This window comes from Chiroxiphia lanceolata, chromosome 3 (assembly GCF_009829145.1).
Source record: "Chiroxiphia lanceolata isolate bChiLan1 chromosome 3, bChiLan1.pri, whole genome shotgun sequence".
Taxonomy (NCBI): domain Eukaryota; kingdom Metazoa; phylum Chordata; class Aves; order Passeriformes; family Pipridae; genus Chiroxiphia; species Chiroxiphia lanceolata.
In genome coordinates, this window is record NC_045639.1 from 84,068,410 (window position 1) to 84,212,588 (window position 144,179).

Genomic DNA, 144,179 nt, shown 5'->3' on the forward strand with positions numbered 1-144,179 from the left:
CAAATGCTCCCAGAATTTTTTCCGCAACTTATAGTCCACAAGTCCAGTCCATGTCTCCTCATTTTGGCTGCAAAGAAGCTATGAGATACCATCAAAGTCTTGCTAAAGTACAGTAAAATAACATTCACTGCTCTATCCTCATGCGCTGTGTTGGTCATTTCATCACTAATGGTAATGGGGTTAGTTACATATAAACTACCCTTGGCAGACCTGATCTGGCAGTTCCTGGTTATCCTGTCTTTCATTTGCCTAGGAAGGACTTTCAGAAGGATTTTCTCTGTAGTCTTCCCATGGAGTAATGTGAAGTTGAATGTTCTGTGGTTCTCTGAACTCCTGTTTCCCCTTCTTAAAAATTTGCCTTTTTTGAGATGCCGGGGACATCTGACTGCCCTGATAGAACTACTCCTGAAGAAATATGGATCTCAATCTTTAGTCTGTTGTTTTCCATTCACATGACATAAATACAAAATTTAGGAAATCTAGTTCATAAAAGTGAACAGTAAGACTTGCTCTAGGGACATAAGCGGAGACACCAGCTGGAAACATGGGTTGTAGTGCAAAAGTTGCAGGAAAGTGATTTATCAGTCACCGAGTCCAAAGGTGAATTGAGAAACATGTCCTGATCATACTTTATGTCTTTCTTTTTTAAGCATGTATTTAATCCATTCAATATTATATAAATTACTCCAGTAAGAGCACACTAATTCTGAAAAAAATAGCAAGCAAAGTAGTTAAAAAACATTCTTATTTTGTTAAGTGACACTGAACCTTTTTCCAACTTACCATCTTTACAGTTTGTTCGGCAGGGACTCTGCTCTGGTACTGGATTTTTTGGGGATTTTTTTGGTGTATGTGTGTGTGCTTCTTTTTTCCTTTTTTAAATACAAGAGAGTAATCTGGAAAATAATTTAACATTGCCATAGGCCATAACTTAAGAACTAATAAGTAAACCATCTGTATTTCTCATTGCACACAGAAGGAGTTCAATTTCTCGAGGAGACTTTAGAAAGATTAGGGAGGACTGTACCTCTTGTTAGCTGAGGGAAAATTGTGCCATTTGTGATGGGATTTTCCAAACACACTACAGTCTTTCAGGTCAATAAAAGGCTTCCCCATTCTTGTGCAAGCCAGCAAGACTGTTGACAGCACATACAAGCTTTCTGAGGACAAGCTTGGGAAGAGCCTGTCTTAGCAAATAAGCTTGACCCACAAAGAGACACAGCCTCTGCTCAGGTGTGGGGTCTGAAGAGGCAGCTATCAGGTGCTGAAGAACAGCTTCAGACTTTCTGTTCTAGCCAAGGGTCCTTATTCAGTAACACAAGCTGACCCTTACAGTCACCCATATTTCCTTTTCTTTTGAAGCAGGACGATGTCACTACAGTGTAATTAAGTCAGTTCTTAAAAGTTTTGTAAAACATAAGAGGAATTCAGCTATTCTGGAAACAATAATTTATCAATTAGAGAAGACAATGAGCTTGATGGCAGGGAAGCCCAAATAGTTTGATGGGAGGGAAACCCAAATCAGTTAAGTTCAGTGTTGTGAAAGGACAAATATATCACCAGGCTAAGCAGGTCTTGGGTCAGTCTTCTGCCTCTGATGGGAATTGCATATTTACAAGTCAGACTTCATTTTAGAGTATCTGTCAAACATGGGTGCAACAAACAGCAGATATTGAACAACTGAGTTGCAGAGCAGGGAGCTCAAAACACTATGGTCACCTCAGCACTTTGACATCACCACACAAAAGGGCATTCAGTACTTTTTCTTCTCTTTTTATGACTTACTACAGAATAAAAAAATTTATTTTCTTACATAGGACATTAATAGCTTTGGAGGCTGATTAAATGCTTTATTTATGCATTATATCAGCTATTAATTTATCTCAGGGCTACTCATGGCTTGATATTTCAAATCAATAGAGATTATCTGTTAAATAAACTTTAAGGAGGTGAGCAAGCAATGCAGCACTTATAAACCTCCCAGAAAACAGTTTTATCTCTTATTAACCTAGCAAAATCACCATAGGCTTTCAAGGTATGCAGGGGTGAGCTTTTTAAACCAGAAGGGGAGCATTGATTATCTGAGGGTGTTTTATTACGAGCAACACAGTGATAACTAAATCATACCGGTGACTTCAGGAAAGGACACAGAAGCTGAATGTCACAAGAGCAAAGGCATCCAGAAAGGTATCCTTCTCCTCCCACTCTCACTGCCCAACATTTGTGCTTTGTACAGAGCTTTTCATGCAAGAGCAGATATAGAGGCCAGTCATGGAAGTCTGGGGAAAGAAAAGAGACAGATAACAAAGCCACTCCAGGACTAGGTCCACCCAGGATGAAGAAAATTTTACAAGGAAATGGAATGGAAGGAGGGGTTACAAAGGTCTGACTCAGTCTTTGTAGCCTTTGTGGTGTCCAGGCAAGGATATCTGAAACTGTTGCTCAGGAAATTAAAAAGTTCTGTGAGATCAGCTAATACACAACCATCACACTTCCTTCCCCTCAAAATAGCTCAACTATAACTGTTTAAATAATATAATTCAAAGGAGAAAATAAGTCGGACCAATTATTATACTTTTTGACAGTGCATAATATGTACTATTCAAAAAATTTTCTGTACTTCTTTTGTGTTTCCATTATGTTAGTGCTGTACAGTTCTATAGGACAGTTGTAGACAAGCAGGCATTTTGATGCAACAATATGTAAAAAAACCTGTCTTCTCATTCTCTTCATCCTTTCCTCCTTAGATTTGTTCTTGGCCTCTCATTCCCTACCCTAAATTACCATGAGGTCTATATAAAACCACAGAATAATAGTGACAAGTTCTGATTTTTGTGAGGAAGTAACGGAAAAAGACATGCAAAACAAGTGATCTTGACCACCTGGCAAAAAGAGATGGAAAAAGTGGGTAAAATTGCACATGAATAATTTATTTAGATGAAAAAAATATCAACTACATGAAAGGACTGGAAAGGAAAATATATGGGAAGACACAAAGGTTGTTTTACAGGAAAGAAGATCAAAGCAGGACAGTTTCTGAAGGTTGTGCAAAACACAAAGAAACAGCTTGACCCTTCTATCCATGATGGCAAAAAGAAGTGGCCTAATGTGCAGCACTAATGATTGGAGTCAAAGATTAGTATGACCTTTAAATTGCTAAGGAGAACAAAATATTGTAGCAGACAATCCCACCTCGAGGTCATTTTAAGAGCAGAAATAAGTAAGGAGCTGCTTTGGGCAGTGGGTAACTTCCCCCTCCTGTTCTGGCCCATTCCAGACTGCTTGCTTTGTCACTCCAGAGATGCCCCAACTACCTGAAAGGACAAATTTCTCCTTAGGAACACTGCAGAAATAAAAGCTATTCCAAATGGAATATTAAAAAAGCCCCCCAAAAGCAGAATATTCTGAGAGCGTCAGTCAAGCGATTAAATCAGGGATAGAGGAGTGAAATAATAATAAATAAAAAATAAAATTAAGGAGCTTTTATATCTTTGCTTAAATAGTTGACAGATTTGAGGGGGTACTGCTTCAAGTGTGAATATTTCCAAAAGGGATGAAGAAGCACATTTGTCATAACTGTGATTTCATCCATTGCTTCTGTGGGCAGTAGTAAAGGCCTTAATGAAGAATCCCAAATAAATGTCTTTTATTGTTAAAGATGCCTCAGACACATTCAAAATTTCAAAGCCTGTGTACACCAAACTTGAAAGCAAAGCCACATTATTAGAAAGAGTATGAGAGGATGAGTGGCCTGAATAAAAGAGAATGGGCAAAAGTCACAGGACTGACAATTCAGTGAGAATGACTTATATGCCCTGCCCCTCTATGCATGCATGTGGGAAACCCTCTGATAATTTCTTTTTTGTTGTGTGTTATTATAATAGCTAAGACACTTAAGTAGCAGATTATGAATGATTCATCTTGTTTCTAATTACTGACAACTTCAATCAAATATTTTGCTATTATTTAACATAGTATTTTCTAATAATTAATGCTGAGTTCTTTTTTTCTTTTCTGAGCACAGGCAACAGCAGCTCCTCAGCACACCAGAGCAGTCATCCTGGGGTTTCCTCCTCTCCCCACTGTCCCCTTATGAGTAACCTGTCATGCAAACAAAGATTATGCCAGAGGACTGCTAATACAACCTCACATCAATGAAAAGGACTCTGGATGGGAGCCACCCCAGACTCTTGAGACTGACTTCCAGCTATGATGAGACAGTAGAGTCTGTAATTAAGAACAAGAAGGACATGGTAGAGATAGTCTGCTGGGAATGTGTCAGCATGGTGTCAGCACCTGTTGCACTAACAAGCTGGTGCTTGAGTAGGATATCAATGAGTGAGTAGGTAAAGGTGATCCAGCAGATACAATTTATTTGGATTCTCTAAAACTGACAAGGTTCTCATGGAAAATTTGTTAGACGAACTAACAAGACTTAAGGAAAGGTCCTTTTATGAATTTTTATGTTCCTATTGTTTTATTAACCAAGCTTCCTACAAATGCCTGAAAACCTATCCCCTCAAATCTGCTAATCTCTACAACATGGCAAAGACACAAGTACTACTAATTACCTCTAGACCATCTAGAAAGCCCTAAAAGAAATGTACATCTTGTATCAGGAAAACCAAGGCGTTGCAAAGTAAAGAAACACCAGCTGCAATCTCAACTCTAAATTTCTGGAAAACTACCTTGAGTAGTTGTACTAGGCCATGTTTTCACATTTACATTTCTGTAAACTGTGAGGCTACATGAAAACTCAGCATCAGCTTGGGGAAAACAAAACATTACTCTAAATGGCAAATTCAAATTTTCTTCTTGCAAATGTTGACAGTAAGCAGTCCACCTCTCCAGTTCCCCACCCAGCTGTAAATGTACTTCTTAAGTAAATATTCTTTTACTGCTCATTTTCCTTCCTTCTCTCCAACCATATCCCATTCACTAACAGCTCTAGTGTCAGTGGGTATTGCCTTACCTACCTTGTTTTGCATTTCTCCTGAGAAACTACGCAGTCTTATGCTTTCGTGAGTTCAGTTGTCCTAAACTTTGAGATTAGGTTTCCAGCAGAAGTAATAAGGTTTGATTGTTTTACTCTGTTTTGGAGAAATCACATTTCCTCCTAATCCTTTGCTTCCTGTTTAAAATATTGATAATTTTCAGATTGTTACTTAGATGTTTTAACTAAATGTGAAGAAATCCACTGGTGCCGCCAAAAAACCAGCAGGAAAGGAATTTCCCTGGTTTCTACAAACAATGCATACCTAGATCACAATACAAAGTCTAAAACAAACTGTAAAACATTTTGCATAATAGGCCTACCAAACTGTTGGAGTTCTACTCCAGCATTCAAATTATATTGGCCATTTAACACAACTTTGGTGCAGAAGCTCAGCTACAAGACCAGTTGATTTTAAAACCCAGAAACCGCAATGTAATGCAATTTCAGGAAATATCAGGCAATTTCTTTCCAGCCAAGAAGCCCATCACTTGTCCTACCTCAAGGTGTGCTTACAAGGTCCCTGCTAACAGAATTTAGCCTGGGGTACATCTGCGCCCAAAGGGCCACCTGTAGCTTAGGGGTCCAGACATACTGTCTCAGGGGGGGTTCAGCTGTTACAGACTAAAATGGGGCTGTTAGGCTTGTCTGTCTTTCAGTGAAATGACTTCAGTACAAAATAGATAAGCTTTGAGTGCCTCAGTTGTGAGCAAGCAATGTTTTGCATAACTTCTTCTCAAGGATAGGGAATAGTTACAAGTTCTTCAGCTCAAAGTAGTTGCTGTCATCTAGGAAGTCATTCATCACCAATGAGATCAAATAATTTCCTAAATATGTGCTAAAAATTCCTTTCTTTATCCAGGGATTTTATCCATTTGATTTATTAATTCATTATATAGAAGTAAGCACTAGTTTATGGTGAACAAAGATGACAGAATACAATTTTTATCTAATAATACTAAGGCGAAGGGATTGAAACATGCTTTTGAAGCTGAAATGTCTATTAAAAATTTATAGTGAAAAAATTCTCATTAATTCAATGCAGCTTTTCTAGTACACTGCCATTTATTTATTTATGCGGTTTTATTTATTTCATTATTAATTTTAGAAAGAATGGGTTCACAGCAAAGCTCAGAAGATTTTTAGGAACAATTTAGTGAAATAATCATAAGGCATCTGCTGAGCTTGCACAGGTGGGATTAAATGACTTTTGGGGAATCTTTTAAATGCTTCATCATCTTATGAATGCACTTAAAAATTTGGCGCATCGTAAGAAATTCTTCTAGCCCTTACAAAGGATGCAGTAAGATGATTATAAACAAAAAGACCATATTAAAGCAGTGCGGGCCAGAATATTACAAGAGAATGAAATTAAGAAACATGGTCTATTAAAAAAAAAAAATAGAACTGGACTAACACACACTTGAATTAATAAAATGATTTTTCTTTTTCTTCTAGCAAAAGTGGAATGGTTGAGATGGTGTAAATTCCTTAAATATGTCAGAAAACAAGAGGAGAAAAAAAGAAGGAAAACCAAATCCCACAGATTTTCTATGAAGCTCCTATAACCTTTATAATCTAAATGTACACAACTTGACATGTTTCATTTCAGTTGTATTTTAATTCACACAGAATTTATTTTGTGGATGCATTCCTCCAAGAAGGACTGAGACTATTCTAGTTGATTTTCCTGGATCTCTGCCAGATCTTCAGTCAAAAACCCTATACAGCAGTACTACTTCTGGTCCACATCCTGATCACGTCTGCCCTGCAAGTTTCAATTAGATGAATTATGAATTAACCTTTGAGCAGCTTCTCCTTGTTCAGGAGTCAGAGCTTTGATCTTGGACAGTAGATAACTGAAACAAAAAAATCCATTCCTGGTTTCTTAGTGGTTTTTTAGATATTTGCTTTCTTACCGGAGAAAAGAAAATGTACGTCTTCAAAATTACACACTGGCTATGTCTCTCCGCAGGGACACAAGGTGTCTTTCGAATCTTGTACAAGACAAAGGGAAAAAGAGATTTAGGGTAAAAAATGTAATCTATGGCTCTGCTGCCCAGAAGTTCCAGATTCTGACCATGTGACTCTTTTTTATTAAATATTCTTTCATTCTTCTTTTAAAAGATTTTAACTATTTTTATTATCCTTACTTAATTAGAATGTGTTGCCTGAAAATGCTGATTTGTATGTCAAATTGAACTGCCAGAGACAGCATATAGCTGGTATGTGATCACTTTAATCAAGGAGGTGTCTATTGCATTTCGAAAGCAAAGATTTATTTCTGAAGAAATTGAAACACCGGTATTTTTCATTAGCATTATGTGACACCTGTACTGGTATTCACAAGATGATCATTCTGAATTCATCAAGTAAACTAGTCTTTTTGTTGTGTTCATTCCTGCCCTATAAATACTGATGTGCCTGTTAGCTGAACTTATTTTTTAGAGAAATGGTATTGTCCAAAGAACATAACATCTTTACTAATATGGATTAGTAGAGATGTTATGTGAATAACAGTATTATACACATAATCAGAATAACTGGGGAAATGAATAACCAGTGACAACTGATTATACTCAGTACAGGAAACACGGATTGTATTTCATTTGCCCAGACTCCTTGCAGCAGCACAGTGCAGCTGCTTCTTCAGAGTTACCCAGCTGTGGCTGTTACATGGTCAGATGCTGCTTGTTTTGTATCAGTATTAACCACAGTGCTGGTATTCCACTTATTTTCTAATGTACTTTTTTGATGTATGCCATATGCCAATTAACATCTCATAAAATACCTTATTATCATCAACCTGTATTCACCATTTTGGCTTAACTTTTTAATATTATACACTCCCAGCAAAGAGGGTTTGGAGTCAGCAGAGCTGCTCTGCTGGGATTGCACCTGATACACCCCACAGAATGGTGCTTCTCCCAAAAAAGGGAGACTGCCTTAGCTACCATGACAACCATTGTGGTGTTAGACAATGAACTTCCTACTCCTCTCAGTTTTAAAGAAGTACCCCTCTACCCTTGCTACTGTAACCTCTAAATTGTTGGTTATAATAACATTCAGAAGGTCTATAGCCAGAAATACAGGGACACCGTCTCCCACAGCATAATCCTGAAAAAGCTGGCAGCCCACAGCTGGGACAGGGGAGCTCTCTGCTGGGTTAAGAACTGGCTGGAGGGCTGAAACCAGAGAGTGGTGGTGAACGGTGCTGCATCCAGTTGGCAGCCGGTCACCAGTGGTGTCCCCCAGGGATCAGTGTTGGGCCCAGTCCTGTTTAATATCTTTATCAATGATCTGGATGAGGGGATTGAGTCTGCCATTGATCTGCTGGAAGGCAGGATGGCTCTTCAGAGGGATCTGGACATGCTGGAGAGATGGTCTGATTCCAATGGGATGAGGTGCAACAAGGCCAAGTGCCAGGTCCTGCACTTTGGCCACAACAACCCCATGCAGGGCTACAGGCTGGAGACAGAGTGGCTGGAGAGCAGCCAGACAGAGAGGGACCTGGGAGTTTGGATTGACAGGAAGCTGAACATGAGCCAGCAGTGTGCCCAGGGGGCCAAGAAGGTGGCCAATGGCATCCTGTCCTGGATCAAACAGTGTGGCCAACAGGATCAGGGAAGTGATTCTGCCCCTGTACTCAGCACTGCTGAGGCCACACCTGGAATACTGTGTCCAGTTCTGGGCCCCTCAGTTCAGGAAGGATATTGAGGTGCTGGAGCAGGTCCAGAGAAGAGCAGTGAGGCTGGTGAAGGGACTGGAGCACAAGTCCTGTGAGGAGAGGCTGAGGGAGCTGGGCTTGTTCAGCCTGGAGAAGGGAAGGCTAAGGGGAGACCTCATCACTCTCTACAACTCCCTGAAAGGAGGTTGTAGCCAGGTGGGGGTTGGTCTCTTCTCCCAGGCAACCAGCAGCAGGACAAGAGGGCACAGTCTTAAGCTGTGGGTTGGATATTAGGAAGAAATATTTACAGAGAGAATAATCAGACATTGGAATGGGCTGCCCGGGGAGGTGGTGGATTCACCATCCCTGGAGGTTTTTAAGATGAGACTGGATGTGACACTGAGTGCCATGGTCTGGTAACCACAGCAGCAGTGGATCAAGGGTTGGACTTGATGATCTTGGAGGTCTTTTCCAACCCAGTTGATTCTATGATTCTATGACTAAGAATAATCTTGAAACCAAGACTTTCTTTGCATATTAAACTTTTTGAATGTACATAAGAAGTAAGCAATACCACCAAAGACTATCCTTTAAAAGACTAAGACTTGCTCTGCTACTAATGAATAAACACAGACAAATGCTCTGAGAAGATGGCTACATATAGGATAACCAGACCAGAATGAAGGGCTTCCATATAGGTATTTGTAAGCAGTCTGCTCTGGAATATCAAGACGGGACTTCAAAATACAGTTAGCCCTCTTCCCAATCTTGCTGGATATCCAGCTTTAAAGAACCACTTGTTCAGTGCTTTATCCATTTGGATCTCATTTTGACATGTTGGATAGTCCTCACACAATGATTACTCTAATTGTGTACCTAACTGGGCTTTGGGTTCGTTTGTCAGGAACAAAACCCAAACTATGGGATTACAGTATCTCAATATAGCTAATAAATATTTAAGTGTTTTATTTGGTCTGTTCCTAATTTAGAGACATCTGGCTTAAAGGGAGATGATTCTACTTCTGCTATAATGCTATCAGCTTCCTCAGAGAGCAGCTGTTCCATTTTATTCCAGTCATCTCCAAATTTTTCTTATATAGCTGTATAATTCCTAGATCCTTTTGTCATCTCGTTATCAGATGGTGAAAGAAGAAACAGCTGTGATAGTTGTGTGCCTTTGCACTTAGTAGCTACTCCAGACACATGAAGGAAACACTCTCTTTAACATGCAAAGGGAAAGGTAATACAAATTACTCATGCTGCTGAGACTGCAAGAACTCTTAGCAACTAGTACAGTGGAGAGAGGTAGTGAAAAGGGTCGGACAAATTAAATATCCTGTGGGAAAATCTGAATTCCTGTTCTGTTCCAATTATTCCAAATGAAACCTAAAAGATAAGAAAAAGGAAATCTTAAACTCCTCATTTGAAACAGACTTATCTAGTATGGCAAAAGTTTACCTGGTGTCTTGCAAGCACTAGTGTAGAACACCTGTCATACACCCGAGGGGTTCCTCCTCAGTTCTTTAAATAACGGGCATATAGGATCAAGACAGTGTTCAACCCATGGATCCCAAAGTGATGAATGAGTCAGGAGGACTTGTTATACTCCAGTACAAAAGCTCCAGGCTTTTACCAGTTGTACACTTTAATTTTAGAATTCAAGAGATTTCGCCCACATGAATACTTGCAAAGTCTTTAATTCTTTGATACCTTGAGTTCACATCTAGAGAAGAACTACACATTTTTCTATAAGAGATTTCTTTTAACTGGGTGAGAAAACAGGGGTTTTGGCAAAAAGGGTTTTACAGAAATAACATGCAACTTCCTAAAAGCTTTACAACAGATTACTGAGACTAGCAAGCATTGTTACAGTAAGGGAACCTTTGTTACATCCAGGAAACACAAATTCCATACAATTTAAGTGAAATACAGAACAGTAGGTGTTTAACTCGCCCACAGGAGTAAAGAGAGATTAAGAGAAGAAAGAACAAAAAGACAAAGAGAGGAGAGAGACATATTTACCACTCTGGAGGTCACACGCTGAGAAGTCAGGAGGGCAGAGGCCAAGGGAAGATGGAGGCCATGTGTGTGTCTGTTTATAGACTTTGGCCAGTTCCCCTAGATTGGGACCTCTCATTCACTGCCACTCACTGTCCCTCTAGCCAAAGTGAGGGGTGCCACAGCCACTTAGAGGCTCCCAGGGGTGTGGTGTGGGTGGGCCACCAGGTGGCCTTTTTGACAGCCCAGCCACATGGCTTTCCCTGCCATGTGCTCTGTGTGGGCACAGCCCTGTTGGCTCCATGCCTAGGCCTAGCCCTTCCCCTTCCTCTCTCCTCCCAGACAACATGGTCTATTCAACCCATCAATCAAACAATACAGTGAGATATGAATCTGGTCTCTGACAGGACCAGGCTTTCAGATTTTTATTGGCATCATATCCCTGTTTTATGCAGCTTTCTTTCCTCCAACTGTTGGTGACTCTACATCTCACCTGCTTTAATTTTAAAACTATGTTCCCCTTCCACTGCCTGTGTGATTCAGCTATCTAAATCTGGGTCACAAGAGTGCTTTAATTTTATCTTTTAGAGGCTGCTCTGCTCTGTTGTATCTTCTTCCCTGCTACATTTTGCTCTTATTTATGCATCTCAACCAGATAAACCAGTGCTAGTCAGTCACAGGATGTTATTCTTTTTTGCTGGGCACCTTTATTAGCACTGAATCTCAGACTCTGACTTTGTTCTTACAGCCCAATTTTTAGGAAAACCTTGAGAGGCTTTCATAGCTAACATATGCCTTTATTTCATATAATTTTTGCTATGAGAATGCCTAACCCCATCCTTGAAATCTTACTACAATTCACTGCTGCATTCCCATCATCTGCTTTAACTGTCTCCCTGAATACTTTCATGTGTGAAGTTCTCTTGTCTCAACAGTTGCTCATCATCTCTTCAAATCTTCCCAGTAAGTACACGGCATGTCAGGTGTATTTTTTAATCTCGAAGCTGCACTGTATCAATCACTTTCCTTAGCCTTTGTGGTATTTTTAAATTCAATTAAAACTTTTCCTCCTTCTCTGAAGGATCCGCAGTAGACTCTCTGACCTCTCTTCTACACTCTCCTCCATGCTTATTCTACACCTCTGATCTTTGTCTCCCCTCCATCTTTTCTACTTGCACCATACTGTATATCCTGAAGATTTTTCTCCTTATCTGAACCTCTGGTTTATATAAGAAACCTGCTTTACAATTTAGCCTTTGACACTGAAACACATTTTACTTTCCCTTTTGTTTCTCATCATGCAAGTCCCCTCTCACTAGCTCGTTCCTGAAAGTTTCCACCATTAACGCAGAAGCTGTTAAATTCCATCCTACTATTCTGCTCCTTGCTGCATCCCTATGCCCAGAACCTTTCTGCTGGCATAAGACTCCTATGCAGCACATTAATGTATGTTGCTGTACACATACAACACAAGGGCATGATGTAAGATATGTAAATAACAAAACACACACTTTCTTCTTATTGCTCAGATAATTTTGTCTGATTTTCACTTCCTCAGTAGCCAGAGTGAAAAATCGTAGCATAAATACTCTCACTATGGCTACCAGAATGATGTGAATAAATCATCATGCTAGAACAGGTGACATTCCCATAGCAAACCTGTATTAATTCTACATACTTCTTCAGACAAAAAAAAAAAAAAAAAGCAAGCTACATTGTTTTCAGACCAGGAAAATTCATTTCTCTATTTCTCTGTAGTAGCCCTTCAATTTTACAGAAATGCCAGCTCTGTTTACTTGATTAGACTCTACACAGTGTAACAGTATTATTGTAAAAGTCACTAGAGAGCCAACACAAAAGTCCTTTTGGTCCAATGGTCATTTCTTAACCCATTTGCCCCTTTAGTGAGAGTTTGGGACAGACAGTAAACATAAAGTGGGTCTTCTACAGCACAGTGATTTTGTATCTTAAAAATTTGACAGTGACTCTCAGACAAAACCAGGTGAGTTCTTGTGCATGCACATTTCACTGTAACTGGCATGCATGCTTCACTATTGAATTTTGGAGTTTTCATTGCCACATAGGACTATTTCTGTTATTAAAGTATGTATTTTTATGATTTAGAATACAAAATAAGAATAATTTATATACCTATTGACTTCTGTGCAGACACAATTAGAATAAAAAGTGGAAAAACTATTATCCAAGGAAACTGAGTTGTAAAATAATCCTGCTGGTAAAAGCATTCCAGTTTTAAACTCTGTATTTTAAAAGGACAAACAGATTTTAGTAGCATTTTTAAAAATACAATTGTTTATCCTGTAGGAAAGCTCTTTTTTTTTGTTGTTTCTTTGATTTTGTGTTAAGGATAAAATAGGAGTGATGAGAAATAATTACTGACCAATAGCTCTGATTTTGTGAAATTATTACCTGATTGCATTTCTCTCTCTGGTGTTGATTTATTAATGTGTCACAGAGGTACAAAATGCTGCAGCTCAGACAAACATTGGACTCGTTAAACCACATACAATTGAACTAACTGTGACTAACTAGTGGGCTCTGCAGATGCTTTCCAGAAAAGTCTATTCAGATCTGTTGTAAAGGCTGTATAGCCATAGACTACAAAAATCAATATCACCTTCCTTGCCAGCAACAGCAGATGCCATGTGTGCAGACACTGGCAGACCAGCTCTTGCTGACTCGGCTGGTTCAAGAGAAAGCTGGTGGGCTGAGCTGCTTGCTCCCCTCCTCTGCCAGAGGCAACCCAGCTCGTAGTAAGAGCAGCAGAAGAGTGCACATGCAGTCTGTCAAATTAGTACACAACAGTCTGTGACCCCTTTTTCTCTACCATCCATAAGCAGCTGGTTCTTTCCATTTTTTCTTGACTCAGAAGATGGTAACTAGCTGCAATGTCAAGCACTGCAACAACCCGCCCAGGGAAGTGGTTGAGTCACCCTCCCTGGAGGTATTTAGATGTGTAGACTGTGGTGTTAAGGGACACAGTTTAGTGGTGGACTTAGCGGTGTTAGGTTGGACTTGATCTTTATGGACTTTATGGTTGGACTTGATCTTAAAGGTCTTTTCCAGTCTAACTGATTTCATGATGTGCTGCAGCTTCTAAGGTTTGACAAGGTGTGGAAGAGGAGTTTGCAGCAAGAGCTACTGCCTCAAGTTTGCTATAGGCCACAGCCATCTCGATTTTAGTTTTCCTACAAATTTGCTGCATCACTACAAAATCCACTACCTCCAAAATCATCCCTTCTCCATTTTTAAACCATAACTTCCACAGAGTCATTAATGGTAACAGAGAAACAGAAAAGGAAATATGTACTGATACACAGCACTAAGTCACAGATAAAACACAGACTTAGTTAAATGTTTACATTTAAAATTTGCAAATACAGTCGCTAGAAGACTAAGACTATTGAAGCAGGTCTTCAATAATTACAAATTCTGAAAGAGTTCTACTAAAAGTTTTGAAACAAAGACATAATGCTTGTTTGCTTTCCTTTGTAAGGCTGATCATATTTTACCTTAAATCAAAAAGGCAAAATTATACAGTTTCCTGTGATGAGGCAGAACGGGTAAATGAAATTAAATTAATAAATGGGCTTCCCTATTAAAAATTTCATAATTATGAGAATTCCATTTAATTAACTTAGTGGAAATCATGAAGAACATGGATTTTTTTTCAATTATAGCATATGATATAGATATACACTCTTGGAATGTAACACAGGCAAAAATATATAAGAGTAACGGTGAGATCTGGCACTCTATGGAAAGGTTTGAGGGTTGGGCTTGTTTGCTTTCCCCTCTTCCCGTGGTATTCAACCTACTTAACAGCAAGACAGTTTTCCAGGTGACAAGAGTTCTAGGTACCACTTCCTATAAGATTGCATATTGCTGTATCATTAGTTGTGAATTAATTTCTGAAGCTTATTAGGAGCTTATTAAGCTATTTGTCAGATATGAGTCTGTCCAATTCTGTAGTCCTGGGTTACTGTGGTTTATGACATCAGTCACAAAATCCATGTGACTCTTGTAGGGAACATGAATAACAATATTTTTGTTTTGCAATGTTTCCTAATGTGCACATTTACACGAAGTGTAATTCGAGGGGTTTGTTCTTTTTTGTCTCTTATTTCAATGCCTTCACAAACAAAATGGTTTCCCTGTAAAATGTTAACACCAGTTTGGCAACCATTCTAAAGTATTTCATGCGTAACAATGTTCAGAACACTTAGAAAAGCCTATTTGTTCTACTACAAAACCTTTTTAGTGCAGAAAGAAGGGGAAATTGGTTAAGCTTTTCTGATTTCTGCCATTGAACTTGCTGCTATCAAAGTCTGCTAAATAAAATATGCCACTGTTTCTACACAAATGAGTTTTGCTCCAATAATCACAACATATCCCAGGTGGAACATGTTGGAAATGTTTGAAACGAAAAGTTACCCAAACCTTTTGAAAATTACTGTTTTCTTTAGGTTTAACTGCATAAAAGATTAAGAAGTAAGATGATACTGATGGGTGTATTTTTTTATTTTTCTAAGACTAGAAGAAAAAAAATTTTTGAGAGAAAAAAGCTTTTTCTTACTTCAGACTGAATTTTCTGAACCTATTTCATTATTATCATGAAAAAAACAGAAGCCCACAGCTTAGTTAGTGCAGAATCTGTTTCCCAGCAATGCCCAGAGGAGACACTTAGAAATGAACACATGGGTTGGTTACTACTTCTACAATAATAATCATTAAAACTTACATTTAGATTCTATTTTTAAATTCAGATGTTAGTTTTGGGATCTGAAGAAAAAAATCAAGTTATCTTTGTTATGTGAGTTAACCATATAAAGTTATTTCAAACCAAGTCTAGTAGGAGCCAATTTATGCTATTTAAATACAGTTTAAACCATATAATCTATTGCAAGCTTTTGAAGCAATAGTGAATGTTTATTAAAATTTATTCCAAATCCCTCAACTACCACACAATTAGAGAAACTAAATGCCTTACAATGTCTCCAGGACACTTTTAATTATTCCCTCCAAGTAAATAACTATACTGATCCTTACAGAATACCCTGCACCAGAACATTTCTTCTTTTCTCAAGGCAAGATTTTTGGTTTCAGCCTATTGGAGAACTTTTTCTTCAATCACATGGACCTTTGTGGTGTTTAGTATTAATTAATTTTTTTTAATTTTATTTTCTGAGGCCCTTGAGGAATTGCACTGTCACATTTCCTCTGTATGCACATCCTGCTCTCTAGTTGGCCCCTCTTAATGTTAATGATCAGAGCTTTGCTTAAAATACCTCATCATCAGGTGATATGAAGAGAAGACAAGATGTACTTCTCATTTTTTATTTCATACAGAACATGAAATACATTGCTAATTTTAATTTTAGTTGTATGGTCTCCTGTAAGAAGTTTACAGTCCACCAGATGTAACACCTATAAAAAGTCTCAGTACTTGAAATTCAGGTATTTTTTTCATAAAAAGTATGATTAAAATATTAACAAGGAAATACCAGGGGTTAAAAAGAATATACAATTGATATAAGAATAAAGAATCAAAGCACACATTAAAAAAAAATTAAAATTTTGATCTCTCACTCATACCAAGATGTTATTGCATGTGTAATTTCATGTAAATCCTATTTAATTTCACTGCATTTTTAGGCATTCAGTATATCTACCATGGAAAGGCAATAAATCAGAATATTTTACCTGAATGTTTCCAATAAACTTGTCATATAAAGTCAGGAATAATATGCCTAGAGAACATCACAGAATTGTTTCAATGCTCAATTTTGTGTCAGATCAGGTCTCCAGATTTATTTATTTTCTCAGAGGAGGAAAAAAACCCAATTCAGTGTTTCTCAGAAAGCATAAACAAGGAAATGTCCTTGCATAATAATAGGAAAAATGTAGTTAGTGTATTAATCAAATTGGGCTCCTATACCATTCTTTAAAGTAAAGCCACACCTATTGACAGTTGCCCTTCCAAAATTATCACTGTTGCAAAATGGTAATTAGGAATGATGTAATTGGTTTTGAATCACATATAGTAGGTGAGGTGCAGTTATGTGCAAATAAGTCAAATCATAGCAGTTGGACTAAAAGGACAGAGGAGGATTTCCACCAAAGGTTGCTTTCTGGACAAGTCTCATTTGAAGGCTGTACTAGATGACCTTTAAAGGTCCCTTCCAACCCAAACTATTCTATGATTATTTAAGAATATAAGTATTTTTCATAGATAATGAAAGATGATAATGAAATCAGTGGACAACAGACACAGTGTCAGGAAGCATTGCCAAAACAGAACAGAGGCACCTATATACTTAGGAATAATGTGTTAAAATGCAGCTAGACAGCTAAACACCACAGAGGAGCCCAGAACATTAATGGGTGATGACTTACATCTAAATTTGAAGGACAGTCCAAAAGTGGAGTATCTTACTTCCATAGCTTCCTCAAGATATCTCACAGCACTCAGAGGGCACTGGAAAACCCTGTCTGACACAAAGCCATGCCCTCTCTGCTTCATATTTAACCATGCTATCATCATCATGGCTGGGCTTCGTGACTGAAGATTTGGGAAAGGCTCTATCCACATTTGTTACAAGCACACTGGTGGCTAAAGAGGCCAATACAAGATAGACATGTCTGATTGCAAAAGGCAGAGCAGAAAGACTCCTTAGATGGTGTATTCTGCAAGACACAGTTCCTTCTGTGTTGTCTTTTCTCCTCGAGAGTGATCCTGCGTGTGTTCTCAAAGGAAGCAGCTGCGTTATAGATGGTGTGTCTCCAGGCCTCCCAATTTGAGGCCAGAGTAGACCAGTTATGATGATCAATGTGGCCGAGGCTGAGATGTTGTTTCAGGGAGTCCTCGTATCTTTTCTTCAGGGCTCCTCTCCTGCGGCAGCCAGTGGCAAGTTCACCATAAAGCAAGATCTTAGGGAGGCGGTGGTTCTTCATCCTGGAGACGTGCCCTGCCCAGCGCAGCTGTGTTCTCAGCAACATGGCCTCAATACTTGTAACTGCTGCTTGTTCTAGAACAGATGTATTGGTCACATAATCTGACCAGTGGATGTTTAGGATTGTTAACTATGCTATATCCGTCCCTCAAAATACACGAATCTTTCTTATTTGCTTTTCATACTGACTTTATAGTTCTTCTGGGTGGGACAAAAGTATAAATTGAGAAAAATGGCTTAAGTAACTGAAAATATTTGCTAAGTTATTGACAAACTTGGAGTTAACAATGTAATTTAAATGATCAATTCTCTTCTCGGTGTAGGGATTATGATTAAAGGAAGAAGTGAATAACAATAACAATGACTGGGGCTAAATTACTGTAAATTGTTCAGCTAATTAAAAATAAATAATGAATATATCAAATCAAAGACTAAGTGAATCAACCAATAAATCAATAATGATTTTCTCCTGAATTTTGAAAGTATCAAGTTACTGAATTAGCACAGAGAATAAATCATGAGGCTGACATAAGAAAAAATATCTTTTTAAAAACCCCAACAATTCATAAATAGTGATACTGCTGGAACATATATTATATCCATTACTTCAGAAAACATAAAAGCCAAAAACCCATCCATCTATCTCCTTTCTGCCCAGTAGCTAATGCCCTATCTGCCACCATGGCCTTGACTTAACAGCTGAAAAATCTGAATGTCCATTCTTAATGCAGCACTTTGACTCAGGGGGTTCATCCAAAAGGGCAGCAAGACAAATTTTGCCAGTTGCAGAGAAATATTGAGATTTAGTTTCCCTTCATTCATATGCTAAAATCTCATAGTGGCTAAAATCCCTGCTTCCCTCACAGAAATTAACAAATGTCTTAAAAAGTAGAGCTAACTGCTGAAAAATTAACAACTCCAGCACCATTCTTTCACCTTAACTAAATGTATTTAGATAATAGCCTAAATAAAATTATAAAAACCCTCAAAACAATAAAAAACCAGTTCAGGACAAGCAGATGTTTAAGATCTGAGATCCTGCTTGAACAGTGTTGTTCTTCTTGGGGGTTGTTACGCACAAATGGGAGGCAGCCTTAGAGGCCAAGATGGGGCTGGAGCCAGAAGAGGTAGAGAACACAAGACCTGCATGGTCAAGCACAAGCCAAGGCCGAGAAAGTGAGAAAAGAAGGCACTAGACTAAGGATCAGGGCAAGCGAGGATTCAAAGGCCAAGGCGAAGATTGGCCAACTTTCTACCAGCCAAAATTCTATCGGGAAGAGCCTGGGCAAAAAACCAGACATGATTGCTGGAACAGAACTCAGAGATACACTGTCTAAAAAAGCATCAGACAGCTTCACAGATGTGGGTAGTAAATTTTCTGAGCAATTTACTGCAATTATTGCTCAGGAATTGGCACTGCAAAATATAACCCCACTCAGACTTCCTTCTAATAATCTATCAAAATTGTTGCTCCCTTAAATCAGACTCAAGAACTATATTACTAGTGGAGCAGCCCACAGAGACACATATAGCTGTGACTCCACTGTGAGTGCACTAATACTCACTCAAAAACAGTTCAGTTTTTTAAGTGTCTGTAAGGAAAAGCACAGAAGTGCATATGAGCACGAATGTGCTGAATAACCTTTTTGTTATGCCTCTGAGTCATTGCCTGGAGGCAACTTGTCCCTGACGTATAAGACTCCAAGTCCAACCAAAAGAACTGCAGAAAGTACAGGTACAAACTAGGTCACCCAAGGCCCTCAGAGATTATAATGCCTGATAAATTGCACTTGGGTGGAAGCTGCAGCTTGGTATGTGTCAGTAATATAACTACCCATAGCTATCTCTTGATGGAAACAGAGCTGTTATTGAATTCCAGGGAGTGCTGAGGATAGTCTTCATCCTGCTAGTCTCATATTGGACCTTGACACAACTCATTCATCCAGTTTAAGAATCTCTAGCAGGAGATAATACATTTAGCTTTCCCAATTACCAGCAGAAACAATCTTGGGGATTGCTTTCTGTGGTGAAAAACAATCCTCTTTTGACAAAGGAAGTGTTGAAGAATGAGTCTACTTGAAGTTCTTCAACACAGGTAGATTAGTCCTCTGAACTAGATAAATCTCAGAAAGTGCATGGCACCCATACATACCATGTCTTTGCAGACAGAGGATGAACAACAGAACTCAAATGTTTTCTCCCTTCCTGGTCATGCTATCAAAAATAGAAAGACACTTCAAAAACAGATGCAATGTTAATGTTGCCAAGGGCTTGAAAAAGAGGCTCTCAGACTCCCTTGTGTCTTGAAAACAAACTCAGAAAGTGGAAGGCTGTCAGGCAGCAAAAGCACAATATAGATAATGTATCCTCAGGCATGGGATTTGTGAATTCATGGGACTATGTAGAAAATATCCTTGCTGGAGGACTACTGGAGGGATTCCTGATGCAAAGTCATTAAGTGAATGACTTCTCAGAAGCTTTCAGGACTTGGAATTTTGCTGGTGTCCAAAGGTATGACACATTCCAGACAAGGAGCTGAAGACCCATGGCCTCTAGCACTTTTCAGTCAGAGGACAACTCCAGGATTTGCTTGTGCAGCAATTATTTGAGTTTAGTCTCATTTTCCAGCGACTGTGTTCATGGTGACTGTGTTCAGCCACTGTAGGTGCAGGTTGGTGGTTGATGATGATGTGACACACAAAGGAAAGGTAATCAATGAAAATTTTGTGGCCAAAGCAAACCAGTTAAGTGATGAAACTGAAGCTATACCGACAAGAACAGAAGTGCTAGACAGAAAATATTCAATCTGTCTTGAGCCACTGCTGACAAAAGGAAATGAGAATCACCATACATTTTTGCATGACAGTCTTACACAGAGCATTAAAGAAAGGAATGTTTGAGAAATGGTCTACAAATACCATGAATATGAACAAGCCCTCAGTCTGGCATGGTTTGGCATATGCATTATCCAGAAATTCAATGAGAGTGGAGGGTCCACCCTGCAGAACTTAAAATACCACTTTAAATAACTTTATTGTCACAAAACTCCTGGATTATTTTTTTTTAGTATTATTCTGGACATGGATTAATGTATCATATTTGCCCTCTGGACATTAACTCCTGACTTCAAACCATTTTTAAATTAAGGATCTGTAAAAAGACCCCACTTTTTATTCTGTCAACTGCTAGTATAACCACTCTTCTAGCTTTGGCTTACTGCTGTGTTAAATTTAATTTAAATTCGGAATTATTTATGGCAGAAACTTATATTTTTAGTATTCTGTAAATTCCGTGTTCACTTTTAATACAATCTAGTAAGGGATGGTAGTACAAGTGAGAAGAAGGAATGGACATTCTGAGTGAAGTTGTGTAGAAATCTATTACTGAAATTATGAAGTATCTACTGACCTGTTTTTTTTTAATATGTGCTTCTGTTCTAGCTGCAGAGGTTAAAACATGAAGTGCTGTGTTTTACTCTGAAAGCCAAAATAGTAAACTACTCGGCTGAAGTCTGAAATGAGAAGTTAAATACACCTTCAGTGTGGACACCTGGGAATCCAGTGTACTGCTGCAGAGATGAATTACTTCTGTTTCTCTCCAGGAGTGCAGCAAGAAAAGAATGACATAAATGATGACACTCTTGAATAGCCTATGCAGTAGACAGAGAGATTTCCTCTTCCTTCCTTTGCTTGCTCCCTAAAACTTGACGATGCCTAATACAAATAAGAGATAAACTGACCTTATTCTCATTCAATTTTTATCCTTTATGACAACTATCAATGAAACAGAACAAATATCTCAAACTAATTTGTGCTTTCTTCTTTTTTTTTTGTTTCAGCTGAAACTCAAGTTTATAACAGAGAGCGGAGCGTGACTTAGTTTTGTCCGTACTTTAATCCTTTTTGAGCAGTAGTTCAGCTAGAGTATGCTCCATCTGACAAGTCTCATTCTGCCACCACCTTGAATCACACAAGTAACCTTATAAACTTCAGTGTTACATACAAACCAGAAATTCAGAATCAGAGACAATATTTAAATACACCTTTTATGTACTTGAAAGCCACTATTAATTGTTCTCCCAAGTCTTCTCTTTATTAGGCTAAACAATTCTAATTTTCTAGTGTTCTGCCAAGTATTATTAGATGTCTAATAATGAAGAAGTTTAAAAAAACAGCAACGCCACCACCAATTCTCTGCCTACAGGGAGATTATCAAGGGGCCAGAGCCAGCCTTTTCACAGTGATGGAAAGAAGCGAGGTAACAAGGATTAATGGAAACAAATGACATTAAGACTGGGTAAGGACAAACATTTTCATCATGAGGCCAAACAAATAGCAGAACACGCTGACCAGAGAGGTCATGCAGTCTATGGATTGATCATGCTTCCAATGGAGTATCCTTGGAAGTTTTCAAAACTCAGCTGTATAAATCACTGAGCAACCTGGCTTGTCCTTCTAGTTAATGCTGCTTTGAGCAGGAGGCTGCACTAGACCTTTTGAGTACTTTCTAACCTGAGTTTTCCTACAGTCCTAAAAACCATAAATCTGTCTTTTGGAGAGTGACTAAAACTGAAAAAAGCAGGTGTATTCAATGCTATGTTGTGATGTTCTCAAGTTTAGCACATACTGCCTTTTTACTTGACTATAATCTGGTGTATTTACTACTGACAGAGTAAGTTGCATTTAAAACTATTAGCCAACTACATGGATTTAAATAGATTTTCTGAGCTCTTATTTTTATTCCAGGGAAGGCTAGAAAAACAAAAGCTGAGCACACAAAACAGCCCTGTTCACAAAGAACTCCTTGGACATCTTATTTGTCCCTTAATCTGCCCTTTATTGCTTGCCAGTTGCATTTTTCTTTGCATTTAATAACCTCTACCTGCAAGGGCAAACAAGTATTCTCCTAATGATGTTCTGATGGAGGAAACACAATTGCACACCATAAAATCTTAGTAGCTACTTTAATTGTTCCACAAATTATCTTTAAGTGCTGTGCATCATTTATAGTAGAAAAACGTTCCCCCCTTCAGCAGCTAAATAGAGCTGAGCGGGAACTTTCAAGAAAACATTTTTTTAGTAGAAAAATATCCACCTGAAAGGCAAGCTGTTTTTTAAGGGAAGTTTTCATTTAAAAAAAAAATTGCTGGAAAAGTATTCTTAAATTTAGGTAGAAGTTTTGATCTGATTTAAATACCAGATAAATGAGATCTTAGTCATAGCAAGAATACCTGAGTTGTGAGAGGCAGAGATGGTCAATTTGTAAGCTAAGGCAGACAAAGTGATAGAACCAGATTCAAGATCTTGCCTTATCCAGATTGTAGGAGAGCAAAAAGCTTGAACTTGGGTCTAGGTGAAAGCGCTATTTTGATTGAAGTTTGTCTTTTCTACTGCACTGGAAGCAGTTTAAAGTCAAAGACTTAAAAAAATTTCAGTAAATGAAATTTTTGTTTGCTGATAAGCCCTATCTTCAAATAACACCTAGGCAGCTGTGAGACAGTAAGCAAACACAAATACTTGCAGAATTACAGCAATTTCCACAGTCCTCATCACCTCAGCATTTTATAACAGTAAATGAAGTGGCAACTTTGATATAGAGCAGCATCGTTTTTTATACAGAATACTGTTGAAAGTTGAAATATGAAAAGATAAACATTCCAGAAACTGAAAACTGCTTCTCTACAATAAAGCACTACACTAATTAGTCCATAACTTAACAAGTAGGAAATAGAAATCAGTGAGGCATTAGCAAAAGCTTTTAGAAAGAGAGAAACTTTGTAGCTGTTCCATCAGAGGACTACATTCTGCTATAATTGCAGTTTATTTATTCAAAGATTTGTATATTAATGGGTTCCAGCTCAGTAATGACTGCCATTTGTTTCTATAGAATTAATTGTTGACACATCTAAACAACTCTGAGCTGAACTCAATGCAATCTGATCTGCTGAATGAAATCCTTAATTATTAGTACTTTATTGAGCCACTTGTAGTCTAAAACCTTTTTGATTACGAAGTACTGCAATTGGTTGTATATTTAAGTTGGATCTAATTTTTTTCTGAATGAGACAAATTGACTGTGATGTGAAACATACCTACATAGAAGTGCTACTCAAAAAAAATCAAACTTAGAGACACATACTTTTCTTCTATTCTGCTTCATAGACTTCTCTTAGGAGACAATTACTGTAGAAATTCCTCAAGTTTCAAACTTGACGCACCAAAGACAAAATGACAACGTATTTCAAGCAGAACTGAGGAACAAAGAGATTTAAAACAAAGATAAAGTAACATTTCAAATTCTAGAAGTTTAAGTTGCTATGACATATCGATAGCAAAGTATGTTTGCATTTTATGTACAAAATTATGGCAAATAAAAGCAATAAGTCTAAAATAATAGTAAATATACAAGTAAGATATAAATAAACTATATGTATAAGTATATACTCATATGCATTTAAAACCAGAAATAACACAAGTATATAATAAAAAAGTGAAATTCTAAGGTAAGACTCCAATAGGAACAAAAGGAGAAATTGCAGAGTTGCAGAGATTGTATTTCATGCAAACTTAGTATTCTCAGAATTTCATTAAAACTCTGAATTAAGGCAAATTTTGATATGTGAGCATTTTCAATTAATTCCATATTCATCTTATGCTTCACCTATTTTCTTTGAAATTATTCACAAGTTAAGTTAGTGTGTTTATACTCTTTGTCTTTGTAACTTGTAGAGTTTCTGTACTAGAGAAGGATTCAATGTGTGAAACTTGGTACTGGGTATAGCAGGCCTCAAATTTTAGAAATGAAAATGAATGTTTCAAAATCTGCCTACTTTTATGCATTAAGAATCTTATGAAGCTAATGGGTTTTGAAAAAAGTCTTATAAAACCAAATAAAAATAGAAATTGAATGCCTGATATTTCTAATAAAAGTATAGAATACAACAGTTTCATTACAAGATATATTTCTTACATATATTTATATATATAGAGAGATGTATTTACCCTACTCTCAACATCTGTAAATGCCATTTTTCCTCTCCATGATTTCATGATAATTTCAACACCTTAAAGGTTAATCTTGAAAGTGCTGTGAACAGAAACCTATACTAACATAAATTTCACAAAAACCACAATTTTGACATAGTTCCTAGTGAGGTTATTAAAGCTGAACTCAATATTGCTCATACTAATTGCTCTTTATTTTTTGTATTATGTTTATTTACCTTAATTTCCTGCACACTACTGAGTGAATCCATCTTTACTCTCAGCTTCTCTCTTCTTTAATATTTCAGCTGCAGCTATTTCAGGAGACAGTCTCCTGAAAAACAGGTATCTCCTATTGTAACTTTTTAAATTGCTACCAATTTTTATAAAAGTTTCTTTTTTTCATTGTATACTTTGAGGCCCTATTCCCAGTAAAGCTGTCCTTTAGAAGGTCAAACCAAGATATTCTTTTTCTGAGTGATTTCCCTTCCCCTGAGCCTTAATTCCTTTACTTTCAAGCTGTTCCCCCTTACAATTACCATTTCCTTCAGGATGATAAACATCAGAGTTGATATACAGGTAAGATCAGTGGTGCTATCAAAGATTTAAACAGATGCTGGAGATGGAATCTGAATATATAACCGGACCCCTAGCTTTGATGATCCTCCCTCTAAGCCTGGCTTGTTCTCTTCTGCCTTGGGGACTTTATGTGGACTGCCATTTAAATTTCCTCTTGAAAGTTTACCCATGGCTCATACATGCTACTACTTGAGTAAACGAAAAACTGACAAAAGCAGCATTAGCAAAAAGTAGTGACAAATATTGATGAATGACTGCAGAAAGCTATCCTGAAGCATATTGCAGAAGAGGGTGTTAAGACTGACAGCATTTCATACTGTCCTTAGTGATCTGCAAGAAGGAGTAAAGATTGTATTAGTGACAGTCTCAAATATAAGCAGACCATAAGGAGACAACTTGCAAATCACAAACACAGCAAAGAAATCAACATGAAAAATTAATCAGAGGAATAATTAAAACACAGAAAATTTCAGTTAACAGAAAAAAATAAAATCAATGTCTTCAGGAAGAAAATAATCTAGAAGAGATTTCAGCCCAGGATGGTATTTTGGTTCCAACGGCTGATTTGCAATCTCTCACGTGCCATCTAATTTGGAAGCACAGATACTAGCTCTACTTTTAAGGAAACCTTTGACTTCCCATAATTCTCCTTCCTGGGAGTTCAGTCCTCATGGCTTGCCACCCCTCTAATGCTCTGCTCCCCTGCTTCCTCTAGGACTTCTCCTGACACCCTGTCCAGAGTTTCTGAGAACCTTTGATGACATTTCCATGTGGGTAGGATAACATTTAAAGCAAAGGGCACGAGCCTTGTGATGGAATTTCTAAATACACATAGCTGGATATTAGGCAAAGCCTAATACACCTACACAAATTTCTGGCAACAGGCACATCTGTGCAAAAACTTATTTCAATCTCTGCATGAGCTTTGAACCTGAGGACTTTGTTTGTACTGGGGAATCAAGAGAGTGTCAGGACAGAAAAGTTAAGTCACCTATTGCTGAAATTTCAGAACAGTCCCCTGGTACCTTCTTTTGACTGGTCATCTAGCACTTGCCTGTATGATTCCCTACAACTCAGCCCAGGTGTTGGCTGAGGTCATCCCGCAACAGCTGTTTTGGACATGGCAACCCTGATTAGAAGACTACATGAATTTAAGCTGGCTTAATGTCCAAAGGAAGATATGGTGATATGGCTAGTACAGATGTGGCCTTTGAATCTTAGGCCTCACCAGGGTGGTACACATCTTGCACACCTCAGAACAGGAATTGCAGCAGGCAGGGAGCCATCCAATGCCAACACACTTAGCAAGGCCCTGCTTGTGCAACGTTAGTTACTGGGCGAATAACAAGAAGGATGTGTCTTAAATGTTACCCTTTATGCAAAATGATAGTAAAGTACTTGAGAGCCACAGGTTATATCTGTTCTGAAAATATTTGTCCAGAAGCCTTTCTTAGAAAGACTGAGCAGGGACAACTGATGTTCAGCACTTGGGTGAATGACCTACCTGGATACTGTGTAAGAAGAATGAATGAATGTCCTTACTACAACCTTCTGGGGCCACCTTTCAAAACAAGATACCCGCAAATGCATTTTGTGAGAAGCCCTACAGATCATATTGGCTTAGGATAATTCTTTGCATCTATGTGGTGAGTGGTGCAAATAGTACAGGTATCTGTGAGAAGAAGAAAATGAGGAAGGGGGAAGAGAGAAAGGATTTAAGTGCACAAAGAGGAAAGGAGAACCCAGAAATCGGTAAAATTGCAGACACATTTTTTCCTGACTGCAGCTGAACTGTCTGAAAAGGTCAGCTTCCAGCTGCTCATGACTGCAGTTGCCTGGGATCATGATGACCTACTGAACTGCTCTTGTTCACACCTCAAACCCATCTCAGCTGAAATGAGCTACCAAAAAGAGCACATTTGTGCTAGACTGACCCATCTTAACCAAACACCTATTTCAGTGTGATCAGAGACCGGTTAGAAGATCTTACCTACTTCTTTCACTGAAAAAAAAAAATAAAAAAGGATGTACATCTAAATTGCAATGTACAAACCAGTCCAGTAGTGTTAGTGGACTAATGTTAAGTGACTAATGTATTCAGCACACTGTACTGTGGTTTTTACAAGCAGCTGCAACATGCTTAAGGAAGATTGCAATCATACAAAGCAGACCAGGTGGAGTCACAGCTAGAATTACTATTCTCCAAGCAGAATAATGTTATCAGAAAGCTATTATCAAATCAGCTCAGGATATCAACACAAATAATGCTGTCTGGAAAGATTGAATCACAGGGGACAACCTAGAGAGTTAAATGAAAGCAAATGAGGAATATAAGATCTGACCAGGGACAGGGAATATTAAATGGATGTATTCCTGTTTATCAACACTTGGTAGCACATGTAAAATGTTCTGCTGTTTATCAGGAAATTAGTAAGATATTTGTTCACTAATCTTCCTTTAAAGTGTTGTTGACATGAATTCTGTCCCTAAGCCTAAAGGTGGATTTGATGATCTGGTTATGATGAGCCCATTTTTTCAAAATGTTTTTGAAAATAATCTATCTGGAAGAAATACAGAATGAAAAAGCAAAATTGCACAGGCTTCTTCATCAGTGTAATCCATAAGGTTTTTGTCTTTCCTGCTTTTTGGGACAGGAGTGCTATGGGAGCTTAGGATTCATGCTTCTGCTTTTCTGTTAATTCCTGAATCATGGGCGCATCCTGAAGTTAAAATAAATTAATAAATCAGGAACTGGAACAAAAAAAAAAACCCTAATTTACTCCAAGTAAGGAACAGAGAATCTAACCCTTAGTTATATCTGTGTGCTTGCAGCCAGAAAAACAGGACTGAAAGATCTTGCAAAAATAAGTAAGAAAACCTTGGGATTGTTTAATTTTAAAGGTGATCACAAAATTTCAGTATTTCACCCTTCTCATTAATTTCCAAACAGGTTCAGATTAACTCTAATTGTATGGTCTGCCAACTAAAGCTGAAGACCTGAGGAGAGGGGAGTACTCTTAACAGTAAATTTCAGATATTTTTGTGCGGTCTAGTCACAGAATGCAACAAAGCCTTTCAGCTGTCAACATTTTCCCTTGTTAAAAACCAAAACCCTTATTTTATTTCATAAGAGCTGTAAGGGAATTTTGTGTGGCACAGGATCACTAACTCAGCAGTGAAATGACTTGAGTGCAACCCGCCTCTAGTACCCTTTTCAACTTTACGAGAAACTAATGAGTAAAAAAATCAGAAAGTGTCAAAAATAATTCTAGTGAGATACAGGAATGGCACTTATTTCTTCAACTTGTTTCACTTGTTGCCTTAAGTGATTTTCATACTACAGCATAAATTAAGTAGATTTTCTTTCTCATTAGGAGAAAAAACTAGAAATGCCAAACAGAATCCTTAAGTTCATAGTCTGTTTACTTGTTACAGTTTCAGATGTCAATTTTGGTTTATATAATCATTAGGAGAAAAAAAAGTGGAGTATGCTGCTCAAGAGCATACATTAATATCACACGGAAAAGTTTTCAACAGTAGCTTAACCCAAGAAGGAATTTGGAGTCCAGTGGTATTCATATGGAACAGGCTTCCTTCATCCTTCTCTTAGCTTCTAATATATGAGTAGACTTTTGAAGGATCAAATAGAACAATCTGTTTTCTGAATAATAGAATAAATTGCTGCACAAAAAAAACCCTATAAGAAAATCTATTATATTCTAGTAGTGGCAGCCTAACATTTAAAGTGTTGCATAATTTCTTATAAATTGTCTCTACTGAAAAGAGCTTTTTATACAAAACCAAAAAAAGTGTCTCCTTTGAAATTGTTTGTTTGCCTCAAAAAGTAAGTGATAAATAAGGAAAAATTAATAATGAATGGGATATTAGCAATCTACATTGCCTAGTTATGAGGGGCTCCTTTTTTTAAAAAAAAAAAAAAAAAAAGAAAAACTGCAACTGGCTCTCTATTTAGGAAGCAGACTGTGCTTAATTTTATAAAGAAGTCCTGTAGTGAACTACCTGCTAAGTGTCTGAGTGCCTGCCCTAGTGATCCAAACCAGTTCGTGCTGTAGATCCCAGAGGTGCACAGTACTGAGGACACAGCACTAGGCTGTGGGAACATTTTTCCTACTGCCCGTGCTAGCTCCAGCTAGGCAAGGACCCTGAAAGGCAAGATTTAGTCTTGCTGCTTGGATTCTTAAAAGGATGACACACTGCTGAAGGCTTTCAGAAAATTTTGCTGGAGTTGGCACTTTCTGTGACGCATAATCAGGTTTCGTCATTTTGTTTCTTCGTTTTTCTGATCTGTCTGCTTTCCCTTGTATTGGAGGACAAGACAGCCTCAGAGTAAGGTCAGTGTGGAATTATCTCAGCCCTTAGAACTGTTTTTATGGATGGCTACTAAAATAAATTGAAAGATTAGCTGGAAAACACTCTTCTCTCTAAAGTCTAAAGAACCTTGATCTTGAGAGGACTCATTACCATATGAATAACAAGTACCCAGTGAGGTACCAGCGAGGCATCTTGATATCCTGTAGAAGTCCTGAAAACAGGTACCGAGAATCCCCCTGGGGATAATTAGCCCTCTTGTCTCCACCACCACCCCACACCTCCCAAAAGAAAAAGAGTACAGTCACTAAGAAAAATAGTAAGCTACAAGATTAATCTCATTCTTACTTTTTCTGGCTCAAGACATATTTCCTCATCTCTAATATGAAAGACAAAGCTCAGAATACGCAATGGCCAAAAGTAACAACTTTCCAAAGGAAGACAGACTGAAGGGCTGTGAAGCTCAGCAATGACCCATATCTTCCTCAGGTAACAAAAAGAGTAGTATATAAGTACGTTCACAGCCTTCAGTGGTTGTAAACCTTTGACAATTCTGTATGTTGAAAAGATAATAGAAAATTAGGCTGACACAGTTTGTACTTGCATTCAGCAGAAATATAAAGTAAATGCTTCACTAATGCAATGGAGCTGATTTATATTACAAGAAAACAGATTAGACTTTGTATCTCCCTTTTAAAAGTCCTTTCTATGTTTTACTTTCTTTCAGTACATAACAGTAATTTACAGGAGTTTCAATTTCTGTTGTTTTCTCCAGAGTTTTTACTTCATAATATTCCTCAGACTGTACAAACTTGGCTGAATACCTCAGAGTATACTTATGAAATTTGTGGGTGTCATCATGCTGGGGTCAGGGGAGGTCGGTTACTCTGGAGGACAGAGATGAATTTCAGTCTTCATAGGCTGGAAAGTCTTCAAAGAATATAACTAAATTCAGTAACTATAACTGAAAAAAAGCGCTATGCTTTGACAGAAGAAACACCAGAAAGAGCAGCTGACAGGAGGAAGCAAGAAACCACCAGGACATCTTAGAGGAGTAACAAACATCAGTACTAAAATCTGCAGTGTACAGTTTCTCATGCTGTTGTGTCGGAGAAAATGTTGATGAATGCATGTGTGCTGCTTTTTAAGCCGCATATACTGAAGAGTTGAATTCTGTAAGGTGCCAGAACTGGCCTTCATCAAGTCATGTGAATCTATGGCATTTGCAGAAATAAGAAAAGAAAGAAAAAGACTGCTCTTTAGAGCAAACCCAAACTTGTCTTGGAACTCTTTCTATTCACTGTGGGATATTCCTGGTTTGCTGAGACTGTTTCCTTAATTATAATTTAAAAGATTATCTCAAACATGAACTCAAGCCTGGTAAGCAGTGTTATTATTAAGGATGAGCCTCTCTAGTATAACTATTCTAAAGGTGGGCATAACCATAAAGAATTCAAGATGAATTTGAAATCAGCAAGTTGAAAAGAAACCACGTTGAAAGAATGGCTTAATTAAAGCAAGGTTGTAAACTAACTTTGCTTGTTCAATTAAGAAAGCAGGTGCAGCCTAAGTGAATTTACTTATAAGCAAAAGGGAAAACTAAAATATAAGGAGGGTGGTACAATTTATATAAGGGGGAGGTGATCTAATAAAGGTCTAAGTGAAGCACACCATCTGGATGAAATTGCAGAAAGTGTCTCAACTCAAGGCAATTAAGAACTGCAGAACAGCAAAAGACCCTTTCTAGCATGTGACAGGCAAAAAAAAGCACAAAGCAGGAAAGCTACAAATATACAGCTATAGAAACAATAAGTATACAAAACTTCTTTTCAGCTCTAAAGGAAAACATACATATATGGACAGCTGATCAGAGAATGAAAACAAACATCCTATGCTTTTTTTGTGCTTAGCATTATGAATAATTAAAAATATTTTAAAACTTGCCCCTTTTTTCACTATTCAACTGAAATAGAGCAAGATGCCAATGTTAATGTAGTCCTTTGATTATTATCTGACTGGAGTTCTTACCTCCTTCTCTTTTAATCTGAAATCTGTGATGGGACAGTGAGGTATGAAGAGTTTTGTTTTTTTTATAAAAGGGTTAGAATTGAAGAAGCTGGAATCAGATTTGTGGCTGTGAGGGAATGAGGTGACAACACCTTACTACAAAAACAATCTGCTTTTGCCTTTGTATTTTCCCTTTTTTCCTGTGAAGAGGTTAAATGATGTTCTTTTAGAGGACTGATCTCTGCACATTGTGTCTTTGTTGCCCAGCCATGTGATAGTCCTGTACCCCTCATTCCACTTAGCTCTTCCAGCACTGTCAAAGGGTCCTGCTCATATACACCTCCTTCTTCATCTTCTCCACAGTCTTATTTTTTGGGTTCAGATGCTTCCCCCCTTGGCAAGGGGATACTGAAGATAGGTACAGGAATTATGACTGTGCAGGAGCTAAAAGAGGTTCTGCATGTAAATACTGTATTTTTAATACGCTTGCTCAGAATTCACTGCTATTTTACCTTGCAGACAAGGAGCACTGCAGTGTTCCCTTGCAAGTTGGGAATTCTGGAGAATATCCTTCACTTCTACTGTGTAAAACAAGTTATGAGTAGGGCTTTCCATCTCTGAGAAGCTGTTTTGGTCCACTTAGTTGCCCCTGCAGGCTAGACATGCTCATGAGTTGCAGAACTAAAAAAAAAAGCAGAAGCTGTAAGACTTTTTTGGTTTGATGAAACAGTCATTCTGAGTCCTCTGTTCCTATACCAACAAGAGATCTAAAGACTAAATTCCCTTGTCTAAATCATATGAACATAAAATATGAACATATATTAATGACCTCTAAACCTATAGCTTTTTAAAACAAGCTAAGCTAAACTGAATTTCAGATTAAATAATTTTATACAAATCTGATGTTCAAAGCTAGATTTCTTGGAAGTGAAAAGATAAACTTAATTACATTGCTGATGACTTCCAAAGTGATTTACCTCATAGTATTTCACAGATGGCTTTCAATCAAATTAAGGATTTCTCAAAGGATGAAACTTTTTGTGATATCAGGCACATACAAGGCTGAGAAACTTGATGCCCTTTTTAGTCTCAGCCTTCAACAAGGTCTCCTGGGCCCTCCTGCTTAGGTGAACGTGTTCAGTAGGAGGGACTATTGGGGTAGCTGAAGATCAAGTTGCAGTTTTGTCATATTTCAGCTCATATATGTCTATATCTCCCCACTGTGGAATCAGGTGGTTTAGATACACGGGTTCTGACAGATTTGATCAGTGTCCTTGCAAAGCAAGGATAGGCTAAAAACCAGGTGGGTGAAAAAACTACTTGATGATCAAGCTCACAGTGTAGTGGTTAACAGGTTGCACTTTACCTGGATGCCTGTTACAAGTGGAGAAACAAAGGGAGCTATCAGGGGATGTGTCCTGTTTAACAACTTTACCAGTGACCTGGAGGAGGTCACGGAGTGCACTCTTATCAAATTTGCGGATGACACAAAATCGGGAGTCCTAGTTGATATGCTTGAGGGCATGGATGTCATTAGAGGGTCTGATGATGGCTGGAAGAATGGGCTGACAGGAGACTATGAAAGGAAGGACAAGTTCTAAGTGTCCAGCCTGGGAAGTAAGAGTCCTTTGCAGTGATACAGGAGTGCCTGGCTGGGGAGCAGTTCTGCAGGCTAAGTCCTAGGGGGCCCTGGCGGGCAGCGAGCTGTGAGCCTGCAGTGGCCATGGCAGTAATGAGGGCACACAGCATCCTGTGCTGTGTCAGAAGAAGCACAGATTGAGGAAGGGATTACCTCCCTGCAATCAGCACTCATTAATCTGCATCTAGACTACTACAGCCCAGTTTGGGGCCCCAGCAAAAAGATGCTGATAAACTGAAGTGTGTTCAGCAGAGGGTTACCAAGATGGCTGGGCCTAGAGCAGCTGTGCCGTGAGGTGGGCTAAGGGAGCTGGGCTTCTTCAGCCTGGGAAAGAGATGGTTTCAGGGGACCTAACAGAAGCCTCCAGTGCCTGTAGGAAATGTATCAAGGAGATAGGTCCAGGCTCTGGGTGGTGGGAAGACTGAAGACATGTCATAAATGAAGCAACTATATACAAGTTCAGACTGTATACAAGGAAACATTTTTTCACCATGAAGACAGACAAGCAGAAAAGCAGGTTATCCAGTCTCCATCCTTGAAAGTTTTCAATACCTGACTGAATATTAAAACAGCAATAAACAATGTTGATTTGACCAACACTGGTTTGACCTCATAGCTAAACTTGATTCAACCAGGTGGTTGGACTGGAGGCCGTGAGGTCCCCTCCAGCCCAAATTTTCCTATGCTCATGTGAACATCAGCTGAATGTTGCACCACAGTAAACTATACAGTGTTACTCTGTATCAGTACCGAATTAAAAAAAAAAGTTATTACAAGATTAAAACAAGGTACATTTTTTTTCTCCACTGTTACCAACATATATAAGCAATAACTTGTAAAATCAGTAAATGACAAACATATTATGAAAAGATTCCAAATTAGGCTTACAAAAACATCCTAAGAAGTTCACTTCAAAATCCCACCCACTGCTGTCACTAATAGGTATGTAAAATTCTTCAGTGAATAGAACAGTGAATGAACAGCACTAGAATAAAAATTTATTTTCCTCGTCTCATAATTTTTCTACTCTCATAAAAAGAGACACTCTACCACAAAATTCTTTTTAAAACAGATGGAGACAAGTACAGAAGACAGTCATCCAGGAAGCTAAGAATGTGGCAGAAAAACAAATTACAAAATCATAAACTGAAATTAGGCTACTAATAAATAATCACTGCTAATTCAACCATATACATATATAATTTAACCCTGTGTGTATATGCATATATATATATATTTGTATTTATAAGGTTGAACAATTTGCATTTGCAAAACATTACCATTTTGCCAAATTCTAAAGTACATTTATTTACAAAAAGAATCTGCAAGACAAAAGAAATATCCTTGAACTGTTCATTCTAAAACTATAAGTATAACTCAGGTGACACACTCCAGGGAGCAATGACAGATCAGACCGAGTTATTTTTTTAAGTGTTTTCTGTTTAGTTCTACAACGTGTTATGCTCAGCACATGGGATTTTGAGACTGTTCTTTTGAGACATCCTACACTCAGCAAAGAGCACAGATACTTTGTCTGGGTTTGGTATTCCTCTCTGGAGGTCAGATAGGTAAAAGTTGGATGTGTGGACGTAAAACTAAAAGACTTAGTTTAAGTCCAAGACTTGTAACCTGGTTGTAAATCTTCCAGGGACTGTCTCAGTCATCCTGTTTTATTACAAAACGCAGTGATGTTTACTCAAGTTACATCTAACAGTCATCAGACAAGACCAGAAATTGTCTGAAGAGCAGGGATTTAAACCTAGGATTTCCTACTCCAAAAAAGAGATAAGGTATCACAAAGGTAGGATTTAGTTTTCACATTAAGACACCTAAATGGATGTTCATGAGCTGTATATCCATGCTCATGCTATCACCACTGCTCAATTCAGTTGTCTAAGCACACACACTTTAAGTGACAGTGCCACTAAAGATGCTCCAGGGTATCAGAGGCATCTACATGAAGAGAGAAAATGTGATGCAGGTCTTAGAGAAGATCTGCAGTCCTTTGTGGTAGTAGCTGGATACCCAGGCCAAAACATTGGGGTACTTTGCAAGTGTTTCATAGATTAGACATCTCAACTGCAGGGAGACATCTAAATGCACGTGTCTACCTTTGCACATCTTCATCTTAAGGCAAGTCCCATCTTGGTGAAAAATCTCTTCAAGAAATTCGAGACAACAATCTAATGAGTATTCTGATTGCAGAGGTTATTGCTCCCACCAAAACTGAGGTGCTCATTAATGTGGTTCACTGCATTATTTAATTTTCCACTGAACCAGATAAAGAGAGCCCAGGTGACCAGGTGACATCCCTTTTGCAGAGAGGTCAGCGTGTGTCTAGATTGCTGCAATGGCATTACAAGGGGAACTCTCACTGCCTCAATGCTTTCAAAGCTGCATAACAGTTTCAAATTCCCGTCAGAGCATAAGTGCCATGTAGTTATGCCATCTCTGGACACAAAACCTCCTCTCTCTCTATGCTGTGAAAAAACATGTCAAAAATCATGTCTCAAGTGAGCAGTTACTTCAAAATTTACCAGCAATGAATATATTTCCCAAAATATCCATTGCTTTTCCAGTGGCCTAGAGAGTTTGCTGGTGAGAAAATGCTACAACCTGCATAGAAGAAAATATGTGTCCCTTTGTGCTCGTGTTGTTTTACTAGTGACAAAAATATTTTTTGCCAGTCGATCAGCAAATGTGCAGAGGTGTGCAATCTAGTGCTGAACCTGTTGTTTGGAACTAGAGTCTTGAAACACACACAGTTTGCTATTATACAGATGCCAGTATCCTCCTGTGTTTTGTGTCTTTTGTTTACAAACTACTTTTGAATGAAGCTTTTTTGAAAAAATGAAAATGAAAATGATATCAATTAGATAACAGTTCATTTTGTTGACTTCTCTCCTTGCTCTTTTTGTAACCATGCTTTCAGTGCTGTGGAGGGAGAACTGATTTTCTTATCTTAATGAAACAACCAAACAAGCAAGAAAAGTAGCAATAAAAAGGGCATGGCAGTTCCTGAGTAGTTACAAAACTTATATTTATTTTCTTTAGTTTGGCTAAACTCATCTGATGTTGTCATGTGACTATTCAGAAATACTTGCTTTGCAAATCAAACATTTCTGTTGAAAAAAATTTACTAAAAGAAAGCATTAAATAAATGTTACCATATGACATATCAAATATGAAGAAACAGAACAGTGGCCAGTGTCAAACTAAGAAACACTCTTTGGGGAGCCAATTCACCATCACAGTAATTCACCTGCCAATTCACCTGCTTTCTAAATATCAATGCGTTTTACATATTTATAAAGCAAAGGTTTATTACAAAATAAATGCATTCAAATTAATAAGATAATGGTGTTTCAGTGAATTTTCCTGATATAAAAATTGATCTGATGAAACAAGTGCAAGGGGAAGGATAAGGACTAATCCTCAAAATTTTTTACATTTACAGGAAATATGCACTTCTAGGAGACATAATACAACTAAAATGTTGTTTGTCTACTAGAAAAAAAAGTTGTTTATCATTATAGTTATCCTCTAGATAAATTAAATACTCTGGTTCTGTTAAGGTATTATTGAACTCACACTACAAAGACCTTTTATGTTTAAGATAATTTCTGTTAAAATATTTTACTTTAATTATTACTATGAATATAATACCATCACACAGGAAAACAAAAGCTAAAAATCAGATAAAATGAAAAGACACAAAGAGGATTTTATCAATATTCATTAATTTTGAACAGAGAGGTTTAAAGTAACCACTAAATGAGTTATATTTATTCAGATTAGATCTCTGAAATCATTACTCAACCCAGAATGAATTAGGCCTACTGTACCTACACTTGTGCATACACAAGTAAAGCCAAACAGTATACGAGTGTAAGAAAGTTGTAAAACTGAGCACCAGATTTTATTTTGCTCAGGTAATGACTATTTTGATTAAATTGTTAACAAAGTATGTCCTATAAGTATTTGTAATGATGAGTTACCAAGTTTAAAAATAAGCATTTCTACTTCTGCCAACCAGACACTGTATCTAAATTATACAGAAGCTACACAACTCTTAAAGGACAGGCAATAGTTTCCTAACTTGGAATCTCTACACACATTTTATGACTCGACTTTAAAATTCATAGTGTTTATTTTAAACAGCACTTGAAACAACTTTCTGTGTTCCATTTTCACTGTGTACAGAAACACCAACATATTGTTTTCCATTACATGAAACAGCATTTATTCAAAATGGCACCTGGATTATTACAGTTTTTTCTACATTTAAGTTTGGAAATAAACTGCATTATCTCTGAAACTGGTGTATAGAATAGTAGTTTAAACTAAATGTTTTCCAATAACAACAATTTTCCTGTCTGGCTCGAAAACCTTCCAATGCATACCCCCCAAACAAATGCACTGTTAAAAAGTAGGCTGCTTGTTTTAATCAATTTGCATTTGAGCTGAGTTTAAAAGAACACTCACTCTCCATAAATATAAAGAAAATAGAGGGAATTCATCTGAGAGATGAAGAATAATTTGATCAAGGTTCTTCAGAAATTTGATTTTTTCTTCTCCTTCATAGTCTGAGCTCGAAACGTTACTTTCTTCTGTCTTATTTTGAAGAAGTTGTTCCAGAATCATGCACAAAGGAAAAATATTCTCATACTGGGTAATGTCATACACAGACTGGACCTGAGAATAAAATAAAATCAATACATAAGCACAGTGTGAAAATGTTTCTGCAGCACAACAACTCAGATGACAGTGTAAGGAATACCGTTAAAACTAGCAGTAGTATTTATATAATCAGAACAGTTACACATTCAGGATGATTGTTTCTAAGAAATGCTTCCTTTTCTGGTGGTAACACCCAAACAACTAACACTCCATCATACTATGAAAAGTCAACACACCTCCTCTTCATGAGTCAAAGAGAGGTTTCTTTACCTAATTATCCACAGGCTGTGACATACAATAGTGATGCACAGAAAAACAACAATAACAGCTTTGTTTGTTTTAGGCATATAATTAGAACTGGTGGATTTCTGTTTTCTGAGAAATAAAATAACAAGCAAAAAAGAATTTTTTACTTCTAAATATAGACAATCACCTATTCAATTGACACCTCTAGAAAACAAAAGTCCAAATTTTCAATCTCAATAGAAAATACACAAGCCAGTTCTGAGTTAGTTAAGTGGAAGAGTCAGTTTGCCAAATTAGCTCACTGACCAAACTAAAAAAAAAGTCTTACAGCTTAATACAATATAAATTTACCTGTCCTGTATTTGGAAATTGGAATTTTAAACAGAAGTTTCCAGAATCTCTTCTGTACATAGGAAATAACTGGGAAGATAAAAACTTAAATCTTGGGGAGTTGTCTCTCTGGAATGAAATTCTGTGTCCTCCTTAACAGCAAAAATCTACCAATAATATGAGATGACTTTGTTCTGAAAAAGGCTGCAATAACAGTAGATAGATGACCAGAACTGAAAGGTAAAAATCATAGCTGCTAGAAAATTAATTATATATTTTAGAAAATGGACTGATAGCTCTAGCAAGTCTAAAATACTGTTTATGCCACTGGTACAAAGCCAGACGGGTCCAGGCTTTGATATGGGTCTATGAAAAAGTATCAATTTCACTCAGACTAAATTTTATACTGTTATAGACTTTCTGAAGTCTGAAATTTATTATACAATTATTGTTTTTACAAACAATGCAAGCTGTTTTTGATTCCATTAGAATCTAACAAAAATACAGCACTTTACCTTCTTCAGGTAAAACTGTGGAAGATTGTGGCTCAGAGATTGCTCACTTTGACCTTCTGAGCTAGTAGTTCTTAAACCTAAAATCTGTGTTGAAGCACCCTAGGGTAATGTTTTTCAGGTAGACTCCCACCTCAGGGACAATACGAAGAGACCACAGCCATCCTATTGCAAAACCTCAACACACCAAAGTAATTTTGCTGAGTTTTCTAGACATCTTAAAAATTAGGTTCATTACCAAAACACATTATCCCCAGCCTTGCCTACTCCAGTCCTGTCTCTCTGGAACCTGATAAGAAAAATCTACAGTTCAAAAGCTGTGCCAAGAAGTCAGTATTGACACTCTTATCAGAGCAGACAGTAAAAAATATAAAAAGACAATATTAAGTATTTGCATACTTCTAAAGTCCAATTAAATCAAAGTGTATAATTAGGGAAAACCTCCTTCCAAACCAGAGGTAAACAGACAGTCTGTTTTTTCAAATACCAAACACCTGACTCTAGGACAGTCATGCCTGATTGTTTTTACTATTAACTAAGAGTGATGCGATAAATGTTTTTACTTTGCTTATTAGATTAAATTGCAGTTTTCTAAGTTGAGACGATAACTGTTGTTAATGATTTACTGAATTTCGATGAAATAGATGATTTTAAAGCCCTACAAAGTCTGCTCTTTAGACTTTCAGTCTAGGGGTCATCTGACCAAACAGGCATTAGAAAACTGAGATAGTTGCCCAGCAGAGGGAAGCAGGGGGTGGAACTCAGTAGCTTGAATGCCGATATTTATTGCCATTTCAGATGCCCAAGGGTATCCGAGGCATATCACGAGCAGAGCTTTACATAAGAGTCAGCAGCTGCAAGCCAGGAGGTGTACCTTAGGTTATCCAGTTTGGTATTAGATGTCTGAGTTTTGGCAACTGAGTAGTTCCTGTGGTCTTGCAGGATGTTATTCATCCCATTCTAAACTAGAACCTCAGATGCAACATGTCCTGAAACTCTTTACAATGATAAACTGTGACTGTGCCCAGAAAAAAAAAAAACCCTATGTTAAAAACATACATGTAGAAACAAAAATGATGTTCTATGCTTTTAGTTCTTGTAATTTGGATATTAGATGTATGATGTTACAAGCAAAAATCTTTGATTCTTAAGTGAGGAATCTATACAAAAAGTTTTAGAGAAGCTCTTCCAAGCAGTTAGGAAACTGTGTTACTTTCAGTAGGTCTTAAAAATTGCAACTAATTGCAATTTAGTAAGCTATCTAATTTATGGATATTATGGATAATATGGATATTATGGATAATAGAAGCTACAAGTTAACTAATTAGCTTTTCTCTGCATTAAAGGAAGATTATTTTAGCCACACAGAACTGACTTTGAACAGAAAGGGTAAGTCTGATGGCAAGGAGGAAGTATTTTTTCAGATAATTGCTTTTCTGGAGACAAATGCACTCTGAAATACTGTATTATAAAACCATGGGAAAAAAAAAATCAGTCTAGAACATTTTCTGGCTCAAGGCTTATTAACCTTTCCAAACCATTTAATAATCTCAACAAAATGTGTCTGTGTTTCTTCTGTTAGATGTCTTCCATAGCACTAATTGATGCAATTACTACCACTGTAAATTTATGCCACAGAAGTTGTAGAGGGATACCTTTATTGTTCCCTAATGGTGCACAGTCAGGTAACAGAGCTACTAATCTTGCCCACCAGTGTCTGTAAGTGGGTAGCAGTGTATGTACATGTACACACACCCAGAGCTAGTCCACCCAGAAAGTTCAGAGGGTATGGCTATAAATTAGCAAGCCTCATATATATGCTGCTATTCCAGAATATATTAATACCAACCTTAAGTAACACTAATTCTGTTCTTCAGAGCGAATTTTAAAATAATCACTCATGTTACAGATCAGATGGGTGTGCAATACGGATTTTGGACACTATCTTTTATGAGATCAGTCCTTGTCAATTTTGCCTCACCAAGTACTTGGAAATGTGTTTCCTAGTAGTAATATGCATTTTCAGGCTCCTCAGTTTTTAATTTAATTTTTTAAATTATTTTCTTATTATGATTTCTCAATACAAACTTTTCAGAGTTAAATAAGTTAAAAAATTATTATTTATATAAGATTGAGCATTACATGAGATGGAAACAAGGGTTACAAGGACCTCTTGGCTGGATCTGATGATCTGCTAATCAGAATTAATGTATTTATATCATCAAATTCAAAATGCAGAAGGTGTCAAAGCTTTTGGTTGAAATTAATCCTCTAAGCTTCTCCTACATTACATGGAAACCACCTGGAATAGAATGCATATTTACTACATAATCTGAAAGCAGGGAGGAAGTTCTCTTACCTGTCTTCTTTACAATGCTTTCACAAGAACCAGAACTAATACATTAAAGGAAACTGCTGTGTTCCAGTTCCCTGGCCCTTTATCATACTTCCTCTTTGCAAAACAACAGATCGGATGGCCCTGGATCAAATTCCAAGCTGCTGCTCTCTTACTGGACAGAACTGGAGTCCTACTGACAGGTCATGAAATAGATTAGTGCAATTCTAAATTGCACTTAAAGAATTTCTGTTTTCTTGTCTTAGTGGTTCATGCACATTTATTGAATTTATTCAAATGCCCTTAAAAACAGCAATATAAAACAAGAAAAGGAAAATAAATTTAGCTTTGAATAAATTCTCTACAATTCTTAGGTCATTTCAGCAGCCACAAGTCATATTTCTAGTGATGTAGTCTGTGAGCCTGGAATTTTCACATGCAGAAGACTGATACTACTTTCTCAGTATAGGTGAGTAACTTTTATTCCTTTTATATCTCAAAGGACCTACAGAATAGAGACAATACTTTGACAGTGCAAAAAACATTAGATGAAAAGAAAGAGGGTATGTTCATGGCAACTAGTATTTGCTTCCATGCAGCTCAGATACTTATGTAAGCAATGGACAAAGTGTCATCAACACCTGCACACTCTCTGTAATAAAACAGAAGCAGCTCTAACTGGGGAAAACTTACTTTTGGTTTAGAATGGAAGACCGAAATGCTGACATTTCGGACAAAATTAAAACAATTAAAATTAATTTAGAAGCACCACTATGTTTGATTAATGACAAAAAGCTTTCCTTCTTTTCTATTTCTATAATTAACATCTGCTTAGACTAAAAAAAAGTCCCGTGATGATACCGTGTTTAAACGTATGTTGCAACAAATAATTATACACAACATAGTGCTGTATAAAATACTGACATATCAATACAAACTTTAATCAAACTGGAAAGATGAGTGTTTATACACTTCTGCTGTTTAGGAAGTCATAAAATTAACACTTCTAGAAGATACCCATCTTAGCAGAAAAGTATTCTGTCCAAATCTTCTCAATCCATCATATTCTAACAGTTTTGCTTCCTGTAAATTTTTTCTTGCAACTTTTGCCTCTCCCATTTCTTGGAAAACCTTTCCTATGCAGCAAGGATATAACTTTTTTTGCTAGCAAGGTGTCTTTTCTATGTCTCAATACAAAGTTGAAAGTTTGTATTTCTCCTCTTTTACATGCATATTTTTCAGAGACGCATAAGAGACAGACTGAAATAAACAACAGGATCTGCTAAAGCCTGGCTAGTTTTGTCTTCCAATGGAAGCACAGGCAGTAGGAACTGCAGCACCACCAGCTGCTGGGCTGTGACCACTTAGGGAGGATGGAAGATAGAACAGAACCAAATCTGCCATCTAGCCATTTCCAGGAAAAATTCCTCATGGCCTGTCTCGTCCTCAGGGAAGCAAATGTAGCCAAAGCTGCTATGAATTTTCCAGAGCAGGCAGAAACAGACAGAGAGCATACATTTTTCTTGATGCACCTACCACTGACCAACACGTCATCTCAGTAAATAGTCCCAGTGCCCCTTTGCTTCCTTGCAGGTAGCTGCTAGTACAGGCATGTACATGTGCAGACTGAATTCTTGGCAAGCAAATTCCAATTCATGGGCTAGGAGCCATAGAGCAAGTGTAAGCTGATGTCTTGGGTAACACAGAACACGGGACTCACACAAACTACTAAAAAATATTTGAAGTGGAGAATGCCTGTTAGAAAATGTCTGAGCTTGATTTACACATTTCTAGAAACACACAATCCTGGAGATGTTGCTTTATGGGCAATTACCCTGGCTCTTTTTTGTTGTTGTTGATTATTTTATTTGCTGCCTTGGCTTTCTCGTGGTAAGAAAGGATACTCCATCTAGAACTAAGAGGAAGGCAAGTGGTACTAAACAACATACTAAATGCAGCCACTGCTGTCCACAGAAATAAAAAAATTATTTCTGTGCTCACTATGCCTACAAACAGGAGGAGGCTTCTCTAAAGCTGTCTTCCATATTTTAACACTGCAGTTCTAACAAGTATGTAATTATAAAACCAAGTTCCTAAATGGACAAATATTTGACAGCATCACTTTTTAGGAAAAAAGTTTCTAATTTAGCATAATGAAAAATAAGAAAGGAGTGACTGACTGGAAACTCTATCAACAAGTGGTCACTTTCTAGTAAATTTTGTATTTGCTAAGGGAATGCTGACCAACTTAAATTTTCAGTAAAATCAACATTGTTTTACTGTACCCATCCAGTCTAAATCAGGTTAATGGAAATATATTTCAAGAATGACTAAATTGTTTCCTCAAACGGCAGTACATTCTCATTTTATGAATAAAAAAAAGATTAATTCTCACAGGGAATTCTCTTCTTGACCCTTCATTTTTCTTTTGAGAAATCCCTATCCAGGTTACTCATTGCCACGTTCAAGTGTTAAACACAAGACATTTTTTTGGAGAACAGAATGTGCACATTTGCATAGTAGGCATTTTACTTCAAAATAACACAGAAATCTTTTAACTGGATGTTCCACAATCATGTGAATAACCTCTACATGGATCATTAAAATTTACTAAACCAGTAAACACAGTATAAGAAATCATAGTAGGATAAAAGATTATCTCTAATTGCTCTTTAGTGTTTATATAATATGTTGATATGCATCCCTAAAACATGTAAGGCAGGCAGGCATGAAAGATTTTACTAAGAATCTTTTTGTTCTCTTTTTAATACTATTGTGTTTAGGTAAAAGGTAATCACAAATTGCCATGACACTGGATTCAGCTTTTAGCTGATTAGCAGTTCCCTTTAATTGCTTTTTGTTTTGTGATTTAAAAAGCCTATTTCCTGAACATCCCTCCCAGTAATCCCAGTCCTCATAACCATGTCAATATTTACCTGCCAAGTAAGTTCAAACTGATGTATCCTCTCTTTCAATACTTAAAGCAAAATTCACATCACCTAAAATGCCTTATTTAAATTTATACCCCCATCCCAAATTTTCAAAATATTTTGATCTTTTATTCAATGGGTTCTGAAACTCTAATTGTGTCATCTTTACTCATTCTGATCATTTTCTTCTCAAGTAGCTCCCTAAGATGCAACTATTCTGCTTAGAGATCAAGACCAAATGTGACTGCAGAAAGGGTCAAGGAATTATCAACATTTGTGAGAGTTAAATTCCAGAGGAGAGACCATCAGCTAAACTCTTGAAACAATAGAATCTACAGCATGTGCAGTGACTGGTCCTGAGCAACATCCTGCCAACAACACTTTAGATGTCCCAGCCAGCCTCATGCTAGGGAGGTTTCAGAAGCAACAGTAAGAATCTTGTGAAAAGAGTGTCTGCCCAGACACAACAATTTGGCATACCCTGGAAAACACTTTTTATAGAATTTCAAGTGCTTGTTCTCTTTGCTATCACCCAAGAGGAAGATACTTATACCTGAGGCATCTATGCACTGTGCTTCTTCCATATATCACTAAGCAGGGTCATTCGTTACTAGCCCTTTCTATGACACACAGAATTACAAGCAATTCCCAAGCCATCTTAAGCAATATTATTCTTGTCTAGTAATACAATTTCCACAACATATTGTAAGAAATTAAATACACCAGCAGTAGAGCACTGACATTTCCATTTTGGAGTAAGAATCACAACTATTGCCTTGCAAGTAACATAACAAAAACACAGAAAGCTTTAGAAAGAAAATTCTGATCCCTTTTATTCTGTTAAAGAAAGCTAAAATATAAGTCACTAACATATACCATCTAGAGAGAACAACCAAAAAATATGAATCTATGAACCTTCTTGGGATAATGGGAATCTATAAACATATTTTACTCCAATCTACAAGGCATATACTTCAACTCTCACTTCTATCATGTATGTTATTTTTGAAGCCTATTCTAAAATTATAAAAATTAATGCTTTACAAGTTGAAGTATGTGAAATATGTTGTTTTGTTCTGTTTTCCAGCAAAGAATCTGAAATAAAGATTGTGAATGTATCTATTATGATGTGGGTCCTTTGAAATCAAATGGGCTACTTAAGCATAAGTCTAATTTAAAAAAGAAGTTCTAGATCAGACAGTTCCATGTAAAGTCACGATTGAGAGAAATAAACTAACAAAAACAATTAATGAAATTTCTCAGTTATGAACTTTTCAGTATTAAAGGACTTTGTTGTGGGTTTTTGTTTTTGGGGGACTTGCCTACTTGCAAGTGTAGGAGTACCACATGCAATAACCATATCATTAAAATAATAGATGTTGTTTGTTGACATAGAAATCATATTCTCATCCTACAAGAAATACCATAAAGTATACAGCAAGGCCAGTAATCTAAGCAAGTCTTGAAAATAAACATCACACATATAACATTTTTATAGGTAAAGACTGACACTAGTGTAAGAAAATTGCTTTGAATAATAGCAACAATAAAAAGTCTTCTATTAATTAAAATCATCAGAAAACAATGGTTTGGTGAAAAATACAGCTATATTAGTTTCAAAAGGTTTATTGACAGAAGTTTACCTATCTTTAGAAAATGCAGAGAAGTACTGAAAATGAATAGCAATCACTTTGCTTTAATGGCTCTAGCAGAGCAGACAATCCTGACAGTAATGCAAGATACACATTTATTTGTACTTAATTGTAATTCATTAATTTTTGAAAAGAAGCTTTTCAACATGCTTTTCGACTCATAAAGCTTTTCTTTTTTTACCTCTTCCAATACTAGTAATGGAAATCATCATCTAGCAAGTGGCAGATGGCTGGTATGAGGTTATCATACAACATGCACTTAAACTGCTTGCCACAGGACACTGTGAAAGCTGAAGGCTTGCATGGGGTGAAAGAAAAGTAAGCAGTCATATGAGTGAAATCCACTGAAACACATGAAAGAAACAGTCACCCTTCATCTTAGATAGCCCAAATTGCTGGATACTGGGAGACTGCTCCTGGAAACATTTCCAAACTCCTACCTGAACGTCTACTATAACCACTGCCAGAAGCAGAATATTTGACCTCTCTGACAGCATGGCCATTCTCATGCTTTCCCATCTCCCAGTCTAATTTGCTGCCCTACCCACTATCCATGTTAGGTTACTTCAGAAAAGAAAATATTCCACTTTTCAGACCAAATTAAAGCTCGTTTTCAGCTCTGAAAGCTTGCAACCATTGCTACTATACGCATCCAACACTTCAGTCTTCCTCCAAAGCCAGAGACACAATCAGAGTCTCCAGGTTCAGAATCATAGAGAAAAAAAAGCCCAAACGTAAGCAAAACTAGGAGGTTTTGGACTAACCTAAAACTCAGCATGTGCCCAAACCTTGTATTTATCTGCTGCAAAAGAAAACAGAAAAGCCATGGAAAAAAAAAGGCAAAACAAAACACCTAAGGAGCAAGAGGAGTGATTTTAGGCACTGCCCTGTGTGAGGGAAAGCACAAAGCTGGCTGGAATACAAGCATAATTTTGTATGAAACAAAAGTGACATCTGCTTTCTGAATCGCTTTCACCCAATGAATCAAAGTCTCTGTATACTTTTAATAGTTAAAAAATATACTGCTAATGAAGACAGGTTTCCCTCTTATTATGCAGTTATTTTTCTTCTTCCATAATTAGAGGCTGAATATTCTGTAACTATTCAAGGCAATAATATTGTTTTGGAAAAAATCTTACATTTATTGTACAGAAAAAAGTCTTCAGGGGAGTATTTGTATTTCATATAAATAAAATACTTTCACAAATTATTTTCCTAAAATGGATTAATATTTCCCTTAGATATGACTGAAATAAGACAGCAATGGTGTTTCAATGATCCCAGCATCTGTCTAAAACATCTGCTTTCCACTAAAATTATGTCAGTAAATCCCATAACAACCTTCAAACTTTCAGAAAATACCATGACAGTTTTCCAAACTTTAACAGGAAGACTCAAGAGACATGGCAGGATATCATAATTTCATGAAAATTTGACAGGATTAACAAGCAGTGCCACTTTTTTATTTATTGTATTTAAAATTATATGGCATAGGTATGTAGAATAAATCTTGAGTGGATTAATAGAATTTAACAATAGAAAATATTGATGATTCACCTTAAATATGTGAGAAATTACAGAATCAACGTATTTAACTGAAAATCAAACAAAATATAAAATGTCATGAAATCATGAGTACACCACAGTGTATCTAAAAGTTTATATATATGCATTAAAACTTCATTTTAGAAGCAAATACACCTTTTGACTAAAAGCATGATAAAACATAAAACAGAATACATTGCTCCCTACAATCTTTTTAGGCTTTACAGAAACTAAATGGGTACGACTGTGAGCAAATATGATTTTGCTTTCAAATTTTACTTTTCCATTAATTATCCAGTAGACTCTTCTGGAAAGCCCCAAACCAGTAGTTTCCTAGAAATTTTCACATTTTTTAATTTGTATGTTTGTTTCAATTGCTTCAGCAGCACAGTAGTGTAAAAAGACAGTAGTGTAAAAAGGTTTTTAAGAGCTCCAGAGCAGCAGTTTAGAATGGATACCACCAAGAAAGGATGAATCTGGGAATGCCAGGATTTGAAATGACCTAGAAGAAAGCTAAAGAAAATCTAGGAAGATTTACATATGGCAAGAGAAGCATTTGATTTTTCAATCTGGTATAATTTATGCCAAAGCTGTAATACAACTCAGTAAGACTACGTAGAATTGACAAGCAGTGGAGAGCTTGACAGGCAGCTCATTTATCTTTCACAGAATCAGTGTGAAGGATAATGTTCTGATGTTGAATTGGATACTTAAGAGCTGAATACGCCAGCAAAAATACAGATGATTTTATCAATAAAGATAAAATAAATATTTTATCAATAAAGAGAGAAACGACCAGACACATTCTTTTGCATTGAGTCACCCAAAAGGAGACTATTGCAACCAAACCACAGAGATATCACAGAAGTTTAAAGCAATTAAGTTTGAAGCAGAAGCATCAATTCCAGAAAAATATTAGAAACAACAATCTAATTGGAGTTTGAAGTACATTGAAAGTCAAAAAGGATCTGAACAAAGGGCAGTGAAACAACATTTGCCTTGAGAAACCTAAAAGACAGTGTTTTAGGCAAATTACTGAGCTGTCTGGTGGACCTGTTACAGAAAGCTGACATAAATGTACCTGCAGGGGCCCATAAGGTACCCTGACAACAGTTAGCAAGGTAAAGTTTCCATAAACACATTGTCATTCATGTGAATGTGGTATGACAACTGCATAAAAGAAATGTCAGAATATCGAAAAAAACAACCAGAGAATAACACAAACAATGGCAGCAAAAGAATAGTGTGTCAGTGATGCCATTGGAAGTCAAGAACATACTTGCACTTGTTGGAATTGGATTTTAGAATGGCCTGGGTTGGAAGGCACCTTAAAGATCATCTAGTTCTAATTTTTTGTAAAAAAAGAGTTAAACCCTACATTTCAGCTAAGGTTGTGATGCCCTCTGATGGCCTGCACCAATGATAATATAAGGTGAATTGCATCTGAAAACCTCTCCTGTCTTCCTTAGCAGTTACAACTTGCTCTGCCATTCCTTTCCCTGCTGTACTTCCATCACCATCTTTTTGTCTCTTCTCTATTTTTTCTCTCCTCCATCTCCAGAAAATAGAAGGCAAGTGTCCCATTGGCATGACTGTGAGTCTGGGCTATGTCTCTGAATTCTGAATCTGGACAAAATACAATTTTTATTTGATTTGAACTTCCCACAAGAACATGGTATTGAGGGGAAAAAAAATAAAATGCAAGAGTAGAAAATGAGCAAATCTTCAAACTGAAGAAAAAGCTAAACTTCAGTTGGAGACAGATTTTTTTTTTTAATTAAATCATCTGGAACAAGAAATAAGGTACGTTCCTAACTGCGAACCAGATGTAATAATACAAAATATCGCTGTTATCTTACGTACGACAATATTTACAATCAGGTAATAATTACCAGCAGGCAACGCAAAGAAGAATGTAGCAAAGCTTCTTTAAATGCCTTCAATAACACAATAGCATTCCTCTTTTCTCTTTGCTACAGATATAATGCTGTAAATTTAATGCAATTTAACATAATTGTTTAATTTATTAAACAATTAATTTATTAAATTACTGTGAAAGATATTAAAAGGTCATATTAACAAATCATACTAAACACACAGGCCACCTCGCTCTTCAAAATTATTTCAGATGACTGCAGGAAGTACATTAACAAAAATACCACAGAAAATCATTACAAATTGGCTCATTAAATGAGCACAGAAGAGACAAAATCAAACTCTATCAGAATTGAGGTACACAGATCATATCTGTTATGCTGTAACTGACTCCTAGCAAATTTCTAGTTATTAGAAGGTCTGGCCTATCTGGTATAGTAAACATAACATTACAAATTAGTGAAAGACAACAGCTGCAATATGAAGAAAATCTCCTCTTTTCGTGCTCCAACTTATTTTATTAGAAGAAAATCACTCTTCTCCATCTGAGCTTTTATGCGTTCATTGCTGTTAGTGCTCACGTAGACAATATGTGTGTTATAGCACAGGGAAAACTTCTGAGATAATAGCAGCAATTTGCAGAGTGTGAACAAATAAGAAAGAATACTGCCACATTTTTATGGCTTTAAAGTAGCCATGCAATACATTCCTTCAAGATTCCCCTGATGACAGCAAATTAACCAACAGGGAACACATGCTCTGACTGTTTCTGTGACCAAACTTTACTCATTTAAATTGAATTAAGGTTCTTTTATACTATATGGGCACACAGTCATTGATTTAGTAAAGCTTTTAAGCTTTCCAGTCTGAAATGTAACAATTTCTCATTTGGTTTTGTCACAGGTTCATCTCTCTTCCTTAATACTGCGTATTTTATATTCCCTACTAGAGAGGAAGGAGATGGGATTATCACCATATAGAACTATGGTTCATTTAATGTTCTTTTCAGTTCTCAATCCTCTGGACAATAAGAATTTAAAGACTTTGACATCCTTAATCCTAAAAGGGTTAATTAGACTCATTCCACCTACTGTTCCCTCAGTGGCATCTCAGTCTAGTGCTCAGCAAGGTCAACCTTGAGCCATTACCACTCTGTATGCTGCTTTACTTTCCCATGAAACTTTCTCAAAACCTATGATCTCTTTCCAGAATAAAATATGTCCCATCATTTGTTCCAAACGCTTTTGTCCCCAAGTGACAGGGATTTAGCAACAAGCAAGAAATCAGGGTTTTTTTCCAACCCAACTCCTGAATGTCTGCAATTGTATCAGAGTTACCAACTCAAATACTCATGTGCAGATGAAGGAACTTAGCATCTGGCTTCTAGACTGATTTCAATTCCACTCTTTTTTTTGGGGGGGGGGGGGCAGGAAGGCAAGAACCTATGAGCTGAAGAGCCTTCTTTCCTTTTACAGGAACCTGCACTTGTTTTTAAGATCTGAAGAAAACTTAACCTGTTATGAAAGATCTTCATGAGCATCATCCTTTAACAGGGGAAAAATTAACAGCAGTTCCTGGTGACAGTAAGGAAAACTAAATGGAACAGCTTCTGGCTGTGGTAAAACAAATATACACACAGAGATGTAGAGTAAATGAACTTATTAAAGAGGGGATTATAGTCAAAACTGGAAAAAGTAATAAATAAGAAGAGTGATGCATCAGGCCTTTTGGGTTTGTCTACTAAAATGTGAAGGTAGGTATCTTACCAAACTCTTCTCAAACTAGGCTGTCATCTGAGTGGTGCTAAAACCATTATTTCAGTGGATCCAACTCTGGCTGTACACATGGAACAGTGAAAAAGCATGGCCTCACTAAGTATGATCCACAGAACTGGATTCCTCTGAAAAGTAATTGTCGTTAAGCCAAGGGATCTTAATGTGGTTCTAAAATCTTCAATGAAAAGAAAGACCTCACCTGTTCTGTCATAGAAAGAATGAAGTAACCAATAAGTAGATGACCATCAAGAAAAGTATTTCTCTAGGTAAACACACAGACTCAAACTTGAGGTACTCCTCATGAAAACTGTACATCTTGCTTGACAGGGAATATCAGCACAATCATTACTTCCTTTAACTTATATTCACACTCATGCAGCCACCGAAGTAACAAGAAACCTCCTTCATGAAACCAAATGAAAAGTCAACCAACCCAGGCTGGTTTTTTGGGTTTTGTTTGGTTGGTTTGGGGCTTTTTTTTGTTTTGTTTTGTTTTAATCTATCTATTCATTACATAGCTTGAAACTCGAGACTTTGATAATGGCTTTGCCAGATCTAAAATAGCCTTGTTAACAGAGAGATATTCTGGACACCATCTGCTGACAAAGGAAGCATTCTAGAAATGGATGCACAGTGATCTGTGTATGCCACAGTTGTGGCATCACAAGGAGTGTAACAAGTCTGAAGAGAAAAAAGCTTCGAAATACTGCCAAATTCGCAATCCAGCTATCTATCCGGAGGTTGGCTAAAAGAATTCAAGTAATTCCAAAGGTAATTCTCCTATACCTTGATTTTCGAACAATAACAATGAAAGTGATGCCAGACACAGTATGTGCATCTTCTGCTGGCGTTGAAACATGAGACTGAAGACTTCCTTCTGGATAAAGTCCATGCCTTTTGCTGCCTTTCTTGGGCTTTATTAGAGTTACTTGACAAAGTTACTACTAACAGCAGAAATTGTGCAAAGCTTTGCGAATTTTTTCTTAACGCTGAAAAAAGGTAGTAGAACCCGAAAAGTCAGCTTTCTGCCTTCTTCACTCGTCAGCTGGAAATTGTCAGTGTTTGGGACAAACATCGTTCATTTCACAGTTCTGTTTGTACACTGAGTTCATACTGCCTAAGATACTGGCTTTTTGTCAAGCAAAAGTGCACAACAGCAAAAATGGTGAAATATATTTGATGATTATCAGGACTAATAATTGGAAGAGTCAATAAAACATTCATCCTAAACCAGTTTTTCTCATCACATTTGTAGCAGAAAAAAAAAGCCTAACAGTTCATGTGAGTAACCCACATGCATTGCTTATGAAAGCAACCAGCATTCGAAGGTAGGAGACTACTGCGAAAAGGAAATAGTTATTACACTGATATCTGATCATCTCATCCTTGCCAACATGTGCTGCATTTTCCTTCTGAAAAACTGAAACAGTTTTGGAAACATTCAGAAACACTGAGAGTTTTCAAAGAAAATTTGTAGTTTTTTAATTCTTTAGTACATTTAGGACTCCTTTTTTAAATTGCAGCATCTTCTGGCAGTTTCTAAGAACAAGATATAGGTTAGAATCTCAGTCCTTCCCAAATTTACTCTTCTTATTCACCCTTTAGGATCATTAAATGTGGATCCTCAGAAAAGCACAAAGTGTTGACTGAAAATTCTGCCCTAGAGAGAAACTCATCTGCAGTGATATCAATAGTCCAAAGATAAAAGGTGAAGTAGAAAATTAAAAAAGATTACATAGAATTAGTGCACATGACAAGAATTGTCATGGACTATTCACACAGCGTATACAGCTAGAATGTTCTTGTGCAGGATCTGAAGATATACTGGATATACCTTTGAACATAGGTGTCTATTTCTCAGAGGCAAGGTTTTTTCTAACCTTCAAATTTCAATCTAGTTCTTCCATAATGATAAATGGTAGAAAAAAACCTCTCAGTTTTTATTTATATTATACACTGGTTAACATACTTCTGTTGTAAACCCTCACTTGTTTGCTCTTTAAATCACAATCCTTTGCTCTCTCAGAATAAAAGACTTTACAAGTCTCTAAATCTGATGGGTTTATCCAAACCTTCTCTAGTCTGTTACCTATTTTCTGAGAAAACAGTATCACAGGACCAATTTTGCCGTAACTCATCATCTGTATCGTCACCTGCTTATCTCACAATCTTAATAATATTTTAGAACAGTTGCTCTGCATGGAAATAATAGCTAAGAGCCTATCTTCTGTACTTGATTAATGGCATTAAAGACAACACTTAAGGGTTAAACACAATAATCGTTTATTACATTAATGAGTAAAAATTACACTAACCGCAATCTTCAAAATTTAAATTTACAATAGCTAGCACCACCTTGCTACATTAATTGATGAAAGAATAATGACAAAATACATGGAGTAGTTTTTAATTTGCTGCTCTTGCATGCAGTATGATTTATCTTAGGATTTAAAACTGTGCTTAATTGCATATTAAATGATGGCAATATGTACAACAAGGTTTTATTAATATCACTGTGTGGTGGTTTCACTCTAGGCCTTCCTGGAGACCAACTTGTAGCCAGGAAGGAACTAGAAAAGTGATCACGGAAGTATTCCATGCTATTCCTTTACGTAACTTGAGGTATAAATAAAGCCAGCGGGAGGGATCTCGCTCTCTTCCTCTCCGGCGAGGTTCGAGAACGGTGGGTCCCTGTTTCGGTCGGGTTTATCTGGAGCCGAGGCCTACAGTGACTGCCGTTATCTGCCCGCGTGAGGGGAGAGCCGAGGACCGTGTCTGGTCATCCTGCCTGTTCGAAGGGAAGTGGTGAGATTTTGCTAGTTTGCCTTCGGCTGGCCGTTTGACTTGTTCGGTCCTTGCCCTTTTTGTCCTTCTCCCTTTTCCCCCCCCCCTCCCCCCCCGGTGTGTGGTATTCTCCTTTTGTGTATCTGTCTCATATGTAAAGTATATACATATATATATATATATATATATTTGCTATAGCTTTGGCTGCTTGGTTTTTTTTTTCCCCTTTTTCCCTCTCTGGGAGGCGGGTCCTTGTTGTCGAGTTTCGGGGGACTTGGCGGGAAGCCAGCTCGAAACTTGTACAACATTTTTGGTAGCAGAGGATGGTTGTTTTGGTTAAGTTTGGCTTGTTTTGATAAACATTTTCCGGGAAGACAGCCAAGTTCGGTGTTGTTTTGCAAACCAATCTATTGTTTTGGGAACAGGTCTGGGAACACTGCCAGAGTCTGGGAAAGCAGCCAAGGAAACTTTGTTTATATAAACAAAAGTTTGTTTTGGGATCAGGAAGAAATAATAACAAAAAACAATGGCTATTTCATTAATTTGTCTTATAATTCTAGCCATCTTTACACCTGTGTTAGGCTACTCTATAGGGAGACGTCCAGACCTTGAGGATGGATGGAACGAATTGCTTCCATCCTTTAATTTTGACATCGAAGGTTTGGTAAAGGAGATCCCCATGGTTAAAATTGGCTCTAATTACTATATAAATCTTATTGCAACAGTACTGTCATTGATAAAGGTACTGGAAGTGCTCCTTAAACTTGGAAGAATGGGGTTCCGTTGCTTTCCCTCTTGTAGGAAAGATCACACCTCAAAGGGACTCGCTGGAACTTTGGAAAGGGCTGCAGACAGGCCAGTCTCCGGGTGGCATGGAGCTTGGGAAGATTTCGGTAGATTAGTAGGACATGTGTCACCCCCCATTAATTGGGAGTTTACACCAGAACAAATGTTTGATTCTGGTGAAATGGCCCACTGTTTGGCAGAAGGGTGTTTTTCCTACAAAGATCCGAATATGCAATTCTCCGCTTTGTGCTGGGGCCTGGCTAATGCTTATCGAGCTGCCATAGACCACCTTCAGAGGGTTAAGGTTGACACAGAGACCCAAACCACGCCACTTGAAACCAGTGATGTCCCTATTAGGTCCACAGAAGTTGGAGTCCAAGCACAACTTGAAGTCAATACCATCTCTACTAAGTCCACTAGGACCGGGACTCAAGCTAAGAACCGGAAGGTCATCATTGCCCCTGTGAAGAAGAAGAAGACGTGGGTAAGGGAGATCAAGGAACTTACGGACCCATCTCCGCAACCAGAATGCACAGAAGAAAGAGAAGAAGAAGAAGAAGAAGAAGGAACAGAGGATGTAGTGAACGAAGGAGCGGCAGCAATTGGAGAAGGAGCAACAGCAAGTGATGAAGGCGCGACTGCGAGAGAGGAAGAAGTGGTTGTGACTGAGGAAGGAGCGATTAGAAGAGAAGAAGCAGTTACCAGAGAGGAAGAAACGGCTACACGGGAAGGAGCACGTCCAAAAGAACTAGGGGCACGCCCAAAGGAATACAGAATAGCATCAAGAGAAAAGAAAGCAACAGTACAAACGGTTGGTGGTATATTGTCGCTTGATGATTTATATCCTGACTACACATTCAGTATTACAAAAGACGCAAAGAAGGAGCCAAAGCATCCCCCTCAATTGGAGGGGGAATTATCCCTACCCCTCCAGACCCAACCTTCTCTTGGAGGTATGAATGATTGGAGGAGAAGGCCCTTATCTCAGCACGCGGAAGATTACTCACTACCTCCACCCGCGGGGTATCGCGAACGACACAGGAGTCCATCCCCATGGCGTGAATGGCATAGAAGTCCATCTCCACGGCGTGAACGACGCAGAAGTCCATCTCCGCGGCGCGAGCGGCGTAGGAGTCCATCCCCACGGTATGAACGACGTAGAAGTCCATCTCCGCGGCGTGAACGGCGTAGGAGTCCATCCCCACAGTATGAACGGCGTAGAAATCCATCTCCGCGGCGTGAACAATATAGAAGCTTATCCCCACAGTACGCCCAGTCTCCACCTCCACATGAGAGATATAGGGAGGAAGTGGGAGCAGTCCCACGTAGGAGTGGAAGAGTAAAGAGAGAGGTGGAAAAGATTCTACGTGGGAGAGATGGACAAGAAATAATGCGAGAAAGCGAAATTACACAATCACTGACCACAAGAGAGCTTCGAGATTTACGGAGAGATTATATGCGCTTGCCTGGTGAAGAAGTCCTCACCTGGCTGGTGCGATGCTGGGACAAAGGAGCTGATAGTCATGTAATTGAAGGTGATGAAGCACGACAATTGGGATCCATTGCTCGAGACCCTGTGATAGAGCAAGAAATGGGGAGGGAGAAAATGGCGTCCAGCCTTTGGCTCCGAATCCTCCACGCGGTGAGAGTGAAATACCCATTTAAGGAGTCCCTGAAGAGTTCTTCAAGAAGGTGGAGGACTGCAGAAGAAGGCATCCAATACCTACGGGAATTGGCCATGCTGGAGATCATCTATTCTGATCCAGATTATTATGACATCCAAGTTCCTGAGAATGTTCCATGCACGCAACCAATGTGGAAAAAGGTAATTCAAGGTGCCCCCAAACCATATATTTCCTGCTTGATATCCGTATATAATCCAAAGATGGAGGAACCAAGCGTGGACGCTATGTGTGCTTGGATAAGAACCATAGAGGAAAATATGGAAGACTCCTTCAATCCCCTCTACCGACGCACCTACGATAGGGAAAGAATGGAGAGAGATTATGAATGTTCCAGATATGAGGACGACCTTAGAGACAGAGAGGACAGAAGGTATAGAGATTACCAAGAAAGGCCAATGGGAAGATCACGGTGGAACCGACAAAGACGACCTCGGCCTAGACCTCGATCCTGGTCTCGATCTCGCTCACGGTCCCTGTCATTCACACGTCGAAGGAAAGAGAACTCTAAGCGTTGGTCACGTAACCAACTATGGGCATACCTTCGTAGTAAAGGAGAAAACATGAAGAAGTGGGATGGTGAACCCACTTCTAAGCTTGAAGCTAGAGTGAGGGAGTTGAAGCGAAAGAAGACTGACAAGAGAGTTGTCTATGTAGTAGACGGAGATTTCTTAAAAGAGAAACTGCGATCACCGAAACACGAGAAGATGGAGGTCCACTTCGACAACGGCAAAAAGTCTAAGAAGTCAAAGTCAAGCTCTGACGACGAATGCTCTGATCAAGACCAGTAGAGGGGCCCTGCCTTCTGCCAGGAGAAGGAGAGGGACCAAGAAGATAACCGAGTTTACTGGGCTGTGTGGGTTCGATGGCCTGGCACATCGGATCCTCAGAGATACCAGGCCTTGATAGATACTGGAGCCCAGTGTACTGTAATGCCTTCAGAGTGTAAGAGTACCGAGACTGTTACTATTTCTGGAGTGACCGGAGGGTCTCAAGAATTGTCAGTAGTAGAGGCAGACATGAGCTTGACGGGAGACCAATGGGAAAAGCGTCCCATTGTGACGGGGCCAGAAGCCCCTTGCATCCTTGGTATGGACTACCTAAGAAGAGGATACTTCAAGGACCCGAAAGGGTACCGGTGGGCTTTTGGTATAGCCTCGGTGATTGAAGAGGAGTCCAAGCAGTTGTCTGCCCTTCCTGGCCTCTCAGAAGACCCTTCCATTGTAGGATTACTGCGAGTTAAAGATCAAGAAGTGCCAATAGCCACAACAACTGTACACAGACGACAGTATCGGACAAACCGAGATGCTGTGATCCCTATCCACAAAATGATCCGAAAGTTGGAGAGCCAAGGGGTGGTCAGCAGAACCCATTCACCCTTCAACAGCCCCATCTGGCCTGTGCGTAAATCCGATGGAGAGTGGAGACTGACTGTGGACTATCGTGGCTTAAATGAAGTTACGCCACCGTTGAGTGCTGCCGTGCCAGATATGTTGGAGCTCCAATACGAGTTGGAGTCCAAGACAGCAAAGTGGTACGCCACCATCGACATAGCCAACGCGTTTTTCTCCATTCCTTTAGCGGCAGAGTGCAGGCCACAGTTTGCTTTCACCTGGAGGGGCGTTCAATACACCTGGAATCGACTGCCCCAGGGGTGGAAACACAGTCCAACCATCTGTCATGGACTGATCCAGGTCACGCTAGAGAAGGGTAAGGCTCCCGAACACATCCAGTACATCGATGACATCATTGTATGGGGGGATACAGCAGAAGAAGTTTTCAAAAAAGGACAGACGATCATCCAGATTCTCCTCAAGGCCGGTTTCGCTATAAAGAAGAGCAAAGTCAAGGGACCTGCCCGAGAGATCCAATTCCTAGGGGTGAAATGGCAAGATGGACGACGTCAGATACCAACAGACATAATCAACAAGATTGTAGCAATGGCTCCCCCCACAAACAAGAAAGAAACCCAAGCTTTTCTGGGAGCAATAGGTTTCTGGAGGATGCATATCCCAGAATACAGTCAGATTGTGAGCCCTCTTTACTTTGTGACCCGTAAAAAGAACAATTTCCAGTGGGGTCCTGAGCAACAACAAGCTTTCAGGCAGATCAAGCAAGAAATTGCACATGCCGTGGCTCTTGGACCAGTTAGAACGGGACCAGATGTAAAGAACGTACTCTATTCTGCAGCTGGAGATAAAGGTCCCTCCTGGAGCCTCTGGCAAAAGGTGCCTGGCGAGACGCGAGGGCGACCACTGGGTTTCTGGAGCCGAAGCTACAGAGGTTCTGAGGCCAATTACACCCCTGTGGAAAAAGAAATCTTAGCGGCATATGAAGGTATACGAGCAGCTTCGGAGGTAATCGGTACTGAAGCACAGCTCTTCCTGGCACCCCGATTACCAGTCTTGAGTTGGATGTTCAAAGGGAAGGTGCCCCCTACGCATCATGCCACCGATGCTACGTGGAGTAAGTGGATAGCCTTGATTACGCAGCGTGTACGATTGGGAAGCTCAAATCGCCCTGGAATTCTGGAGGTTATCACAAATTGGCCTGAAGGTGGGAACTTCAGTCTGGCAGAAGAAGAAGAAGAACCAGTGAGCCGAGCTGAAGAAGCTCCACCATTTGATCAGCTGCCAGATGAAGAAAGGTGTTATGCCCTTTTCACTGATGGTTCTTGCCGTATTGTAGGAAGGAACCGGAAGTGGAAAGCAGCCGTTTGGAGTCCCACCCGACGAGTGGCAGAAGCTGCCGAGGGTCAAGGCGAGTCGAGTCAATTTGCAGAGCTCAAAGCCGTCCAATTGGCCCTGGACATCGCCGAACGAGAAGGATGGCCGAGACTCTACCTCTACACAGACTCGTGGATGATAGCCAATGCTCTGTGGGGATGGTTAGACCGATGGAAAAAGATGAACTGGAGGCGTGGAGGAAAACCCATCTGGGCTGCTGACTTGTGGCAGGACATCGCTGCCAGAGCGAAGAGTCTGAATGTGAGAGTCCACCATGTAGATGCCCATGTGTCCAAGAAGCGAGCTAATGAAGAACATAATAACAACAGAGAAGCTGACCGAGCTGCACAGATAGGGGTGTCACAAGTAGACCTAGACTGGCAGCAGAAGGGAGAGCTGTTTCTGGCTCGATGGGCCCATGATGCTTCCGGTCATCAGGGCCGAGATGCCACCCACAGATGGGCACGAGACCGAGGGGTGGATTTAACCATGGATATCATTTCTGAAGTTATCCATGATTGTGAGACCTGTGCCGCTATTAAGCAGGCAAAAAGACTGAAGCCCCTATGGTATGGTGGACGATGGGATAAGTATAAGTATGGAGAGGCATGGCAGGTTGATTATATCAAACTGCCACAGACTCGCCAAGGTAAGTGCTATGTACTTACCATGGTGGAAGCAACAACGGGATGGTTAGAGACTTTTTCGGTGCCCCACGCAACGGCCCGGAATACCATTCTGGGCCTTGAAAAGCAGGTCCTGTGGAGACACGGGACCCCAGAACGTATTGAGTCAGACAACGGGACTCATTTCAAAAATCAATTAGTCACCACTTGGGCGAGGGAACATGGTATCGAATGGGTGTACCACATTCCTTATCATGCACCAGCTGCTGGGAAGGTTGAGAGATATAATGGACTATTGAAGACCACTCTAAAGTCATTAGGAGAAGGAACTTATAAAAACTGGGACAAAAACTTAGCCAAGGCTACCTGGCTAGTTAACACCAGGGGTTCTGTCAATCGAGCTGGCCCTGCACAGGCAGAATCCCTTCACATTGTTGATGGAGATAAAGTTCCAGCGATCCATTTGAGGGGAATGCTAGGGAAAGCTGTTTGGGTTACCCCTGCCTCAGGCCAAGACAAACCCATTCGTGGGATTGTCTTTGCTCAAGGGCCAGGACATACGTGGTGGTTAATGAGGAAGGATGGAGTCATCCAGTGTGTGCCTCAAGGAAATTTAGCCTTGGGGAAAAACTAATTGTAGGTCCTAAGTTGTGTTTTTACAGGAAGCCAGTCACCAGATGAGAGAGAGACCTGAACTAAGCTGATGCTGGTATCCGGCGATGAAACAGCCCAGTGACGAAACAGCCATAAATCGAAACTGTAATTGTGACTGAGGAGACCAAAGATCTGGACTGAACTGACATCGGCATTGATTTTCCAACGACGAGACAACTATGCTATATATGCGCGGGATGTAGGCGAACATGAAACATAGGTGTTACGTAAAGAAATAGTATGGAATAAGGGGTGGAGAATGTGGTGGTTTCACTCTAGGCCTTCCTGGAGACCAACTTGTAGCCAGGAAGGAACTAGAAAAGTGATCACGGAAGTATTCCATGCTATTCCTTTACGTAACTTGAGGTATAAATAAAGCCAGCGGGAGGGATCTCGCTCTCTTCCTCTCCGGCGAGGTTCGAGAACGGTGGGTCCCTGTTTCGGTCGGGTTTATCTGGAGCCGAGGCCTACAGTGACTGCCGTTATCTGCCCGCGTGAGGGGAGAGCCGAGGACCGTGTCTGGTCATCCTGCCTGTTCGAAGGGAAGTGGTGAGATTTTGCTAGTTTGCCTTCGGCTGGCCGTTTGACTTGTTCGGTCCTTGCCCTTTTTGTCCTTCTCCCTTTTCCCCCCCCCCTCCCCCCCCGGTGTGTGGTATTCTCCTTTTGTGTATCTGTCTCATATGTAAAGTATATACATATATATATATATATATATATTTTGCTATAGCTTTGGCTGCTTGGTTTTTTTTTTCCCCTTTTTCCCTCTCTGGGAGGCGGGTCCTTGTTGTCGAGTTTCGGGGGACTTGGCGGGAAGCCAGCTCGAAACTTGTACACACTGCCTGTCATATTTCATATTGAAAACAATCTACATTGCCTCACCTATAAAATGAACTTGCAACAAAGGCCTGCTTCATGCTAAGTAGCACATTATTATTCTACACAGACTGTAATTGCCATTCTCCTGGTTTTATAATATTCATGTTTGTAAGCATTTTTGAATAGCAGTCAATGACTTGTTCTTTTGGAATGCTCTCCTTGCATTTATATTAGAAGCATTTGAGAAGACAGTCACTGAGTGGTGGGAATAATTTTGCAGGAACATAGATAAATTTTTTAGATTTATTTTGACTTTTCGAATGTCTGAAAGTATTTTTTTGTCTTTGTTTTTAAAAAAAGTTAACTAATTCATGCACAGCGATTACTCCAATAACTTCAGTATTCACTACAGAGACAATAAAGCTCTGAATTGCTTTAGAAAGATACAGTATTAGAACATACTGATACAAATTCGTAGAAGATGAGTGCAAATTTGATACTGTCTTTTAAGAATGAGCTCTGGATGATAACACGGTGTGACCAAATTAAAGGAAGGAGGAGTAAATGTAATACAAATACAAATGATCTATAAGAAAATTAGAATAACACAATACTTAAGGACAGTTTTGATGAGAAACTGTGAGATAGCAAGACTGGGTGTCATGGTTTAGGAATGGTATTCTCCAATTTAGTGTTCCTGCTAAAACCAGGCTGTCCCTTGCTTGCTTCCCTGTTTCCCTCCCCTCCCCCTGCAGTGGGCAGTCGGAGAGGAAAACTGGAGCCACAACAGGTTGAGACAAGAACAATTTAGTGGAAACAGCAATGAGATGAGAAAATGAACAGTAACAGCAACAATACTAATAACAGAGGGCACAAGAAAGAGGTGAACGATTCACATGGAAACAACACCACTGGACAGCTCCCTCCACGGAGGGGACCCCTTCTCCCCACGCCCAGTAATGACGTGAGGTGGTACAGAATAATCTCTGTGTCCCAGCCATGCCCCCTCCTGGCTACTGCAAAAATTAATCAGGACAGTGGGAAAATGTAATGTGTCTGACAGAAGACATCCTGTGCTGCTAACCCTTCTATGTTGTCCAAATGTTGTGGAAGGTGACACAAGTGTTTTCCCTGTTTATTACCAGACTGGTTTTGCTGTGCTTGTTTATCAAATATGAATATTATGTAAGCAGTGTGTCAAGTAGTATGGTAAAGAATATAGTAAGCTGTGAAGGACAGCACAATCTGTTAGTCTAAATCAGCAATTAGGTGGTACAAATCTATCTCTTCCTAAGAAAGTAATTCTCTGTAAGAAAATGGGACATCAGAAGCACTTTTATGTAGTGATTTCATTGAAAAGACATACAAATCTCCTCCTTCCAGTTTCCAACTTGAAATAAAAGGTTTCGGTGCTTCAATAAGGAAACCACTTAGGGTTTGTAAACTGCAATACTGCAGGTGAGCTGCACAGAAAAACAAAATTTAAGACACACACATTTCTTTAACTAACAGTACAAAGACTATCTTTTGGGTTCTTTAAATCAAGAAATATACAAAACAAAAATATGAATACTTAGTAAAAATTAGATGAATAGCAGTTTAGCTTCCGAAAGTAGTCAATCAAAAATACAAAGTTCTGTAACTAGAAAAATCAACAGTCTTAAGGCAAACCATATAGTGAGATAGTAGGGAAAAAGTAACAATGCAAAGCTAACACAGTTGCCAAAAGATTCGAGAATGATGGCAAAAATTGGCTGACAGCAAAAAGCCAAACAGAAGTGACACTGACTCACCAGCCCACTTTGAGCAGCATACCCTTACTAGGAAATCACATCTATTGCTCAGACTCAAATATTATCTAAAAGCAGGCACACAAATTAAGCACCAGAAACAAGATGGTAAGAACAACAGTAAGATGGTAAGAAGTTATTTATTTTTAGAATTTACAACTAGATATTCCTTGTTTGTATATTATTTGTAGCATTTCCTTGCGTTTGTGAGAGGCATTATTATTTCTGGTTTTGTGTGTGTATATCAGACTGCAGAAGGCTGAAATTCTACACAGTCCATAAAATCAAAACAGAAAGAAAATCCTCCTTTGCTGCTGCTTTGCTTACTTAGAAATCAGTTCTCAAAGGTTTTCTTTTTGCTGTGCTCATATCTTATGACATAGTTACTCTGCCCTTCATAATTCCCAATTCATACCCATTCATTGGTATTTCTACAGCACAACTGCCCTTGAAAGGTTGTAAAGACCATTTAAAACCAAACTAAATGAACAAGTTCATATTTTTCAGAACAAATATTTTTACTTAAAGTTCTTACAGCAAAGAAACACAGACCAAATCTATGTTTGAGTAGTAGTTCTACCTCTTTTAAAGAATAATTCCAAGTTCTTAGTGATTCTGTATCTGAAAGTATTAAATAACATATTATGAAGTTTTCACACAGCCTTATTTTTAAATCTAGAAAGGACCACAAAGGCCACACTGCTTGATCTGAAAGTTCAAGGAAAAAAAAGAATTTTTTTTTTTCCCACAGAAATCGAATCTACTTGTCTTTCAGAAAGGTATGTAGTTTTATCTTAAAGATGATAAACTACAGCAGTCACGGTTTTTCCTTGTAACCTGCCAGTATGTCAGCTGAATTTTCCAAGTATCAATGTCAGAAATGGAAACATATGCTGATGTAAAAGTAAACCCACTAAAGGAAAATGTGAAAGCGCTGATAAAACATTAAATAATCTATATGTAGGAAGTAGAAGAGATGGCAATGAATGGCAGTGAAGGTGAGGTAAAAATTGTAATGCAAGTAATTGATGAGAGAACCTAAAGGGATCACAGAATATAAATAAGTAATAGAGTAAAAACAAACAAATGACCGACTGCAAACAACAAACCAAATCAAAACCAAAAGAAATAACTTTAAAACAGATCAGGAGTAAAAGTAAAGCCACAGATGAAAACAAAGACACCCTACTAAATGTAAGTAGGACAATTATAAGCAGTTACAAAAAAACCCTGCAGAAATAGTACAGAATGGTTTCTGATGAATTCTGAAGTGGAAGAAGAAAAGGACTTTTCTATTCCCTATGATACTGTGGACAGAACTAAAAAAGTGGGGATATGAAACATCAGCTGCAACAGCCTAACACTTCATTAAGAGATGGTCTCCAGTACTTTCCAGAGCACCTTTGTAGTATTTCTCAAAATGAATATATGTCAAAACCCACGTTAAAACATCAAACATGTATATTAAGTCCTAGGTCACTGCTTGGAAGACCTATTTCAACAGAACAATGTTTTTGCCAAAGGCAGGGGGGCCTGTCTACTAAGAAATTTCCTTTGTGCTAGTACAGTTAGGAACTGACTAGAGCACAATTCTGCCCCTACATTCACACTGAACATTATGAAAATACAAGGTTTCCAGTGCAAAAAGTGTTATGTTCAATACAAACATAGTATTTCATGGTTTGGACTGCAAATAAAGAATATCAAAGGAAGCAGACCTTTCTTCTACTGCAGAAAGTTCTTCGTGCTAACAGATACTTGATTATATTACAAAAACAGAAGTTTACTTTTACATACGTAATTACTTTTAAATAGCATGAAGAAGCAGGAAAATAAAATTTATTATTATGGCTAATCATTTCAGGGACCATAATTATTTCTCAAATAGTATTTGTAAGATTTTAAGTATCACAGTTCACTGCCCGCTTTCCTGGATACAATTGGCAAGTAATAAAACCCATCTATGTTTTATTTATTAACTTAGCAGACAGACGTGCAGTTACTAAATTTCATATTAATTGCAACCATTTCTCTACAGCAACAAAGTCCTGAAGGCCTTGTTAGAAATATGAACTGAAACTGGATTTCTGTATCTGAGTTTGTTTTTTAGACACAATGCTTTTACATTTAGCTATTCAGACTTCAGAAAAAAAAAGTGTTTTTTTCATTTGCCAATGATAGCAACAATTAGAATCTGATAAGAGAATTGTCTATTACTGCTCCTGCAGACCCTCAATATACCATAAGGGTAGTTAAACCAATATGCCTCAATTTCAACATAACTAAATACATAAAAAAATCCACAGACAATGTACTGTCAACCAAGTTTTATAGCTACACTGATAGCTAAGAAATTTCTGAAAATCCTGGGATTTCACATGATGCATTTGATTGAAAATCCTGCCTCCTTTAACTTCCCACTGGAGGAAACAGGTTCCTTAGAAATAACTTGGTCTTTTAGACTCAGCTTTAGATTTTTTTATTATTTTTTTAAAGTCTTCTTTGAAATTTGGAACTTAGCATAGGCTGATACTTTACAAATAACATCTTACTGATCAAATAGCTACAGGAATGTTATCTTTGTGAATGAAATTCTAGAAATCTGTCTCCTGATGAGTCAAATGCAATAAAAAAAATAAAAATCAGTGCCTTGTGCACAAATTACAATAAAATTTGCCATATTTATGTTATACTAGTTCCTGTATGTGCAGAAATTCATTGGGAACCATCACTTCTGCACACATAAACTACTCTCAGTTGCTCACAGGGAATTCATATCTGTACTGAAACTGATCAAGGAGATAAAAAAGTCATATTCTTTCCTAATACTGCACTGCTTATTTGTGGAAAGAAGTGGGCATGAGGAATGCATCTTTGAAGACAATATAACCAATGAAAAATTGAGATCTTTTGGGTGGAGAAGTGGTGGTGCTGTACGTAGAGTTAGAAGTAATGTTGCATTGCTGTCTGCTATTCTGACAGAATTTCTCATACCTGCAACAGTGACAGTAAAGTGACTTAAAAGCTGCCAGCAAAGATATTTAAAATGCTCTGCTTTGGTTCCTCTGCCTTCACTTTTCAGGCAGGAGAATCAATCAGTAAACACCTCAGGATGACAAAGGATGTGCCAAGGTGCTGAGTCAGCAAATGATCCTAAAGGGCTCTAAAGGGAGACCTGCTGCACACAGGCTTGGTGGCAAACTGTCTGGGAAGCTGTCCCACAGGACCCGAGACTGATGGGGTACCAGGGTCATACAGAAAAGCAGGAGCCCTCTCAGTTGCTTTGCCTGTCAACAGAAAGAATAGCTTTGCCATGGCAACTATGCTATGTACTTTTCTATGTTTAGTAAATCTTATTTTATATATATCTTTGGGAGGGTTGGGTTAAAAACATAAAATTTCTTCCCCATTCCAACACTGTTAAGAATGAGTAAGACTGGACCAATCTCAAACACCATTTTTTTTGTATCATGATAACCCCTCAAAATCCCTACTCAGTTTCTTCCTTGAATATATTACATTGCAATTTAAAGCTGTTCAAACAGGAGCAGTAAGAGAAGGAAAATATGGATGACATGAAAACAATTATAAAATACTACACACATCTTACACTATTAAGATTTCTCCTCTCTTTAAACCAAACATTTGCATTTCTTACTGAATACATATTGCTGTAGCTGATGCTTTCTCACAGGAATCACAACAGAAGTGGCTGATAAACAGTTTGAAGATGCAAATAGGGTACTTCAGGTTTGCTAAATGTGAATATGGAGAAAGAAGAGATTTGTTTTCCAGAGCATCAGGTAGGAGAGACAACAAAGGCAGACATTACTACTAAGTACAGGTAGCATTATGTAAGAGTTCGTTTCATAATCAACAAAGAAGGATGAAAGCATGCCTTGCATAGGATCATAATAAAAATTAGTGATACAAAGGGTTATGTGAAGAAGAAGTAAAAATTATAAACTGCTAGATAAAAACCTCAATTATACTTATGTAAACAAATTATTAATTCTTGTTTTATATAATTATTAATTCTAATTTAATTATATTATTTTAAGAGCACCCAAACTCAGCAACTGTATAATGCTATCGTATTATAAATCCAAACATTTAATGCAATTTGACTGAAAAACAGAGTCCTCTAGTGATTGCAACAGGCTCTGGATCTGGTGTTTAAATTTTGAATTAAGCAGCATACAGAATGCTATTAGACCATGAGTTCTACTAAATTTTATTTTCCCCCAGATGGATTTCTTCCTCAAATAAATATTTTAACAAATAGATTATAAATAACAAAACAAACCAATATTTAGTCAATACTATTGATTCAAGTTGATTCAACATAAAACCAGTTGGACAATTGCTTACACTTCATTCATAATTTATCTAACTTACTATATAACTTTATATATAGCATTATATAACTTTATGAAGCTGTAATACCATTTCAGCATATTCTATCAATCTTGATCAGGACTTTTTGTTGGTTTTTTTTGCTTTATTTTTTTATAAGCTGTCACTTAATTTTAGGCAATAAAATTAAGATGGAGAAAGCCAAAACTCATAAGTTATTATTAAAGAATGAGGAGAATAATAATTTTAAACAATGAACAGAATCAATAACTGCTTTCAGATCTGATGTATTAATAACACATCCTTAAATTCAGCATCCGAAAAAATCTATTGCCTGTGTAGAAAGATATTTGGACTAAATTACTCCTTCTGACCTCAGAATCCATGAATCAATAATATAATTTAACTTTCAATTGCATTTAAAAAAGTTTGCAAGGAAGTTAAGAAGTATGTTCTGAAATTGAAATGTATGCTAAAATATATTTTGAAGAACAGCTCTTTTGATAAATAGAAATATTTAAAAATGAGCAAAAAGGCTCTTGAATATTATTAATTTTGTCATTAGAATAAAATAACCCAGAACAGTACATATCCTTTGAAATGCTATTCAAGTGAACACAGCTGTAGTCTACTCATTACTGAAGATCCTTACACATATGTATAGTACCACTGTAACTGTTCACAATTCTACAAGGTATCGATCAGTGGTGCAGCCCAGTCTTCAGCTGCCTTTTCTACCATTTTTCAAGCCCTCTCTTAAAATTACCATTTCCTCCATCTTTATAGATAAAATATATTATACACAGGTGTTACAGTGAATACTGAATATAAGCAGGGACATCAAAAGTAATCTCTCTGAGAAACACAGAATCCACAGAACTCCAAAAATGAAATCCCCAAAAGGCTTCCTCTGTTGCAAACCAGTCAATTCCACGCAAAAAAATCACCTGTTTAAATCTCTGGCAGGACACAGCTAAGCTACACCCTGAATTTTTATTACTGCCTGAAGAATAGTTTTAACCTCTTGCATTTTGAAATCCTGATTGTAGGATTTGTTAGTAATTTTCTAAAATGAGTCAAATTTTGTACATTTTCTGTAAAGCCTCTGTCCTGCACTACTAGCGTTAATTATTACATCCTTATTATACCCATCTCCCCAAAACTAACATCCACACGTTTAATCAGAATAGTATTTCAATTTCTTCCAGAACTCAGAAGCAGAGGAACTTTGCTGTGGAGTTTTGCCTGCTTCCCCCTAGATCCCAAGCTCATCCCATGATCTCATCAAAGGGGTTTTACGTAAAAATATATAAGGTTTCAAAAATCTGCACGCAGGATTTATTAGAAAGGCCTTCAGTTCTTTTATACCTTGAGAGAGTGCATGGGAGAAGACATTGCACACGTTTCTCAGGAGGTTAAATAACACAAACTGGCAAACTTCAGAAAACTAAACTTTTACTGGCAAACTTCAGAAAATAAGGGACCTTGAAAAAAGTTTAAAGGGCAACATTCAACCAAAATAAAGCATTTCACAAAGCACTGACCTAGCACATGCTAACCCATACAACTTAGCAAAATCCAACCCATCCAGCTTTAAGTTACCCAAATATCAAGAAATGAGATTAGACGAAGAAGTAGTAAAAAATGAGAGATAGAGAGAAAGAAAGAGAGAAAAGAAGAATTATAGCTATCACCCTAGATACAGCATAGTTCCAGCTGTCAGGAGTCCAGAAAAAGGCAGGGCTGCAACAATGCGGAGACCACGTCTTTGGTTTTATCTGCTCTGGCCCCCCTGTGGCCCTGGGTGGGACTTCTGGCCCACTGGCCACTCTGGGGCTGGCTCTGGGCCACTCTGGGGCTCCAGGGCGGGGTGTGGGGCAGTGCTCCTGGTGTGCCAGTGACCGACAGCTACTCCAGGGCTGACCAAGGAGTCTCTGAGGGGCTGGAGTATGGAACTGGGCACCATTTTGCCTTCATAAAATTCAACCTGGCCCTTTCTCCCCCACACACAGCTGAGTTTGCATAATAATACAGTGTTTTATACTCTTCCTGTGCAAATGTTGACCATAATGATTAATGTTAATATAACATATAAATAGGAGTTTAAGAGCTCAGATTTATGGCTGAAAGGGTGTTCAAGTGTTCTAATCATAACCCTTGCCCTGAGACAGGTTTAATTATACTTATGTCACCCCCAAAAGGTGCTCATCCTGAATGTATTGGAGTACTTCAGTAAGTAAGTTTGCCATCTAACCTTAATCACCAAGTACACTTCTTCTGCTCAGAATATAAAAGGACTACTCCTTGAATGGCAACTTTTCATGTTCTGCAAGACTATTACAATTGCTCTCCCCGCTTAGTCCTCACTTTTCTAGATTATTTTATGGAAACAAATTTCATCCACAATATCTCAAAATACGTCAAACACACACACAAAAAATCCCATGAAGATTACCTACAAAACATGGAAATGCCCTATTCTGTAATTTACTGTATTTTTAAACAGATGCAAAACTTTAAAAACAAACCTAAACCACACTATGTAATATTGATTTTTTTTTAGTAATCATTATATTCTTGACATTTTGACCAACTGTTTCTTATATATGTTGCCTAGTTATATACTAGCACAATTATAAGGAATGTTACACTATAAGGATAATGAATGTTGGGCAACATTTCATACTCCTCATCACAAAGCAGCCTTTACTGCTTGGCCTATTTAGCAACACTATTTAGGGGAAACAGATGAATTTTCAGAAAGATATTAGTAAGTTTTCCATGATTTCAAAAGTCACACTTTAAATGTGATTAGTAATGCTGTATAGCAAATAAAAAAAACCCTCTTACATAAAAAAGATAATCCTGTATGTAGTTTAATCTTCATGTGACTCTCCAAAAGCATTAGAGGAGCAGAAACCCTCTTCCTTTTTGTTAGTCTTAAAACCATGTATAAGGAGAATCTCAGCAGTTTTATGCTTTCCCTGAAAGTTAACTTCCTCTACTTTTTCTACACTCAAGAGAAACAGACAGGCATAGTTTAGAAAGAGCTGTCTTTCATATGGCAATTAGTTTTAAGAAACTGTGACCATGGAAAACCTTATCTTTAATAACCCACAAACTGGAATCAGCTCCTACGATACAGACAGAAAATACAGGTATAAACTTCTAATTAATTAAATTCAGATGCTTATCGAAGTATACTTTCCTCTAAGCTAAGTAAAACTGAGTGATTCTTGAGCAACCCCTGTGTGGAATAAACTAGCAGGATGCATTCCAAAGGTTGGTCAAGGGATTCATTAGCAGAATTATGAAACATTGAAGAAATTAAGGTCTATGACTCAGACTACATTCTCTAATATTGCAAATAATTATCTTATTTATTTTATATAGTTTCCTAATGTACTACTAGCTGCCTGCTTTTATTAGGAATGGCAGTTTTAAATCAATATAATGACACTGCAAGCCTAATTTGACTATTTTATGCCTACAGTTGTGTTTGGTTGTGGTTTGTTCTATTTTTTGTTTTTGCAAGTGCACTTGTTTCTGTTACTATAGAGCATGGATAATGCTCAATTAGAAGAAATACTATTTCCTGTCCTTGTTATATGCATGGACATGAAATGTGTATCATTCAGTCTTTGCTCTGAATACAGACCTGATATTTACTTTTTTTTTAATGACAGTCATTGCTATAATTCCTCACACACAAATATTACTTTAACTTCATAAATGATTTTAGAGAGAGAGAGAGGTAGCACTTTCCTCCTTTTAAGAAATAATCTTTTAAATATTTAATGTAGCTGCTAATGCCAATCTCCGCTGTCTAGGACATGGTTTTACAATGCCTGCCATCACACAGAAATACCCAAATTCAAAGCAAGACCCTTACTGGCTTCTGTGAAAACTGTATACACTGATGTTTTCCTCTTTAAACTCATAGACATGCACTCACAGAAATAAAAATAAAGTAAAAGGCACATACAGAAATGGCCTGAGACAGACATCTACAGAGAAAAAGTTTCAGCCTGAACGGTAAACATTTGCCAAAATCTATGAAATGAAAAAAAACTTCCATGATAGAAAACAATATCATTTACCTGATCTACACTGTGGATGAATTTTGCTGAGTGAGAATTGATTTTTTTTCATCTTGTTACTGAGAGAGAAAAGTATTCTTTTCATTTATACCCGAAAATTTATTCTGTTTTCAGCAGATGGTACAATAACAACTTTCAACCAGACAGCATTTCTCTGACAGAAGCACAACTCACTAGTCTAATTTTGCTATCAATATTGGAAATACCAACCGGAAATACACACCATTTACTTTTGAGAAAAAACTCAGTGATTATCTAGAATTACTACTTAGTAAGAGAGTTTTCAAGCTTAAAAGCTCCTTCCTCTCTTTAACGCCAAATTTCTGATGTTACCTTCTCCTGGCTACTCAGGAGACAAGAGTCTGTGAAAGACAGACAAGGTTTGGTACGTCTTCTGACAGAAGAGAAAGGAAGGTAATTGTGACGGCCTTTAGGTGACTGAAAGGAGGTGAGATAACATCAAAGACCTAACAGTAATACAACAGTAGCAGACAGAAAATGACTAGGCAAAGAGATATCATTCAAGATACCTAGATGGACACAGAAGTGAGGTTCATCACAGTGAAGGAACCAACCACCATGCTGATGACGCTCCTGCTAGTGGCAAGCATGCTCTAGATGTATTTTGAGATCTCAGTAATCCTTGGTCATTTCCCTGTTCCTTGTGCATTGGCTAAACAACACCTTCCCCAGAAGCAAAAATAATGTATGCTCTTGGACTTGACAGGACACAAAGAAGGTTCATCAAGCTTACAGTATAAGCTGCAAGCTTCCCAACTAAACTATACATCCTGATGAAAAACAGAACAGCTCCTAAAAGATCCAAGTACTAAGGTTTCTAGATAAATAATTTTGCTTGCTTGCTCTAGTTATTCAAGTTCTGAAAATCAGTCAAGTTCTAAATTAAACAGATAGAGAAGCTAATGTGCTTCTTTCCTAAAAACTGCTTCCTTCATTAAAATAATTAAAAAGTAACAACAGCAAAAATATGGGACATACTTGAACATAATTTTTTCTAGCAGTTATTTAAGGTCGCTCTGAAATATCTTTCAGCCCTGGAAGACTAAGAGCTAACTTAGTGGGTAATGTGCCATCCTCCAAAACAGATATTTCACTTTCTTAGGTATATGAAAGGTTTTCTACAGGACGTTTGAGAAAAGTGAGCTTCACAGCATGTTTCAATATTCACCTTATGTTCCCATAAACTGATAATTATTAGCTTCACTGGTTCATAACTCCCAGAGTGTTAGTGAAGCTCCTATAAACTTTCCTGAAGAGTATTGCTCCCTAGTAGGTAGAAATATAACTTGTCTTTATATGACTTAACACTTCTCTTAGGAACTCACCTAATTTGCAACTATAATCTCACTTAATTCTTGAAAATTTATCAAAATCAAAAAGTTGAATTGCCAGCCTGGTTTACAGGAGAGCAGACTTTGGCCTCTTCAAGAATTTATTTGGGAATATCCAACATGCTTTGACTCTGGAAAGAAGAAGGATCTGGGAGGGTTAGTTGATTTTCAAGGATCACCTCCTTCACTCTCAAGAATGGTTTACCTGATGTACACAACTGCAAAGGTGGCAGGAGGCATGCCTGTGAATGCACAAGGATGTCCTGACAAAAAGTACAAAACAAGCATACAATGGGGTCAGGTGAATTGGGAAGAATATGAAGACACTCTGAGTGTGCACAGAGATGGTTAGGAAAGCCAAAGCTCATCTCGTGTTGAATCTGGCAAGGAAGGTGAAGTGCATCAAGAAGGATTTTTACAGGCACATCAGTAGCAAAATGAAGATGAGAAAAATGTGCCAAGGAAACTGGTAACAAAGGATGCAGTGCTTTCTTTGCCTTGACCTTTACTGCTAAAACCAGCCTTGAGGAATTCCACATCCCTGTTACCAGTGGGATAGTCTGGAGCAAGGAACAACTTACCTGTGGAGAAGAAACAGGCTAGGAAACATTTAAAATAACTGGACATACATGAGATCTGGAAGCATGCACCTGTGATTGCTGAGGGAGCTGGCCAATGTCATGGAAGGGACACTCAATTTTCTTTGGACAGTCATAGCAATTAGGGGAAGTTCTTAAGGACTGAAAGAAATCAAATGCCACTTTTTTCTTCAAGAACAAACAGGGAAACGCAGGTCAGTCTGCTTCACTTTGATTCCTGGAGAGGTGATGGAGCAAATAACCCTAGAAATCATTTCCAGGCCTACGATGGACAAAATGGTGATTGAGAATAGTCAGCATAGACTTACAGGCTTGTTAGGTGAAGAGTGAAGGTGAAGACTGAAAGCTGCCTGAACTGCCATTCTTAGAGGGTTGTGATCAGAGGCATAAAATCCAGCTGGAGGTCACTTACTAGTGGTGCACCCCAGAGGCTGACATTGGCACTCAGTACTGTTTAACATCTTCGTGAACGACCTGGACACCGAGACTTTTGCATCTCCAAACTGAGCAGCTTTAGAGACGATACAAAAGTAGAAGTGATGGACATACCAGCGGAGTTTAATACTATTCAGAAGGACCTTGACAGGCTGGAGAAACTGGCCAAGAGGGATCCTGAGATGCCACAAAGGGAAGTGCAAAAAATGCTTTGAGCAGGGTGTCCTGCTTTGAGGAGGAAACATCATCTCCAGAGGATGTTTCCAACCTTTTCGATTCCACAATTCTAAAATCATTCAATGAATTCACTCTCTTTAAGTTAGTCAACAGGATTGAATCATAGTCCACATAATCAAATTGTGTAGGAAGAACTCAAAATGGTTAACTTATTCAGTTACTCTAAACTAAGTTCTTTTACAATTTATTCCAAGTGGTAGAAATACTACTTAAATTTTTAGCTCTCTCTCATATTTATCATACACAATTCCCTATACTATTCTGTATTAAATGTTGTAGCTAGGCTTAGTAAAAGAGCTTTGATTAAATGATAAGGTTACACAAAGAGTTCTTTAAAACTGCAACTTCAGCTAGAAGTTTAATAATCTGAAAACTCAAGAGACACTAGTAGTAACTTTTAATGAAAGAATTAATTATAAGGATGAAATAGAGCCAAAAGGATCTTGTTTCAAGACAATACACCCAGAGGTTTAATTGTGCTTTGCCAACTCAATTCCAGGAATGAGAGATGCCAAGAAATTCAAAACATACAAGCTACATCTTCAAAGTCTGCACTATAATCATGCAACCTGGGATGCCATTGTTTATGAAAAAGGAGAAATATCCACAAATTTTGTTTCTATTTTCCTCATTTTCTTGCTCAATGCATTTGAGTTCTCCCTACGTGAATTGCCATTGGAATCAAGCGAAAATAATCCTGTCTTATACAATAAGAAGCTAAACTGGAGTGGATTCAAGAAGGTATTTTCTAAGACTAGTTTTAATTCTGTAATGTTGGTGCTACACGCATTTCAAATGTATACTTAAGCATGAATGTAACCATTCTAGAAGACATGCAATGAACACAGTGCTATCATAAATTCTTTTGTGACCATGTACATGTGTGCGTGTGCATTTACAACTGTGGTTCAACCCCGCAAGGGTATCTGGTTATCTGCATTTCATCCAAGTTCAAGACTGCAAACAGCAATGTCTTAATCCTTAATCTAACCAAGCCATAGAAATTATATCCTGTCTGAGCATACTTCAGCTTCTCTTTCTAGAACACCTCCAACTTCAGCAAAGCATTCTGCTGCTCAATTCCTGGACACCTAAGCCTTGCTCTCTATCTTAGAACCAATTCAGGAACTCATGTAACTAACACTCAGACCTAAACACACTCAGCTGCTTCTCCCTTCCTCTCTCACCACAAACCTAGACCAGTATCTCATTTCTATATCTCCAAAGCCCCTGTGAGTCTCAAGTGTCTTATTCTGACACTTATTCAGGTCCACCAATACATCTTCTTCACTGAATCCACTGTGGATTGAAAAGGCTACATCATCAGTGCCTACTGAAAATTGAAACCCCAGATTCCTAAGCCCTCAGCACAAAAACCTTAAACCTAGCTCTGATACCTTCTATAAAGATGTTCAACTTTAGCTCATCACTACTTATCTCCCTAAATTAAATCTACACCAGAAATCCTGTCAATGTAGCAATGCATAGGAGTTCTGAAAACTACTTTCCCCTCTAGGCACAGAATTAATAGTAGTTTGCTACCAGATCAAGCCTTAACCAGCCAGGTAGAGTGCTGCCACTCAAAATCTATACTAAGTTTAAAATAAGCTATAGAACCAGATTTCATCTTGCACTTGTCTCCGCCATGCAAACCATTACTATAACCTTAGCTACAGAATAAACTCTAGGTAACCAATCCCTTTCATCCCAGACTTAAACCTACTCTATTAATGACTTCTATATCAGTTAAATCTTAGAATGATGAATTCTGCTTGCTTCAGAGCCAAACTTGGGACAGCAGCTCCTTCTGAATGTGGTAGCAGCATTCAGTGCAGCTCACAAGCACATATATTCAAATATACACCACCATCACCACTGTAGCCTATGACAGTTTCAACTGAGAAGTTAACCAGACAGTTTGTTCTAACACCAACTCTAATCCAACGGTGAACTAGCAGAACAAGTATAGTCTTGTTAGTCATGACAAACACTCCTAGGCCCAGTCTTTCAAGCATTTCCCTCTGTGGTGAGGATCTTATTTTTCCATCTTAATTCTAAACCCCATTCTAATCCTAAACGTAACTCTAAATACACTAGAGCCATCCTTCCTAATTAACAACCTAAGCTAAGAGTTCAATTCAAGTGCAAACAAAATGTAAAACAAACCCATTGCTTATCAAGAAAGAGTATGCAAAGAACAGAAGCAGTTTTTCTATGCTTGATGGCGTATCACAGCGTACTACAGAATACAGGCCACTGTGCATGTGCTTATGGTTATAACAACTCACAGTGAGCTACATAATAATGAGTTTTTAAAAGCACTTGAACATATTAGAAGGCACCAAACAAACACCAGTTAATCTTCCTGGTCTTGTGATGTAAATTAGTGATGCTTATGCATAAACTCTATAGGTAGATAAACACAGCTTTAAACGTATTTTTATCAAACCAAACTGATAAAAGAGAGTCCCAATGGGGCCAGCTGATAAGTCATTATGTAGAGGACTGTCACACGTGCTTAGAGAAAGGCAAGTGTGTGCAAAGCTAAGAAATTCAAAGCTATTGACATGTCCTGTAAAATGAAAAGAATGTTTTAAAAGAAAAATGAAGTTATGATTTCACACTGGTATCCCATATAATTCTACAGTTTCCATTTACTTTTTACTATATTTTTCTAAGCTCTTAAAGACAATTTTAATTATCAGCCGTTGTTACTCTTCCAAACAAAAATTCATTATATCAGTAATTCCTTGTTGGAAATTCTAGGGCTACGACTCTTCCATTTCATGAAGATACGAAATACTCAAGCAGTCAACAGACTGCAAAGCCACTGACACAAGACTGTGTATTTATACTGTATCCCAAAAAAGCATTTAGTGCAACTGTGTTAAAAGCACAGCATAATAAAGACTTTAAACAAGTATCCAAAACGAAAATTAGAAAGTAAATCTGTAACAAAATGTTACCCTGCCTGGAAATTGAACTTTTAAGAGCACATATGGTATATATACTATCCACATGGGCAACTCCAATATTCAAAAGCATTAAGGAAGCAGTGCTTAATTTTTTGAAACATCATTCCATTTTGCAAATCATTGTCTGTAAGCAAGAATGCTCCAGGAAGAAGTAACTTAACAGGAGCATTAAACAGGAAGGTAAATTAACAGGAGCATTTGAAGACACAGGTTAAGTAAGATTTGCCTTCCAGACTAACAGGTATACCATATATGACACAAAAATCTGATGCTTCTTCCTTATTCATGTTCTGCTTTCAGGCATGCAAAAGGATTAACTAAGCTGTAAAGAAAGCAATAGGAAAAGGACAGAATTAACACTGATAATAAGGAAGTAAAAGCAGCATAAAAAAAAAAAGTGCAATGAAAGCTTAACAGCATCAGAAATTCAAATAGGTAATTTTTAGTTTTTTTTTTTTAATTTATAATCATGTTATTTTAGGCTTTGTTGGTTTGGGTTTGTTTGAGGGTTTTTTGTTTGTTTGTGGGTTTGTTTGGTGGGGGTTTTTTTTGTTTGTTTTAAATCCTGGATTTTGTGCCCTATTTAAACTAAGAAGATTTTCAGGAATATTACTTATTTGCTTTTTAGATTTGATATATTCTGATTTTTGTAATTAAGCATTTTTCCTTTTCCAGTATTATGCTTCCATGAATGACATGATTCATGAATATTAAGAGTAACAATTCTCTAGTCGACACTGTTCTCCTCATGTAATTGATATTTGCTGCTTCTGTTCCCAAACACACCTGAGGTTTTCCGATTACATGTCACCCTCAATTTTGCCAAGTACCTAAGTGTAGTCAAAGCCCTGCTCCTTTTAGCTCTGTAAAAATACTTCCAAACTCCTTTCTCCTAAATGCTATCATTCTAAGACAGTATGACAGGAAAGAGAAAAACTGCATGAACCATTTGTCATTTTCCAGTTCTGTCTGACTCATAAGCATCTTAAAATCTAATCTTTAATAGGGGATGACATATGCAGCAGAAGCAGGTATACATTTCAAAGGTGTATGGCACTCTTGGCACATACCAAGTCTTGACTGATTCTTTCATTCCTGCCTTTCAGGGAAGAGATTTATGTTTTCCCAAATCCATATTTCCAAACTGGATATATAAGAAAAAAATGCAGATCCACTGATTATTCTATCCAGCCATTATTTCCTTTGTTAACAGTAGCATCAGCAGTCACATGTAATAAAAATTAATCCTACATTCACCCAGAGCACTATTTTGCAGCATCTTTAACAATTCACAATTTGAAATTTGCTTACCAGCATAACAAGGAAAGAAATGACATCTTAGAAAGGATGAACAGATGTCCAGAGGCAAGTTTAATTATTTTCATAAGATCTACCTGGCACCAATCTCTTTTCTTTTACCTAGGGGAAGTATTAGTAACCTGATGTGTCAGTAAAGCCAACAGTAGAAACTACAAAGAGCCAAATGTGCTTGATAGCCATTTCAGTACCTCAAACAACAGTAGACTTCAAAATGTATTTAGCTTTTCTAGCTGCATAATATTCTCAGGGTTTTGTTGTGGTTTTGTTTTGTTTTTTTTTTTAATTAACCATTTTAGCCATTTTTCTACCCTATTTGGGGAAAAAAATGTATAGCTTTTCTTTCTAACCTGTAAGAAAACATATATAAATTTATGGCTGAAGAGAGAAGTCATACTCCACAAATGAAGTAAACTTCTTGGAAAGTGCAGCTTATTTGAAGAATTCTCTACATCACATCAGACACACTTGCATATGGAATAAAGCATGAGGTAGGTACCACACCTGCCCAGAATATCCACTGTATACAGAATGGATGCATGGAGAAAGGCTTAAGAAGAAAGTGTGAGAGACTGAAATGGTTAATGGCTTAAACATTGTTAAGATCACTGAAGCCTGCTCCCTTGCCTGAATATGTCTCCTGGATTTCAGGGAATTGGACTGTGAGTTAAGCCTCCTTATGGGAACTTGAGAGAAGATAAGGGTGGTACTATTGTGCTCAGGTACTATCTCAGGTTTAAGGAGAAGTAAACAAGGCTGGGAGGAGACCATCCCTTTGACAGGACTGCCACCACAATTGCAACCAACAGGCATCAAAATTACAACTACCAAGTCTCATCCCTGGATCCAATGGGTGGCGACTTTTATCCTTCCCTATGGAGAAGCATAAACATCACACACCATAGCTGGAATGCATCTTAAAAGAAGCTTCAATACACACATCCTGCACATTCAATCACCATCAATCATCAATCTCTTGTGTACACTTAGAGAATTTGAACACTTGGGAAATAAGTTAACTTATTAATTATCCTAACTAAAATATAACTTGCTACAAACATCTAATAACGTTACTTAATTAAGTTTGGCAGTGTACAGACAGAAGTATGCTTTGCATGACTGCCTGTTAGAACTGTTCTGTAGGATCAGGCACCTCAGGTAATAACATCTCAGATAATCCAAAAAGAGATCTTCATAGAGATACTATGGGATTTTCATCTCTTAACTTTGGATGCCTTCAACATAAACATCTAGATTTCAGCTGATCAATGTAAGTTTCCTTTCTCATAGCCAAATGAGAGAAGCAGACAACTCAAGGGACAATTATCATAGTTATGTACAACAACATAGGTTAGACAAGAAATGACTTTTTCCTTCCCTTTGCTATCATGGAAAATTAAAGCAAGTAAATCAGATCAAAACACCCATATATCTACTACAAACATCTAAAGAAGAAGAATCTCACCCTCTATGTCTTGTGTCGAAGTCTAACTGCACCTATCATTTCACGTTAGAAGTCAGCACCCACATTTGGGATTTGGATTTAACACTTACACATAACATTAAGAATTACATATAACTTGGTGTCTTTGTTTAATAAAACCACAAAACCAATGCACAACTATTCAGTGTATGGCTCCGTGATAGAAATATTTAAAGTTTTAAAAAATGAAAAATAGTATACAGAAAGTAATGTGATATAAAAACATAATGCTAGAGAAATTATGTATCAACAATTACTGAATAAGAGAGTTTTCCAAAACCTCACAGTACATCTTCCTTTTTCTATTTTCAAATCTATTTTCTTGTTTTTAATTTTCTTCTTCATATTTCTTGGAATTATCACTGTGGGGTTAGAAATGGCAGTAAACCAATATGTGCTTTCCATTTCTGGTCCTCTGTCTTTGAAACAGCTATCATAAAGGAGGATCATGGTGAGGAGCTCAACATTTGAAAAATGATCCATCTTCCACAATATCACTGTGAAATCTTAGTATCTTACAATTTTATGTGGTCTGCAGTAGGAATCCAATTGAGGATCAGAAGATTTCTATTCCATAGGGCAATAAGGTTCAGTTACTGTACTCTTATAAACTGTATTTATGAAGCTTGAAAGGTTACTATTATAGATAAAACTGATCCAACATCTGTAAAAATTAAGGGATCCAATTGAGTTTATATTAATATGCTTTTGCCTAGAAGTCAGCATCCTGATGTCAGCAAAGTGCTGAAGTAGGAGCTTTACTTTAAGCACATGATGAAGTACTTGAATGAATTAAAGCAAACTACTAACTGGCCTGAGAGCTTACAACCATAACATTCATTATAACTGAGTGGAACATCAGGATAATGATACTGTTTTATATATTCCTTACCTAATTTTCTATATTAACATGTGGGAATATCATATACAATATAATATTATTCATACATTTGACATTAATTTTTCGTATTGTAAGATTAATGGATATAGCCAATTAGAGAATATAAAAATATTCATAATAATCTCTGTACTTTTCTGTTGTAGTTTATTCAATACACTCTCATACAGTCAACCTGATTTTTTAATTTGTAAAGCTAGGGAGATAGGAAGCCTTTTGAAACTGTGGGTCATAGACAGATAAGCTTGCCCAAGAAGACTCAAACTCTCTAAAATCAGTCAGAATTCTAAAGTAAAAAATTTTCAATATTTATCAAAGGATGCATCCACAAACCCACAAGGGGTTGAGTCGAGTACACTTGCCATTGAAGAAATGGTTGAATATAAAGTTGCATATTCTGGAATGCATACATTTGACAAACTATTTGGACCTTAGCTCAAGCCTTAAGGAGGAAGTTGAAATGAAAATGTTGAGCTATCTAGATGACTCATTTAGAAAAATTAAAAGGGATTTTGTTTTCAGTCCAAGTCAGTGTTGAAAAGCATCTTCAACTTTAAAAAAATAATTATTACTATAACATAAATACATAGAAATTTGCTTGGATGAACAAGCTATTTTTTCAATTTCTGTTTTCATCAAATGCTCAAAAGTCAACCTGAATACGTCTCAGATGATTTCTTTATTTCTCCCATCTGCCAACACCAACAAAAAACCAAACAAACAATAAAGCAAAACAAACCCCACATATTTGCACATCTCTAATCAGAATTAAAATTCAGAGTCCCTAATGTGACTGTTTTCAATGGAACACATGAAACACCTTTGCAATTAACAGCAGCATTGCTTAAGTAACAAACCACAATTAGGATACTTGTCAGCTAATGAAGTATTATCTTTTCTAATTTAAGCATTTAAGAAGCATTTTTTTTAAAGCTGTCATTTTGTGTATTTCAAACTGATACTGTATCATTAGATTTGATTACAAAACAAGGAAAAAATACTTTAACCCTTTTTAGAATTACACCTACCAAAAATAATGCTGCACAAAGTCAGAAACATTTAGAAGCAGGTCTGTAAATCAGGCCATCAGAAATACCAGAGTTTGGAGGCCAATTGTGATACATTTCCATATTATATTATCACATACAGAATGTATAAGGGTTTTTAAATTAACACAATACATCTATTTGGACTAAATGCAAGAATGCATGAAATTCAAAAACACTGACTTCACAGCAAGCTAAGCAAACCAGAACTTCAGTTACTTTCCCTACACAAACTGCAGCTTTTCAAAGTCCTACAAAGTGTCAGCTACAGACAGACACACAGCTCCTAAGGTTTCACCAAATACAAAAGCAATACTTAAAATAATTACAGTATGGCAAGGTTAAGCACCATAGTAACCAAGTCAGTAAAGTGCAATGTTCAGTGTAAGCTTGACATCACTGTGGAGCACTGAAAGGTTCTGTGCTGCCACTGGCAAAACCAGAAAGGATGACTAATTCTGTTACACAGGTGAGATTTAATAATGTTAAAAACTAACAACTTCTTTAAACTTAAAAACCAATTATTGTTTCTAATTACACTTCCCTATTCTTACATTTGTTAAAAGTCTGTTGACTTTTGGTTGCCATCAATGTCTTGTATGCTAACAGTGACTTAAAATAAGACACAGCTCTTTGTCTAATTCTTTCAAAATTTGCCTTTCTTTTCAGAATACGATTCAAACATAGTAGAAATCAGTGTTGGAAATTATACATTCCCTGCCAGCAGTCTGAACTTACTACCATATCATACCCTAGAGAGAAAAATAATAAAGTTCTTGAGCAACATTTAAGATATTTGTTAAACTGGACCACTGCTGAATATATCTACGATGAATGTTTTCTGTATGTATCAATAAATTTATTGGCCACCAAATAAAAAGCTGCATGCTTTCTTTTTATTGATCATCTTAGGATAGTGTGCAATCAACCCGTAATCCCAAGTGAGGCTGAACACTTTGCATAAAATACATACCCACAACATAAAAATACATGAAAAATCTATAAAACCTATTTATTTCATACCTCTCTTCTTCAAATGTTAAAGTAACATTCACTTTCTCTTTTCCTCCCTTTTTTAAAACTCTATAGTTTACTGAAAAAACTTAACCTAAATATAAATTTCACCACAAGTTCTATTCTGCTCCTTACGTCCTACTCATTGCAACAAACTAAATACAATATTATGTGTTGGATAACTTTTGCATAATGAAAGTTAATATTATGATTTGAAACATGAAATTTAGTTATCAAATAAAATGAAGCAATGATCTTTCTAGTTTTACATGAGCAAGAGACAGAAATAATTTGTTCAGGTGGATCCCCAAGTTGTACTGCCTGCATAATCAACAATTTACACATTACAGTAAGTGTTCTAACTAATTATTTCAAGTGTTTTTCCAATTATATAGCATAATCTTAAAATCTATTGAGTCTATTTATTACACAGTCTGATAATTTCACTTTTCCATAGGGAAATTTTCTTTTACTTTATACCTCCTTTTTTTTTTTTGAATTTCCTGTTTAAGTTAGGTCCTAGCATTTTCTGGGTTCTTGAACCTGCATATTCTATAGGCTAATGCATTTATTACGTTTTATGAAACAGATACAGCCAAAACACTCCCCAACACCACTCTTCAGCCCTTCTCCAAAAGAAAAGACAACAGTACCTGGTGGGCCTGCAACAGCTGCTCAGCAAACTGACGTACTTCTGACAGTAGAAGCGATATTAAAGAATTTCTTAATGTGTTGTTCCTTCCTAGCAAAATCAGTGTTTCTGATACAGAATGCAGTGCCTGAAACTAAAGAGAAATAACAGTAAATTTAATCTTTCAGAATACATCTCCGTCTTTTTTAGTGCAATTACGTTAAATACAAATGCGATTTACATATTCAAATTTTAAAGAAAAAAATCAAATTCAAAAATTTCAACTGTTTAAAAATCTATTAGTTACATACATACGAGATCTATGACAAACTGACATCTGTTCTCAAAAGATTAACGCTACAGGAAACTCTCATATGAACAAACTCCTCCAAAGTGTGAATTCCCCAGGACACACCTTTTCAGCATTAGATATCATCAAGCCCATCTGCTGACAAAGAAAGTTGATGACTACTCTGCACATACAGTACTTCTGTTTGTCACAGGTAGACAAATGAACAAATTCTTTGAAATTCAAACACTTATGCTAAGACATGTACTGTGGTTTTCTGTCAACAGAGTTATCTTGAATAAACCTAATTAAATGCTAACTGCCGGAAGACACACTATATTTTCAAATTCAAACAATTCATTTTCATATTGTTTTTTAACAATGCATTTCTCCTGAACCACAGGAGTGATGTGAATTTACATGAGAATTTTATTAGGTTTTGGGTTTTTTTTGCCACTGTCTTTTCTATTAAGAAAGTTGTTTTCTTTGTTCTCTGAAATTAATAGATATTATGTAACGAAACTTACTGCTCTACAAAGTGTACATGACATTCTTTTGTAAAACACTACTGGAAGAAACTCTCATTTCTGTATATAAAAGTTCTTTCAAAGAAAAAAAAGACACATTAAGTACAATTACTATAAATTCCATTTTCATATAAATGCATACCCTTACAAAATTAATATTCAATAACTCTTTGAGTATTTTTGACTGATAAAAGGATATCCTGACCAAATATTTTATGTCTAAGAATAACTGTCATGTCTTAACCACTCAACATCAGACCACTGCATCCTATTAACGATGTAGATTACACCTCTAGCCAGCTCACCTGCGTATACACACATACACATGCACATATATGAATAAAAATACTTGTCCACCATTTACAAGCTTGCATGGGATGAATCCTCATGGAAAACATTTCCAAACACACGAAAAGTAGGAAAGTGATCCAGGTAGCAGTCAACATGAATTTATTAACATTTACCTTAATTTTACCATGGTTTTCAACACTGTCTCTCGTAAAATTGTAACTGACAAAATTCTGGGCTACATAAGTGGACAGTGAAGTGGACTGAAAACTTTTGCTGTAAAACCAGTTAATTAGGCAGGTTCGCATCTACAGTTACTGTTTTCCTGCCTGATGCAATGCCTTTTTACTGGCCTCTTGCAGCTGAAGAGTAGGACCAGCTCGGTTATCATCCACTCAACATGAGACAGCCATAATAATCAATCTTCAATAAATCTTTTCTCTGAATCATCTCACTTCTCCACGTAATCCCTAAAGAAATATCAAAAGAAAACTACAGAAGACAAACAAGTCTCATGTTCAAATCTGCAGGCAGAGATACAAAGTAAAGAGATTAAATTTACAAACTGAAGAGATTTCATAAATTGTACGCATATAGCTTTGAAAACCTGTGAGATTAAAATCACCCATAAACATATACACGCAATATCCCATAAGGATGAAATGTGAAATAAGGTGAGATAAAAATAGATTTCTGAACAATTACAATGATATGAAAGGATAATGTAATCCTTGCACCTACATGTGCCTTGAAGATATATGAATTAAAATCAGACTTTTACTTTTTTTATATAAATTAAGGAGGGATAACTATTTTACAGTTCTACATTTTCAGCATATAACATTGAGTATACTTGCTAATTTGCCTTTGGCAAGCAATTAAACTAGACAATCCAGAGTAGTTTTTCAATGCTACCTCTCCCAAAGATCACAGTAAAAGTATATATTTACACAAAAACATCATAATTTTTGTTCTTTTTTAAGCTCTCTTCTATTTGCTTACATGTTTTTTTGCCAGATAGTGAAACAGTGAAATTTTTTTTTTGGTGCAGTTATTAATGTTAGCAGTTGAGATTTAAATAAAATAGGATCTTTCACAAAATTTCCATATCCTTTCTAGTTTGGCAAAAGTTGCCATTTTCTAGTTGGAATTATTTTAGGACTAGATAACAGGGGATCTTCAAATTTAAAGCCTGAGTGTCTATTAAGAGAAGCAAATACGTATTTTGTAAGGATGCCCCTTAGAGCACTTGAGATTAGGATATCAATGTCACTGAAAAATCCCACCTGTGAAATTATTAAGATTTAATAAATATTCTTTTTAAATACATACTTATTACACAAATATTTTAGAGTAATATAGCAAATGTACTATAATTATATTTAATATTATTAATAATTTTTAAAATAATGCCGATTTATTAAAGAGTATGGACTTTACATTGTATCTTGGTGGATCTCAGTATATTTTAAGAAAATACAAGACAAGAAGGAAGGTTAAAAAATGCTCACAGTCTGTATGCCTTAAGTTAATATAGAACAAATTTATAGCATATAAGCAATAAATCTGTAAATAGCAAACGGACTGCTGTAGAGCAATGCTCATGTATTGCTAATTAAACTCTGGAAACATTTAAACTGAAAATACTTCAAATAGTGTGCAGTTTCATTAAAGATAAAAGTGTATCTTCAACTCTCCGATCTACCCAATGTTAAAAAAGAACAAAAATCTTTTAATCCCTTGGACTTGATAATGGTGTAGATGAAACAAAACCTATGTCCTTCAGAGATTCTCAGTTAAAAGCAGTCAGAAAATTAGATTGTAAAAAAATATACTATTAGAAACAAGAAAATAATGAAGCCTGGTTCACTGTTCAGGCGCTGCATCATTTGTCCCTAACCCTCCTCCCACACTGCCATTTCTGCTGTCTTCCCATGCTTTCAGGATGCAGAGCAAGACAGAGCAATGCTGTGACAGTAACTGGGAAGGATGTGTGGATTGTCGACCCGGCTGTTGCCAAAACGAATATATAATGTCGATGTTCTGCTTACCTCAAGCATACTAACTTGATATCTCCTCTAGCCAGCTACTGATTTTAAAGCCTACTTGAAGGTATTACTGACCTTCCACTTTTTTGCAAGTGATTTCAAAAGTAGCTAGTTTCAAAAGTTACTAGCACAGGGAAAGACAGATGAGGAAAACAGACAGCACACTCCTATGAGCCCTGTTTCGCAGGAAACAGGATAAAAAAAAACTTATGAATTATTCTTTTATTATTCATTTATCAGTGTGTTAGACTTTTCTTTAATAATGGATATCCAAAATTTGTGAGTTTAATTCTTTCATGAGTTGCACGATTCACTACACCTTGCAACTATGATAACTGCACCTCAGTTTCTGTTTTGCTAATTTACTGGTTTTGTGCCAAGTAACAGCTTTCTTCCCCAAGTGACTGGCATATCTGGTAATATAAGACTAAGGCAAATAATTATTACGGGTATCCTCAAATTGTGAGGTGTTAAAAACAAAGCAATATTTTTGCCTTTGATTTTGTGTCACCCTTGCCCTTTGCCCATTTAGTCCAACCTGACTTCCATTCGTAATCATCAGTACCAATTGAAAAGCTTCACTTCTATATAGAGAACATTAGCACCCCTTTTCTTATCTTACTGTCACATTGCTTCCTTTGTAAATTGATGCTTGTCATTTATCTCTCCTCCTGTTCATGTGCCACTATTTCTCCTATCTTCCTGTCTTGGGATTCGATACATATTAATTCAACTCTTTGCTCCGTAAGCCTCATCTTAAGCCCTTGCTCTGCCCTTACCTCTTCAAAGAATCACAGAGTGTTAAGGGTTGGAAGGGACCTTAAAGATAATTTAGTACCAACCTCCCTGCCATAGGCAGGGACACCTCCCACTAGACCAGGTTGTTCAAGGCCTTATCCAGCCTGGCATTCAACACTGCCAGGGTTGGGGCATCCACAACCTCCCTGGACAACCTGTCCCAGTATCTCACCACACTCACAGTATAGAATTTTTTCCTAATACCTAGCCTAAATATCCCCTCTTTCATAATCTCGTTCATGCTTTTCTCCACTCTTCCAAACCTGATGTTCTCTGCTAGGACCATCAGTTGGCTTCACTGCTGCAAGCTGCTGCAAGCTGCCAGTATCAGGCTTGTGCCCCATGGGCAAACTGTGGGGTGAGAGCCAAAGGTTAGAGGAACAGGGTGCTAAGGACAGTCCTCTGCTGCTGACTCTGAAATGTGCTGGCTACACTGAAACACGAACTCTTCAGGAGATGAGTCAGGGACTCCTGAGGTAATAGAAACCAACTTACTGACTTAAGTACAGCCTTGCTGAATTTGTGGAATGAGAAGGGAAGATCTCCAACGAAGTGCACCGCACAAACTCCTCAAAGTCATCATTACTGACTATGAAACTTTTACGTCAGACTGGGAATGTGAAGGTGCAATTTCTTCTACTTACAGATTGGAAATACCTTTCTTAAATTTATTTCTTCATGGCTGCCTAAAAGTCACTCTCCAAGTCACTGATCAGCTCCAACCCCGTATCACTTCCCTAGTGAAACAGGCAATAATTAGTGCATCTGCTTGCTCCTGTCCACAGGCTAAACTAAGCCAAGTCGGCTGCTGCTGCCACATCGGCAAGGGGGAGCGACGAGAGACCACAGAACTGCTGTGAAGCACAGATGCACTTGCACAAACCTTCTTACTCTCTTCTTTCCTTACTGTTTAACATCACAAAGGCCACCAGCAGAAGCAAATTTCCCAGACTATTTCCTAGGTGTTTACCCTCCCTCCTAGCACAAGGGAAGGCTGCTACTGTTGACATAAGGATGACAGACTTGGACAAGAGCCAGCACACCTGCAGAGACTGGACTACCCTTGAGTAATATGCCCTCTGATTGACTGACATCCACAAATCTTTTCCCTCCTCTTCCTGTTAAGTATAAATGCTCAGTATAGAGCACAACTTGCTGCTACTTCTCTGTTTCTTTATCCAATAAGAAAATGAAAAACATTAAAGAACATCTTTTACAGTTTCAGTAATATTTTTCTAGTATGAGCTTCATAACAAATGCTTTACTGAACACCAGATAGATAAAAGCTATCAAATTTCACATCTGTAAACGCAGTTTATTTTACAAAGAATGCTGTTACGTTGTTCTGCCACAATCTATCTCTGGTAAACTCACGTTGCATCTTATATAATTTATCTCTAAATCTTTAATTGTTCTTTTAACTTTGTTACAAAGCTTTGCACGCTTTTAAGATAAACTGCTACCCTGGCAACTTCCACTTAACCTTCACTTTCAAACACTGAGCATGTTATATTAGAAATTCTACAGTTAGAATAATACTATCTCGGATTCTAAACTTAATGGGATAAAACACACGTAACACATATAACAGGTCCTGTCCTGTGCATGTGTGTATTTGTGTCTTTTAAACAAGGACAAAAAAGGCAAACCAAGAAACAAAAACTACCAACCCAAAACTAAAGCACAACCTGAATGTCCATTAATAAAATTCACTGTCATGTTTAATGTAGTGACTACCTCAAGATGGTAATATCCATTTCCATACATTAAAACCTTGCTCTATCACCTCACTCTAATCACTTTTATAGAAAAGCCAACACTTTCTTTGTGACCATGCAAACACACAAGTCATCAGTTCATCTGAAGACTAAGTACAAAAAAATGGTGTACTAAAAAGTTAAGCTAACTACTAAAGACACTTAGGATCCTGTTGGCATCAGTCTTCAACAATAAATTTACTTCAAACAATGCTGTCTTGGCAGAGATCAAGAACATCTGCATCTTCTTGGGATTCATCAATTAGGCATCTAAATATCTAATTCATCCAAGAGGCTAGATCCAGTAAATATTGTCAACAGAAAGACAGTATCAATCCCAGTTAAACAAACAGTATTCACAACAGCTGCCACTCAGACACCTCTAATGCTGCTGCTGCCCATTTTTTTAATAACTACTGTAAATAGTCTATTGATTATCAGGGAGGAGCTCTAGATAAACAGCCTTCCAGACCTGAGAGATTAAAATTTATATTACTCTTGATTCTTCCTTCTTAACTAGTCACAGTCAGAAGCCTTGCAGAGTTGAAGAAGTGCACATCCGTCTGCTGATGCCGAGTTGCTAAGCTATATTAATGGATACAGAAGACAGTATGCAACAAGTGTGAGTTTGCTCAGAGCAGAAGAATATGGATTCAAACTTTTCATCTGCTTAGAAAAAGTCATTGGATAAATTAAAGAAAACTAGTTTTTTTTAGCTTTTAGATTTTTAAACTAAAGAGTGAATCGGTCATCCTTAAAAAGAAGCAGGAATATAAATAAATGTCTCATTTAAGTGCCTAAGATTTACAGCCAGTTCCTGCAAATGAAAACGGATTTCAGACGTTTATTTCCCAATCCTTCACTCTTTTTCTCCTGCCCACAATGTGTGAGCTACTTTGAATACCACTCAGAGATGCCAAGTATCTGGCATGCATGCCTACAAAGTACAGAGGTACCTTTTTTAGGGTTGTGGATTTCACTTCAGGAGCTGAGCACTAAAAAGGCAAGCAAGAAATACTCAACTGTTTTTGCAACTGTCTGTAGATAATATACAGCACAGAGCTTACTTTTAATTTCTATCCTATCACCATAACACAAACATACACCGTACTTGAGCACATAAAACATATTTTTTAGAGAAGCATGACAAATTCAAGTTGTGAGAAAAGTTTCATTAGTAAACAGGTAGAAGTACAGAAAACCCCTAAGATTCTAATTATTAAAGTATGTATATACATTTAAAGCTATGCTTAAGGACTACTATCAAAACCCCCTTGGGATATACAGCTGCCCTCAAAAATTAAAGGATGCAAGAGGTAATTTTCCCCTAAGGGAAAAAAAACCCCAAACATCAACAAACTGAATTTTTCCATGAAGGGAAAGAAAATCATTACAGCAGGAACAGTGCTAAAAGTGGCCTGAAAGTAACCAGAATAGAACTTAAGAGGTGGGATAAGTAATGATGTGTTGGAGCTAAGGTGGTCCTATCGCCCCTTTGAAAAACAAACTACTATGGCATGCCTGAGATCAAAAAATGGAACAATTTTAGGTCCTTTTCTTCAAAAACATGTCTAGGATAACAGAAAACAAGACCTAGATAGAATTCAAACTATTTTACCCAGGTATGTTAAGTGATAGGCTGAGGGATGGGCTTTGACGCTGCAGTTCCACATGGTCTCATCTGCAAATATCAGAGAGATGTCAAAGAAGTAAAATGACACTGCTAATGTGAAGCTACAGGAAGAGAGCTCTGACAGAAAGCATTCACTGGAGAGAGACTGGGGGCAGAGGAAAGAAACATACAGCTTTTGATACATATTTCCTATCATATTTAACAAAAACAAGAACTTTTGTAATCTTGCACTAAGGGCCCCTACATATTTCATTTGTAAATCAAAAGAACAGCAAAGGCCTACTCCATCCTTTCTCTTCTCCAAATGGAAATAATCCATAATACCCTGAATACTAATTAATTACTTGCACAAATACAGGCAATGACAATATTTGTTATTAGGAAAAGAAATGGTGCTGAGCAAACAGCATTACAGGCAGGTTGGAAACCATGAATAAATTTTTTTTTGTCTTAATCATAGAATCATAGAATCAGCCAGGTTGGAAAGGACCTCCGAGATCATCAAGTCCAACCTTTGATCCACTACCACCACGGTTACTAGACCACGGCACTAAGTGCCACATCCAGTCTCATCTTAAAAACCTCCAGGGACCTCCCTGGGCAGCCCATTCCAATGTCTGACTACCCTCTCTGTAAAAGATTTCTTCCTAATATCTAACCTAAACCTCCCCTGGCACAGCTTAAGACCATGCCCTCTTGTCTTACTGATAGTTGCCTGGGAGAAGAGACTGATGCCCACCTGGCTACAACCTCCTTTCAGGCAGTTGTAGAGAGTGATGAGGTCTCCCCTGAGCCTCCTCTTCTCCAGGTTAAACTACTCTGCTCCCTCAGCCTCTCCTCACAGGACTTGTGCTCAAGTCCCTTTACCAGCCTCACCGCTCTTCTCTGGACCTGCTCCAGCACCTCAATATCCTTCCTGAACTGAGGGGCCCAGAACTGAACACAGTACTCCAGGTGTGGCCTCACCAGCACTGAGTACAGAGGAAGAATCACTTCCCTGGTCCTGTTGGCCACACTGTTCCTGATCCAGGCCAGGATGCCATTGGCCTTCTTGGCCACCTGGGCACACTGCTGGCTCATGTTCAGCTTCCTGTCAATCCAAACTCCCAGGTCCCTTTCTGCCTGGTTGCTCTCCAGCCACTCTGTCTCTAGCCTGTAGTACTGCATGGAGTTGTTGTGGCCAAAGTGCAGGACTCAGTACTTGGCCTTGTTGAACCTCATCCCATTGGAATAAAGACCATCTCTCCAGCTTGTCCAGGTCCCTCTGCAGAGCCCTCCTGCCTTCCAGCTGATTGACACTCCCCCCCAACTTAGTATCATCTGCAAACTTCCTAATGGCACACTCAATAAAGATATTAATTAGAACCGGGCCCAACACTGATCCCTGGGGGACACCACTAGTGACCAGCTGCCAACTGGATGCAGCACCGTTCACCACCACTCTCTGGGCCCGGCCCTCCAGCCAGTTCTTAACCCAGCAGAGAGTTCCCCTGTCCAAGCCATAGGTTGCAGCTTTTTCAGGAGTATGCTGTGGGAGATGGTGTCAAAGGCTTTGCTGAAGTCCAGACAGACCACATCCACAGCCTTCCCCTCATCCACCAGGCAGGTCACCTGATCATAAAAGGAGATCAGGTTGGTCAAACAGGACCTGCCCTTCCTTAACCCTTGCTGGCAGGGTCTGATCCCTTGTCCATCCTGTAGGTGCTGTGTGATGGCACTTAGGCTGATCTGCTCCATAACCTTGCCAGGCACTGAGATCAGGTTGACGGGCCTGTACTTTCCTGGGTCCTTCTACTGGCCCTTTTTGTGGATCCGTGTGACATTCGCCAACGTCCAATCATCTGGGACCTCCCCAGTGAGCCAGGACTGCTGGTAAATGATGGAGAGAAGCTTGGGGAGCTCTTCCACCAGCTCCCTCATCATCTGTCGTGGTAAAAGAAAATTCTGCTAACTTCATCCTTTAGCTCTTCTGTAATTGTAGCTTTAGTGCATGATGTATATCAGCCGAGGCTGGCTGAGGAGGGAAGGTGGACACAATTTTCTTTAATTCATTCCTGTCTACCTGCTCCTGCGATCCACTTTACTGAAGTAAATGAGAGTCAGTCAGTTTGGCGATTGCTTTACACTGCAGTGATTCACGAGACAATGGATTTTGCTTAACGTTTCACTTAAAGAGCTCTCTACGTAAGACAACATGAGAAAATTTAATTCAACAGTCAAGAGATTCAAACATTGACCCTCACTAGACCTTAAAATCCAGACAACTTGTTCTAATATTCATACAAATGAAATGTTCTTCCACTAGATAGGCAAAATTCTTTGACTGATGAAAATGTACCCATGACAGTCCCCTTGGGACTCAACTAATTTAGGAAAACTGAAGCCCACTAATTTTACATTTGAAAACCACCAGTGACATGAATAACTATTTTTAAATCTTATTTGTCCCTAAGCAGGCAAAACTCTTGTAAACTGATGAGTTAAGGCAGTCCTGGCTGACAACAGATTGTGCAAACTACACACAGTCGGAGGAATTTATTGTCACACACAACTAGCTGGAACATGTATTAAATGCATACTGTTGCATATAGTAAAGCATCAGAGTAACTTCCTGATTACTCTCTTCCAGGCAAATTCAGTCATTAATGATTCATACAAATTTCACTACCAAGATTCAAAGCCAGGGTTCTGATTAATGTGTACTGTTTTCAACTCCACAGGTACACTCCCATATATTTCATTATATAATGGCCAGTGAGATTCAAACATTTTTCTTTCTGCTTTTCTCTGTACTACATTTCAACTTGTTATTTTCACAAAGAATTATGAATTCTTTCTCACATAAATACCCAGTAAAGGCATTAAACTACTACTCAGAACTCTTGCATTTCCTCTTTTGCTAAATATATCAACAGTAATATTTTGAGCACTTGCAAAATTCTACATAAAGACTTTCAGATGAAACAGGAGAGAAAAATGAAAATGGGCAGTAACGTCCCAAATAGGATAAGAGAACTTCCTAAAGACTACGTTCACATCTCAGTGTACATCCAGATGCTCTTAATGCTGAATAACTTCAAAACAACTACCCTAAAGGTAGGGTAGCCAATTTCCAAAAGTGAAAAGGGTTAAAAAAAGAGAAAGGAAATATCAATAATCCTTTTTTTTCTGTGTGTGTTCTTTGAATGGAGCAGGCAATTCATGACTCTTAAAAGTCAGTAGTGATGTTTTAAACAGCATGAGATGTAAAAAATGACATATCCCTGAAACACATCTCTCTTCCTTCTGGGTCTTGTTTGAAAGAGATTATGAGTGAGATGGGCCAGAGGCATGAGGTATCTGTTGAACAGGAGCCCAACACAGCTCAACCTTACTCTAGAATCCTAAAGGCAGTGTTTGTGGTTTGATTAACTCCTTAAAACAAGACCCCCAAGAAACAGACACAGAGCTCTGTACAGAACCCAGGGTGAAGACCAGGATCTTTTGGCACATAATTGATGCATTAGCCGTGCTCCAAATTGCAGCATCAGCTGCACCTAAAAGTACAATCAGTGAATTGAATTGTCTTCAACGCTAAGCTAGAGTGGCACCACTAGGGGTCACACACAGAAACCCATGTAATGTAGCACCCTGTGACTGTATTTGGCCATGACAACTTTGAACATAGCTGAACTGCACTGAAAGAAGGCAAAGATAAAACTATTTTTTTTCTATCTCCAAAGTAACAAATGAGACTCTGGATTCCTTAACAATAACTGTCTTGAAGTTTCACATAGCTGTATATACAAGAGATGCAAATATGACATGTATGAAACACCTTAATTTCTGTTGTATGGATTTGACTTCTAAAGCTAATTCTATACACTATGAAACTACAGCCAGACCAGATTCACCACAGCAGGCTTCCAGGCAGGCTCCAGGATGTTCCCTCTGAAGTGCCCTACTGTCACGAGCTGTGCAAAACCTTCACCAGAAATATAAACTACATATGCTATTCTAAGCAGCAGAGCAAGTTGGGAATCCCCAATGCCTCTGACTGTTGCATTTTTCTGGTATAGGAGAAATGATCCCCTGTTCCAATACATCCTGGATAACAGAGACAAACCTCAGTAGAACAGGCATCTTTCAGCATCAGTGACTGAGTGATGTAACCAGAAGCAGGAGAAATGCACATTTGCTATGTCCCTGTGGAGGTGGATGGAGATAGGTGTTGTCAAATTCCAAATGGGTAGATTAAGGAAAAAATGTTCTGGTGCTTCCTCTCTGAAGGAGAAGTGACAAAGTAATTTGTTAGGAGCTGTAATTACATACCATAGCTTCTACCAGAGTTTTCCATGGGAAATGTTTTCCCATGTTTTGTACAGTCCATTTGAAGGTAGTAGAGTCCATGTGAAAGGAAAGGGAAATTCAAGAAGCTACTTGAAGTTTTTTGATTTAAATAATTTTTGTATTTTAAGTAATATTACCTTTTATTTTACCTCACATACCTTAACTGATAGACTTATTGTTTTGTCCTTTCGATACTCATGTCAATTTGGAGTTTCAGGCCAAAAACTGTATCCAAAGTGCACAGCTTTAGGCAACTGAATCCAGAAAAAAAATTTCTGAGTACGTCTTTGCTTGTTCCTACAGCTTCCAATGCTTTATAATTAGAAACATCTCAAACAATAGGACTCAACAGTTACAGCAAGTAATTCTGCTACTGTTTTTCTTCCTTTACATTTAATGCAGAGATAATTATCTCTTTTCCAATTCTCAAAGTTTTTTTAAGTTATTTAACTTGCTCTGAAAAACGCTGAGACTGCTTTTGAAGATGAGGCATTAAGTGTAATCCACAGCCCCTTTGCTTTTTGTTCACTTTTTGAAGGTGTTTCTCACAGCCCTTTGTCCTTGAAAGCTCTTGACAGTTTTATAGGTAAGGATGGTAAAGTTGTGTCAAATACTATACAGCTGTATTGATGGCTGTCTATACAAATGCTTTTTGGCAGTAAGATTAGATACAACAAAATTCTTAATATTTCTATAGTGGAGGGATTTAGGCATCTTCCTGGAACTGAAATTCACACAGCTTGCCACTCTTTCCATTTGACAGCCTTGTAATTAATGGTAATTTTATTTTAAACATATAATCTTGACAGTTCAATCACCACTTGAGTAAACAGTGATGATTAAAACTGAAGTATAAAGGGTCCCTGGGAGATATTTGGTACACAGCATATGAAGAATTATTTATACAACTAATACTATTAATTCTGAATTCTGTGTATTTATTTCCATATTCAATTCAGTTTAAAGAAAACCAAATCTCTAAAAGGATTTTTCAACTGATCTTTATAAACATTGCAATTACTACACACAACTTTTTCCTGTTCCCCTAGAAATCTGGAACCTCCACAATTATATCTTAGTAATTGGTTTACACAATTTTAAACTCAACTGTTTGATTCAGGTAATGGCTGCCCACAGTAATGACTGTTAAGTCAATATTTTGGTGGAAGTGAGATATAACGCATTGCATAAAAAGCCATCTGTTTTAGTGAAGTTATTCAGAGAAAATATGCCACTTTCAAATTATGTGGACATACTCCAAACGATTTAAAAAAGCATTTTGCAGAGTTGAAACATCCCTGATCTATCAGGGTATTTTCTCTCACTTAACTTAAACTTTGCCAGGTTCCTCCAATCAACAAATAATCCCTCTCCGGATAACCTCTTGATTGCTCTCCTACAATTAACATTGCTTTAATTATTTATTGACTTCCCATTAGGGTAGAAGAAGGGAAAGGGTGGAAACACTGGACATCATCAACTATGAAGAAGTCCTCAGTGAAGGACTGCTCAAACTCTCTTTGTTCTGTATCTAGTGATCACACAAAAAAATAAAAGGAGTCACACCTGTATGACTCCATTCCTGATGCCACACAAATAGAAGGTAAAGACACATTCTTTCAAAATACTGGCCAGGGACACCTCTAACTAAAAACTAAGTATCACACTGTGGTGACACGGAAATGGAATGCATTCTGCTATTAGAGACACAAGTCTCTAGTCCTGGAAAGATTTCATTCTGAATGCTTTCTTACCAAAATACAGGTATATCCTTCCCAGCAAACTCCCTCTTAATATGGTAATAATGTTTGTTGGATGTTTCTGTTCTGGGGTAAATAGTCAATACATAGTGGGATTCATATTAAATTAAGGCAAATGGGTACATCCATCCACACGTGCAGCACATGTCTAAAGACAGCTTTGGAGCTCACCTTAAAATAGGCACCTAGTACCTCGTCAGCATTCTTTAGGTTCCAAGGATTATAGGGGATTCTCATTTAGTATAATGATAGTGCAGTTGCATATATGGGGACACTAAATTGGTACATCTAAGTCTCAAACAATACCACCATCATGTCTGTTCCAAGTTACTCTAAAAGTCAGAATGAAAACCAAAAATCCTAAGACAGGCAACGGAATCCACTGCTTATGGGGCATCTTATGAAGACAGGCTGGGCATATTTCAGTTGAATGAGGAAAATAACAAGATGATACATGGAACAGCACTGGCTGATGCGTACAAACAAAATGCAAGGCAGTGCTATTTACTGTTTGTGTTGGAGACACGCTATTTCTGAATTCTTCACTCATTTGCTGACCTATTTTTAAAACAGAAATTTGAAAATATCTAGAGAATGACAGACCTTCTGCAATAAACCAACCTATTTTATCTAGGTGGTCAAAAAAGAATAAAAATAATTGTATATTCATTACTTTGTGAATATCTACAATATATCTTCAGCAAGAGAAACAATGTGTTTTTCTCTCATATTTTCTATAAAGTTGCTTTTAACTGCCCTTTTATCCATTCTTAAAAGACCTATACTCAGGAACAAGATAGAACTTCTTGCATGCATGAACAAGAACTCTTTCAAATGCTTTAGAGCATTTATTGCCCGTATCACAAAAAAGAACAATCATAAAAATCTCAAAGTGGTATTCTTCAAAATATAATAAGGCCAACCGATATTTAAGAAGTGTATAAAACTAGGAGAATATTCCATTATACTGAAGTGGGGTAGGAAAGATGGAAGATATTTTAAACTTACCCTATTGACACTGCTGTTTCTTAAAATAATTTGAATTAGATTTTTCTTAAATTCTTCCAGCTTCTTGAAACACTTTTTTAAAACATGATTAGATAGTTTAGTATCAGTTATTAAACTGACCAAAACACAAATTGCTTCAGTAAGAAAATTCGAAACTGGAAATTTAGGACTCTTGTAAAAAACAGTCAGTCCATCAAGCAACTGAGACACTGAATTGCATACGGTGAAAGAATCATTCTCAAGCTCTGAGAAATCTGCTTGAAGAATTCCTCCTTCTGACAGTTTTCTTATTTCAAGCAAATGTTGCAAAAACTGTACTGGAGCAGTCAGAGATTTCTCCTTGCTACTGTGGCAAAGATTCAATGGGGGAACTTTGACATTATGCTCAGATTGGTGAAAATCTGAAGTTATGCCTAAAGAATCAAATGCAGAGTCGTTAGAGACATCACATCCAGAGTCTTCTAGCTGGCTTGAGTAATTCGTAGGGTTTATAGATTCTTGATTCAGAAGAGTTTCAGCAGAGGTACCTGGTTTTCCTGAAACGCAAAGGTGAAAGTTACATTTGTGCAATGTTTCATTACGTATGCTTATGGAAGGTGTTTTTGGGCAAAAATCACATATTACATGTGTATTTTGCTCCCCAAGAACTTCCCATGACTAGAATTTAGCTGTCAAAGAAGATGATTTTTTAAATTAAAGTCAAAACTTTCACAAGGTAGTGTCTATTTGTGAACAAGGTGTTTTATGCTTACAGCAATTTTGAGTTTCAAACTATCAGGGATTTTAAGTTTTCACATATATAATTCAGGCAAATATAACACAAACAATTTAAGTGAATATCTATACTCCCATTAATTCCCAGGGAAGAAAATGCATGTAAATTTCTGGTGCCCCAAACATTTTCACTACTCTTACTCTCAAGAACTCTGACTGCTTTTAAAAGACAGTGAAGGTCTGTTACTATAATTGCATGAAATAAGATATTCTCCTTTATGTGTACTCTTTCTCCCCAGTCAGGTAAGGAATTCTTACAGAGTCAAAGCTGAACAGAACATTACACTTGATTTTTTTATTATTTAACAGAGAAAAACATTCAGAATCAAAAGCTTCTCCAGTCACCATCTATCTCATCTCATCTTCTTCAAAGACAGCCAAACTACATTACAGAAGGTATGCACTGCATTCACACCAATAAATTACTTTTGTGTACTACTGTAGAATCTCTTTCATCCCATTTCTCACATTAAATACATTTAAGACAGTACCTCTTGGCATAAACACAGTACTAGGTGACAACAGACACCTGTTCTACATGCAACCTATGCAAAAAGATCACACAAAACAAGCAAGAGCAGTGAAGTGGAAGACCAATGTACATAAACATCTTGATGCCACAAGGCAAGGCTAGAACCCCATCTGGTTCTGCTCTGCTTACCAGGGCACAGCCACAAATTGCTTGTCCCCTCTTAAAAAACTTCTGTATACTCTTCATATTTTCCACAAGGATCCAAAGCAATACCATACTCCTCTCTCTTTGTATTCTTAAATTAATAAAAGAGCTTAGAGTTGGTCTGGCCTAAAAGGAAATAAATGTTTCATTTCATAGCAAGTTAAAGAAAGCATTTTTAACACAGAAAATATCCCTAGGCAGCAATCCAGAATGTTCTGTGCGCTAATAAAACACTACTCAAAAATTTTTATACAGACTTCACTAAATTTACAATTTCAAATTGAATTCTGACCATTACTTTAATCCCTGAAAACATACCAGATCATCCAATGACAGTACTGCTACCAAGATCAAAACTGGAAACATAGTTTATTTATTTATTGTTGAATTTCATACCTTTAACATTCAGAGGTATTCGAACCGCACAGGATTCATAACAATTGACTCAAAATGAAAGGGCCAACTGTAGGGAAATCAACTGCTTTTTCCAGGACATAGGAAAAGCTGGGCTTTTAAGGCCAGCCTAGCATTTTACAGAATAACACTGTTTCCAAATGCCCTGCATGCCCAAACTTGGAAAGCAAGCAAAGAAGCAAAGCATGCTTCCCATGAACAGGCACCAATCTCTCATGTCTTCTCTCCCTAGGGTTTTGAGCAAAACACATTCCAGAAGAAAAAACCTGAAAGTTGGTTTTGGTGTCGTTTAAGGAAAATAAGCCCTTCTAGGGAATCCATCTCCTATGAGTTCCACTATGAGGGTATTTTATTCCTGTTCTTAATCCCACGGGGCAACATGAAAATTGCTCATGCGGATATAATGCCAGAAGTCAAAAGAAGAAAGCAAGAACTACGTGCAAAAAATCCATATGAATGTTCACCGATTCTCTTGTGGAAGGAAAAAAAATAGCAGAGGTGAAAGAAAGGAGAAGAAAAGAGAAGAAAAATGGAAGGATAGTACAGCAAGATCCACAGGAACCAAACTTAAGCTGTTCTCAAATAAAAGAGATACCACGTTCACTGAAACACTCCTTCCAGCAGGAGACAATGTTGCATTCACACTTGGGTTTCTATTCACTGACATATCAAACTCCTGTCCCATGATGAGATTCCAGAAAACTGTGTTACAGTCCCCAATATCAGCATATTCCCAGTTAAATGAGTAAGACAAAACGCTTTAAAAATGTTTACTCGTTTATATGTTCTAGTCATTTGGGGAGATGGCAGTTATCTTTAAAAAAAGATAAATAAATAACCCACCAGGCGATATTTATTATTTCCCTCAAAATGCCTAGAAATAGCTTATAATTTATTTCTTGAAAGAAGCTAAACTAATCACTTTGTACTGACCTATTATTTAAAGAAGAAAGCAGTCTTGACATTCACACCATGTGGTTATCAAGCACAGAAAAAAAAAACCAAACAGCATTATGCTTGCCTCACACTAACAAGAATCCTTAAACAGTAATTTCAAGAACATTTGACTATAAATATATTGGAACAAGAAATATGAAAATTTAGTGTATGTAAACTGATCACAAAATTTTACAATGCCTTTATATAAGTAATTAAATATCTGGTCATGAGCAATTTTGCAGCCTTCTTAAACATGTCACATAAGATTCAGGAAATATTTAAACTTAATTCCTGTTTAGGACTTTAGCTCCTTACTACTGTAAGATTCTGAGCTGAAAAAACAAGCAAGATCCTGAGCCCCAAGTAAAGCAAGATATGGTCACAAGAAGAGCTCTCGGGGTGCAAAGGCTGAAGAACTGACATCCCTCTAAATATACTCATTACTGCAGACAGACTATGGCCTGAAAACCAGAAATCATTAAGGGACAGGGGAGTGACTTGCAAATTGTGTATGGTACGTCAGCAAGGTGTACAGGCACTAGAACTCACATGTACATTCTGCAGTGGGACCACAAAACACAGAGGCTTTTGTCGGGGCAGTGAGGTGCCAACCAGCCTCATAATTAGAGAATGGGGAGTCTTCACCTAGTCCTGAGGAAGCAGAGCTCTGGCAAACACCAAAATCAACCCTATCTCCCAAATTCATTCTCTCATACCTAATGTGGGTTGAGAGGCAGCCTGTAGCAGGAGCAGGGGTGGTGAAAGATGCTTTCTTAGACACTTGTGTACTGCCACAGACCAGACAGCATTTGAATGAGGAAGGTCACATGCCATATGTAGTTCAACATTTAAAAACTGAAGAAGGGTCCTCAGCTCATGAACTTGCTGTAAAATGATAAAATGGTCTTCCAGTCTTTTGAAAAACTTAATATACCTGCAGCTCCACCACCAACATGGACTGTAGAATAGAAAACAGGCTTGAAGGTGGCAGAGGCAAGAAACAAAGTGAATACATTATCTGAATTCTGCAAAGAAAAAATTACTTCAGTTTCAAGCATTAGACATTGTTAATACTCTCTCACTGTGTGAGCATATGCATGGATTATCACTTGAAAATCAAAAACAATGACATTAGACATTTAAAGTTCTCTTAAAACTCAATAGGCTCAGTTCCATTTCTAAAAGAAAGAGACAATTAAAAACGAGACAATCTTGGAAACCTCTTTGATGATACTGCATTCTGCTTTCCAAGTAGGTGTTCAGTCAATAACCTCTAAAAGGAAATGAAAACCTAAGTGAAATTATGTCCACTTCTGCATTTTTCAGGACTATCGGTTATTCCTCATTTAATCTTCATTGATCGGTCTGTTTGAAGTGCACTTTATATGAACAATGAATCAGGTTTATTCTCTTATTAAAAAACCCACATGCCTTTTCTTCATATGTAAACGTCTCTATTCTGCTGTTTTCATTACTAACAAAGCTGGCTGGTTGAGAAAAAAAACCAGCCCCCCCTAACCCAACCCAAACCCAATGGTGTGCCATATATTTGGCACACCATTGTTGTTCTGACCTGGAACCAAGCCAAACTTCTGTTTTCACTATTCTAAAATAATAATGAAAAAATAATAAAAAGATTCTAGGATTCTCCAAGAAGAAATTTTAGAAGCCGTGTATCCCACACTTTTCATCTGCATTTCCAAGTTTTTTTAAAACCACCTCGGAAAAAAAAAGTCCTCTGTTTAAATCTAGGGTGCTTTTTTTATGCTTTTTAATGCTAAGGTGCATGCTGACATACTTTATCCCATTTAGGAATAATTTCACAGAAATGAATATAGGATTGAGTATCTAAAATTCTCAATGGATTGCTCAATGCCAGGGCACAAATGCTTCTCTGAAGGCTTAGAAGCATATACTTCAATTTGTTAAGGATTTTGCTAACATAAAGCATCTAAATGTTTAGAATTCAGTAAGAACTGAGAAGGATTTCGAGGATATAAACATTCATTTTAGGGGATTTCTGTAGATGACAGCACAAGTCTTTTGTAGTTCAAGTCAAATAAAGAATACTCGTAGTAAAGATATGAAAGGATAAATAATCAGGTGGCAAACACAGATCTGGGTCAGTAAATGCTCATCAAGCAGTATGACAAAAGATCTGACAATCTTTACAATATTGACCATCTCAATGACATGACTGAAATTTGATTTCTAAGTTAGATAGGGGATATTTCAAGATATTAAGTGAATTAATGTTACCTATAAACTGCAGGTCTGAACTGGTGGTACTGAACAGGAAATATTATGTCTTATTAAAAATGCTTCACATTGCAAAACAAACTAAGCTTTGCTAAGAGACGAAGTATCAGCCAATGAGGATGGATGAAATGAAGGCTGAAATAAAGTGGACTCCTTAAGAAATCAGCTAGAGTATTCCTTCCTAAAAAAACCCTCTTTTCTTGAATATAACATGATATAAATACTTAGTTTTTCTCTTCATATATACACAAGGACACAAAGATTTGCTTGAGGAACTGAGATTCTAAGCTTGAGTTAGGTTAAGGCTGCCCAAAGAGGTTGTGAAATCTCCATTCACAGGGACATTCAGAAGCTGTCTGGACACAGCTGTGTCCTGCACAACTGGCTCCAGGTGGCCATGCCTGACAAGGGACTTGGATGAGATGAACTTCAGTGGTCCCTTCCAGTGTCAACCATTCTGTGACTCTGTATTTCCAGTGAAAATTTGACTGATCCTTAGCTTCCCACAGTTGACTTATTGGCGAGAGGATCCTAATTACCATGGCCACACTTCTTAACCTGTTTTTACCATATACGTTTATTTTTCCCCAAAACTACCATTGTTATCCAGAAGAAAAGAAATTAATCTATACTATATTATGAACCCACTTGCTTTTATGAACCTTATTCCCAATAATCACCATTCATCTTATGAGGAACTTGATCTATACAGGCAATTAATAAAATAATAACAAACATTTCCTCTTGTGGGGACAATTGGGTTGGTTTTGCCTCTGAATGGGTTCCTTACACAGAAATCTGGAAAGAAAAGGATGCTTCTTGGGTCCCTTTACACTAAGTATGTGCTTAGAACAGCTGTAGCAATGCCAATGGATAAGACAGAAAGCATCTGCTTTCAAAGGGAGAAAGTTTCCACAACCAAAACAGACCTGTTATCCATGGAAGGAGCAGTACTCTGAGATTTCAATGAATCATTACACTCCAGCTGGTGCTTTCTCCAGATTGCAAATTAACTTATTTAATTATCCTGAAAAGGCCTCAGCTTTCATAAAGTTCCCCATTGTGTCACTACAATTATGGAGAACAGATTTATCTCATCATCATATTGCAAGAGCCATATTCCTATAAATCTGTACTAAACACAATTTAACTTCATTTTTGCCATCTCACAGATCTGTTCGCAATTCTCTGCTCTCCTCATAAAAAATAAAATACTTTTTAGGTTGTGAGAAATTCCTTGCAATGCTGCCTACTTGCATTATTTCCACTGGTAGAAGCACGGGAGTACATTAGTACACTTTAGATGTCAAATGATAGTTCATTTTTTAAGTACTGTCTGTCTGACACCCATTATGCCTTAGAGAAAAAAATGTTGAGATAACACACTGGGCTGCCTTTATAGATCTTGTATGGAGAGAAGGATACTCTTTTTTTGTCGGAGAGGGAGAGGAAAGGCAGAGGTAGGGAGGAAGAATGTCTTTATGCAGAAACATCACATCCCTAAGCTCCAGACAAAAATAATCAGAACTGTTTTCCATGGCAACACCAAACTAAGTGTTGATTGCTGCCCAATGGAGAATCCTCTCACCTTGGAAGGCAGACAAAGAAAGAAGTCAAAGGTACCTCTCAGGGGCTGACAATTCCTCTGCAACTGTCGTGCTTTTGCATTTCTTGCTTTCTGCCAAATACCAGGGGAGAGAAAGTGCTGACAGGACATAGCAACCTGTAACAGCAGCTCATTCAAACATAGGGAATTGAAGAAATAGCTTTTATGTAAACATACCATGGTAACTTGGTAATTCCAGTCTATAGTCCTCTACCTTACTACCATGCCATAGGAACTAAAATTGTTGCTAAGTGCTACTCACAGCAGACGTAAACATTTCACACTATTTAATCTACTTTCTGGAGAGGGAAATAATTTCTCCTAATAGATTAATGTGTTATTATTATTCAGTTAGATTTGGACTGCTGCTATCTCCACTAACAAGGAAGACTCCTTTATGAGGCTGCAAATAACATATTCACTAAGGAATCTGCATGTTTTGGTCTGACCTTTCTGAATTCATCTGATTGGTTTCTCTTTGAAAATGAGCTTAAACAAAATCTATCATCAATTATGTTCTCTCGCCACTCCTTTTAATGTAAGGAGGCAGAGGAAACATCACAAGTTACATTAAGTCATGATGGAGAGTTTTGCCCTTTCAGAAATTTGAAATCAAATTAGTCAGAAAAGATTTGGCCATCACTTTTCCTGCCACCATCAAAGCAGAACTTATCTAATCCTGTCTTTGCCCACCAAGGAAATGCTGGGGCTTTAAGATGAGCACCCAGAGTTTCCGCCTCTTTCCATTGAGCAAGAAATAGCCAAGCCATGACTTACAGGGAAACAGAAAGGGAAGGGAAGGCTGAATTCTATGACCCAAACCAAGGCTGCTGGTAAATTGGAGTTAGGTATTGTTTATAATCAGTTTTACTTCAGCTGTTGAGTGGGCTGGTTCCAGTTCTGTATGCTTCTACTTACACAGGAAGTCTGAGAAGTCTGAAGTAAGAAAAAAGGAGACTGAAGTGTCTTCATTGACACTAATCTGCAAAGGAAGTTGCTCCCTTTTTCCACGTATACAACTAAATGCCTCAAGAAACACACCAAATTAAGGAATGAAGCAGGAGATACAATATTTTTTTTTCCTGGCTCTTATTCCCAAAAGAGATACAAGTTGCTTCTTTGACACAGGAAATAGAAAATCCTGCAAGGTCAAACACAGCCTCAGGGTACAGTTAAATATCAGACATTCACATTAATCACATTCTGACTCAAAGTTTCCCTAAACACACAGACACGGTACAGTAGGGTGGACTGGCAGCCACACGCTACTGTTGAGGCTGAGAACAGAAGGGGACTTCAGGGCATGGTAGATGAAGTTCTACTGTAAATTATCTATAAAAGGAAGACTAAACTAATTCTAGAAAGGGACAGTGTGGAAAGAATCTGATTTTTATTTCAATTAGAGGAGCAAGCAGTTCAGACATTTTATGTCTACCCACTGCATAAGAAGGGAATAACATGAACCAAGATTGAAGGTGAAGCTAAGAAAGGGAGAACACACACTTGATACAAGTTTTGCTAAACATATACCCTGGATAATTGATTTGGAACCCTTCAAGAGCATCAGCTGAAACCAACCAAGGCAATAAATATCTACCCTTTAGATTGTCATTCTTAAAATATGTGCTTGGCAAAAAAAAGCGTAGAGTACTGCATTTATGCCTTCTTAAGTTGGAGTAACAGCTGCAGGCTTTTCAGAGCTCTTTAAAAGAGCCTGCCAAGAAACAATATGATCATTGATTTTATGAGCTGATAACAGTGAAGGAATTTGTCTTAGAGGACAGGTGCTTCAATCCATGAATCTATCAATTTATCAGTGCTTTGTAAGACCCTTTATCTTTTCATGTAGCTCCCAAAGCAAAGTGACAACAGAAGGCTCAAATACTTTATATCCTTATTCTTGGAATAACACCAAGAAGTTTCTATCCTCCTTACTGTGAAATTTCAATCTGAATCAAAGAAAGGCAGGAAACTTTGATTTAATATGAAATTTGACTTTTTTTCTACTCATGGGCATAGTTGTCAGGACAATACTGTCAAGGTGAAAAATAATGAACAGATAATTACAAAAAGATTTGCTTCTCCTCCTCAGATGATGATGATTGACATACAGCCAAAAGCACCACCAAGGAATAGAGTCCTTGTATTCAGAAAGGCAACGGAACAGGAACTTGCAGACACAGCACAGTCATTGAATATACACTACAGCAATTTTATAAACACATTAAACTGTAACAGCTCACACCACCAAACAGTTTACCTGCAGCAAAGCATGCTCCTCCCCCTAAGTTAGGCACCTTTAACTTTTTAAGGGTCTCTGAGAACGAAGAACTGTTCAGATGGGACGAAAATAATTTAGACAACATATCTTTAAAAAAATGCATTCTTTGTTCTTTCTCCTTCATGTGTTTGCACATCCATGCTGTGTGCAACTTTATGTGGAGAGGGAAAACAGGTATCACAGCTTCAAAGAGCTCACGGATTTCTCACATCAGGGAAATAAAACTCCGTGGGCAGTCTCTAATCATTCCTGAAGCCTCTGAAAAGACCTACTATTATTATTACAAACAGCAGGTGGGAGAGGAAAGCTTCCACACTCAGAATGCAGAACAGGGAAGATACAGCTGCAAAGTGAACCTTGGCTGAAGGACTCAAACTCTTCAATTCTAAAGAGGGACCAGCAGAAACAAACACAATATGTTATCGTTACTGCATGAGATTTTCTGTTGGTGGATTTTGTGAAACCCAGGCATTCTTTTATCTACAGGGTTGTTAAACAAAACGCAAGAAAGCCACATAAAAGCTGAGGGTTTGAAACCATTTTAAGAGGCTGCATTATTTTAAGCAGAACACCAACTCCAAAAATGAGGCTGGAGAAATGAGTAGAGGAGGAAAAGGATCCATGATATCAGCAGATTATTTGGTACTCAGAACAAGCCTAGCTATCCTCATCCCTAAAGAGCATGTCTCTGGTGTGATATTAGGTGGTAGACTCGGGCCATGTATACCATCAACAAAAAACTATACAAATGGCTTGATGGATCCACAGTAGCTTTCAAATGAATGGGATGAAACAGCACTTATACCACCTTTTTCCTCAACTTAGATTCAAGCTCTTGGTGCCTCCATATCTCAGCAGTAACCACCTCTAGCTTCTAATCTCCATGAGCTTGAAAAAAATCTCAAAACTGGCACAACACACAAGAAAGGTTTTTTTTGTTTTCCCTGCAGCAGAAGATGTCAGTGGTGTAGTGGGTCCTATTTCAGGAAGGCTTTGCTCCTACGACCATCTTCCTATATATAATAACCACAGGTGTTCTACTATTAATATATATCACCAACTTGATCCCCAGAGGAATGCATAGATCTCACCAACAGATAGCCCATCTGGTATCAGTAACAATCTTACTTTACTCAAAAAGCAAGAGACCAGGCATTTGTCTCCAATGTCACTGAATTGTGTGTCCATGAATGCCCACTAAGCAGTTACATCTGATGGCGAACATCCTCTTTCCAAAATAACATGTGGCTCAAATCCATTATCAAAAGAGATCAGATGCCATACCAAAATTAAAGGAGAAAAAAACCCAAAGAATCAAAAGAACAAAATATCATAAAAAAAAAAAATGGCCATCTCAAAGTTACGCTCCAAGAGTTTGAAAGTGTCCTTTCAACGCTAAGGAAAACGTGCATGAAGAAATCTATTCAGTTCAGATTTTCCACATATTTTCGTGCTCTTACACTCAAGTGGTTAAGAGAAACTGAAGGGGAAGACTATGCCCTACTTTTCTCGGACAGTGTGTGATACAGCTGGGGTTGATGTGAACTCCCACAGATATTTCATATGTCAAGAGGTTTTCTGTCTAACAGGTTTATAAACACTGTAGTCACAAAAATAAACATCTCAAGGAAAAAGAAGCTACACACTAATCCTTCAAATCAGTCAGGTGCTGGTTTTGAACTCCAGAGAAATCAAGAAATATAGAAGGATTATGGACAACAGATACTCATCTCTACTATTTATGAGTCCATTAGCTAAAAATAGACTGAAATTAAAGTTTGGCTTCACTAAAAAACTAGACTTGGTCAGATATATTGAGACCCTGAAAAATTAAAAAAGCTATCCATGAAGAGCAGCTTACTTAAGTGATTTGGGAATCATAGCACTTTTTCTAAGCCTGTCAGACTACTACTAGCAGAATGCAGACTGAATTTTCCAGACAATTCCCCACATCCATATTAGTGAATATTGCAGTGGGTCAAGTGAACGATAAACTGCAGAGTAAGCATGCTATTTCCCTGAACAGGTAAAGAAGAAAGCGCAGAAAATTTAGTGTAGCTGTAGACATCTAAAATTACAAAAGATTTAACACATTTTATAATCTGTGAACAAACTTCACTGTGACTAGGGCAATGAAAATTAACCACCTTTGCAAGGGGTGTTATCTGCCTGGGACGGTTGCTTTTCTCTTCCCTTCTCACAACTAAAATTTAAAGAATCTTTCAAAAGCAAGACTTAGAACACAGCAGTTGCAGATGAATTGGGTTTATTTGCTGTGTTTTGCTAATTGACTAGTGTTTACTATTTTCTGCTTAATCCACAACTAGAATATCCTCATCAGACATTAGATGTTAATAAATCCCTCCTGAAATCTCTCTAAAAGTTACTTTTAGACTTCATGTTTGGAACAGGTTGCAGAGAACTGACACATAAACAATAAGTAAGTATGAACAGTCATTAAATCACTTCTCTAGAGAGAAAAGCCTATTATAAAAATTAAATAAATAAATCATCAGAGCTTCGAGCTAAAGTCTAATAATGCATCCCCCCATCAGTCAAAGTTAGAAACTAGAAATCTCACAAGGCAATAAAGAAGCCACTGTTTCAGTACAAAAGCAGTGTGGTAAAGCCTCATCAAGTTTTCTATGAGGGAAACTTCTAAAAATCTCAAGTCATAAATCAACTATTCATCTTGATTTTAGCGATCTCCTCCACAGCAAACTCTCTCTTTCAGCCCAGAGCATTTTGAGCTCCTTCTCCCAGGGAAACATCTTCCCAGAACCTGGAGACGTTCTCCACTGCCTGATTTCCAAGCTCACTCTGTGCCATTGATCTCTTGGAGCAAGCATGACTCACTCCACATGCACGAGTTAGAGAAACAGTGCTGTTTGAACCCATCTGGTTTAGTTTGGGGTTTTTTTTATCTTCTTTAACTAACAGTCTCCTTCCTGAGTCCTACAATATCAGACTCACAATATTTTATCATATGCCATAAAAAAACCCATTCACCCATCCAGAGTCTCAATACATTAAGAGAATCAGCAGACATACAGTCTTTTGCCTGCCCAACCTTCCTGTTACACATATTAGGGATTAGCACTTCCAGCACATTAGGTTTAAATTCAGATTTTAAACATCTGTAAAGTCACTAAAAAATATGCAAGATGTCTTTAAGACATGTTCCAAATATAAATAGGGCACATCAATATTCTTACAAACTAGTATCTCCAAGGTTATAGAGTAACATTTTGTATTGACAATTTTTGCTGCAATTATTCTGTATAATACATATTGATTCTGAAGGTTAAATATGTAAATTTTGCTTAAGGACCAAATTCTCAAGCACAATCCCATTACAAATTAATTAAGTGTTCCACTGCTTCAGAGCTTTGGAAAAAAACAGAAAGCTGTACACTGAAGACTGTCATATCTAGGTAAAAGAAATGCTACAGGCAACATGAAAGCTATTTGGTTCCCTGCTACTGAAACATAGTCAGAAATTATTTGAGAAACTTACTATTTTCCAAGCAGAATCTTGGACAGATCCGGTTCAAAAGAAGTTCTTGTCTTAATCGAAGAACTTCAGCTTCCAGCACTTCAACTTTCCACTTCCATCCAAAATCTTGTTCAGATACAATTTTGGCAAGATGCTCAGTATATTCCTTGGAACTCTTCCCTGGTGGTTTCGAGTGGATAATTGCAAAAGCCAATGCTAGTTTTGATATTTTCAAATACCAAATTTGATTTTCTCTTCCATCTTTGATTTCCACTGCATTAGAAAAATAGAAAACAAAAACATTACTTCACTATGACTCCTTTAAGGAAATTATGCACAGTATTTTCTTGACTTTGAAACTATTCAACAGTGAGATCGATTCTTTTGTTTCTAATGCATTCCTAAATCATCAAGGAAAAGAGTAGAAATACAAGCATCTGTGCACAATGTGAGAATAAAACATACATGAGCTGTACTCCAGCTATAAAAATAAAATTGAGGCAATGTTTGAAAATAATTGTGGAAATAGCATGCACTTCAAATAGGCTTATTCTAGCAAAATTTTAAATTCGAATGTTATCTCGACTAAAACGAAGATGAAGACACTAAAAAGACTAACCTGAAAAAAAACCTTTGACACCCCCTTCTCCTTACCAAAAAAACCCCTAAACCCATGACTAAAGAAACCACAGGGGGTTATTTACACTTAAACACAATACATATAATTTTTTACCATGAGTTTACAGTGCTCAAAGGATAAAACTTTGAGGCAGTCTCTGATTTTGGACACCTGGTATCGCTGCCCTTGGAAGTTCTAAGTCTACATTAAGCCTCAAGCCTGCAAAAAGGTCCATGTAGACAGCTGCAAGGTGATATAAGGGGCTAGTAAGGTAAGTGAAGAAGACAGTTTCATCAGGTCTGCTACAAACAATGAGGATGGGGCAAAAGGCACTTCAGGAGTCAGAAAAAGAAACTATTTAACTAGACGCTTATGTCATGGGCAACAGCACAAAACTTGGGAACAAAAAGAAAAAAAATAAATTAAAAATAACTAAAAATAACCAGCCTATCTAATTGCTTGTTTTTTCCTTAATTCCACATCAATTTAATTCAGTTGTTTAATGTATTTTTCTTGAAAAAATACTACTCCCAGACTAATAATAATAATAATAAAAATAATTTCCTACACTTTTGTCCTGGCCTTGACATCTAAACATTTATCAAAATACTTTTTTTTTTCTTGTTATCCAACAAAACTGCATGCTTAGCACTATAATGTCGTGTTGAGTAGCTCTGAAACAGTCACAGCACAGGTTTGAATAAGGTATTTTAGGTCATCCTTTCACCAGATCATCTGCTATCACTAAGCTGATTTCTCCCTTTGGTTCTCCTCAACTTTGGATAGTAAGTCATAAATCATCATCATATATTCATTTATCCATCAGGGCACTTACAGAAAGCGCTGCCTTTTAAATATTTCTTTCACCTTTCAAATACTTCTGAAATGCTCAAACAATTCCTGCACATCCCTTGCACACCATCCATTCAGACACACCCGCCAGTTAACACTTTGAATTGTAGAGAGCACAAAGGACAAGACTGCAAAAGTTCCTTGGGATCTATTTACCTACAGCTATGTTTTAAGCTACTGTTCTCCACTTGAAACACTCCATTCCTGACCTGAAACAGAGCAAAACCACCCAATCTAAGCCACCAGTGCATTTTCTTAAATCTAATCAAAGAGTAAACCATTAGAAACTGAACTATACTATATATGCCCACTACTTAAAGCAGTTATACATTAAATGGTACCTTTTGCAAAATTTCTTACAAAAAATTTATTTCACAAAACTTTTCAATTGATATTTAAGAATTCCAGGGAAAAGCAGAATTCTCTCATCCTCAAGGGATTAGCACCCCTGTGGGACAACTAACTGGTGTAAGACTCTTGTTTACCTTATACATCAAAGGAAATGTTTACAAATACAGAACCATGCAATTAATTGAACTGCCTTCAAAGCTGTGAATAAAATGAAATATATGGAACCACACTGAAAGAAGAGTAAATAGTAACAGTAAGGTGTTAAAAATGTTCAGCTCTGAACCTGAAAGGTGCTTCCCAAATTATCTCATCTTCTAAATAGAAGCTGCACCCAGATACTACTCAAACAGTGTCTGGCAAGTTCCATTCTTCTAAAGTTCCTGTGCAGAGCAGAGCCATAAACTAGGGCACGCAGAAAGATGTCTTACAAAAGGCTTTCACTAGTGGTTTAACATTTTGGTATCTCCAGAGACTGCTTTGCAAAAGCTTTCTGATTCATCTTCCTTTTAAGGACAAATAAAGATTTACTTTCTGCTTCAAAACATGCTTTGTCAGTATTGGCATTCTCCTTTAAATTACATTCAGGGAAGTTGCAGAAGGACCAACATTCCAGCATGGGACAGGGAATGGCATTTAATTTCAGCATGTCATGAGTGCCTAGGTGCCTTTTATCATCAAAGTCACCACCAATACCTTCTTATCTATGGTACTCTGTTTATTTCTACCTACATATTATTACAAAAAAACCCAAAAAAACCCAAAAAAAACCAAACAACAAACAAACCCACGAAGTTAGCTGTCTGGCCACTGATATATTACCACTATGCTACAGTGAAAAGTATGAAATACTACTTTGGTAGCATTTTTTCACCACATATCACCAAAATAGAGAGAGGCATTTTTTGACTTTGTTTTAAAAAGGGACTACTGTGTTTTAAACATAAAAAAACCTTAGTGCTCACGGTAATAACACAACACAGACAAGCAAAGGGATATTTCACCCACAACATTCTAAAATACCATTTTCTAAAGGAGATGTATTCCTAATAAATCACATATACCAACCATCGTGTCTTACCACCTAATTTAGCTTTAAATTACAATCCTTAAAATTTCAAATAGCACTCCACCTTAACACTTAGGACATACATTTAGTTAATGACTAGTTAATAAATATTAGTTAATAGAATTTAGTTAATAATTAGTTTGGATTTTGAGGGAGGTCTTTTCCTCTAACATCTTATACAGACTCCTACAGTAGGAGTGTGTTACACTGAATGATTTTAAGGAGATATTTTAACTCTGGAGAAAAAGAATCACTACTTTTCTAGAATAATTACTTGTAAAGATGCTGTTAAAAAAAAAAGGTAGGACAGATCACAAAGCTGGTTCTCCTTAGAAACAAGACACAAATCAGTTTTTGGAGAAGTCATTCTTTCAGAATTTTAAAAATCTCTTGTCTAAAAACAGATAATTAATGAAAAATAGCAATATTCCTGCATATTTCCAGAAAGAGTAGATTTCTCAAAGATTTTATGGAGAACATACAGCTCTCTCACCTCCTTTCTTTCACTGTCACTGTCACTATCTCTCTTCTCTTTGCTGCCTTTATGATCATGAAAAGAGGAGCTTGTTTAACGAAAAGCAGGAGTTCTACAGGCTGATTCAGGTTTTTCACTGTTCCCTAAAAGGACAACTGCTCTCTCAGAAACCACTGTAAAAGTCCTCTAGAAAATAACACACTGGATGATGCTGTTAGAAATACAGGGATGCTGGCCAACCATGCATTAGCAAAAATTGCACGGCAATCTGTTGCTCTCAGGAAGTGCTGCACCACCAAATGTAAATACATTCCACTAAAAGCATATTGGCAGCTACAGAGTTTTATCAATAATATTTTTGCTCCTATCAACACAGAAATTACACCAATGCTTAGGTAGAAAAAAAAGTTTTAGACCAAACCAAAAACTTTCCTTGATTGGGTATAGTATCAAGCCAAGAGCAGGACTAGTCTAGTCCTGCTAATGCCAAAATATGTACGATAGGAATCAAAAGGATCAAGAATTATCCTCCAAAACATATCTGATACTGAGTGTTACTCAGTGGGAATGAGTACTTACACACAAAGCTCTATTTGTGTGCTTACTGAGTGTTAAGGAGAGAACCATTACCCCTTGTAAACTCTGCCAGAAGCAGGGCACAGCACAGATACCATCTGGTGACAGGTTCCCTATGCAACCCCCCCCCAGTCCACAAACTGGAAGTGCCCTCAGGACCTGATGGGTTGACATCACTGTCAAACAGGACTGGGAGTCCAGATTTCCAACACAAGAAAGAGAGATCTCCCTGTCTCCAGCCTTCTAATCCTATTGCAGGACCCACAGCCCTGCTGAGATCCTAACCATGGAAAGCTGCTGAGCAACTATTCACCTGCAGAAATAATTAGAAAATAAGCCATGAACTGTCCTGTACAGCTCTGTGTTACATAACCAAGGAGAACTGAGATGTAGTGTAAGATTCTTTGAGGACCTTTCATATAAACTTCTGGTAAGTCTCAACTTGTTTTTTACATGGTCTGAAACATGTGAAGAAGAAGTAATTCCCACTAATCAGAAAAAAAAAGCCCACCCCACTAGTTTCAGATGGTCACAGTTTTGGTTCGTTTTCTTCTCAGTCTGAACTTCATATATTTAACTCCATTCCAAAGGAGAAAGGTTTCACATTATTGTTAAAAAACATACAGATTTCAAATCAGTCATTATTATCAAAAAAAAAAAGAAAATATTCACTAAAGCCATGAAACTTGCATCTAAACTTAAGCCATTCATTAGAGTAGTTTTAACAACCTACAAAATCTCCTATTTCAAAAATAGGACCTGCACTGCCACAAAAGGACTGCACCTTGCTAGTTAGTGGTCCCCACTTTCATGCCAATTACTTCTTGTCAAAGTCTGGAAGCTGAGGTCAAACACGTGACGTCTTCAAAAAACAAGGACAATTCCCTGAGCCCGCTACTGGCATAGAGGCATCCGCTCCTCCCCTAGCACTCTCCACTCTCCCAGCTGTCAGAAGATGATTTTCTGCCTCTTACTTCAATGTTTCTATTTTTTTTCTCCACTGTTAACTACATAAAACTGAACAACTCAGCCTTTGAGTGCACATTTTTTGTTGTTTTGTTGGGTTTTTTTCTACCCCATGCCAGAACGCACTAGAGTCAACAACAGGCTGACAAAGATAACAATAATTTTCTCTCTTTAACTGAAGTGCAGGGATGATCCCTTCATTTTCCTTTGCATTAACACATGTGAACTAGAGTAATTGGTCTCCCAGAAAGGATTAACCTAGAAAAAGGTGCAGTTGAGTTTGCAGTCAGATCAAAATGGACTGCCTGCTGAAGAAAAACCCCAGTGATCTTGGGATGAGCCTACCCCAGCTCCTGGGCCTATGTCCACTGGAGCTCCTCAGCAGTTCTGGATTTCTCTACCATGAGGAGCCACAATATATGCTGCACCAAGGCATCAAAGGATGAGCTACTCAGTTTGCACAGGTGAATCCTCAGCTCTAGAGCTTTTAAGAAGTTTTTCATGGGTCTTTATGGGTAAGAGAGGTGAATTTTAGATAATTTACCTTTCTGAGTGGTACACAGTTTTCTGACTGATATTGGAAACAGGCAAGTCACAGAGAAACGGGGGGGAGATGGCTAAATTATGCTATGATTTAAAATTATAAGGTACCTCAACATAAAACCAAAGCCTAAACTTGTTTGAAATAATTAAACATTGGAGTAATACTCATTAATGTCAAAGAATTGCAGACCTTAGGCATGATTTCTAAGTTTGCCCATGAAATTCATGGCTAATAATGGAAGAAATATTATCGACAAAACCTTACTGCTTTCAAGAGGACACTTACTTGTTACACAGATCACTATAATCTGAATTTAAAAAATAATTTAAAAAATTAATAGTATAAGACATGAAATGGACTGCAACTCATTTAACTTCCAGGCCATTCAAGGGCTCAGTTTTCTTCACATTTGAAATTTTTATTTGAAAATAAGAGGATTTGTCAGGACAGAAATAAATTGGCATTCATCACTACTACACAGCTAAAAATCTTCAGACAGTCCTAAACATTAAAAAGAAATGCTTTTCCTTCTAAATTTAAGTGTATAGTCTGTCCTAAAGGTACAAATATAAAAGGAAAAACTGATTTGTTGCCATGATTTTTACTTTAACTAGTCTGTCAATTACACAGTGCAAATAAAGGTGACAAAATTACCCACATCTCTGTAACCTCATTCTGCTTTACACAAGAGAAATCAAGATACTGACTCACTATGATGGAGCACAAAACCCTGCAAGTGCTCCAGTGGAACTGGGCTGAGCTGCAGACGCATAAGGCCATAACATTAAGCAACAATAAAATAAACTTGATTTAATTGGTATGTCTAGCATAATACTGTCATCCATGTATATAATAAACAATGATAATGGGACAGCTGCATAATAAAGATGAACCAAAGTATGCCTTGTGTTCCAATTAAGCAGCTTTTATTGTAAAAATGTATATTAAACCACAGCTGTGTTTTTTAAACAACCTATTCTCGTAATACACAAAGTTATGTAATGTGGACATACTCACTAAGCAAAGAACTTGCTTTTCTTAAAACAAGCCTAAACAATAACTCCAGCATATTTTTAATGGCTCATTTTTCTTTTCAGTTTCACACTTTCAGCCTTTACCTGAACAGGTTGGTTTCCCTAAGTTTTTAAAAGACCAGTATCTTTCAGTGAACAAACCTCATTCAAGTATGCTTCCAGAAAGCATCCATTGTACTTAGAAAGCCCTGTTCTTGGGTTTCTGATAGAAATTTAATATTGGCAGAATGAAAGATGAGATTGTTCAAAAGAAAGGAAATGTTTGTACTAGAAAACAAGGAAAAGATTCTAGGAATCTAGCACTCTAAAAAGCATACAGTATACAATAAAGAATGAAGCCTTATATATACTACAGATACTAACATAACCATAGCCCCATTTGAATATGTAGTGCGTAAATAAGAATTTATGAAGCACTAGAGATTGTAAAAGATAGTGAACCACTGAAGGCACTTGCCAAGCATTTGTAGCCAAGTCCATAGACAAGTACTTTTTACACTTTAATTCAGCTCAATTAATAGCCTATTCAAATTGAAAAAACGTCTGAGTCACAAAGATGGTCAGAGGGCTGGAGCACCTCTCCTGTGAAGACAGGCTGAGAGTATTGGGGTTGTTCAGCCTGGAGAAGAGAAGGCTCCAGGGCGACCTTACAGCAGCCTTCCAGTACCTAAAGGGGGCCTACAGGAAAACTGGAGAGGGACCTTTTACAAGAGTACGTAGCGAATGGGGGAATGGCTTTAAACTGAAAGAGGGTAGATTTATATTAGACATTAGGAAGAAATTCTTTACTGTGAGGGTGGTGAGATACTGGAGAGTGTTGCCCAGAGAAGTTGAGGATGCCTGTCCTAGTTTCAGCTGGGACATTTTTTCTTAATAGCTGGTATAATGGTGTGTCTTTTGGATTTATTATGAGAATAATGTTGATAACACCCTGATGTTTTGGCTGTTGCTATGGACTGTTTACCCTACGTCATGGACTTCTTAGTGCCTCATGCTCTGCTAGTGAGAAGCTGCACTGGAAGTGTTCAAGGCCAGACTGGATGGGGCTTTGAGCAGCCCAATCTAGTGCAAGGTGTCCCTGCCCGGGGCAGGGGGGCTGGAACCAGATGATCTCCAAGGCCCTTTCAACCTAGGGTATTCAGTGGTAAGACAAAATTAATCATTGCTTTCTTCCATCAGCCACTGAGAAAAATGCAAGAGACGACACACTATGATTTCTCAGTTTCAAAGGATGGGGTGATCAGACACAATCATTTGAATTCACTGACATTAGAAATATTCAGTTTCAGGTAAAAATACTGGCAACTTCGATAACTCTTTACTATTCTGTCATACTTGTATATTTATGCAACCTTTTTTTAACAAGCAGAGCACTAACACCACTAATTGAATCCCAGAATCTATCCCATACACACAACAATACAGTGTTCTTACTTGTGATTTGGGTGAAATGAACGCAAAAAAAAATTCAGACCTGTAACACATCAAAAAACTAGGAATGCGAATAAATATTGAGAGAAGACACTCATAGCTGATATTCTTCATTATTAATAACCAAAGCAGTGCAACTTCCATGGGAAGGCTTCCATTTCCTTCTAAATAAACCAAATAAACTCAGCCTTTCCTCAGGAAACTGCTCCTCGAACACCTGAGGCTTGCCACGCGAGGCCTTCTGCCTGGAGAGCCAGGCGACTGTCCCAGGGGAACCAGGAGTGGTAGGGGTTGTTCCAGGGGAACCAGGAGTGGCAGGGGTTGTTCCAGGGGAACCAGGAGTACCAGGGGGTGTTCCAGGGGAACCAGGAGTGGCAGGGGTTGTTCCAGGGGAACCAGGAGTACCAGGGGGTGTTTCAGGGGAACCAGGAGTACCAGGGGGTGTTCCAGGGGAACCAGGAGTACCAGGGGGTGTTCCAGGCAGCCCCCAGACCTGCACCCTCGGACGCTGGGTTTACACACGGGGGATGTCCCCAAAGGCCCGAGGCACTCACTGACACCGCGGGGTGGGGGCATCTCCTCATGCAGCTGCCTCCATCCCGGAGCCTCCTGTCACGCTCCCTCACCGCCTCCCTGGGCAGCCCCGAGAGCCGCAGGCCCGACCCACCTGCCGCGGCCCCCAGCGCCATGGCGGGGGCAGCGCCTGCTGGCCCGGGCAGTGGGACGCGAGGTCACCGCCCCTGCTGGAATCTGGGATCAGGCACAGCGCCAGCCCCGAGGCGCTGTGGTGCGAGCTCCTCGGTGCGGGCCCTCTGCGTCCCACTCGTGTTGATCTCGGCCGCACACGGGTGTTTCGTTCCGGGCGTTGGAAGAGCTTACGGCCTGGGCCTCGCCTCCCGCTCCAAGGCCGCCTCAGTCGGGAACGTGCAGGGAGGAGAAAGCCAGGGAGCGCCGCAGGAGACATGTGAAGGCCCCTTGTGCCGCCAGAGAAGGAGGGGCTGCAGCCGCGGGCAGGCTTTGGGCAGTGTGGCCCTGCGGAGGGTGCGGGCCCAGCCCGGGACCCGCCGGGCGCTTGGGCTTCGCCTGCGGAGGGGCGAGGTGTCTGTCAGAGCTCACCGTCACCTGAGAGGGCCCCCACGCTTGAACACTTTTTACTGCTGTAAATTGCATGCAGGTCTCTCGAAGCGTTTTTATGGGTCAGTACAGGTCTCTTTAAACTTTCTGTATGTTTGGATATCTTAAGAGGAAATGAGATCATAAAACTTCAGAACAGCATTTCTCTAACAGTGCATTGGAAATAGCAGCTGCCTTTTAGCTGAAACACTGTGATCAAAGCTCACAAGTTAAGAAATTAGCTTTGTGTGTAAAATTATATTCTCTACACAAACTATGCTGAAAAGGCTGTGCTAAGGCTCCTTGGCCAGAAACGGAGTCTATAGAGTCATAGAACCAGAGAATGATTTCAGCTGAAAAAGACCTTTAGGAGTTCAACCATTAACCCAGCACTGCCAAGTCCACCACTAAACCATGTGCCTAAGTGACACATCTACAGTCTTTTAAATACCTCCAGGAGTGGTGACTCCACCACTTCCCTGGGCAGCCTGTTTTAATGCTTGACAACCGTAAGAAATTTTTACTAGTGCTGAGGAGGCTAATGTTGAGGAGGCTGAGTAAATTAACATTAGTTAATTTAGTACTGTTGAGGAGGCTGAAGAAGGAAGACAGGAGGAGAGGTAAGAAAGTAATGAAGCAAGATGCATTAGGTGCAGTTAGTCTCATCACAGTATGTCAAGATTTTAAGTAGAGGGGGATCGATCTTTCTAAACACAGAAGTATTCAGATGTGACAAACAATACATACTTTTAAAATTCTTACCCCCATTTCTTGTTCTTGGATAATCTCAATAGCTTTATTTTTATCATACTCTTTTGTTCAAAAACAATATACATAGTTGTAAACTTCTAAGCTAATGTACTTAATTTTCTTTTTTTTTTTAAATTTACCTTCCCAACTACTGAAAATTGTTAACACATTGGAACTTTCATTTTAGATTTCAAATGATAAATTAGACTGAATAATTTAGAGACTCTTTTCATTCTGACAGCACTACTTATTTCTCAGTGAAACCCAGGGGGGCAAAATAACAAAACATTCTCTAGTCTTCCATTACAGTGACATAGCAGCACCTACACTTTATCATTTTCTGTGCATCTTTTGTGCATGTAAGTGATGCAGATGCTTTGCAAAGTGGATGGGCATTTTGTAGATCGGAATGTCCATGTTTTCATATAATCTTTTCCAGTGAGACTGAAATAAAAGATTGAGAGACATCAGTGCTTTTACCTGAAAACCTATGGTTTGTATACAGACAACTGAATCTAAAAAGCAGAATTAGACAGAGGCAACATTATGACTGGTCTAAAAAAGAAAGTGGCTCTTCTTTTTCTGAGAGTACCAGTCCTGCTTGCAATTGTAAGCTTACTGGGAGACAGCTAAATATCCTGAGGCCTTCTACTATTAGCTGCCTGGAAGGATGTTTTTCACTTGATTATTTTGTACTTAAACTGCATAAATAAAAAAAGGGCCATGTAAATTTAGTTTTAGATGGACAAGTCTTTTTTTTTATTTTTTTTTTATTTATTTATTTTTTATTTTTTTTGGAACTAGTAGTCATTAAAAAGAATGTGTCTTAAACTTGCAAAATTATTGTGTACAACTTTCAGAATATCAACCAAGGTACACTTTATCATGGGTTTTAGGTTTGTTTTTAAAATATGTTGACTATTCCAATATTTTCAAGGTGAAAAAAAAGCTGGTGTCTCCCCTTTCCATTAACAGAGCAACTCTAAGGACTTTTCATCTGAAAGCAGGAAAATCAGAACACAATCAACTGCCGAATCACTGAGATGTGTGCTCCTGTTTTATTGAAGAACACTTTTCAAAAATAATGTATAGAACTTGTATTAACTTTATGCAGTGACTATTCCTGGTGATTACATAGAATCATAGAATCATGAAGGTTGGAAAAGACCTCCAAGATCATTGAGCCCAGCCTTTGACCGATCACCACTGTTAACTAGAGCATGGCAGTGTCACGTCCAGTTGTCTCTTGAACACCTCCTGGGACGGTGACTCCACTGCCTCATTCCAATGCCTGAGCATCCTTTCAGGGAAGAAATTCTTCAGTATGTCCAACCAACATAATCTAACATTACTTTTTAATAAATGAGTAAAGTGTTTGTGCACATGTATTTGTGCACATGTGCAAATTCATGTTATATCCAATAAATAAAAAATAAGATACTATTCCCATCTTTATGTCCAAACATGAGGTGATTAACGCTGTATGTAATCCCAATTGAAACAACAGTGAAATAAAGCTTCAATTTGAAATAAGCTGTTTGCACTTCATGAAGGAAGCTGATTCTACTAGTTGCACATGAATTCTTTTGATCTCTGTTTCTGAAGATGTCTTTTGATCTCAAGAAGAGTCAAAAAATACCTTTGTGGCAAAAGGTCATACAAAATAATTAGCTGGTTTTATTAATAATTAAACATAAAAGCAGTGCAGGTGTTTAATTACATCAGAGGTCATGAATTCTCAGTATTTAACCAATCCACGTGCTGAATAATTTCCAACAACTGAGTGATCAACTGAGAACAAACTCCAAAAACACAGGCTTCAATCAGTTGTTAAAAGTAATATGAAATACATTACTGTCAGACATGCACTCCCTGCTCTTACTGGATGCCTACAGTATCAACACCAGTTTGAGCATGAAAGAATATTTTTTCATTTGGAGAACTACAGTCTGTCAGAATTTATAAGACATCTTTATATTTTAATGTATGTCTACTTATCTGAGAGCTGGAAGTGTCTGAAAACATGTATAAAATATGCTGTCTCAACTATTGTAGTTGCAATTTTGTTTAGTTGATGTGGGGCTAGAAATAGTGTCTTGAGAAGAGCACGTGAAAATCATGAGCAGGAGCATCAATGCCTTCTCATTTGAACTTTTTTCCATGTGTTACAGGGCTATATTTAATTAAAAATAAAAAAATTTGGCATCATGATTCTTCGTTACTCAGCATCATGCTCTTTTCAAAACAGATTATAATGTGTTCGTGATGGCTCAATTTTGTATGTAATTCTGATGACACCAGTATGGTTCAAGCAGTCCCTTTGAGCATAATCTGCAATTCTAAACAAGTCATCTGATTTAGAATGTTGAGGGAGTTATGCAATGAATTCTTTGTTTCTGTTCAGGAAACAAAGTATTACCATGAGGAAAAAAGGATCACACTTCAGGGCCTGATGCAATGAAAATGTCAATCTACAAAAGCAATATAAAAAATTAGACATAAGATGAGGAGAACAGAGAAATAATAAAAACTTGTTACCATTAAGAGGCAACATACATCAGCTATGAATAGATACTTTACAGTACTTTATTTAAATGTCATCACTTACATAAAATTAGTAACATTTCCATTCCTTTCTTTACAATATACATAAAGAAAGATAAAACCTTTCCCTCGAAGGATTTCATATATGGAAATCTATACGAAAAGATTCCCACACCACAAGGTAAGGAAAAAGGGTAAAACCATGTTAGCAAGTAATCAGAATGATGTTTAAAAATAATGTGACAACATAGCAGATAAGTTTCTGCATTTACATTTCATCATTTATCTAAGAGTAACAAAACAGTGTTGTGAGACATTTCCCTGTATAGGTCAACAGATGTCTGAGAATAAAGAAAAATTAGAGCAAAGACATATAGAAAGAGTTTTCATTTAATTTAGTACTTTTTATTGTAGTTCCACAAAGCTTTCTTCATGAAGTTTATAAAAAAGCAGAGAGATGAACAGGCAATTGCTATGAAATAGCTAACTTAGGATACAGAAAATTCAGGTTACACTTCTAAACACAGAACTTTAATCAAAGAACATCTGAACAGCTCTCCCTAACTGCCTCATCATATAGGAAATTGAGTGCATTAAAATATCCACATTATTCTGATTTAATCCTGAGACATTTTGATTGGCAGGTGTTGGGTGTCAGCTGCATCATGGGTTACAATGTCCATTTATTTCTATTGACTCAGCTGGGTCAGGCATAAGTTTTGATGAAATGACTTTCATTTCTTGTAGCATACTCATTCACCTTCATACACTAAAAATGCCAGATGCCCACTTAAGGCACGGTGGTTGTGCTATTGCTTCTAGCTCCTCACCTGTCTAACCAGTTCAGAGCTTGATGGATACAGAGTAAATTCTTTTCCTGGGGGAAGTTTGCACCTTTTTTCCCCCATGAACATTGCACCCAGCAATCCCAGTGGTGTTCTGGAAGAGGTTTGTCTCGGTTATCTTTGCCAAAAATTATCAGCTTTGGATGGAATTAAATAGACTTTAGTCTACAGGGAGCTTTAATATGGTGAAAGAGCAATTACCTGGCGGGAAGATGAGGGCTTCAGTTTTGATTCCCTGCTCCAGGCACCAGGTATTTTTCTTCAGACAGAAATTTGCCCTATTTTCAGATAAGAAACCAAATTACCTTTATGTGAGAGGTTTTATATGATATCACATAATGTGTAGATATGGTACTTCAAGACATGGTTTAGTGTTGAAGTTGGCAGTGTTGGGTTAATGTTTGGACTCAAAGATCTTAGAGGTCTTTTCCAACCTTAATGATTCTATGATTCTATGCTGTCTCAGCCAGAGTCATTCCTTTGATGTAAGAGCTGTAATAGCAGTGTTGGTCTTGATGATAGTCCTACTTGAAGTGAGACATAGGACTCACTAGACATCCTCCAGAAGTTTCTTCAAACCAAACCAAACCAAACCAAACCAAACCAAACCAAACCAAACCAAACCAAACCAAACCAAACCATACCAAACTCAGAATGTTCTGTTCTGACCTTCTCCCCAGCCACCTGAAGATATACTGTAACCTCGTGAATTGGTCTGCAAGGTGAGAGAGGTGGGCTTGAACACTGACTTGGAAGCAAGGGGAGTATGTGGGTGAGCCCTCTGACCACTGGGTTATTGGACAGAAGCTGGTTAGAGTAGCTACTACCTGTATTTTGTAAAATTTTTACTATTCCAGACCTAAAGTCAGGAGAGGTTTTCTGGGTCCACCTATATGTGGACATGCATGCTCTTATCTACACTGTGGAGAATTGCAAATGGTCTGGCAGTCTTACCCATGGGTAAGAATTTTGACTCATTCAGGAATCTCCTTGCTTGGCACCTGCCTTAGTCGGTTTCATCCTCCCCAGGGTCCTTGGCAGTAGTGCTGAGAAGTCTCCTACTAAAAAATATCCAGTCTTTGCACTGCATAGCAACAGGGATGCTGTTTTATGGACCTGTGCTATATTGTGGCACTATCCAGGTCATGCACTGGCCTGTCAGGCTGTCTGCACACATAACTAGTGCTTAATATGCAGTCCAGTTTGATCTTCAAAGTTACGCTAACTTCTCCCCTTAGAACAGCTGTACTGTACTGCTCTTGTAGGTGAGGAGAGGGAGGGCCATCTGCTAAGCTGTGTAAATTGTCACCATTTCATTGACTTAAGAGGAGTTCTGTCAGTTTGCTCTAACATATCCCACTGAGTTTAACAAGCTTAAACCATTAATTCATTCATTTTTCCTGGTGTGAAATGTAGGCTTCAGATTGAATTATTAAAAATATAGATTCTTGGAGCCCAGAATTCCTTGTATCTAGCAGCTATGTAAAGAAGATTGGAGAACAAAAAAACTCTCCTCGAAAAAACTAGTAAAATGAATTTCTAATGCAATTTGCAATGTAAATAGAATAGGTCATATATAGAGGTATACATACATAAATATATGTATATATATACATATACATATATGTACATGCATTTAGACAGATGGATAGAATAAACACATAGCTAGATACAAAGTGACAAAGTGACCAGGTTATGGTAAAGAGGCAGAGAAAGTAATTTTTTGTTACCTGACTAATATATTTTAACTATAATAACTGGCTTCCAAAGATAAAACTTTGTTTCCTCTACATACAGCTTTCCTTCCCTGAGAAAAGTCCCATCACATATCCTAGGTCCGTGGTTACTCAGCTTTACAGCTGAAGGATTGAACATAATTTTAACAGATCAAAGAAGCTCCAATCAATACTGTGCTTCCTGTGACTCCTGTAGTCCATCAGGGAAGGGCAGTGGACCTGACATAAATCCTTTCTTCCAGCAGCTGGGCTGCTGCTGCAGAGAAGAGCATCTGCTTACAGCAGGAGAGGGTCACATTACCAGGGTTCCCATGGCTGAAATAAAGTAGTGGTGATGAACAAATGTGAGCACCAGTAGATACAAATGAAGATGCTATTTAAAAGTTGCATGGTGTGACTCAAGTGATACAATTTAAAATTCAAATTAATCCGTACAAGTTACGTCCTGATGCAGCTGTCCAGAAATCCAAAGGTCCGTACGTGGGCCTCAAGTTACAGATTAGAACCACAAAGGCTGGGCTGTGCATATTTTAAGGGGAGAAAATTGCATGTGCCCATAAGTTTCCACAAATACCCACTTCATAGGAGGATTTAAGAGGCAGTCACCCATCTGCCAAAATGTGTGCTGTCTTTAATCATGTTTCTGCTGAATGAGTAGAAAACATCAGAAGAAAATAATATTAAAAAAAAAAAGACCAACAACAACAACAAAAAATCCACCCCGCAAAAACCAAACCAAGATTGCCAACCCTATAATTATTAAGAAAACAAGTGATTAGAAGGAATAGGCTGCAATGAAAGTGAATGTAAATTTTACTATATATGCACTTTTGGAACTACACATAGTTGTCATGACTTGCAACACTAAACCCTTGTTAGAGGGAAGGACACTTCATTTAAATCCATGAAAACTACTGTATAAGTACAGTTCATAAAATGAACTAAATTCACTTCTAACTTAATTCTATTTAGTTTAGTTCTAACTAAATTCTAGACTTTTGTTGAAGTAATTCACTGTTTGATTTTTCAGTTATGTAAAATAAATGCACAGTTCTTTTTTTCAGGTGTAACATTCATTTGCTCTCTACTATAAGCTTGATTAACTGTATAAATTGATATCTGAAGAATTTAGGAAACAATGAAAGAAAAAGCAGCAAGTCAACAGAGTGAAATTCTTGTGTTGGTTCCTTATATAATTCATATCCAAGAATAAAGAAATATGAGTTCTGTGGAGTACATGTGATACTTGATATATATATGCTATATATATATATAAAATTTCCTTAAGGTCTGTAAGAAAGTTAAATTGAAGTTTATTCAGAAGTTTTACTCTGCACTGATCTGTGAGAATCTGTGGACCAAAAATGTATTCCCATGCATCTTGCATTTGGAGGGAAGTTGTTTTCCAATAGCTTTTATAATTTTCTTGTCTTCTTCAACTCTACTATTTTATTTATGCTTTATTGCCATATCCTACACACAGATATGCGCATGATTACATTGAGAGCCACGCACATATGAACATATTTCTCTGAAGAGAAAATGTGGTTGTCAATAAATATGCAATGTGGCACAGTTGTGATTGAGCTAGACAGTTCTAAGATGCTTAACTTGATAATTTCAAAACCAGATTTCTTCAAACATGCCCAAGGCAGGTATATGTCAAGTTAAAATTTACATGAATTGGAGTGTAAAAGGGCAACCTAAACATTTTTCAAATTATTCAGAAGTCTGCTTATATTCCATAACTCAGAAACAGCCAGACTGGATTTTTACTACACTTTGATAATAATTCATGGTTGGGTAGTGAACAAACATGAACAATATTAGCACAACAGATCATGTTCTTAAACCTCTAAATGTCATAATAGAAATTAAATACCTTCTCAATCACATTTATGGCCATTGCAAGTGAGGTGCTATAAAAAGTAAAAAAAAAAAAAGCTTTTGTCTTTGTTTCCTCATTTGAAATGTTCATTTAGGTACCCCTCAGAACACTATTTCTTGCTATTAAACGTCTTCAAGGAATAATACTTTAAGTGCTTCAGACTGCTCAGAGTTTTTGACGTAATGTCAAAATTCAATGAAACCTATGCTGCCACTGGTGTTTCTTCATATGCTAAGAAACCCTCTCTTCCTCATAAGTAATTACTTCTACACTTGTTTTCAGGGCTAAAAATTGTTCTGCCAATATTCATGAAGATGAGCTTGTCCTTGCTGCTTAGATTTTATTTGTGGAAAACAAATGAGATATACTGTGTGAATGCTCTGGGAGTTTAGTTCAGTTTAAAGTCAACACTGAGCCAAAGAGATGATCCCAGTGTCCCACAGATCATTCCTTAGACTGTCAATCAATACATTTCACCTGGGTCTCTCTATCTACTAAATCAAGTAGCGAGTAACACCAAAGAGGGAAGCACACATCAGTTGAAAACAAAATGAACACCATAGTAGGTGAGACCAAGGGTCCATCTAGCCCAGTTTTGTCTCTCATACAGCACAGTGGGAAAGACTGCTAGAATATTTTTTAGAGTTTACTTTCTGGCATGCATTTTCTCCATTGTGTGTTGTTTCAGCCTGTAGACACTGTTGAGCTCTTCTTTAGTGCCATAAATGATCTTCCTTCATTCCCAGTCAGTATTTTTTTTCCTATACTGTGTCCAGCTCTGGGGTCCTCAGCACAAGAGAGACATGGACCTGCTGGAGTGAGTCCAGAGGACCACCAAGATGGTTAGAGGGATGGAGCACCTCTCATATGAGGAAAGGCTGAGAGAACTGGGTTTGTTTGGCCTGAAAAAAGGCAGCTTCAGGGTGATGTAATTGTGCCCTTGCAGTACCTGAAGGGGGCCTACAAGAAAGAGAGAGGGACTTTTTACAAGTGCATATAGCAACAGGACAAGGGCGAGTAGATTCAAACTAAAAGAGAGTAGGTTTAGATCAGATAATAGGAGGAAGTCATTTGCTGTGAGGGTGGTGAGGCACTGGAACAGGTTGCCCAGAGAAGTTGTGGATGCCCCATCCCTGGAAGTATTCAAGGCCAGGTTGGATGGGGCTCTGAGCAAAGTGGTCTAGTAGAAGGTGCTCCTGGCCATGGCAGAGATATTGGAGCTAGATGATCTTTAAGGTCCTTCCAATCCAAACTATTCTATGTTTCTATGGTCTTCCTATTTCCCTTGTATCTTTGTGGTAAGAAATGCCATTGCTTTAATTTTATTGAACAGAATGACACAGGGAATCAGCCACAGAGTGAGAAATTAAACTTCTGTCTCCAGCTTCTTTACTAGCACCTTGTCTAATAAGGTCAGTTATCCTATCTGACCCATGTGATGAACAAAGATATTAATTAGCAACTAACTTGGACTGAAGACTCACCAACTCTTTTTAACCCATCTACTTTGATAGATGTTAATTTGTTTAGCCTTCTTCAGTTTGTATAGATTTGTTTCTGAGATCGTCCATTAGGTTTTCTTATCTGTTATGTTCAAAGCAAAAATACAATTTATACAGATAGTGTTTACTAATAAAAGTAATTTTTTTTAACCAGAGCTCATTCCAAGTTTTACTGATCATATTCAAGTTGACTTCAGCTAATCTTCCATGGTAAACAGGTCACCTGTTGGTTGAAATAAGTCAGTGGGAGAAAATACCAAACTCCTTCAAATTTAGACAGTAACATGAAGAAACTGTCCTCAATATAGCAAAAAAGGAGGAGTTTATTAAAGCTGCCAGAGAACTTGAAGCAACAAAGAATTTGGAGGCACTAAAAGGAAGTTAGTTTTCATTAATTTGCCTTTTCAAAAGTGGCTGCTTTCCATTTATATTGCCCTCAAAGCTCTTTAGCTTTTGACTGAATTTTACAGAGCCTTACTTCACTCTTTTGCTGGAGAGGCTTTGAAATTACACAATGGTTTTTTTCTCCTTCCTTAGTGAAATTACACCTGTAAGTCAGGCTGTGGTCATATACGGCATCACTATTTAGATATTCCGAAGATATATAGTGATGCAACAGAGATGTTATTCAGTTTTCAAAAGCTGGGTGCTTAGATAAATTGATTATAAATTAAATAGAGTAGGTTTTGACATGTGTCCAAACCACTATTCCGCAATCCTAAATTCTTTACACATTTGCAGGTCAGAGTATTTACATTTTTCTTAGAGAGCTCACAAATAAAGATACTACACCATTTGTAAGTGAAAAAATTGCTATCGAATACTGTGTCCAATGTCATCCCATACTGATTTTCTATGCTTAAATTACAGTTGCATGAGTTATGTGCAGTAAGCTTGCACCACAGAGCTAAAGAGCCACTTTGAAATATCTAAGTAGCTCACAGGAACCTTGCAAAATCCTGTCAAATACGGGAAACCCTAAAAGGATCATTCAGTTGTCCCTGAAGGAATTAAAAGATGTTGTAAGTGTCCTTGAAAGTAAAACTTTATAATTGAAAACCTGAGAGGTCCTTCACTATAAAATCATAAATGCAACTCAATTCAGACTTTTGTAAGGGCTTAGACAGTGAGTTTCCAAAGCAAATCCTTTAAAGGAAATATCAGAAAATATCAGAAAATTGTGAACAATGGATTGCTGGGTGACTAAAGCAGTTCAAACTAAAAAGAAAAAAGTGTTAAAATATGGATTTGTATTTTCAGTTTGAAACAATGAAAGAAGAAGATCCTAAAATAATTTTGAGCCTCCACAAAATTCACTGGGAAAACCCGTACACTGAAAATTTTTCCATCTTCTTCATTATTTTTACCTGTGTCAATTTTTAGTTTCTAGGCTCACTTAGAAGCTGAAGAATCTTTCGTGGTGATTAGATGGTAGTTTTTGGTGAGAGCACATTGAACAATCCCCGAAAAATTTCAGAGAGAAAAAAAAAGTAAGTATCTTGTGGTTGATAGACAACTCTCCAATACCCCAGTTATAAATACTAAAAAAAAATAGGTTGTTACAATAATTAGAAAAGTAAATACACCTTTGATTCTGAAAGATGTTAAAAATATTTGGTGGCTGTGATGCCAGGTGTCCTCCAAGCCACCCTATCACTCTACACCTTATCAGAATGGGGGTAGGGGAGAAAATAGGATGGATAAAAACTCATGAGTCAAGATAAAGATGGTTTAATAAAGCAAAAGTAAAGGTTTCTTATGGAAGTAAAGGAAAAACAAAAAATATATTCTGTACTTCCCACCATCAGGTGATGTCCAGTCACTTCCCAGGAATTAGGGCATCAGTCTGAGTAGCAGTTGCTTTGGAAGACGAATATTATAATGAAGCAGCCTCCCCCTCACCTTGATGCAAGTCTGCACAGTATGTTTAAGAACAAAAATATGCTACTGAGATACAATTGAACTGATTCAAAAAATATTTATATAAATTTTTAAGATCAAAGCATCCTTTCTTTTCAAAAATAAAAACGCGGCTGCAAAGACTTAAACCTAAATAGCCATTGAGGTGAAAACTGGCTGAACCTGCTTTTTTGATACCATTTTCTAGGAGGGTGATCTTCAGTCACTTCAATCATGGGTCAGTGAATAAAAAGGAAGGAACTTCCTTGTTGATCAGTACCTACCACTGTTACTTGTTTGTGCCAGTCTGGTGCCAGTCTCACTGAGACTGAAATGAAATCCTGAAGGCGCACAAGTGGCACAGTGGTTTTGACTTAGTTTCAGTCATAGAGCTATAATATTATATAAGGTACCCATATTTTCTGAAGACTGTAGATTATGTGTCTCCTTAGGTAAATGTTTTGGAGGTCAAGGAGCTGCTCGCAGTATCAGAAGATGAGCAGAATTTAATCTTTTTTCAAGAAAGATTGCTCACAGGTTTGATTCAGCTCCTTCCCTTAGAGCAGTGGGTCTTTGGGTTAGGGCCCATGAAAGGTACATTTCCTTTTGAGGTCAACAGAAGGGTTTGCTGCTTTCCAGCTCTTAGCAGGAATCTGCCCCGCTTCTGGGGCAGTTGCTGGGCCAGGCAAGCAGATGCCTGCCAAATGTACACTATGTGTGCAAACTGTTTCCTGTAGTTTTGCATGTACAGCAAGTCTCAAACATCAGGTATCTGGGTTTGGATCCACAAATTTTGGCAGATGGAGGACAAGTAGGTCTCCTCAGTTACTCATGCCATCATAGAACGATAGAATGTTCTGCGTTGGTAGGGAGCTAGAAGGATCTTCAAAGTCCAACTCACGGCCCTGCACAGGACAGCCCCAAGAATCACACTATGTGCCTGAGAGGTCTGTCCAAACACTTCTTGAACTCAGACAGGCTTGATGCTGTGATCACTTCCATGAGGAGCCCGTTCCAGCATCCAACCACTACTAGATGAAGAATCTTTTCCTAATATCCAACCTAAACCTTCTCTGACACAGCTTCATGCCATTCCCTCAGTCCTGTCACTGGTCACCAGAGAGAAGAGATCGGTGCCTGCCCCTCCATTTCTCCTTGTGAGGAGGCTGTTGACTGCTGTGAGGTCTTCCCTCAGTCTCCTCTTCTCCAGGCTAAACAGACAAAGTGACCTCAGCTGCTCCTCCTGTGGCTTCCCCTCAAGGCCCTTCATGATCTTCGTTGTCCTCCTTTGGATGCTTTCTAAGAGGTTAATATCTTTCTTATGCTGTGGTGCCCGAAACTGCACATAATATTCCAGGTGAGGCTGTACCAGTGCGGAGCAGAGTGGGACAATCACCTCCCTCAACCAGCTGGCGATGCTGTGCTTGAGTTAGCAAAAGTGAGCTATTACGAGCCATCTCAATGAAATTCCCCTTACGCAAATTCCTTGCAAAATCCTTACGACAAGCAAGGATCAGCCAGGAAGCTCCTGTGAAATTAACAGAGAAGGGGAGGAGGAAGGATACAGAAATCTGAAAAGTAATAGGAAAATGGGGGATTTTTTACTGATATTTTGGAGGCAAGCCAAACTATTTATTTGGATTCCTAATTGCACAGTTTCCCAGTCTTCCTTTTACATCCCATAAGATAAGGGTTTAATTGGAAAAATAAGGGCACAGAAGAGATTTATAGAAGTACTTAAGCTGACAATCCAGTTGCCATACAGTTTCATTCTTCAGGCAGGAAATCCCCACTTCTGCAGTGGGCAAGTGTCTCTGCTTCCAAAGAATTTTAGGAGAGCCATAGGATGCTTTAGATTTAGCAGGATTTTTCTGTGCCAGAAGAGAACAGTAATGTGCATTAAAAGCAAGCTTTGTTGGTGAATTGGATTAATTTTACTAGTGAAATAAATGAGATTTAGATGTACAAAGGAATATTTTAACTGTTTAAAAGCTGGAGGGAAGAGCTTTACAGCTAAACACAGCAGGCCCAATTCTGAGGTTCCTGAAGTGCTAAAGATTCTGCCAGGTCTGGTTGGAGTTTTCTATAGGCTGTTTCTATAGTATCTATATGCAAACTCTGAAGGAAGTCTTCACAGCTGGATTCACTGTACCTGTTAATATCTCACACCCTTTTCTTTGGCACTGCTCTCTCTATGAATGAAAGCTTGCAAGTTGAAATTAAGTTTTCTGGCAATTGCCTTTCTGAAGACAAACAAAAGAACCATTAAGGAGCTGTGCAGAGCCTTTCAGGAAGATATTCAGCAGCTTAAAATTCTGCTTGATAGGAGTCTTCCCTTTGTTATTGAACTGATTGCTTCCTCCTTTAGTATCTCCTCTTCTGCCCTGCAAATGAAACATCCAATCCTGTCTTTCTGGAGAGAGTGGATGGATGAAACAGTTTCATACTATGCACTGCTAACCAAGCTCTTTTTATCCCAAATGGATTGTTCATATGGCTGATTTTCCCCATACAAAGTAAGAAGTAAACAGAGGATGATAGATATTGGCTTTCCATCTTCTGATCTGTCAGCTGCTGTACATTAGGAAGTTATCTATGCCTTTAATTGTGAGTAGGAGAGGGATTTAGAGCTTACAGGAGCGTAATTGTTTCACAGTAAATCTACAGATAAGCCCCTCTTCCTTAGTGCCCATACACTTCCACCGACTTTAGAATATTAAATTGTCCCTTTCCCTTCAAAAACTGGTTTCTAAAGGAAGATCCATTATCCTGAAGTCTTATTTTTAGCTTAGACTCTAATAGGATGCTGATATTGCAAACCAATAACAAAAATGAGGAAATATTAAAATGAAGCATAAGGCTTCTTTTATTACTCCCATACTTCTTTACCACATTAATTTTGAAACATTTTTCTATTCTCTGTCTAATCCCAGTCTTAGTGGTAAAAGTTTTGATAACTGACAAATTTCTTTCTCATGTAATGTGTTCCTGGAGACAAGGTGTAAGCATCTAGGGGAGGGCAAAGGAAAGGAGGATTTCTATCTTTTAAAGTGCCATGGACTGTGAAATTTTCCTTTCAGCTTACTTAGATAAAATGGACTTGTTTTGATGTCTAAATCTCAAAGTTTGGCGAATTGCTTATTCTTTATTATGAATGGGTTTGAATTCAAGTGAGCAAGTAGCTTAAGAAAATCAGGTACATTATCCTGTAATTAAATATCTGCGGTCCCTCTAGGTGTGTCTCTGTTTCTTTTGAGCTCCATCAATCTTGTCTTGTTTGTGCGGTGAGGATACAAGAATATGTGCCTATTGAGTAAAGAGTACTTGTGTAAATGAGATAATGAACAGTTGCTTGTATTCCCCAACCTACCTAAGAAGACAACTGATTTTGCTTATTGATATTATTAATAAGAGGAATGTACACCTGAAAAATGTCCATCCTCTGTTCGTAGATGTAATATGGAGTGATTTCATATTTAGGGTTAGTCTAATTGCATTCTTTGAATCAGTGGGTGATGAAAGGGAATCGTGATTAAAAAAAGAGACAAATACTGTTTGCACCAGCCTCAGGTAGGACATGCTGTTCCTGTCCTACCTCTCCAAACAAGCAGAACAAGTTACATCATACTGGTCACATCCTTGAAGGTTTCAGTGACAAAAGTGACCAGGTCAGAGGACACAGAGATGTGGATCTGCAGCTGGAACTGTAGCTTTTGTCCAGATGGACTTCCTGCTGCACTGACCTGAGAAGATTGGATGTCACCAGTGAAAGTCCATACAGTTTGAGAGTGAGCTAGTGCCTCCTCTATATCCCTTTTGTCACACAATGCAGTCAATTATCCTGGTGTCAAGGATATCTGGCATTTTTACAGAGGGATGCATGACTATAGATAGTTTATTTTTGCCTTGACTTCAAGCTTTCATTCCTGCTGTCCTCTTTTTTTTCCATTAGTTTCATGAAAATAAATCTCTTAAGACATACAAAGAAGCATAATGAAAAAAAAACTTCAGATAAGTTATTGGAATAAAACATTTTGACATTTTAGAATCAGAAGGTAGAGTAATAGCATTTGGCTTGGTATTTCCTCCGATAAGGAGATAATTTACTCTAACAGCTACCTGATAGAACAGGATGATGTTAAAGGAATAATTAATAATTTGTGGGATTTTTTGGAGCTTGACACCTGTCTTTCCATTATAATTGAGTTAATAGAATTCTCTTTTGTGTTCTGTGTGGTTATTGTGGTTATTTCAATATTTCAATAACCATTCAGTGCTAAAATTTTCAGGTAGAACTTCAAATATCTCAGAGTAGCACTTTGTACACTGAACAATGATGAACAGAAAATACAATTCTATTTCTTTTACTTTCTTATTTTTCTAAGATGAGGAAGTGAAGTGTACACTGTTGTAAAACCAGCAGAAATTAAAAAGTCAGGCTGTGATCCCAGTACTCTTTATGAACAACACAATCATATACCTCTATGTATGTACAAACCTAAGTAGAAAAATGAGAAATTTTTGATAATAGCACCTGAGACTGGCTTGACTCCATATTTGCTGGCCTCTGAATCCAACCAATTTTTGTGTGCTTGAGAAAGTATTCATAATGACACTACATTTTAAAGAGAACAGTATTCATATTATTTTGTGGGTACTTGGCTGCTGGGAATAGAAATATATGTACACAGTGAAAATAGGCAAATGGAAGTTCAATAAAGGCTTAAGTAATATCACTAATGACAACCACAAATTAAGGTAGTAGAAAAAGAAGGGAACTGACCATTGAAATTTTTCAATGACCCATAACAATATAATATTTATCTTGAAACACTGACTTGTGGACTGTCCAGTAAATTACATAAATTACTTAAGGGATTAACATTAAAGGGATTAAAGGGATTAACATAAGGGATTTAACATTAAAGGATTTAATTACTTATGTCATTTGCAATACACAGCATGCCACATCCTATTGCAATACTCAATATATTATGTGTAATCATCTATCCAGACTGTTGTTGCTAAATTTTCTTAGCTCCTGATCAGTATATGAGGAAGAAAATTCCATCTCCTTATATAATTTGAGGAGACAAAATGAAAATTTAAATCTACATGGAAACCATTTGTTATTTTGACATTGAAATTTCTCCTCTAAGCACCTATCTACAGCCAAGAGTTTTCCCAGTCTGACACCAGGGCTATTGGTTACAACTGGTTGTGAAGAAGCTGACTAACGAAACAGCAGATAGTTTCTGACAGTTATTAATTTTATTCACTGAGTTTATTATTAACTTAGCTTAGTAGCTTTTCAGCTTTATTGAACACTGCTAAGTTAGTTCATTGAGCAAAGAGTCTTTTAGAAGTAATCCGGTCTTCTAAGAATTTTTTGAGTTTCGGATATTTCAATGGCTTTTTTCATTAATTCTTAATTATTTTTTTAATCAATCAGTAATATTATTGTACCTTAATTTTTTTGTCATTTATCTCAAAAGTTTTATAAATAGATTTTATAAATAAAATCTTGAGATTCTTTGATATTTTCCTCATGAGTAAATTAAATCTAAACTGATGAAGCTGGCTGTTTAGTGAAATGGTACATGACTATGGAACTTCATGCCTCCATGACTTTGGTTTAAATATAGCTTTCACCTACAGCAATTAAAAAATTAATTAATTATAGTAGGAGAGCTCTGTCAGCGATGTTGGTGGTCGCAGCGAGGGGAACATTTAAAAAAAATATCCTCATCTTTTGAGTTCAGTGTGGGCATTTACATACTCTGGTGTCAGTCAGTCCCTCTTTTAATTTTGGGTGTAGATATTAGGAGTCTGGTGTCAGTGTAGAGTCGTGACGGCCGATAAAGATACAAGGAGTCAGTTATGTGCAGTCTGGCTGATGTTTTGTATTCATTAGAGCATGAGTGTGGATTTGTATGTATGTGTGTATATACACAATCACATTCAGACAATTTGTTTTGCATCTTCTGGGATGAACAAAGTGTAAGAAAGGAATTTTGTACCAGCTAGCAAAAACAGTAAAATGCAGAAACGTTACTGGAACAGAAACAACTAAGGATGAGTTTTGCAATGTGCTGAAAACCTTTACTCTTAAACATGGAATTATTGGTCTGCTTAGGGTTGTGTATGTCTGGTATAAGTTTGCTGAGCTGGAAACTGCATTTTGCAGGATCAAGCAAATCCCAGTGAGAGTTTGCCAACAAAGATTTGACTCTTAACATAAAGAATCAAAGAATAGTGACATGAGAAAAAAAGTTTGAGAAAGTTTAATTTAGCACTAAACAAGAACTTCATCTTGAACATCAACAGATGTTTCTTGTCCCACTGATTGCCCTTATTTTCTTCTGTGCAGTTTATGAATGAGAACAATTTAGTCAGTGGCTCACTTATTTATTGTAAAGTACTTCATGTAATGAGACCACTGTTCTTCTATGCTATATGGCTTTTAAGTGGATCTATACTCATTGGAATTACTTATGAAATATTACTTTAAATGTGCTGAGACATAAATACTATAAGTTTCAATTTCCCCTTTGTACTTACAGACATAAATATACTTCCAGCAATTATCTTTGAGAAATGTACATAATCTGCTTCTGCTTTTCTTGGTTCCACCTTTAATTTTGCTCAGGTAATGTTAGCGTGGTTTCCTTTATTTTATTAATTTTCAAAAATCAGTATTTATAGTCCTTTTGAGTTAACTCAGTCTGGCGTTGGCCTTTTGGCAAACCAGTTTTAAATGGTTTAGAAATTTATTTCATTAGCTTCTAACGATGTTTCTTCATCACTGAGAACATTTTTTGTTTGTATTGCTCTTGCATCTTATAATCTGCAAAAGAATATTAGTACCAGATGCTGGGAGGACCATGTGCAGATCTTTCCTTATGTAGAGCAACTTGCTTGCCAAAAAAGGTTCTGTTAATGCTAAAATCATTTTGGTGCACATTAAGGTCAAGCTCTGTCTCTGCAAACTCCTGAGACCTTGCAATGCCACATGCAGTTAGTGTTAGCCCACTGATGTCCCTGTAGGTGCAGGACCGACACCTTTGGAGAGTGGTGAGGTCCACCTGGAGAAATCTTGGCCAGCTGTTCCTGTCTCCTTCCATTAGCCGGAAAGGGAATAGACCAGTATCTATATTTCTAACCTTTAGAAAGCTGAGGTTAGGTGAGAGGAATTGCAGCCTCGGTGGCCTAATGCATTCCTGCAGACCTTGCCGGGCTGGGGTTCGGGTGCGGCCGACATGTGGTGGTACCTCAGAGCAGCAGCAGCTGTGGTGCTGGCCTGAGCATCCGCACGGAAGGAGCAGGTGGTGGACGGGGGGTGGCTCACTGCTGTGCACTGCAGCAGCACCCCAGACTGCCCTGACACCAATCCCTGCGCCAAGATGTCAGAGCAGGGAAGGATGTGCACTTTCAGCATGCACTGCCGGCAGGCTCCGGCTTGCTGGCTGAGCATGGGGCTTGTGTGATGGCAAAGAAGGGCTTGGGGTAAACATGACAGGGGGGTGAAGGTATGCAGCTGAGTCACAGTTAATGAAGCTGGGGAGAGAGCTGGGGAGTTGGACTGTGTATCAGCATGAAAGATCCATAACTGGTGGGTGAGGAGGGAAAGGACAGTGACACAGTTTTTCCTGCATACATGCACTGCCTGACAGACAATCAGAAATTGCTGTTATCAGCACCCGAGATACCTTCAAAGACAACTGAGCAAATTAAGTTTAAAATACCCTGCTATAACATTTGCCCAGTGCCTCTCACACCCAGAGCATACATTAGGACCAAGGTTCATTTTGTCTCACTGAAAACTCCTGACACATATAGGATAACCAGGATTTCATTAAATAACTAAGAATTCACTGTTGGAGGTGAAGTAATCATTCAAGAGATGTGCTCTTATGAAATGGCTTTTTTCTTGTCTTTAAATTTTTTTTTAATGATGTTTTTCATTCAGTTTGTTATAAGAAAATTACTTAAAGTATCTCAATAAAAGTTTAGGCAGTCTTTATTCTGTAACTAAAAGCATGCACAAGAACAAATAATTCCAAAGATATATATCAAGTGTATTCAAACTCTATAGAATCATCTCTTTTGAAGCGATTTTGTAAAACCACTTAAAATCACATAGAAAGACATTAGTCTTATAAAAAAGTAAAATGAATTAAAATATACAGAATTAACTTAATTTGTGCTTGTTTGTGAGCATTTATTATTAAAAGATATTAAAACATAATTATTTACATAAACATACATAAACATATTTACAACTAGCTCACTTGGTCTTGTCTTACCACTTCCAACATTGCTGTAATGGAGGCAATTTTCTGAAAGACTATTATTGTTTTGTAATTAGTTGTATGAGTATTGAGGAAAAAATGGTTCCTCTGTTCCCTCGGTCATAGCATGGAGAGCAGGATGGCCACCTCTGTGTAGGTTCACCTACCTTACCAAGGCCTTATGGAGAAATCTTGGCCAACCATAGCATTATAGCTCTGTCTGTAATTCCCAAAATAAGCTCATGCATACATGCCCTGCAATATAGCTCTGAGGAGATGGTCATGGCTCCATGACCCCTTCTGTGGAGGGGTCTTCCCAGAAGCTCAGAATAAGCCAGCCCAGAAAAGCCTGAGTACCAGATATTTTTCAACGGTTGAGACCCAGGATTCACTGGTAATAGGCAAAGAAGGCACATTCGAAGTCTTTTGTTGCTTAATAGGACATAACTTGTTTGGTTTAGCCAATATATAGCACAAACCACAATGCCTTACCCAATACAGTGTTAAATCCTGTAGGTTTCTGTTATACTGAAGTGTGAGAGTTCTCAGGAAATTTAATGGTGCACCAGACAGAAAACATAAGAGACCAGAAGTGTCAGCAGTGCAGAGGCCAGCGTAACAGCAATGGATCGAGTACCTGTGCTGGGCAACAGCCTTTGCCTGCTCCTGTTCCTCAGGTGAGTAAGAGATGGTCTAGTGTCTTCCTGTGCAAAAAGTGCTTTTGAATTCTGGAGCAAATAGCACCTGGAAATAGATAGATGTGAATGGCACCTACAGAGAACATGTGGTGCAGGCTCTCTGGCCATCTCTGCTGTAGCCCCTGTCTTGAAGGGGTCCTCAGCAGCCACGTCAAACCAATTCTTAATCTACACGTGGCTCATAAGCTTATGAGCTGGTCACTTCCAGCCTGAATAAATCTCTTCGGCTATGGCAAATACACAGCTTGCCCCAAGACCTTGCTTGAATTCTCCTAATAAGGAGAATACCCTTGATCCCTGCACACCCAGCACTGTCTGTGTTGTCTGTGTGGCCTGGGACATGTCTACGATGTTGGCAGTGCCGCACACGTGGCCAGCTGCCCTGTGTGCCATCCCCGTCCCTGCACCAGCTCTGTCTTTGTAAGGCCAACTTCATTCTCAGGTATGACTATCTCCCTCACAAAAAAGGATACAGAGACAGGAGTTTAATCTCTTTGTGCTGAAAAATTAGGACAGGCATAGGTGATCTGTTAGGTGCTACCAGGAGGTGAACGAATTAAAATGTAGGAGTCATGACCATATCAGACTTTTGAGTCTAATTCTTGCCTTGAGCCAACATGTGAGCAATAATTACACTCTCCAGTGAGCTGCTCTATGGACATGAGTAATTATAATCCCTGATACACAAAAGCGTGTATCTCATTATAATGAAGCACAGAAGTAAACAAAAATAAATGGACTAGAACTAAATGTTCAGAATGCCATTTGTATGCTTGGCTTTAGACAGTTACCTCAAATTTTACGTGAAAAGGAAGTCTGCATGTGGAATTCTGGCCTTATAAGTGGTGTTTGTGTGAATAGGCATTAGAGTTATTTGTCCAATATCTGGAAAGAAAATGGCTATTCAATTCAAATATTTCATTCGGTGGTGATCAAAGTGAGAAGTTTGCAGAGATACACTGCTTTTAAAGTTAAAATTCAATTATCTGTTCACGTTTCTGTGGTAACTAACTCAGTAACATTAATTAATTCAATATTCCAGTCCCATTTTATTAAAATCCTGAAGTACTTACAAAGATAAGTATAAAATTATAAAATTCATGTGACTAGCTGAAGTCAATTAATGTAAACTCCTTTTAGAGTCAATGCAGATCTAGGGAGCAACTCAGTTCATCCTAGAACAGATGCCTTAAATATACTGTGGATACATGTAGTTAATCAAAAGAATCTAACATAGCAATATACAAGGCTTAGACTTACAAATCTGATCTCCATGTGTTCAGATTTCATTAAAGTCAAATTGATACCAAACTTTCTAGGTATTCACAAAAGCTTACCATGCAAAAAGCTGCAGTGGAAACCCATGTGGTCCACCCAACTGTCAAGACAGATTTGGAGACCAGTCAGTAAGGTTCAGTCTTATTTTTATACTTTTGTAGGGAAATTAACTACATATGACTACTAAATTCAAGAAATTTCCAGCATTTCCGTGTTTCCTTACCTGAAAGAAGATGGCACTGAAACATGTACATGATGGAAATCCTGGTTCCACTGAAGGCAAACAGGACATTTCTTGGATTTCTTTTATTTCAGAAATGCCAGGATTTCACCCAAGGACAAGGATGGTTGTGCCATGTAACCACAAGTGTTCACAGGAAATGAGGATAATTCCCCAAACTTCAGAACAAAATCAAACAACCCCTCCTTGTTTGGCAGGCTCCTGATTACATGTTCCATCAAGGTATCTGCTGGCAACTCTGTTGTAGGGAACAGGTTGTCTTGTGCTTGAAATGTGAACAAAGAAACGAGTGCTGGAGTTCAGTGATGACTCACATCTGGCAGCACATATTCCTGTCACTGCTGAGTGGCACTGCCCTGCTCTACTCCACAAAAACATTCTAAATGATGTGGGAGATATTTTATATGGAGAAGCAAATCATGCTGTACGTGACTCAAAAAGATCTTGTAATTACTTTATCCCTTATTCAAATTACTCTTTAGATCAAGATTGTATTAATACTCATAATTAATTTGGCCTTACATAATGCTTTTAATCCAAGTATCTCACAACACTTCTTGAGCATTAATCACAATATCTCAGTGAAGTACTCAAGGAACCTGTGTGACTCTTTTCATCCACTGCCAAGAAGTGGTCACTTCTGGGGTCAAGTAAGGCAGCTGTTCAGTAATGCATAGAGGCATTGTGCCACAGTTTGGGAGGGATGTGAGAAGTAGAATCCCTAATTGGAACTACAGGGGGGTTAAGGAAGGAAAATATCTGTAATTTCCTATTTAAAGGTGATAACTTGTCTTTTCCTCTGAAGATTGTCAAAGGCTCTTTAATGTTCAGTTGTTTTTCTTTAGCTCATGACTTTAAGAGGAATGCCTTATCATATCATGATTTAATGACCTATTTTACTTTGAAATTCCATATCCACACATAGCATTTACTTGCCCAAAGTAAATAGCTAGTGTGATTCTTTGATCAAAACCTGTAAGCACTTGTCAATATTTAACATTTCTCCCTACAAGGCTTATTTCAAGTAGTTTTATTATTCCCACTGTACAGAAAGAAACTGAAGCGCTGGGAAAATAAATGATCTTCCTCTACATACTGAGAAAGCAGTGATTAAAAGGTCATCAAATCTTATTTTCCAAGCCTATATTAGTTTGCTAAGCTCTCACTCATCCTTCTTTCTTCCTGTTAAAACATCCCCAATGTTCAGTCTGTTTGACAATTTTTCTATTTTTGATACCCTTAATTAAAGTACAGCTTGAACACAGAGTCTATAATATTCTGCCTAACGGGAGAGCTTTCACATATCCATTCTTGTTTGTTCCTCTACAAAACCAAGATTTAATAAACAAAAAAGCTACTAACCCCACTGAAGAAGCTCCACAAGTATCTTTTGGACAACAGCTCCCCAAAGCAGGTGCACCTTTTTTGTGCCTACTGCAGCTTCAGCCCAGCTCCATCCCCGTGGGCAAATGCACCAGGCACCAGTCACCCAGGCTCTCCAGGGCTCCACAGACCGAAACAGGTGGGACACAAGCTTCAAGGGTCTGCCAGATGGCGGACAAATGACTTCGCATGCAATTCCCTCCTCTTGGCAAGGGGCAGGAGGACGAATCCCATGGACAGGATAGTCACTGATAACAGCTTTGAACTTTTCACAGGTTCTTGCAGCCAGATCAGACTGCAGTAATCTCCTGTAACCTCCTCTGTAGCACGGAAAACAGCAGATATCACAAAGGAATTTTTACATAAGATAAAACCCCATCTTAATTTAGATGCTGAGAGACAAAGGATCTGCTGTGTCTCCAGGTGAAGTACTGGAATGGAAAATTACACTCACCACTGAACAGCAGAGACTTTACTGTCTCAATTATAAGAAAACATGTCCCTCGTAGGTATTTATAAACAAGTTTGCTGAGACAGGGGAGGAGCCTGAGAAGCCCAGATATTTTTGCCAGGGCCTAGAAAAGCCAAAAAGGCCAGAAAACTCACCTTTCTCTATCCTGCTCATAGTATAACAGGAGAAAAAAATATATATATATACATATTTCAATATATATATACACATTTCAAACCTTGACTTTCATGTGTCTATCTTTTTTTTAGCTCCCTATAGCAGAATGTATATTTTTATGACACATGAAAATGGTGAAAAATTATAACGAACATGCTAAGGATTTCTAATGATTATTAAATTCTGAGAAAACAAACCTACTACTGTAGCACCTGGACAATACAGGTCTTAAAATATGTAGAAAATTATGTAAAGACATCTATAAACCCAGTATTTTTACTATCCAGTAATGATATAATCTGCAGTGACTTATACCATCTGTGAGAACTGATGTACATTATTATTGTCAAGGGAGCAGAGAGCTGACACGACCATTCCCAAGATGAAAACACCTTTGTGAGATGACTCTTTAAGTAGAGCTCCTATAAGGATGAAAATTCCACTTCTTGAATGATTTAATTTCTCACCAAATCTTGGTGCTTCCAGATCTCTTATGCAGTTCTCTTATGAAAGAGACATTCTGGAAAAAAAAAAATCCATCAAAGTTCATTTTTCCAGTTTTGTGATTATGGAATTATTACAACTATGACATTGTGTAATTCCTGAAGGGAAAAAATATGAAGACATACTTTAGTCTACAAAAGTACTGTAACAAAAAGTTCTGACATGCTCAACCTATCTCTATGTTACTTGGTTTAAAATTAACAGTTGCACATTTCACTGGAGCAGAACATCTGTCAAAATTTTAATAGCTATTGTGATGTTCTTTAAGCAACTTCTCTCACTTTAAATAATAATAAAAAAATTTACTATTTCAAGAAGAATTCCTTAAAAAGGAATTTAAATTCTCTTTCCAATTACACAAAAAAGTCCACATCTCTTTCACAGTAGATCATAAATTCCAGATGACTGTATGAATTGTGTTCACTATGGTGTGCATCATGGAACAGCTGTAGCTTCATGGCCACAGTAGCAGCACTTATATTTCCTTTGTAGAAAGATGCATGACCTTTCTGCTCAAGAGGGACGAAGAATGTCTCTAGAGTCAGCTACAAATAGCTGAAAAATGCTGACTTCATCTCATTGCAGGCCAGGGAAACATACATTGGGGAGGGATGAAGTTAACTTCAGGGGATTAAAAGAGAAGTCAAGGTTGAGCTCTTTAAAGTGATGAGGAATGTGGGCTCCTAGGTGATATATCTCGCTCCAAATGAGGTACCTAATTACATAC

At 37.8% G+C, this 144,179-nt stretch overlaps 1 protein-coding gene across 2 annotated transcripts; it reads right to left on the bottom strand.

The window, feature by feature from the left end:
- Window positions 1-36,192: 36,192 nt before the first annotated feature.
- On the bottom strand, window positions 36,193-119,271 carry MEI4 (meiotic double-stranded break formation protein 4). Of its 2 annotated transcripts, none has more exons than XM_032683905.1 (5): window positions 118,820-119,271; window positions 110,260-110,511; window positions 97,794-98,329; window positions 83,379-83,510; window positions 36,193-37,864 (listed from the first exon to the last, which is right to left on the bottom strand). In XM_032683905.1, exons 1-5 carry the CDS (start codon window positions 118,839-118,841, stop codon window positions 37,613-37,615), a joined length of 1,194 nt encoding a protein of 397 aa, XP_032539796.1. In that variant the 5' UTR covers window positions 118,842-119,271; the 3' UTR covers window positions 36,193-37,612. The 2 variants fall into 2 exon arrangements, with proteins under 2 accessions (XP_032539796.1, XP_032539797.1); XM_032683906.1 differs by lacking the exon at window positions 118,820-119,271 and adding an exon at window positions 118,707-118,811.
- Between the last annotated feature and the right edge of the window lie 24,908 nt (window positions 119,272-144,179).

What these genes read in the sequence shown, in the direction of transcription:
- MEI4 (XM_032683905.1), bottom strand. Translation starts at nt 118,841, where the DNA reads ATGGCGCTGGGGGCCGCGGCAG. An exon ending in AAGATTCTGCTTGGAAAATA is followed by an intron (nt 98,330 to 110,259) that starts GTAAGTTTCTCA and finishes TTTGCGTTTCAG; the next exon opens with GAAAACCAGGTACCTCTGCT. An exon ending in AGCTGTTGCAGGCCCACCAG is followed by an intron (nt 37,865 to 83,378) that starts GTACTGTTGTCT and finishes TTTTATTCTCAG; the next exon opens with GTCCAGTCTGTGTATGACAT.